At 41.0% G+C, this 144,179-nt stretch overlaps 1 protein-coding gene across 4 annotated transcripts; it reads left to right on the top strand.

Moving 5' to 3' along the window:
• Nucleotides 1-26,429: 26,429 nt before the first annotated feature.
• Nucleotides 26,430-137,546, top strand: MAEA (macrophage erythroblast attacher). Of its 4 annotated transcripts, none has more exons than XM_026648087.2 (10): nt 26,431-26,522; nt 50,920-51,102; nt 63,249-63,452; nt 103,883-104,005; nt 104,918-105,031; nt 107,051-107,127; nt 126,448-126,556; nt 134,825-134,958; nt 135,719-135,914; nt 136,322-137,546. In XM_026648087.2, exons 1-10 carry the CDS (start codon nt 26,448-26,450, stop codon nt 136,415-136,417), a joined length of 1,311 nt encoding a protein of 436 aa, XP_026503872.2. In that variant the 5' UTR covers nt 26,431-26,447; the 3' UTR covers nt 136,418-137,546. The 4 variants fall into 4 exon arrangements, with proteins under 4 accessions (XP_026503873.2, XP_026503872.2, XP_026503875.1 ...); XM_026648090.2 differs by lacking the exon at nt 26,431-26,522 and adding an exon at nt 26,636-26,751; XM_026648088.2 differs by lacking the exon at nt 104,918-105,031 and having other exon boundaries at nt 26,430-26,522.
• Nucleotides 137,547-144,179: the final 6,633 nt, after the last annotated feature.

Genomic DNA, 144,179 nt, shown 5'->3' with positions numbered 1-144,179 from the left:
AATGATTAACAGACAATTTAAACCCACTTATGTCTTTTTATAAAAGTAGAATTCCCTGCTCTGGGAGCCATGCCCACTTGCACCACAGAAGCAGCCACTGGATAAAGATTTGGTGCCCTCAGACTCCTTGTCTAGAACCCTGAACATTGCATCACAGTCCCAGATAAACAACTTCCAAAGCTCAAAGACCCACTATAAACTAGACCAACCCCCGCCCCCAAACATTAACAATATGCAGGAGTGTCTAGGTAATGCCCTAGACCAGAGAACTTTATTGTTATAAGAAGATACATTAATGGTAATTTTATATTGTCTATTCTCACACAGAATTAATCCTCTCATCTGCAGAAATAGTTATTAGGCCTCAGCAAGCAGTCTACCCAAGAAAGAAGTGGGAAGGAAGAACTGACGCACAGGAGGAGACAGTCAAGGAGGACAGACCCACTACATAATCCTACAACCAAATGCAGCATCTGAAGAAAATGTCACAGTGTTAGGTGAAGGAGTGTATAGATTATCACGTGGCCACTTGGCAGATCTCACCATAGAATGCTCGGTTCGTTTCTGTTTAAGAGAAAGAGACAAATCTTTGAGAGAAGGAGGATAAAGCTTTCCAGTCTTCCTGTAAGACTCAGGATAGCAGACCAGGCTTAGAGACCCTTGTTTTTACCAGCAATGAAAAAAAACAAGGCAACTGATTGCCTAAAGAACTTTGACCTATCTTTGAGAATTTGATCATTCTGCAGGTATCCAAATGATGATATCTGAACTTTTTGAGGTTAAGTGAAACTACTTTAGGTAGGAACTCTGAAGTAGTTTCAGGTACTTCTTTTTGTGGAAAAGACTACAGTAATGGGATTTTAATGTACAAGACATTCAGGTCACTAACTTTCTTGGCTGAAGGACAGAAATCAAGAGACAATTTTAACAGAGAAAATATGAGGATGAAGTAGCTATTTGTTGAAATGGCTCGTCCATACAATGGCCAGGCACAAGGTTAAACATCACTCCGCAACAGGAGTTCTAATAAGAGAAGAGAGTTTGTTACCTGTTATCAGGGATTAAAATAAAATGCTGGACTCCTTTTGTAGAAGTGACCATGAGCGATCTCAAAGCTGCTCTTTGACCTCAAAGAGTCATGGAGGCTCAGTTCTTGCTGAATCTGACAAACAAAAATCAGAGATAGGTTTTAGTTGAGACTGATTAGATCTTCAGGTTACATTCAATTTCCTCAAACTGAAAAACCAACAATAACAAGAACTTTTCTGCATTGGAGCAGAACCTTCAGCAAGTCATCAGACAATCCAAACTGTTGGTGATCTATCCTCCCAAATTCCAAGTTTTTGGGGGTATGTGTCTGGGTCCTGCTCTTGCTATGGGCCCTGCACTAGGAGAACTGAGAGGAAACTTCTCTTTTATAGTCAAGTGCCAGAATGCGGCTATCAAAAACATACTGGCTCTACCTAACAATTCACCTAATGGTTCTCAAATATGAAGCTGAAGAGGAAAGACATACTTCAGACACGCTGATCAGCCAAATTGGAGTACCAATGTGACAGAGTGGGAATTTTCTGTAATATTTTGTATGAATATTATGTTAGCCTCAGTTTCCCTTATATGCTGCATTGTTAACTAGGTGGTGGGAAAAGTTTGTTTACTCTCTGCAGAGACCCAGAGATGCACGTGACAGATGCCTAGCTGTCTGGGGCCTGTGCTCCATGTCCATGGGGAGTCCGAGAAGACAACGGCCACTCCAATTGCCTGGATATTTGGTACGTAGCAATTAACGCCCATAATGGTCTAGACCCCTAAAAGAAGCCAGTTATGTTTGCCTGGGAACAAGAACAAAGGACTGAGGAGGCACCTGGTGGCGGGTTGTTAGGAGTGGGCTGCGGAAGTCTGAGATTCTCCTGAACTCGAACAAAGGAGTCATAGGGCTCTGGATTGACCAAGATGGACCATGCTGTATTTTTCTGTTCTCTGTGCTAACCAAGGACTTTCTACACTGTGTTCCAGACATCTAATAAACCTTACTGCTTTTACAACGCTGGCTGAGAGTCACTGCAGATGCTGAAGGTGAGGGTGTATTGCTTCCTTTGGGTGTACAAGTCTCTCTCAGGAGTCCAGCTCAAGTTGACTCACTGAAAGGAGCTCACGACATGAAGCAGGGGTACTGAAAGCTATGAGGTTCAGTCTGAGGAGGTGGTGAAGCCAACTGACTTATTCTAGTGAAAGAGCAAGATTCTGGGGGGGTAGAGGGGGGTGTCTGGCACACTGAAGTGGTCCTCCCAGGTACTGTTCCAGAGTTGTTCCAGAGTACTTGACCTGGGGATCCATGACAACCTATAATGGAAAAGTCTTTCTCCCAGTGCAAAAATATTGTTTTCTTAAGATAAGCATGTCTATTTAGAGAGTGATAATGGGGAGGAATCTTGGGTGACACATATGACAATTTCCTGCAATATCTTGGACAAACCTTACTGAATTAAGTTAAACTTTATTGAATTAAGATTAAGTATTTTAGGAGTTCATTGTATTAAAAATGCAAATGTTTATTATTATTGTTGAATAGTATGTAAATATCTCTAAGGAGAGAGACCTGACTAATGTAAACCTTGGGAAATGTTATGGGCTTCAAAGCACTCTTTGAAACAATGTGCTACACAAAGTTAAATGGGATTCCTAGGAAATACTTGGGTGGAGGGGAACGCAACTTCTCATCTCCAGAGCCATCCTTTTGAAGCTGCATCCTGAGGAGAAAGCCTTTGACAGCTGATCACCTGTTACATGAAGATCAGAGCAGAGGCCCAAACTGGATAAAGAGTGAAATCACAGATTCATGGAGGTGCTTGTTGTGAGTTAACACTGTTACGAACACTTGTAACCACAGAAAAACCCCTCAATGGGTTTGAAGAACTGCTCACGATCTAGAGCCCTTGCTGGGGGTTAACTCTGGTAAGTTTATTAGCATGCACATAGGTTCTTTTATTATTTTAATATGTTTTCTCTGTAGCACTTCTATCTTAAGAATAAATGTGCTTGCTTAGAAAGAGCTGTGTGGTAACTTAACTGTGGGTAATTATACTATTTATAGCCTCCAAGGAGAAAAGCAAAGTACAGAAACAGATCTGTTTAAGAAGTCTGCCTTGCTGGGGACAAGGAACTGTGCAACCTGGAAAAACCCTGGTTAGGAGGTGACAGCTGGGGAGCCGGAAGCCTGAGAGTGGGTGCCCTTGCTGGACCATGGAAGGGGAATACAGGCAGAGTTGCCCTGAACTGTGATACTTGAGGACCAAATGCACCTGCTCAACCAGTCAGCTTGTGTGTTAAGATACTATAGCTAGACTCATAGATACGGCTGGAGACCACCTGTTTTGATGTGGCAGCACATGGTGATCCCTTTCATTAATGAGCGCTCTTATAGCTATTGTATTTGGGACTACAGAAAGTCTGATTTACCACTTAGCCCCTGGAATGGAAGCATCTATTAAAAAACATTTCAATCTGATGTAATAACAGAAAAAAAGAGTGTGCCTTACCCGAGTCCTTAAAAATTTTGTCCCCAGGGCAGAAGTGTTTTGTCTTCTCATTCTGAGGACATAGGTGATTTACTAGGAACTGAGTATCAGAGGGGTAGCCGTGTTAGTCTGGATCTGTAAAAGCAGCAAAGAGTTCTGTGGCACCTTATAGACTAACAGATGTATTGGAGCATGAGCTTTCGTGGGTGAATACCCACTTCGTCGGATGCATGTAGTGGAACTGAAGTACCCTTTGACTTGTGTCCATGAACTTGTTTAGAAGACTTGGTCTTCAAATACTGCCTAATACCAGAAACTCCTGGAGATGTCATCTGCATCCCAGGCCACCACCTGAAATGTCTCCTACTATACTAGTAGAGTGGATAAAAGGTTCTGAGCATCTGACTATATGACAGGCTGAATAGTACAGACATGGAAGGGCTACATGAAAACATTTGAAGTCTGTAAATATGCATTGACTGGTTAACCTGATTCTGCAATTGAAGAATAAAATTGAAGCCTAAAAATCAAAGTGAATCTCTCAGAAGCATGAATGAGCTATCAGAAGGAGAAGATCCCATCAATGAAACACACTGCACCCATTCTTAGGAACGGAAAGAAATAACTATAAGCTGATGAGGCATAGGAAGCAGTACAACATCTTAGAAGCTTATTCCGTTTCAAGGAGAATCTTTTAAGTTTAAGTACTCCTGGAAAATTAAGGAAATTAATACTCTGCTGAAATTAAAGATAAGTAAGCAAGGAGATGAAATGAAGGGATGAGGAGCTGGAAAGATTAGGTCTCACATGAAAACTTATGGTTTTGCTCCTGACTATAATGATGAACTCGCCTTCATGTCCTTGAATATGGAGAGCTTACTTAGGTTGGCAGACTATCAAGGACTTCGCAACTTCACTTCCACAGATTTCAATGGTACATGGGTCAAAAGTAACCCTAAAAATAGAGGAAGCAGGGAGACTGTCACATAAAAACCTAAGGGCTAGAGGTCAAAAATTCCCCTCTGTAAGATGGCTGCCTGCAGTCATCACAGAACCAGCAAATTGGGGCTGTGACACAGTATCTCAGGGAAGGAGCCTGGAGCGTGCAACGTCTCTATCAACGGCTGTTTTGGTGGTGACTGTGGTCATGATTACCCAACAGTTGTTTCCCTAGACCAGATGATTCACTGTGAGATCAGCACTAACATGCCTCATCTACACTAGACGTCGACAAAAGTCAGGTTTCATCAACAAAACAGTGCAGGTGTATACACAATAATGCTCCTCCTGCCAATTTAACTCTCCTGCTATGCTGACATAATAAAACCACCTTGATGAGCAGTGCAGAGCTTTTTGCGACAAAATTAGAGCGATGCCATGTCAGTGTAGACACTGCGCTAAGTGGCCTCCAGGAGGTGTCCCAAAATGCCCATCATGACCGCTCTGCTAAGCAATTTCTATTCTGCTGCCCTGCAGCTAGGTACACAGGCATTTTTGAAATTCCATTTCCTGTTTGCTCAGTGTGGACAGCTCACATCGGATCTTCGCAGCTGACCATGCAAATGGGCTCCCATATGGAGTCCACTGGAGTGGCTGGATCTGTTGGGTCTCTGGGGAGAGGAGGCTGTGCAGTCGCAGATCTAATCCACCTGTAGGAACTCTGACACCTACAAGCAGATTGCTTGTGGCATGATGAGAAGGGCCATGAAAGGGACATGCAGCAATGCTGTGCTAAGATAAAGGAGCTGAGGCAGGTGTACCAGAAGGCAAAGGAGGCCAACTGTTGCTATGGTGTTGCGTCAAAATCATGCCGCTTCTATAAGGAGCTGCACGCCATCCTCGGCGGCAACCCCACCTCGACGAGCCCCATGGATACTTCGGGAGGGCTGGAGGCAGCAGCCAGGAGAATCAACTCTGAGGACAAAGTGGTGGACGAGGAGGTCGAGTTGGAAGAGGATGTGGGACAGGCTCGCCTAGTGGTGTGGGGAGCCAGGACCTCTTTTTGATTCTGATGGGGTCTAGCCAGTCCCAGCAGTCCAGGTCTGGCATGCCTGAAGCAGGAAAGGGGAACTCCGGTAAGTACTTTTTCTTTGATAGTGCATGGTTACATGAGGTAGAGGTGTCACATGGCACATGTGGCAGAAGGGATAGAAATTAACAACACTAGGTACTGTTAGCCTCTGCTTTGTATTCCCAGTGCAGCTACGCAGTGGAGCCATGCAGAAAAGTTTGTTAATGCAAACTGAGATCTCTTGGGAATCCTCCATAGAGATCCCTAGGAAACTTTCCTGCCTGCAGATACTCTGCAATCCTCTGCCGAAGGTTCCTTGGCAGAGCTGCTTTGTTTCTTGCCCCATTGTAGAAAACTTTGCCACACCAATCAGCAATTACTTCTGCAGGAACCTAAGCAGCACACAGGCGTGCAGCATACAGACCCAGTCTGAAGCTGCACACATGAAGGAAATGCACCCTTGCATCTTCAGTAACCTTTAGTAGTGTGATTTCAGCTTCAATCGCCCCCCGCCTGTGGAAAATGGTGCCAGTATTCAGAATACTGTCCTCATGTGCTGTACTTATCCCCTTCTGAAATCACCTAGACTCTGTCTCGTCTTGCACCCCCTATCCCAACCCAGGCAGAACTCACCATGTTTAGCACTCAGGCCGTGCTGCGTGCTTGTTAAATGAAAGTGAGAAAGAGGTGTATGTAACTTTTATGATTCAAGACTGTGAGTGCGCACACAATACTGACTCTGTGTATAGTTTCTTTTGCTTTTGCAGATTGTGCTCTTGAGGGCCAGCTTCTACACGCTGGCGGAGTGCCTCCATCACATAAGGAGGAAAATGAAGAGGAGTAAGAAGGACACGTTTCAGGAATTGCTGCAATCATCAGATCAGGCTGATAGCAAGCACAGAGCGTGGAGAGAGACAATAAACGAGAAACTACAAATGGACGGCCAAGAGAGGAGACAGGGTCAGGAGCGGATAATAAAGTTCATGGAAGATCAAATAGAGATGCTGAGGTCCCTGATTGAGCTGTAGGCAGAACGTATGCATGCTTGACTCCCCCTAAAGCCTATGCAGAACTGCATTCCTTGCCCTCCCCAAACTCCCCACACACATTCCTCTCACGTTCCCGGCCCGTGGCAGTACCCCTTGCACTCCACTCCTAAGGATATTTTCCATAATGACAGCTGGACTTACATGAAGCTGTGAGATCCTCACTTCAGCGAGTGCTGTTCACTTTCACATCCCTTGTAACAAATCATAGAATCACAGGACCTTGAGAAGTCATCTAGTCCAGTCCCCTGTACTCATGGCAGGACTATTATCTAGACCAGTGGTTCTTAACCTTTACTGCAGCCTGCACCCCTTTGGTTCTCAAAATATGTTCTCGCACCCCTGATCAAAAATCAAAATGTTCTCACACCCCTTAAACCTAAATATATTTATAATGTTAATAAATACATAGGTTTGATGAAACAAAGTAGTTGTACTTACGTGCCTGTGCTTAATTTGTGTTTTCAATGATTTACCTTCTAAAAAAATCTAGCATGTCTCGCATCCCCAGGGGTGCGTGCACCCCAGATTAAGAACCACTGACCTAGACCATTCCTGACAGGTGTTTGTCTAACCCGCTCTTAAAAATCTCCAATGGTATTTATTCATAAAGCATATCATGTGAGGTCTCTACTGAAAGTTTGTAACTTATCAATACTCAATCACTGCCAGATGTGTGTACAGTTGATATTTAAGGAACAATGTAACTATGTTGACAATTATGCCCTTGTGGTCTTGTAGTGAGTGAGAGTCACCAGGGAATAATATGTCTCGGTGATGGCCCATTCAAGCTGAAGGGAGTTGTCACTCCTCTGCGGCTAGCTGATTATGTAATATATTGCTCAATTGTCTACCTTTGCACCAACCCAGAAAAGTCAATGGAAAACCATCAAAGACAAACTATAAACATTGAAACCACTTGGAAGTGAAAAGGAATATATGATTGCGAGGTAATCGCCCTGTGCATGAAAAGACTGATTCACATATCACAGGGTAGAGAAAGACACACTGGATCCATTCACTGAGGAGGTACCTTGATGAACGGGTATGCTTCATGAAAGTTTGAGTCATAGCTCTCTGGGACTAGCAAGTGCTGTGAAAGACTGAACTTTAGGATCAGAATCCACTTTATTAGATAGGAACGGTAATTGTCAATAAGTGTAGGCCCTTGTTCATGTTTTATGATTTCGTTTTATATGTAACCATTGGTATCCATCAGTCACATTTGCTTCTATTGAATCTCTATTCTTTCTTAAATAAATTTCCTTTTGTTTTTCTATAACTGAACTCAAGTGCTGTGTGTGATACAAGAGTGGTGGTAAGGTAAAATTGGTAAACTGGGATACACTCTTTCTTTGGAAACAGTGGATCTGGAATTTCTGTGGGTATACAATGGTCAGAGGCTGGATACCACAGGGAGATAGTTTCCAGGGATTTAAGGGGAGGCTGGTATAACCAGGCTAAAACAGGGCTGGTACAGAGCTAACACCTAGCTGGCACCTGCAAAACTTCCTCATGCTGGAGGCAGGTGGCAACAAGATGACTCACAGCCCTGGATGCCCTGAGAAATGTGACAAACATCTAAAGTAGTACTCAAATACAAAGAAGTGTCTGCTGAACAGAATCACTGTTTAGCCCTCCTGCTGGGCTGGACTTGCTTTCCTTGCCTGCAAATGGCCATCTCCTGCTCTCTAACCTGCCTTCTCCCTGAAGGTACCACATGTCCTTCAAGCAGCACAGTGGGCCGCTTGTGAGGCAGCTGGGTACCAGCAGATACTGCCACGCACATGGCAGAAATAGGCGGGTGGACCAACAGTCCCGGCCACATCCCTTCCTGAGACAGTCAGCTTGGGGGTGGGGACTAGGAGGCGAGACCCCTACTTTGCAGCATAGTATTTCCCATAATTCTTTGTGCATTGCATTCGATTGGCTTATCGGTGGCATCTGCATGTTCGAACAACTTTATTGGTATGCACAGTGTTAACATATGGTGAAGCACAAGTTTGTTCATGACCCTTTCATACATTCTTGCGACCCACTTTTGGGTCGTGACCCAACGGTTGAGAAACACTGCTTTAAATGATCACATACTGTTTTTTCCACAAGACCCCTAACTCCTGCTACCGGCTCCACTGGTGACATTGTGACACAAACCATTAGTGCCAATTGGCAAAAAGTTCACTGTTCTTTACAAGCAACTCCTGTCAAACTCACTATACCGGCACAGCAAGGTATTTACATGCCAGTTATGCTAAACATTCATATGCCCCTTAATGCTTCGGCTATCATTCCAGAGGACATGCTTCCAGACTGATGATGCTCATTAAAAAAATAATGCATCAATTAAATTTGTGACTGTACTCCTTGCGGGGAGAATTGTATGTCTCCTGCTCTGTTTTACCCACATTCTACATATATTTCATGTTATAGCAGTCTCGGATGATGACCCAGCATGTTCGTTTTAAGAACACTTTCACAGCAGATTTGACAAAATGCAGAGAAGGTACTGATGTGAGATTTCTAAAAATAGCTACAGGACTCGACCCAAGGTTTAAGAATCTGAAGTGCTGTCCAAAATCTGAGAGGGACAAAGTGTGGAGCATGCTTTCAGACGTCTTAAAAGAGCAACACTCTGATGCGGAAACTACAGAACCCAAACCACCAAAAAAGAAAATCAACCTTCTGCTGGTGGCATCTGACTCAGATGATGAAAATGAACATGTGTCAGTCCACATTGCTTTGGATCGTTATGAACCAGAACTCATCATCAACATAGATGCATGTCCTCTGGAATGGTGGTTGAAGCATGAAGGGACATATGAATCTTTAGCGCATCTGGCACATAACTATCTTGCAATGCCGGTTACAACAGTGCCATGCGAACGCTTGTTTTCATTTTCAGGTGACATTGTAAACAAGAAGCAGGCGGCATTATCTCCTGCAAATTGTAACGAACCTTGTTTGTCTGAGTGATTAGCTGACCAAGAAGTAGGACTGAGTGGACTTGTAGGCGCTAAAGTTTTACATTGTTTTATTTTTGAATAAAAATATAGTTTCTTTTTTTACATAATTCTACATTTGTAAGTTCAACTTTCATGATAAAGAGATTGCACTACAGTACTTGTATGAGGTGAAATGAAAAATAATTTTTTTTTGTTTTTTACAGTGCAAATATTTAATAAAAAATAAATATAAAGTGAGCAGTGTACACTTTGTATTCTGTGTTGTAATTGAAATTAATATATTTGAAAATGTAGTAAACATCCAAAAATATTTAAAATAAATGGTATTCTCTTGTTGTTTAACAACGCGATTAATCGCAATTAATTTTTTTAAACGCGTGATTAATCACAATTAATTTTTTTAATCGCTTGACAGTCCTAGTAAATAGGTGTCTGATGTTAGGGGTGAAGCCATCTCATTTACAAACAAAGTTCCTGCAGGCTCACTACATTTCTTTTGGCTGCTCCACCAGCCAGGAGGAAGGGATGTGGAAAGGGCGCTTAGTGCTGTTCATTGTAAGTAGCACCCCATCATCTGATACACACTAAGGATCCTTTGGGATATGTTTAGGTCTCTTCTTGGACATAAGACTTCCAGAAAGGGATTCTTTAACCAGGAAGAGACAGCTAAAACTGATTGCATCCCCTTCCTGACTTCTCTGCAAACTGTTAAGATCTGTACTTCTAATTCTATATTGCAAAATTGAGAGGTTCAGGCAATTTGACAGAAAAATTAGGCTTGTGAATCTTATTGCAGGAGCAAAATTTTGACCACTTCACCTGTATGTCCGGTGCAGAGATAAATAGCCTCGAATTCTTGAGGGCATAGTCCAACATACCATTCAAACATCTGGATACCATAAAGGGAAGAACCATTATTCTTAATTTAAATGAAAAATACTACCATCATCATCCTGCTGCAAATGTATCAGTGGTCAGAGCCACAAAGCCAAGTAGACTGGGTCAGAACTTCTCCAAAATAGTCACTAAGATTGGAGGGATTCCTGATCCCTATTATTTAAACTACTAAAGGGTGGGGGGAATTATATTTATAGTTTACTTTAGATGTAGGTAGTTTCTTCACAAATTTCTACCTCTTTGAATGTGTGTCATACATTAGATAGCAAAAGACGCATACGAACAAGAGTTAGTATATATATGAGATGTAAAAATATGTTGTATTGAGAAAACTCTCAATAATTTTTCCAGTTGATTATTTCTATCTAAAATATCACAAAACAAAGTCTAATGTAGTCTGAACTTTAAATACACTGCTAATATTGAGTCTGTGTAAGGAGAGAGAAGAAAAAAAGTCTCAGAATTGAGTATGAAACCTTGCACACCAATTCCATTATATTTTGTACAATTAAATAGAGAGAGAGAACACTTTTGTTCTATTTCCTAAAGGAAAAGAGGAACTATCCTTCCTTTATGCCTCTTTGGGGCTGGATTGGAGAGATTATAGTAATTTGGGGAGATGAAAAAGGTTGTAGAGAAACTCACTAGATCAACTTTTGAAATTCTGATTCTAAAACAATTTTTACTTTCTGCAATGTAACTGCCTAAGAGAGAAATATTCTGCCAAATCAAACTTTTCCCCATTATTAAAGGGAGTGGTAAGGATGCAAAAAAAGGTTCTGGAGACAAATTTGAACCGATGCTCTAGCACTGGAGGAAGACTAGATGGATTTTTCCTTAGAATTTTTTGTGACAACATGATTTCTTTTGTGGGAATTCATTGACTAGTGCACTCAAAGCCATGTGATCACTTTTCACTGATCAGAAATTCCCCTTACTTCTTTCCTTTCTTACTTCACATTAAGAGATATCTTTGTTCTTACTCTCCATTTCTGTGTCTTGTAGAGGCCTGATAAATGAGAAACTAACTGCAGAAGGTTAAACCCATCTCACTTAGGTTCAAGATATGGACAATCAACTGTCTATATGACTGATATAACTGCCAATTCCTCCTTCCCTAACTCCAGCAGTGGGAAGAGCAGGAAGAGTGGTTATTCAGAAAAGGAGCAGGCATCGAAAAAGATTAAAGTAATGTATTGTACTGTCCGCTTCCTTCTCTGTTTTTCTGCCCCACTGCAGTATAAGTATAATATAAAGCAGCAACAAGTATATATCCATGCAATATAAAAGTCACATACAAGAAACTTTCATGTCACGTGGTTTCTTGAATGGAAGCAGTAAGAAAAGTAGTGAAATGATGAAAAAAGGAAAGGTTCTAACAAAAGAGCACCCAAAAAGTCATTAGCTTTCTTTTTTAAAATAAGGTTTCAGAGTGGTAGCCGTGTTAGTCTGTATCAGCAAAAAGAATGAGGAGTACTTGTGGCACCTTAGAGACTAACAAATTTATTTAGGCATAAGCTTTCCTGGGCTAAAACCCACTTCATCGTATACATGCAGTGGAAAATACAGTAGGAAGATATATATACACAGAGAACATGAAAAAATGGGTGTTGCCATACCAACTATAATGAGACTAATCAATTAAGGCGGGCTATTATCAGCAGGAGAAAAAAAACTTTTGTAGTGATAATCAGGATGGCCCATTTCCAACAGTTGACAAGAAGGTGGTGAGTAACAGTAGGGGAAAAAATAGCATGGGGAAATAGTTTTACTTTGTGTAATGACCCATCCACTCCCAGTCTTTATTCAAGCCTAATTTAATGCTGTCCAGTTTGCAAATTAATTCCAATTCAGCAGTTTCTCATTGGAGTCTGTTTTTGAAGTTTTTTTGTTGGAGTATCGCGACTTTTAGGTCTGTAATTGAGTGACCAGGGAGGTTGAAGTGTTCTCCGACTGGGTTTTAGCCCACGAAAGCTTATGCCCAAATAAATTTGTTAGTCTCTAAGGTGCCACAAGTATTCCTGATTCTTTTTTAAAAAAAATAAGTTATTTATTTTGCCACCTTTTGACAATAGCAGAAAGGAGGAACACACTTCAGCCTGCAATAGCAACAGTCAAATCACAACATAGTGATTTATCATGACTCCATTACTTCAGTGAAGAAATAAAATGGAGATGGGTTTCTTGTCTGACAAGAGGGCACTAGAAAGGGCCATCTTAGAAAGGCAAACAAATGCATTAAGAATGCAGCAGAAGTTGCAAGGATTCTCTGCTTGCAAGAAAATGAAGATAAACGTTATTGTCAAGTAATTTAGGCTCTGAGTTTTACCCACGTAATAAATGTTATAATTTACTAGGTCCAAAGTGTGATCTGGATTCTAATTTTTAAAGCTAAAAGAACTCCATCATTTTCTTACTGAGAAATCTAAATAGCAGGCACTGTTTATATAGGACAAATAATGCTTTTCATATTGCTACTGAACTCAAATTCCAGGAGTTGTGCAGACATGGCTAATATCGTTGTACAAACAAATTTACAAAATTTAGCCATGTTGGCTTGCTCGCCATAAGGAAAAAAAGCCTGTCAAATGGAAAATTACTGGGAGAAAATTATTTTCAAACTTCTAAAAGGGTTTTTATAAACAAGTTTATATATATATATATATATAAATAAAACAAGTCAGAGTCTCCATTTAAAGTATTTCCAGTTGTTGCAAACTAAGGGTACGTCTATACTTACCCGCTGGTTCGGCGGCAAGCAATCGATCTTCTGGGATCGATTTATCGCGTCTTGTCTAGATGCGATAAATCGATCCCGGAAGTGCTCGCCGTCGACGCCGGTAATCCTGCTCCGTGACAGGGGAGCCTGCCTGCCGCGTGTGGACCCGCAGTAAGTACCTTTAAGTTTGAACTAAGATACTTCGACTTCAGCTACGTTATTCACGTAGCTGAAGTTGCGTATCTTAGTTCGAACTGGGGGTTTAGTGTGGACTAGCCCTAACAGTGTTGCAATGATAGCAGTTTCAACCAGGGACCAAAGACTGATTCTACCAACAAAGATCAGGATAGTTTTGACAGATATTTGAAGCAGAATGACACAAAAGGAAGGAAACTATGGAATCTTCTTAAAATGTAGGGAGTCTTTCAAACCATGATTTCCTAACATTTTACCATTTAGTTCTGACGTTCATCTGCTTCAATCTGGCAAGGGGGCATATTGATTAAACTGATCAGTCCTAAGCAAGTCATAAACAATGAGTACTGTTGTAAACTACGGTAAATGACCATATATTAGATTAAAACTGTACAGGCTGAGAAATAAGTCTAATGCTTTTTAAGCTGTTTGGTGCATAACTTTTCAAAATAAAATTATCCTGTATACTTTTATATCCAGTCTAAGATCAATTTACACAGGACTCTATGATGTACAAATAAATGTGGATGAGCACCATTCCTCCTCCTTTCCTCATTGTCTTAGATCATATATTTAAAGTGCACCTAGCCTAAGGGACAGCTTATAACACTTCAGAATGTCAGTTCAGTTTGACTGCCATATCCATTCTATATGATCAAGTTACAGCAGAAGATACTGCAGACTTGCAAAACTTAATCATGTTCTTATTCTAAGCATTTGAGTAGACACATTGACTTCAAAGTGTTGACTATTTAAGATTAAGTACATGCATAACTTGATTTGCAAAATCAAGACTAAAAAGATTCAGTAATCCAGTATAGTCAGAGAGCAGAAACTGAAAAGGCCAGAAGTTGTGGTGCGGTGGGGGGGAAGGGGGACAAGGGAATGAGGGGGTTGGGTTTTTTGTTGTTGTCTTTAAACATCCTTTAGCCTACAACAAATTTATTGTTAAATTTACTTTTCTAGCAAGGAGTCTCAGCCAGCCAATCTGAACAAGTCAACTAAAAAAATACACAAGTTTAAAATTTTAAAACAAAACAAGGCTTTGTTATTACAGAGCTATTTGGGATTGAGGAAATACGCCATTTGTGCGTGTTACTTCATTTTAAAAGTACTTATTGGATTTTTAGAGATAACCCCCCTCAACTTCCAAATCCCACCCTCACAATTTCTCCCTTAAATCCAAGTGTCAAAATTAAGATTAAAAATCCTAATTGCACACACACCATCATTTTACCTGGGCTGTTTGCTAGTGTGTCATCAAACCACTAGTGACTGGAAATTTTAAATTTTGGATGCCAGCCCAGTTGCAAATAAAAAACCTTCATATGAACCACCACCAAGAAGTCACATGACCTCCATGAGTGGCAAGTATAATAGGCCAGGGGAGGCTAAACCTCACCTACCATAGCCTGTGGCCCCACCCATGCTCCACCCTCGCTCCCAGTCTCTCTATGCCGATGGGGGCTAAGCTTGGGCTGTGGCCTGGAGTTTGGGGCTCAGCTGGCGGCCTGGGCTGGTGCTCAGGCTGGCCGGCAGTCCAGGGTGGCTCGGGTTGACCCAGGGGTCAGGCCGGGTCTCGGGCTGGTGCTCAGACTTGATCGGGGTTTGGGACAGTTTGGCTGGGCTCCTCCTGCCACGGGGGTGGAGGGTCTCGGGGCTCTGGCAGGCGGGACCTCGGGTGGAAGAGGCATGGCCGGGGGGGCTAGCCTTCCCGAAGGGATGGCAGTTCACCCATTGCCCATGATGAGCGCATACTAAAGAGAAGCCACCAGAGCTTTCCATCCCATGTTGTCAATAAATAATAATACTTAGCTCTTATATTGCATTTTTCATCACTAGATTTCAAATACACATTACACAGTATTATTATCCCCATTTTACAGAAATCAAAACTGATGCACAGATAAGTGATGAGATTTGCCCAAGTCACTCAACAAGCTAATGACAAAGCCAGGAAAAGAATTCTTGTCTCCTGAATCCCAGTCTATTGCTCTGTTTACTAGGCATCCCATTCATGACATATGTCAAATATATACACAGTGTTGTTTAAACAAACAAACAAAAAATAGATAGTATAAACTCTGAACAAAACAACATAAAAAATGTGAATTGAAGGTACAAGTGATTATGTATGTCAATTCATTTGAGTACAAGATGTATTTGAAATTAATTTTTTACTCCTGGAAGAAATAATCAACTTCTACATAAAACTAGCAACTTTTATATAAAATAAAAATGTATGTCTAAAATAAATATATAGGATACTCCCACTCTTCAAATAAAGAAAAAGCAACAAAAAAACCCCATATACACACGCACACCATGCAAATAAAGCATGTAGAGCATAATGCAACTAATGGTATTTCTTAAATGCTATCGTGGAACTGCAATAACTGTTAAATATTATTTTTGTATTGTAATACAGTTTCAGCAATGTGACTCACACTAATTTGTAAATATATTTTAATAATTCTGAGCACTACTCTGAACAACCTTCCAATCTAAGCAGTTCAATTTCATGTGTTTTCACTGAATGCTGTTTCATCAAGATAATTCAGGGCTTTCTAACCACAGGTATCATAACAGAGACCAGGAGTTGGGAGGAGAAAGAGTGGGATTATGTCCTGACACAGGAGGCTGAGAAAGAGTCCCAATAAAACATTTAAGATGCTTATAAGGTTTGCTATTGATAAAGTCCAGGATGGACCACATGCTGACCTACTAGTTCTACTGTGTACTTTAAAAAGTTGAATCTTCCATCAGTACATTAAAAGTGTATATCTTTTTTTTTTTTTACAAAAAATATTTTAATTTGTAATAACAATAATGTTTTCCCCAAACTTTATCACAATAGATTAACCATTAAAAGAAAAATTTCCATATTTTTTCCATATTCCACACAGCTGATCAGTAACTAGTATCTCCACTTAGCCTCTCTTCTTTGTCCCATTCCTTCAAGAGTCATTATGATCAGCAACTTTTCTCCAAACAAATAAGCATGACATTCCTGTCCATATCACCCTATGAAATGATCTGCTTCATCAGCTGAAACACTTTTGCAAAAAGTATAACATAGCACCTTAACTTCATCTCAGCTGAAGCAGGAGTAGGAATATGGTCACAGTCTGTTAGGCTGTATTCTTAATTCCCACAATAAAGACTGGCCATAATATCAAATTTCTGGTTTTATTTAAACCTCTTTCACCACATAGGCCATTTTCCATTAGATACTGTCAACATTTTAGAAAGCAATCAAAAATATTTATACAGGAATCATATTCATGTTTTAAAATACGGAAGCCATTCAAAGCTTTATTTTCAGACAATAAACAAAAATGCTTTATTTCAGAAAAACTAAAAAAAAAAAAGTGAATACAATGCATAGAATGACAGGCTTTACCCATATTGTTACTTGGTGACATAAAAATCCATGCAAAGTTTTTTGTTTTGCTTTTGTTGGGGCAGGAAGGTTCTTTATCATTATTAAACATATAAAAGATTGATTCCATTCTCTTATGTGAACATTTATAAAATTGGCTGGTGAACATTCAGAACCAACAAGAAAGATCCATTTATAGAATTATTACGACTATACACTACAACAAAATGTTTACCTCAATCCTGCCCCTCCTTAAAAGCCTCTTCAATGTTAATTCCCAGAGCAAGGCTACAGGTCTTCTGCTAAAAAAATTCTCTAGATTCTGTAATCCTTTTCTCTTTAATTTCCAGTCTATGAAGAGAAATGATGAGATCCACATATGCATAGCGACTGAGGATTTAAGTAACTTTCCATCTCACCATAGGTAACACATTTGATTTAAACAGTAGCGTTGGACATTGAATCATTTTGTCCTTTAAGATTTAAGGTTTTATATTTGTATGTCTTGATATGTTCAACAAGCATGCAATTTTATAAGCAAATTGTTTGTATGTGGTTAATAGACAAATTACATTTCAATATATCAATGTATGTGACATTAAGATTCATCATTCATCTCTGCAGGTTATTTCTAGGGGGAGGGGGCAGAGAGCGAGCGTTTTCCAGGTTCATCAGTGACTAAAAGGTTTAAATGTGTTACTACTAATTCTGTTTAAACGATTTTTCCAACTACTACCATTCTATGAATATTTCTAAAGCGATTCCTTGTTAACGTTTTCATTTGTCTGTTTAAACTATTCTATTATACTTTTTTGTTTCTCATGGTAACCAATGTTATTTGACTTAACAGAAGCTGTTCAAATATTTAAAGGCACTCCGAGATGGCAGGAGTTTATCTAGGAGCATACATGTTGTGTCACATATATTCCTTTCCTCGCTCTTATTTTTATCTTTCCCCCCAGAAATAGTAACAACCAAAAAGGATACTAACTGGACATATTGTATCAGGAACGTGTTCACTTCATCTGCTTATGTTAAAATTCAAGTTACAATGGGCACATTTAGAAATTACAAGCTCGGTAGTTAAAACAGATGCTTCTGACGTTCCTTCATATGTACTGTATCCCTCTGCCAATACCGTCAAGCGCAACGCAAGAACTAAAGTATAAACATCTGCAACACCTCTCTGTTTTGTTAACATTCTTTCACACATTTTACTGCTAACTCCAAAAAAGGAGGATCGACGGTGTAAAAACAGTGAAATTGGAAACATCTGTGAGATAGCTACGGAAAACGGAATGAAACATGAATAAACAAAAACATGGCGAAAGTGGCCTGGGGTTGTTACACTGTCAGATCATTTTTCCAAGCCCAACATCAAGGCTTTTGTTACAACCAAAGCGGTCATTTGCATGGAGAACCAACAGGGTTTCTTCTTCTTCAGCGTTTCCCAGATCGTAACACACACTCGCTCTCTTCCATACACACACAGGCAAATCTTCCCCGTTGCAAACAAACAATACAGCGAAACACACACATTTTCGCAACTGCGGAATCTACAGATTACAAACAACACTCGTCATACTTAATAGTTTGGTGCTGAGACGTAATTTAGCCATAAAATAACAGACAAACCTTTGGAGCGCTGCCCCAGCCGGAGTTCCTCTCCCTCTCCCTCTGCTCTGCTGTTACTGACAAGATCAGGCTGAGATTAACAAGTCCATGCTACTGAACAATCTTACTCCTCAGGTTATTCCACGCACTTTGTGTGCTCTAAATAATATCAAACTTCTCAAAAAGTTTAAAAAATAGTGAATGAGCGAGAAACAGAGCACAGTAATAGGAAAGCAGATAACACTGTCCGTGCAATTATTACAGCAGCACGAAGGACACTGCTCTATAGTTTAGGCTGTGTCAGCACTTCCATTCTAAACCCCTATTTTCAGGGGGTTATAACTCAAGCCAGCAAAAAATTGCTCTTAGCTAAAAAGGGTGATATTTTTCTTTTTTATATTTTTAAAATATCCATTTAGACTATTCAAAAAGTTTCAGGAGCACAAAAGTACACGCATTTTATCAGCTCTGGAAGTCTTATTTGCACTTTTCCAATATAAATAAAACATTCATTTTTTAAAATAAAATTTCACAGACCTTTGAGCTACAATGTGAATCTGGTACTTTACTTTTTATAAAAACACATTAATAAATATTAATATTTGAAAACTGGGTAGTCTGAATACACAGTAACTTTTAAAGAACTTTTAAGTGACTGTATTGGATAGTCCTGGAGATACTGTCTATTCAAAGAGCTGGTCAGCACAGACAGTGGCCCTTGACAATGTGCATCATCGCTAATCCTCTAAGGCAGCTTTGTAAAATTCTACTCACACCACTTGCTGGAAGCAAATACTTTCTCTGACAGGCAAGTAAAATGTCCTCATTATCATGGTAAGGTGGCTGAACATAATTTTTGTTTGTTCTGCAATGGGTACTTTACAATGCTGCTCTAAGGGGTGACAAGGCAAGCCAATCTGTACTCTTATTCAATCTTTAACCAATCAGAGTCAACGACTGAACTGGTGATGGTTTTATGGCGTGGATAATTGACCCATGGAAACTTGACTAAGATGGACAACTTATTTCATATAGATGACTAAATAGCCAGGACACAGTTGCAACTTTATAGCTTTTGCTTTTAATGTACATCTTTATTAGGATTGTTCATCCTATATACCCATAACCAAGGAACAACAGTCCTTTCATAATTACAAGTCAACTGTCACAACTGCAAAACAAGCATTGAATTCTATTCAAATACTAGTACATTTTTTTTGTAAAATGTAAATATACATGGATTGACAGGTCAAAGTAAAACACCACCTTAGATAAAGAAACCAAAGTGTACATTCAGTTATCCCTCAGTTCAATGGAATGCATATAAGCCAATATAACCCTCATCTCACTAATGCAGAAACTCAGAATATCACTATTAAGTCATTCAAATTCTGTCATTTTGCTTTCTACCAGTCCCTTATTCTGAAGCATTACTTTTAATTTTAAAATCCCCTTCAAATCAAAAGATATATTACAGAAATAAATATGTGGCCAAAGGCTATGACAGTCAATTTCTTGGGGCTATATTCTCCTATCAATAGGCAGCGTTAGTGGATTCAAATCTACTCAAACGCTCCCTGTTAGCAGTCCAAGGAGGAGTGTGGGTCATTATTTCTCCAAAATACTATTCCTCTCAACTTCCCAAAAACATAATGGTTGCTTGAACATCCGCCAAGAAGTATTTGAGATCCATATAGTCCATTCTGCCTCTTCTCTGCCACATATAAACACTCTCTCACTACCAAATCATTGTACACCTCTACCTCGATATAACGCTGTCCTCGGGAGCCAAAAAATCTTACCACCTTATAGGTGAAACCACGTTATATCAAACTTGCTTTGATTCACCGGAGTGCGCAGCCCCGCCCCCCGGAGCACTGCTTTACCGCGTTATATCCGAATTCGTGTTATATCAGGTCGCGTTATATCGGGGTAGAGGTGTATATGGCAAGTCACTCTAGTATAGGGGTCAGCAACCTTTCAGAAGTGGTGTGCCGAGTCTTCATTTATTCACTCTAATTTAAGGCTTCACGTGCCAGTAATACATTTTAACGTTTTTAGAAGGGCCCTTTCTATAAGTCTATAATATATAACTAATCTATTGTTGTATGTAAAGTAAATAAGGTTTTTAAAATGTTTAAGAAGCTTCATTTAAAATTAAATTAAAATGCAGAGCCCCCCGGACCGGTGGCCAGGACCCAGGTGTGAGTGCCACTGAAAATCAGCTCGTGTGCAGCCTTTGGCACACGTGCCATAGGTTGCTTACCCCTGCTCTAGTATGAACCATGTTTCCATGTTATGTATAACATTGTGCACACTAATATTATTATTTGTTCACAATTTCCACCCTAGAAAAAGTTAGATCTCCCATCCTCCCATATAGCTGAGATTAAGCCAACTGGATGGTCATAAAATACACATTAAATATATAATTAACAATATAGTTATTTGCCAACAGAGTAAAAGTGAGGCTTCTGTTTTAGTCTACTAGGTAGTATGTAGAGTATTTAACATTTTTAATAGGACTGTCAATTAATAGCAGTTTTAATCACACTGTTAAACAATAGAATACCAATTTAAATGTATTAAATATTTTTGGATGTTTTTTCTACATTTTTAAATATATTGATTTCAATTATAACACAGTATACAAAGTTGACAGTGCTCACTTTATATTATTAATTTTTATTACAAATATTTGCACTGTAAAATGGCAAACAAAAGAAATAATATTTTTCAATTAACCTCAAACAAGTACTGTAGTGCAATCTCTATCATGTAAGTGCAACTTACAAATGTAAATTTTTTTTGTTACATAACTGTACTCAAAAACGAAACAATATAAAGCATTAGCGCCTAGAAGTCCACTCAGTCCTACTTCTTGTTCAGCCAATCGCTAAGACAAACAAGTTTTTTACATTTACAGGAGATAATGCTGCCTGCTTCTTATTTACAATGTCACATGAAAGTGAGAACAGGCATTCACATGGCACTTTTGTAGCCGGCACTGCAAGGTATTTACATGCCAGTTATGCTAATCATTCATATGCCCCTTCATGCTTCGACCACCATTCCAGAGGACATGCTTCCATGCTGACGATGCTCGTTAAAAAAATAATGCATTAATTAAATTTGTGACTGAACTCCTTGGGGGAGAATAGTATGTCTCCTACTCTGTTTTACCTGCATTCTGTCATATATTTCATGTTATAGCAGTTTTGGATGATGACCAAGCACATGTTGTTCGTTTTAAGAACACTTTCACTGCAGATTTGACAAAACACAAAGAAGGTACTAATGTAAGATTTCTAAAGATAGCTAAATCACTTGACTCAAGGTTTTAGAATCTGAAGTGCCTTCCAAAATCCGAGAGGGATGAGGCGTACAGCATGCTTTCAGAAGTCTTAAAAGAGCAACACTCTGACGCAGAAACTACAGAACCCAAACCACCTGCTGGTGGCATCTGACTCAGATGATGAAAATGAACATGCGCTGGTCCGCACTGCTTTGGATGGTTATCGAGCAGAACCCGTTATCAGCATGGACGCATGTCCTCTGGAGTGCTGGTTGAAGCATGAGGGGACATATGAATCTTTAGTGCATCTGACACATAAATATCTTGCAACACCAGCTACGAATGTGCAATGCGAATGCCTGTTCTCACTTTCAGGTGAGAATAAGCAAGCGGCATTATCTCTTGCAAATGTAAACAAACTTGTTTATCTGAGCGACTGGCTGAACAAGAAGTAGGACTCAGTGGACTTGTAGGCTCTAAAGTTTTACATTATTTTATTTTTGAAGGCAGTATTTTTTGTACATAATTCTACATTTGTAAGTTCAACTTTCATTATAAAGAGATTGCACTACAGTACTTATTAATTACAACTAACTGTTCATTCCTATTAATAAACTATTTGAAAAGGATGAACATCAAAACCTGGAAATACACATTCAAAATAAAATAATGAATCTAATATTTCTTTTTTATGTCATCCAGCTAGAGGACAGAGAGAAAGAAACAAGTTTTGGCCATACACATCCTTCTTAATATACCCCAAATTTACACTTCCAGGCTTTTGTAAGAATTACACAATGATACTATTTAAGAGCTAACCATTGTATACACAAACCTGTTTTGCATTAATCACAACTCTATTAAAATTAAACTTGGGCTCCATAATTTTGGAACAGGGTAATCAGAGGAAACTTGAAAATAAAGATTATTATTTTATCATTAAAATCAAAGATCCATTTCTGTATATGAATGTTTACTACAACATAATTCATTGATTTTAATTTCAGCAAGAAGTTACTGACCACTCCATTTTCTTTAACATAAGTTTAAATATTTGAGACATTAGATGATTAGTTTAGTTCTAGTCCACACACCCTCTATGCCACTACTTGCATGATGAACTAATAGTTGCAACAACCTTAAATTGAAACATGCCAACAATGCACATATAGGCTGTATAAATATTTAACAATGCCACCTAGAACGTAAATTAGTTGACATTCAACAATTAAAGCTCTCTCTCTGAAGTTGCAATATTTAAAGGTTAAAGATTAGACATGCTCCCTCTTGTGTTAAACTAAGAATGCATGCTGTTTTCTGTGACGTGATGGTGGGCTCAGCCATCTGTTTCCATTGAGCAAACCTCTTCAACTTTGACTACTAATTTCTGACAAACATTCACCAATAGTTCTACAGGACAAAGGTTGACTCACTTTGCACACATATTCATATGATCACTTTATATTTGTGAAATACTGTCATTTTGCATATTGTTGAAGATCACCATTAAGCATAAAATCACATATCAAAAATATGGTACAATTAAGATTCGTAGACATAACTAAATATACATAGCAAAATAAATTACATGTAAATATATATATAATGTTCAGTAGCTACATATTTCACACATTAGCCTAATTTACAACAAAATATCCACCGTTTGCTAATTTTTCTTTCCATGTCCTTAGTGCTAATTAACTATTGAACTCACATAGTCTAGCATAAAAGTTTCTGCTAAAGAATCTTTAAAAAATGTGTATATATTTCATATCTACATGAAGAAGATAGGAAGAACATGATAGTGCTATGTAGAGGTGTGTGTACACACTATCTACCTAACTAAGGCTCCAATCTTTCATCTTGACCCACTGAAACCCCTATATCTGCACGGAGCATCAATAAAGTCAATTGAGGTCCAGCCATGCAGATCCAGTTGCAGAATCAGGCCCGTAGGGCAGCGTTTCTCAAATGTGGCCACCAAGGGGTTTTCCTGCAGCCAGGATAGCCTCCTGGACAGAGATGGGGGAGAGGGCAAAGCACTGGCCTCTCCCAGCAGTGCTGAGGGGCTCCAGGGGAGGGCTTCAGCTGACCCCCCCACACTTCAGCCATGGGACTCTAGGGGTGAGGTTCAGACCCCCTTTCTCCACCAATTCAGCCGAGGGGCTTTGGGGGAAGGCTTCAACCCAGGGCGGCGGGGTTTCAGCAGGGCCGGCCTTACCGGGCGCCGTGGTCAAGAGGCAAGAAGTGGGGTGAGCCTGGGGTGTGAGGCTGTGGAAGGGAGCTCAGGGTAATGGGCGGGGCGGGGGAAAAGAGCAGGGCCCTGAGGGCAATGGGGAGTCCCAAAGGGGGCAGTGAGGAGCCGGGGGAGGCAGCAGTGGCTAAAAGTGATGGGGGGGGGGGGCAGGGGGGGCAGCAGGGGCCAGAGGCACCAAAATACAACTGTACATTTTTTTTTAACTAACATGATTATAAACAGGATTTTGCATCTAATGGAGGGAGATAGGGCAAATCACGTTTAAAATCCTGTTAGTTGTGGTCAGTCCTAGGCTCCATGGTAAATTTAACTACAACCAGTCACACATTTTTAATCATCACTTGCCTTGTCTACACAAGGTACAAGGCCCTGTTTAAAATCATGTTTGTTATAATTTATTAGATAACATGTTTTAAAACATGCTGTATTTTCTAGCCTTTATTGAAGTATATTTTGAAATTTTAACACTATGAAAGTAAACTGTGCTCTTTTTCTTAGCAATATTTGTGGTTTTCATTAAATACAATCCTCTAGAGGTTAACAGAAATAATGCAGCTAAACTTTAACCAGGAAGGGCAGCAAAGTCACTGTCACTATTCATGGACGTTTCATATACATGCACTTTTAAACCTTGGACCATCATGTTAATCAATAAGGTGCACTTCTCAAAACGTAAGGGTCATACAAAACAGCTTCCTGCACCACTGAAGTCAATAGGAGTTTTGCCATAGACTTCAATGGAGTAAGAAACAGCTTATAACAACCTTTCCCTTCACATCCAACTTTTGGATCAGTGGTTCTCCTTTTTTTTTCCATTCTGCAGGCTAATTCCTCAGAGGAAGATTTTCTCAAGGTCTCATGGGGCATCTCTAATCCCAACCCACTAAAGTGCTCAGAACCCAGTTATGAGTGTTATGTAGGATCCTAAAAAGGATAGCCTCAAAATGTTTCATTCTGCAGACCACAAAGAATGGTTCTCTGCTAGTCCTCAGATCACTACCGGTTCAGGTCCCGATTCTGCTAAAACTCCCATGTGTCTGTCTACTCCCACAGGAAATCAAGGGGAGTAACCATAAAAAAAACTGCAGGTTCTGGCCCTTCTTACATGGTAACAGGTTAGTTGCCAACCCTCCAGGATTGTCCTGGAGTCCCCAGGAATTAAAGATTACTCTTTAATTAAAGAGGTCATGTGATGAAACCTACAGGAATACCTCCAATCAAAATTGGCAACCCACTAACAGACAGGTGCCGAGTGCAGCGGGACAGGGAACTAATTTACTGTCTAAGACTGGAACAAGCACCGTTTCCACTCACAGCTGGGGCAAGAGGAGGGGAGGGGGGCAGATCTCGCTCTCTCCGGGGTTAGTGCTCCAGGCAGCTCGGAAGGGGGCGTCTCTCCCTGCCAGGCGGCCGGGGGACTCTGCTGGCTGCGCACAGGACTCAGCCAGGCTGTGGACGGCAGCTCCTGGTGAACGGCCAGCGCTTGGCCACGTCTGAGGCCAGGTGGCTCAGGGATGGGCACGGGGCACCTTCCACCATCCCCGGCTGCGCACAGCCGACGGGGGCGAGCGGTTCCCCCGGCGTTGTCCCAGCCGCAGGAGGGAGCGAGGGCAGCCCCGCCCGCCCCTCCCAGCAGCGGGGCAACGGGGGGCAGCAGGCCCCCGGAGGGAGCTCCGCGCTCCCCTCCTGGCGCTGGGGCAGAAACTGACGCAGCGCGGGGGCAGAGGGGACCACCAGCGGCCCAGCCGGGCTGGAACCTGCCCACCCCCAGCGAGAACTGCCTCCCTCCCGGCGCCTGGGCACCCGCACGCGCCACGCGCCCCGGCCAACGGCTGTGGCTGCCCCGCCGAGGGACCGGGACCGGGACGGGGTAGAGGAGAGTCGTGTCCCCCGGGAAGGGGGATAAGGGAGGAGGGAGTCCCCGCTCCGGGATGAGCTGAGGGGGAAGAGGACTCACTCTGTCTCCGCTATTTAAACCTCTTCCCGCCGCCTCCGCCTCACTCCCGCGCCTCCCTACGCGACTTACTAGGGATCACCCCCTCCCCGTCTCCCCACACTCAAACTCCGGCAACCATCGAGGCGGTTCACAACAACCCGCCCTTCCCAGCCAGGCTCGCTTCCCATTCGCTCATCGCTTTGTCCATCGACGTGTCTGCTGCGTGCATTGGCCCCTCTGCCTGCCAATCAACGTGCACACAGCTGGAGAACCCCCTCCAGGCTTCGCTTGCGGTGCATCCCGCCCCTCCGGACACCTTGTGGGGTAGTTAAAACCTCCTCTTTAACTCACCATAAAAATGTACTTGTACGTCCCGCCCACCCAAACAGAAAGGAGATACTGATTGGGCCGAATGAAAATCTGGATAGCTTGATTGGAAAATAAAACTGTCAATCGTAGATGTAATCCCCGCCTACGGGAATGCGTCGCTCTCCCTGATTTGTCTCTGTGGCTAGTCCCAGTTCCATGTATCATCCAATCAAACACGCTTTCACAAGTTAGAGGGCGGGACAAAGCCTATGAAGTGATAGATGCGAAAGGGATGCAACGATTGGATGAATACTCTCTCCCTTTCTTTTCCACCGCTACTGTCCAGTGGCTCATACCACCCGGCTTTAGGAGGGGGAGAGGTAATCTGTTGGTTCAGCCCGTCTCCATCAGGGACGAGAGGGGCGGGGGAAAGGAAGGAGGAGGAAGTCCTTTATTGCCCACCATGCAACGCGCGCTGTAGGTAGCTCTTTTGGGCTCTGCGCGGGGAGGGGGCGGGAGGAGGCTGGTGCCCAATCCAAGATGGCGGTGCAGGAATCAGCTGCTCAGCTCTCAATGACTTTGAAGGTGCAGGAGTATCCCACTCTCAAGGTGGGTTCTAGGCATCCTGGGTGCCTGTGAGGAGGGGAGGGCCAGGCAGGGGTTGGGCGAGGGTGTTAATGGCCCAGCTAGGCAGGGCTAAAGGGAGCTGGGGGCTTGACAAGCTGTGGTCCCCCACCCCCTGTATTATAACCCCCTTGGGCCCCAAGGTGTGTAACGTGCGGAGACCCCAGTTCACCAGACCCCTTTCAGACCTTCCCCCCCCCCCCCCCATCTGCCTTGCCCTATACTCATAAGGGCTATTTTCTTTCTTTTGATGTTGGGGGAACGTGCCTGGAATATGATGCCCTCCCTGGGCAGTTCCATACCCTGAAGATGTAGGTGGGGTGGAGTCCCCAGAGCAACAACAAAAATGAAAAAGATTGAAGGACTGGGGGGGCTGACTTAGGAAAAGGAAAAAGCTGAATATGCCATGGCTAAGATGTGACAGAAGGGTGCTGTGTGGGGAGGGGTGTGACTGGGACAGACTGGAGGGTGCAGAGCAGTGAAAAGGGGGCTCGGAGCATTGATCATTTAGAAGGAATGTTTAAAGGAGTTAGAACTGTGTATCATTGTTAAGAGGTGGACAGGGGAGGGGGTGTTAATATGGTTCCTTGGCATCTTGATTTCCTAAATATGGAGATGAACTGCAGGGTGTCAGGGGATAAAAATGATTAAAGGGACTGGAGAGCTTATAAGGAAGAAAGAGTTAAATATCTATAGCTTGGCTGGATATACTAAAGGGGTGGCTGATGTAGTAACTGAGTGTATCTGAAGGGTGTTAACTCCCCAGGTGGGAGGTGAATTGCATAGGCTGGCCAGACATCATAAAATGAGCAAAGAAAAATCTAAACTGACCATTAAGGGTAAATATTGCTGACAATAAGATCTGTTGAACTGGGGAATAGTCTCCCAGAGGAAGTGGTGGATTGATCATTTAGAATATTTTTTATCAACCAATTCAACTGCAGTTGAATTTACTGTCGGGAACTAATCTTGCGCTGGCTAAATGGGAGTCAGGAGAGATGAGCTGGTCTGCTTAATAGGCCTTTTCCATCCCTTATGTCTGATTTAACTAGAATATAGTTTTTCATATAGTGTGTATCAAAAATGTTATACAAAGTAAACTTTTGGGCTTAAATTTTACTTTCATATAGTGTTGTGTGGTTGGTTTTTTGTTTGTTTTTGTTGTTTGTGTTGTAGGTTTCTGCCCATGTTCTTCCCATCTGTCTCTTGCTCTTCCCTTCTTCCTCCTGTCCTACCTCCTCATTTCCTCTTCACCCTTGGGTCAATCTTGATTCCCATTTTGTATCGGAAGATTTATTTTCCCTGTCATCCTGAAGTACTTAAGGCTTGACAGTATGTGGGTTAAATTTTAAGTCCCCTTAGAAAGGCACTGTTGGTACTTTCCACAGCCAGCAACAATGTTAAGAAATTCATAGACAAAGAAGCCTGTTTCAGTGGTTTATTTATTGATACATTCATATTGTGTTTAGACAATCTTTCATATTCCTCAGTATTTACATCTAGTGAGAGTCAATTGTTTGCTTTTTGTGCTCTCTTTATAACATTTAAGGCTATCTACTAAGTGTCGCCATTTGAAGAAGAAGGCAGTCATTTTAAACTAGTTTTAAGGCATTTTTCAAGTCTACTATTTACTCTTGATGAGGGATTTTTGCAACATTTTAATGAGAATAAAATATTCCTTGTATTGTCATGAAATATTCAAACTAAACAGCTTGAGTAAACAGCCTTGTATTAAGTGTTAAATGTCATAAGGGCTATGTTTAGATGGCACTTAATTCTTTTTGTGTTTTGTCTCTCCCCCCACCCCTCAGTGCTCCAGAAGCTTCCTTTCTGTTTAATATTAGTTCTTATTACAAAAAAACTCTTGAAGCAGTCACTATTTAGTTAGCACTTGCATTTATCCCCTTAAGTTTCCTTGACTGTGGAGATTTCAAACCATTATCCATGCTAGAGAAAACAATTTTTTTGGTAGAGGTGAAAACGACGGAGTGAATTTTCATCTCTAGTTGGTTGTTAAGAACTTAAAACAGTCTATATAAAACATGCATATAAACTTATTATGGTAACTGTGGTGGCAGCTATAATATTTTGTTACCCATCTGTGGACACTGGCAATTTTCTCTAATTGATGCAAGTAAACTATAAAGGAGGTCAGAACTACATTTATATCCTTCCTGTTTCCTCCCTTTAACTTGCTCATGCCCAAATCACTAGATAATAGTAGTTGTGTAATAGCTCTACATTACAGTATGTTCCATAAGAGTGCCTTTCATGGCAAGGAGTGCTTACGACTCTCTATATAGGGAAAATCCCTCTTATTGCTAAATTGTGGTCAATTCTGGAGTGGAAGTGCATCAACATTCTGCTTCAGCAATTCTGCATGGTATTATTTTTCAAGGGAAAGTAAAGTGACTTACTCAGCTGAATCTACAGGAGTAATTTAAGTGTACAGAATGTAACTACTTATGCTGTCTTCCTCCTCAGGACATGAAAGTTACTTGCTATCTTTCCCCAAAAAAGTTCCATTGATCTCTAGTAAACCCCACTGATAGGGAATTTTGCTTTACATCTCATCTGAATGCATAATACATGAAGCCTCCAATATGCACTGATAAAAGGAAATTAAAGGGTGTCAACACTCTGAGCATGGTATTACAAAGGAATCTCACAAAACTGGGTGACTGGGCAACAAAATGGCAGACGAAATTCAATATTGATAAATGCAAAGTAATCCATATTGGAAAACATAATCCCAACTGTACATATACAATGATGGTGTCTAAATTAGCTGTTACCATTCAAGAAAGAGATCTCCGTGTCCTTGTGGATAATTCTCTGAAATCATCCACTCAATGTGCAGCGGCAGTCAAAAAAGCAAACAGATTGTTGGGAATCTTTAGGAAAGGGGTAGACAATAATACAGAAAATATCATATTGCCTCTATATAAATTCCTGGTATGCCCACATCATGAATACTGTATGCAGAGCTGGTCACCCCATCTCAAAAAAGATATATTGGAATTGGAAAAGGTACAGAGAAGGGCAACAAAAATGGTTAAGGGTATGGAACAGCTTCCATATGAGGAGAAATTAATAAGACTGGGACTTTTCAGCTTGGAAAAGAGATGACTTGGGGGGAAAAAGTGAATAAGGAACATAAGTGTTATTTACTCCTTGTAATACTAGAACTAGGTATCACCAAATGTAATTAATAGACAGCAGGTTTAAAACAGACAAAAGGAAGTACTTCTTCACACAACTCGCAGTCAACCTGTGGAACTCTTTGCCAGAGGATGTTGTGAAGGCCAAGACTATAACAAGGTTAAAAAAATAATTACCGTATATACTCGATCATAAGCCGGTTCGTTTATAAGCCTACCCCCCCAAAATGGATAAGTAAAGATGGAAAATTTTTATAACCCATTCATAAGCCGACCCTATAATTCAGGGGTCAGCAAACTTTTGCTCCTGGGCCATCAGGATAAGCCGCTGGTGGGCCGAGATAGTTTGTTTATCTCGAGCGTCCGCAGGCACGGAGGTAAACCTAAGTAAACAAAGTGTCCCAGCGTGCCAGCTGCTTACCCTGACGGGCCGGGACAGCAACTGGTGGGGAAATTTTTTTGGGGGGAGAAGCTGGGAGTCAGGGGATTAACCCCTGTGACCACCCCCCACATCAGCCCACCTCTAGCCCGGGACCCCCACACTCTCCCCATCCGATCCCTTCCCACCTTATCTGGGGAGGGCCAGGGGAGGATGTCTCTGACCTGGCTGGAGCTGCTCCGGCGGGCTGGGTGGCGTGGTCGGAGCCTGCCAGCCCCGGAGCTGCAGCTGCTTCGGAGGCTCGGGGGAGAGCAGCGTGGCCAGAAGTGGAGAGACTCTGGCCCCGCCTCTTCCCTTCTGTCTCTGCTGGCTGTACTGCCTCTCCTTGCTCCCTCTGTTGTGGGGAGGGGCTGTGTCCCACCTCTCCCTCTCTATACCTGTTCATAAGCTGACCCCCTTCTCTGGTGCTTCCCTTTTTTACTAAAAAAATTCGGCTTATGAACGAGTATATATGGTAGATACATTCATAGAGGATAGGTCCATCAATGGCTATTAGCTAGGATGGGCAGGGATGTAAAATCATGCTCTGAAGTGTTCCTAGGCTCTGTTTGCCGGAAGCTGTGAATGGGCAACAGGGGATGGATCACTTGATTACCTGTTCTGTTCATTCCCTCTGAAGCACCTGGCATCATCCAATGTTGGAAGACAGGATACCGGGCTAGATGGACCATTGGTCTGACCCAGTATGGCCATTCTTCTGTTCTTAAAGTAGTGGAGCTGGACTCAGTGTAGCATTCTCTGATGGAAGGTACCGAGTTCTTCTGAGCTGTGCAGAGTAGTTTACCAGTACACCTTAAGTGGGACAGTTGGAGAAAATGAATAGATATACTGTATGTTGTTCCCATCCTGCACTCAGGCCAACTTTGACTGTCAAACAAAATCCTGTATATAAATTAAGGTTCTAATTATGTCTTCGATTTGCTGAAATATCCAAGAGCAATATTCAAGTGACTTACAATATCATCAGAAACTTTTGAGGGAATAGCTGCATTATTATTTCAGTGAGTGGGATTTGGAGAGAAGAGGAGGAGAACAGGAGAGGCAAGACTTCATACTCTTTAACATGGACTTGATACAGCATAGATGGTACCCAAAAAAAAAAAAAAAAGAGGATTTGCAGAATAGGAGTATGATCTTGCGGTTATCTGCAAGCAACCCCATCCATTTTACTAAATAAAATATGTACAGAGAAGTGGGTAGTCTGACATACTATTGCTGTTTCTCTGCAGTTGGGCTCAGTGCAAGCATTCTCTAAATTTTCCTATAGCGACCTTTTGAAGTAACTTTGATGTTGAAGAACCATCAGGCTTTGGATCTAATGGGACCCACTCCTTTGCGCTGGCAATAAAGTATATTTGTTTAGTACAACCAAAGTAAGAAAATATACTTATGAGCAGAGACATGCATAATTTTATAAACAAGTATTAGAGTGGCTATGGACTGTAGATTTCATTTTCTGACTTCAGGTAAGCTGTTGCACCTGCAGAAAATCATTTTAAGTATGGAATTTCCTGATGCTTTGAGGAGGAGGGATCCTATTAGCATTTGCTTCAAAACAGGACACTAATTAAGTTGAACTTGTAGTATATTTGCTTGTAGTCCTCTTCCCTCCTCAACAACGCTTTGTATCACTTTTGTTTCCAGATTATTAACTCTCTGGCATTGGCTTCCTATGTTTGTACAGTACCTAACATATTTGGCATCTCTGGGCACTACTGTAATACTATTACATAATTGTAAAATTATCTGAATTAGTGAAAGCTGCTAGAAAACAGAAGTAAAGGAAACTTATCAAATTCTCTTCGTTCTTGCTAAATCCTGAATGAAGAGCATTTCAGAGCTTAAGCGTCATGAAACATAGTATAAAAATACATGCAAGTTTTCTTTGTCCTGCATTCTTTAATCAGTTCTTGCTTCCTTAGTGTATCTCACTTTCTTTTAAACCCCTCCCCATGATCCTTTGCTATAGTAATCCACGTATTAATCAGTATGACACCTTATCTCTAGGCCTATACATTTGGCAAACAACTGTTTTGGCAGCCATATATTTGCTGGCAGGGCATGATAGCAAAATCATTTGGTGCCTGTAAACATAAGATGTCGCCTGCATGATATACTTGGCCTTTCTTAGCCCAGGGCCTGAAAATATACTATGTAGAAATACTGTATGTTCATATGCAAGGATTTACATATAAATTAGTGTAGCATATTTCACAAATTGTAAAATTGTCATGCCTTTTTGCTTAAATAAAGCAAGATGCAGGCGGATGCTAGGATGTGCCTAAGTGCCACTCTGAGGCCAGATGGCTTTAACTGGCCCAAACACCATGAGTTAACTGCTGCATAACCTCTCTACTTTAATTATCTTCTTAACTTTCATAAACATACACTGTCTAAATGAGCTAACTTTGGTTATACAAATTTCCTTCACAAACCAGTATAATCATCTTGTGTGAAATGCTGTCACTTGAACTACGATGGAGTTGAAGGATATTATATGATCCAGTAGGAGTTGTGGCATTATTTATTTGTATTACAGTAGTACCTATGAGGCCCTAACCAAGACTGACTCCATTGTGTTAGGCACGTCCAAACACATATTGAAGACTGTCTCTTTCCCTGAGGAGTTTGTAATCAAGCTATACAAGACAGGCAAAAGATTGGAGAAACAGATGAAGCGACTTTGGCTTTCTCAACCATGGGATGCTGTTCCAGGAAGGAGGACTGCTGGGAATAGATGTGGTTCATGTGACCAAGAAGAAGACCATCTTTGGATACACTCACCAACCTAATGAGGAGGGCTTTAAACTAGGTAAAAAGGGGGCAAGTGACAAAAGCCCATAGGTAGTTTTTTTTTGTTTGTTTGTTTGTTTAAAGGCAATTTTAAAATTAGATGTTGTGGAAGGGTGGGAAATGGAAAATTACAATTGGGTCATAGGATTAATGAGGGAGAACCGTGAGGGAGTTTATACAACACCCTAGATATTTGTACACAAATATAAGGACTATGGCAAATAAAGAGGAAGAACTGGAAATATTAGTACTAGGGCTGTCAAGCAATTAAAAAAATTGTGATTAATCATGCTGTTAAACAATAGAATACCATTAATTTAAATATTTTTGGATGTTTTCTACATTTTCAAATGTATTGATTTCAATTACAACACAGTATACAAAGTGTACAGTGATCACTTTTTATTACAAATATTTGCACCGTAAAAAACAAAAGAAATAGTATTTTTCAATTCACCTAATACAAGTACTGTAGTGCAGTTTTTTACCATGAAAGTTGAACTTAAAAATGTACAATTATGTACAAAAATCCTGCCTTCAAAAATAAAACAATGTAAAACTTTGAGCCTACAAGTCCAATCAGTCCTACTTCTTGTTCAGTCAATCAGTAAGAGAAAAAAGTTTGTTTACATTTGCAGAAGATATTGCTGCCTGCTTCTTGTTTACAATGTCACCTGAAAGTGAGAACACGTGTTTGCATGGCACTGTTGTAGCCGGCATCACGAGGTATTTCCATGCCACATGTGTTAAAGATTCATATGTCCCTTCATGCTTCAACCACCATTCCAGAGGATGTGCGTCCACGCTGATGACGGGTTCTGCTCGATAATGATCCAAAGAAGAGTGGATATCATCGATGTTCATTTTCATTATCTGACTCAGATGCCACCAGCAGAAGGTTAATTTAATTTTTTTGGTGGTTTGGGTTCTGTAGTTTCCGCATCTGAATGTTGCTCTTTTAAGACTTCTGAAAGCATGCTCCACACCTCATCCCTCTCAGATTTTGAAAGACACTTCAGACTCTTAAATCTTGGATCGAGTGCTTTAGCTATCTTTAGAAATTTCACATTTGTATCATCTTTGCATTTTGCCAGATTTGCAGTGAAAGTGTTCTTAAAAAGAACAACGTGTGCTGGGTTATCATCCGAGACTGCTATAACATGAAATATATGGCAGAATGCAGTTAAAACATAGCAGGAGACCTACAATTCTCCCTCAAAGAGTTCAGTTACAAATTTAATTAACATATTTTTTTAACTAGCGTCATCAGCATGGAAGCATGTCCTCTGGAACGAAGGCCGAAGCATAAAAAGGCATATGAATCTTTAGCACATCTGGCACGTAAATAACTTGCGATGCCAGCTACAACAGTGCCATGCGAATGCCTGTTCTCACTTTTGGGTGATACTGTAATTAGGAAGTGGGTAGCATTATCTCCCATAAATGTAAACAAGCTTGTTTGTCTAAGCAATTGACTGAACAAGAAGTAGGACTGAGTGGACTTGTAGGGTCTAAAGTTTTACTTTGTTTTTTGAGTGCAGTTATGTAATAAAAAACCCTACATTTGTAAGTTGCACTTTCATGATAAAGAGTTTGTACTACAGTACTTGTATGAGGTGAATTGAAAAATACTATTTCTTTTATCACTTTTACAGTACAAACACTTGTAATAAAAATAATATAAAGTGAGCACTGTACATTTTGTATTCTTTCTAATTGAAATAGATATATTTGAAAATGAAGAAAAACATCCAAAAATATTTAATACATTTCAATTGGTATTCTGTTGTTTAAAACTGCGATTAAAAAAACTTCAATTAAAATTGCGATTAATTTTTTTGAGGTAATCACATGAGTTAACTCTTGTGATTAATCAACAGCCCTAATTAGTACATGAGCTAAATTATGACTTGATGTGACAAAGTGGGAACTTTCTGTAATATTTTTATGAATTATTTGCATGGAGTGACTTTCTTGACTTGAGGTTGTTAACTAGTGGGCGCAGAAGCGTTCTAATGCCCTTGTTGCATTGAAGATGTTCGTGTCAAGTAAGTGTCTGGGGTGCTCTGTATGGGTCATTAGGGATTGGCTGAAACTGGTCAATATCAATGGACGATTTGGAAAGACAATAGGAACCCCAGGGACTGAGCATTGACACTTATCTGTGGGAAACTCAGGCAAGCAGAAGATGTGAATGCAGCCTGGGTGTGCAGGAGGAACATAATGGACCGCAAGGTGATCAGAGACTGGGATAAGAGCTGGCCTTTGAGAGACATAGCAGCTGTCACCTGGGACTGACAAAGAGAGCGAGCGAGATGGAGACAGAGACAAAATGGATGCTGCAGCAGCGTGACTGGGTAAAGCGCTGACTTTAGTCAGCCTGAACTCTTTCTTCACCTTTGCTTCTCCTTGCTAACCTAAGGATTTCCCAGTTCTGTATTCCAGTTGACTAATAAACCTTACTCTGTTCTGAAAAGGCTACCTGGTGTCACTAAAAATAGATGTGGAGGTCTGATTCCTCAAGAGGGCAAAAAGTCTCTGAGTGGGAGTCTATTTCAGTTGGACTTACTGGGCAGAGCTCACTTTGTGAAACTGAAGTGCTGGAGGCTAGAGGCTCAATCTAGGAGATGTTGAGGCTGTGTGACCCACCTTTAGGAGAGTGGGACCCTGGGGGGTCTGGCATACTGAAGAGGTTCCTCCAAGGAATTGTTTAAAAAATGGAGCATAGTACAGATCATGTGGAACTGGCATCACTGAGAACTGATGGGATAGATATCATGACTGAAATATTGGTATAGAGGGGTAAAGCTTGTTCAGGAAAAAGGGAAGGTGTTGCATTATACCTCAAGAATATATACACTTGTTCTTAGGTGAGAGATCAGTTGAAAGTCTCTGGGTGAAGGAAAAAGGGGGGGAAAACAGGGTAGCGTGGTAAATATACTCTAGTCCACCAAATCAGGAGGAGGTGGACGAGGCATTTCTGGAACAAATAACAGAAATATCCAAAACACAAGACCTGGTAATAATGGGGGTGGTGGGGGGACTTTAAATACTCAAACATCTGCTAGAAAAGTTATATAGCAAAACACAAAAATCTCCAATATGGTCTTGGACTATACTGGGGACAACTTTTTTTTCCAGAAAGTGGAAGAAGTAACAAAGAGACAACCATTTTAGCCTTGATTCTGACCAACAGGGGGGAATTTTTTGCAAATCTGAAGACTGAAGGTAATTTGGGAGAAAGTGATCATGAAATGACAGATTTCGTGATTCTACGGACAATAAGTGAAAGCAGCAGAATAAGGACAATGGACCTCAAAAAAGCAGACTTTAACAAACACAGGAACTGGTAGGTAAGGTCCCTTGGGAAGAAAATCTAAGGGGAAAAAAAGAGTTGTGGAGAGCTGGCAGTTTTGCATAGGCAATGTTAAAGGCATAACAGCAAACTATTCTGGTTGAAGGAAGAATAGTAAGAGGCCAATATCACTGTATCAGGAGCTGTTTAAGGACCCCCTATCCACCACAAATCATAAAAAGTGGAAGCATGGACAAATTGCTAAGGATGAGTATAAATAATCCGTTTAAGCCTGTAGGGACAAAATCAGAATGGATAATGCACCAAATGAGTTACATCTGGCAAGGGAATTAAAGGCAAGAAGAAGAGGTCCTATAAATATATTAAGATCAAGAGAAAGACAAAGAAAAGTCTAGGTCTACTTACCTAGCAGGGAAAGAGAGCTAATAACGGATGACACCAAGAAGTCTGAGGTGTTTGCCTGTTTTGTTTGTCTTCACTAAAAAGGTTAATTATGTTCAGATGATTAGCATAATAAATATTAAAAAGGGGGAAGGAGCATAAGCCAGAATACGGGAAAAAACGGGTTAAAAATATTTAGATAACTTGTGTGTATTCAAGTTGGTGTAAGGCCTGACAAAATTCATCCTAGAGTATTTAAGGACACAATCTCTGAACAGTTAACAATTATCTTTGAGAACTCATGGAGGATTGGTGAGGTCCCTGACGACTGGAGAAGGGCAAACATAGTACCTATCTTTAAAAAGGGGAACAAAGAGGACCCTGGGAATTAGACCAGTCAGTCCTATCTTGACACCTGGAAAGATACTGGATCAAATTATTAAATAATTAATTTGTAAGCACCTAGGATACTAGGGTGATATGTTATAGCCAACATGGATTTGTCAAGAACAAATCATACCAAACCAACCTACTATCCTTCTTTGACAGGGGCATTTGTCTAGTGCAAAGGCAGCATGCATGCTGATTTTCAGTGGCACTCACACTGCCTGGGTCCTGGCCACTGATCCGGGGGCTCTGCATTTTAATTTAATTTTAGATGAAGCTTCTTAAACATTTTAAAAACCGTATTTACTTTACATACAACAATAGTTTAGTTATATTATAGACTTACAGAAAGAGACCTTCTAAAAACGTTAAAATGTATTACTGGCATGTGAAACCTTAAATTAGCGTGAATAAATGAAGACTCGACACACCACTTCTGAAAGGTTGCCGACCCCTGATCTACCCCATTCTTGACAGGTGTTTCTCTAAGCTGTTCTTAAAAACCTGCAATGAAGAGGATTCCACAACCTACCCTTGAAGCCCATTCCAGTCCTTAACTATCCTTTATAGTAGGAAAGATTTTCCTAATATTTAACCTAAAATCTCCCTTGCGGCAGGTTAAGCTGATCACTTCTTGTCCTATCTTCAGTGGACATGGAAAACAATTGATCAGCCCTTAACACATTTGAAGACTGATGGGGGACCTGCAGAGCTCCCCAGACCGGTGGCCAGGACCCAGGCAGTGTGAGTGCCATTGAAAATCAGCTGACGTGCCGCCTTCAGCAAGCGTGCCATAGGTTGCCTACCCCTGTTGTAGATATAGTTGGTCTTGCTTCAGGGCAAGGGACCGGATTTGATGACCTCTTGATGTTCCTTCCAGCCCTACATTTCTATGATTCTGTGACTTGCTTAAGGTCACACAGGAGGACTGTGTTAGAGCCAGGCGTTCTAGTTGACTCTTGACAGCGAGATATCTTTGACATTACTTTTGTGTTCAAATACTTCTCTTAAAAGGACAAAGCTTTAAAAAGTGTCTAGTGGAACTTTGCTTTTAGAAGGGGAGTCAAAGATGGCAGCTATTAAAAAAAAAAAAAAAAAAGGGTGGTGGGAGTGACAGTTTCCACCACATTTCTAATGTATGCCACTACACAAACCCTAAGATTGATGACAGTTGGATTACATAAGGATGCAAGAGATCATTGTACAACAGCAAAATGATCTAGCAAGATGTTGGCTGAATTTTGTAAATGAGAAACTTGCACAGAACGACATAGGCGACTAAAGGAGATTCATTAAATTTTCTTGTATAGTTGTTCCTATGGAAAAGTTTAATCCCCCCCCAAAAAATCTGTATTTGATTTGCTTCTTTTGTACAAGTGTGTATGTTAGTTGAACTGTGTCAATTTGTTATCCTAGACACTATTAGTTCATTCTCTTGAAGTGTTGAAATAGCAGACAAAATTCTGAGCAATATTTTATTTTATTTATATAAAGATAGATATCTCTGTGTCAAGTTTAGAGCAGCTAAAACCCTTGAATAAAAATAGTATTAAAGTGAAATAGTATTATGAAACTGACATGTTTGTAACTGAGGGAAGTTGATGTTTTGCACAACATTTTTTTCCCTAAGCGTCATAATTTTTGGAAAATCTCACACCCTACCACACAGACTTAGAAAATTAACATTACTGCATAGGAAAACTTAGTCCACCTTTGAACTTTGGCTCTTAATTCTTGATATGAACACTTGTGAGAAATAAAAATTTAAACCCAACCACTTGTCCTAGGTCTCGTATCTATCTAATCTATATTTATTTATTTATTTATTTATTTATTAGCCTTTGGTTAAAGGTAGGCCAGCAACTCCAGGAAAAATTATTACTACTGTAGAGGAAAACAGTGGGTCATGGTTTAGTGGGCTGATAACAGGGCTTGGAATCAGAAGAATTGGGTTCTGTTAATGGTTCTGCAAATTAGTGGCAATATAAATTACTTTTCTAACCCATATGTAAAATAGAGATAATGCCAGCTCAACTCTGTGAAATAATCTGAGATCGACAGATGAAGTGCTGTAGTATACAAGTGATAAATTTATTGCATTACTCCTACACAAAAATGCTTTACCTATTGCTGGTCCACAAAGGAATCTAGTCTCATGTGCAGAATAAGTTACTCTATCTGAAGAATGATAGAGGAGGAGTGCAGTACTATTTTACATATCCTGTCCAAGTGTGTGGACCTTATTTGGTATAAAAAAGGAGAGCTTGCTGCTCAGACGTGTGTCCTGGATGGGTTGACCTCTATTTTGATTTTGGGATTTTTTTTTTTCTTGTTTACAATTAAAGTATTTAGGAGGCATTGCATTCTGCCTCTGCTTCTCTGCTACTGCACCTTTCCTCTTGTGCACAACACTCCTAGCTCACTCTTTCGCATTTCTGCTTTTCGGGATTGTCTCATTACTGCCACTGTTTGACTTTGTTTTTCTCTCTCAATTGCCCAGGAAAATTTAACTTCGGTATTAATAGACCAAAAAAGGGATGGCCGTGTGTGTGGCTCTTTTTTTTTTTTAATTAATTAATTAATTTATTTATTTATTTATTTTGGTTGAATTTCGTTTATCTTGAACGAAAAACCTGTAAAGATGCAGGCTAACACAGAAGCATAGGCCAAAACATGGCCAGCTAACACAGCTTCAGGCACGTTAGCCTGTGTGTTTATAGTGCTTTTAATTTGTGTTAAGATAACATAATTGGGAAAAAAAACCTTTGTTTTTCCTGTCAAAACAGGGTCTTAGATGCAATGTTTTAGTTCTCTCTATATTTATTTATTTATTTATTTATTTATTTAAAATCCCCTTTGTGTTCGCCATTAGACTGGTTTGTAATCATGTGACTGCAGTGGTCACAGTTTGTGGATTCTCTTAACTTTAATACTACTACTAATAAAAATAGTGTTTGTACTGCACTAGCACCCAAAGGCCCAAATTGGGATCAAGAACTTTTTTGTTAGGAAGCACAAGAAGGCATGATGTCTGGCTCAAAGAAATTAAAATGTATCCAGGATCCTTTTTATGCTAATTCTTTAATCACTGGATAAGCTGACCGGGCTAATCTGCTGACCCACATTTAGTAGGGGAGCATGTGAAACTGCAACCTACCAGTCCAATTTTTGTTTCTCTACATTTTGTCCAACAGTCATAGAATCATAGACAAGTAGGGCTGGAAGGGACCACAAGAGGTCATCTAGTCCATCCTCCCTGTGCAGAGGCAGGAGTAAGTATACCTAGAGTCCTAGACCATCCCTGACAGGTGTTTGTGTAACCTGTTCTTAAAGATCTCCAAGATGGGGATTCCACAACCTTCTTAGGTAACCTGTTCAAGTGCTTAACTATTCTTGTTAGGAAAAAACTAATTTTTAACTTGAATCTCCCTTGCTGCAAACTAAGCTGATTGCTTCTTTACCTGCCCGTGGTGGATTTGCAGAAGAATTGATTGTTAGCCTCTTTGTAACAACCTTTTACATATTTGATGACTGTTATGTCCTCAGACAGTCTTCTCTTCTCTAGACTAAACATGCTCAATTCTTTCATTATTTCTTCATAGGTCATATTTTCTAAAAGTCTTATAATTTTTGTAGCTCTCCTCTGGACTCTCTCCAATTTGTTCACATATTTTACTGAAGTTTGGTGCCCAAAACTGGGCACAATATTCCAGCCACTGCCTCGCCAGTGCTAAATTGAACAGGTAATTACCTCTCGTGTCTTAAGACACTCCTGTTAATACATCCCAGAATTATGCTTGCCTTTTTTCCCCTCACTATCACACTGTTAACTCATATTCAACTTGTCATCCATTATAATCTCCCCAGATCCTCTTCTGCAGTACTGCTGCCTAGCCAGTTATTCCTGATTTTGTGTTTGTGCATTTGATTTCGCCCCCCACCCTTTCTAATTGTAGCACTATGCACTTCATCTTGTTGATTTCAGACCAGTTCTCCAAATTGTCAAGATCACTTTTGAATTCTAATCTTGTCCATCAAAGTGCTTGCAACCCCACCCAGATTGCTGTCATCTGCAATTTTTTCCAACATACTCTCCCCTCCTTTATTCAGGTTATTAATGAAAATATTGGATAGTACAGAGCCAAGACAGACTCTTGTGGACTGCACTACATTTGCCTCCTCCCCCCCAGTTTGACAGCAAATCATTGATAATTACACTTTGAGTCTGATCTTTAACTCAGTTTTCCATCCATCTAATATTTCATCTAAATCATATTTCTGTAGTTCGCTTATGAGAATGTCATGTAGGACAGTGTCAAAAGCCTTAGTTATGTCCAGATAAATCATGTCTACAAATTTTCCCCTTTCCATTAAGCCAGTAACCCTGTCAAAGAAGGACGTTAGTTTGGTTTGGCGTGACTTGTTCTTGACAAATCCATGTTGGCTGTAACTTATCACCCTATTATCTGCTAAGTGCATACAAATTGAATGTTTAATAATTTGTTCCAGTATTTTTGAGGATTGAAGTTAAGATGACTGGTTTCATTCTCAATGTCCTCCTTTCCCTCCTCTTTTTTTATTTTTATTTTTATTTTTTTTTAAGATGGGTACTATTTTTGCTCTTCTTCAGTCTTCTAAAATCCCACCTATCCTCCATGAGTTCTCAAAGATAACCTTGGTTCAGAGATTGCCTTGGCTAGTTCCTTAAGTATGCTAGGATATTTCTTCATACACTGCTGGCTTCAGTAAATCTAACTTATCTAAGTATTTTAACCTCCTTTTTCCCTATTCTCTCCCCAAATTCTTCTCCCTTGCTAATATTATGTTAAGCAACTGCCCCATAAACTTACCCATGTGTGTATGTCTCACTTACATGCACTTGTCTGTACACATGTACTTTTATATTAATTAGCATTTGGACGTCTTCCATACCTAGAATCTTGTTCTGTTTTTTATTAGTAACTCTATTAATGTTAAAGAGCACACATGGAGACATCAGCAAAAGTCATGCTCACCATGATTAAAGGTATTGTGTTCACATCACACTTGCCCTAGATACAAAAACATAAGGCAAGAAGCTGGATATTGCACATGTATGAACTCATTCTGGTACTTCTTTGTTTAAAGAAGGGGGAAAAAAAAATCTCCTGAGACTTTATTGTGGTTTTGACATTGCAATGCTAGAAGTTGCAGAATCAGTAACTCATGCCAAACAGCTTTACTAACAAGGGTGGGAAAGTTCAGATATCTTTTACAAAACTACAAATGTAAGTGAAGAGTGGTTGCTTCAACTACATGTCTTGATGTTAGGCCAAAACTAGAGCACACACACTCTTGTCTGCGCACACACACACTTGATAGAGTTGAAAAGTTCTGTTAAAAAGGACTAACCATAACAGAGAGATTGTTCCATGTCCTCCGATTTGTGACTGCATGGAGCACGCTCCCTCCCTTTATAACTGCAAAACAGTCCTGTGACGACAACTTCTTTTACGTATGTGGAAAAGTAAACCTTTTGAATTTTTAGCTATCAATCTTGTACTGTAACGCCTCACATAAAGTCGTCCTGATTAACTGTTTTGTTGTTACGTTGCTGATCAATTAGAGAACATGCGCGTTTAAAGTTGCGCAATGCTCCCATATAACGTTGTTTGGCAGCTGCCTGCTTTGTCCACTGCTCGCAGAAAGAGCAGCCCATTAGAGCTAGCTGGTGGGGGCTTGGAACCAGGGTGGACCAGCAGCCCCCCCATCAGCTCCCCGCTCCCCTAGGTTCCCTGTGCAACAGCCACCCAGCAGGCAATCAATTTACATTAATTCTTATGGGGAAATTGGATTCGCTTAACATCGTTTCGCTTAAAGTAGCATTTTTCAGGAACAACTACAACGTTAAGCGAGGAGTTACCGTATTTAATTGCCATGTCTTGTCCTCCCCCGTTTATTGTTTGTCTTCACCCCTCAAAAAAAAAATGCTGCTTTGCCTTCTGGTCCCGTTTTATTCCTCTCCTTCTTCATGTGCTTCCCTAGACATTCTTCCCCTCTGCAGCTCCCGTCCCATTGACTCCTATTTCCTCTTCTCTTACCGAGTAGAGTAAGTTAGGCTGACTTGTTGTTATTTCCAGTTGTAATTACAATTCTCCAGCCTCTCTTCTACAATGGGATTGTAATGAGCGGTGGGAAAAGAAGAGCCAGCACCGTCTTATATGATCAGCCTGCTTACCTCAGACAATTTGTACTCCACAGGATCAGTTTGGGAACTGCTGTACTGGAGGACTAGTATAAATGTACTTTCATATCTGTTTCGTGTGTTGTAAGAGGTTGGGGGCATGTCTCTACTGCAGCTCCTAGCTTTCTCTAAGGGTCGTTTTGAGATAAATGGACACAATTACATGATGTCAATTTTGTGTTATGCTGCCTGGGAAAGCTATGAGCAACAGACACTGAACTGTTTTAACTGCTATTTCAGACAGATAACAATGCATCAATTAACATTTGGAATGCTGCCTTCAACAATAAAGGGCTAGAAATGTAGCACTTATTAAACCTAAATAAAATAAGTTTAAATGCTGCAGACACAACTCCCCTCCACATCCAGTCCACCAACACCAGAAAACTTTCTCTTTGCTACTTGTGAGTGGATTTTTTTAAGCCCTTCTTAAGTGCTCCAGGACAGTTTCACAAATGGGAGGAGGGTGAGAAAGGGCAGTGCTTTGGTATTTTTTTTTCTTTAAGGCTGGGGTTTTGTTTTTGTTTTTTTAAGAGCCCTCTAAGACCTGTTTCTATGGTGTGTTAATTTCCCTGATGGATTGGGTGGAGAAATGCTATACCCAGTGCCTAGATGAAAGTTTTTCTGACTGTGACTCAATCCAGACATGAGGAGTGGGGGAAGAAGCTGAAAAATTTGGCTCAACTGTATATCTGCATGCCTGCCAGAGCGTAAGAGCACCATTTGTAAAACAGACACACAGCTTGAGGGTGGTGGTAGGTCCTAGGCTGCTACCAAGCACTTCTTTCCATTTAGGCCTGCCAAGATGGTTGTGACCTTTCTCTCTATGGCAAGGTTCACCTCAATTATCCATGCCTTTCTCATCTCCAGAATAGATTGTTGTAATGTGCTGTCCATGTGGTTACACCTTGAGATCATCCCTCCTATAGCATACTGCCAGAGTTCAGATCAGTAGAAACACCTGAGCTAGATTTTCCCCTCATTATAAATAAGGAAGCTGCTGGCATGATGTTCTCTTTGAGGGTGTACTGTACTGTGGAACTTGGTTTCCTTACTGGGTGTGGCAGGGTGACATCCCATTCCTGTCCTCTGCTCTCTCTCTGCACCCTTGGAGACATTCAGTTGTCAAACACCTCCGTGCAATTTATTTACATTTGTTCTTCCCACTACCTGGCAGATCCATACATCATAATTATTTAGGCTTTCAGTTTCACCTCAGTTCTCTGCTGAGGAGAGGGAAGATTGCCCTGCTAGCCTGCCTCTCTCTTCCCTGTACTTCCTTCCTGTGCTGCCTTATACACCTCTACCCCGATATAACGCGACCCGATATAACACGAATTTGGATATAGCGCAATAAAGCAGTGCTCCGGGGGGCTGGGGCTGCACATTCCGGTGGATCAAAGCAAGTTCAATATAATGCAGTAAGATTTTTTTTGGCTCCCGAGGACAGCATTATATCGGGGTAGAGGTGTACCTCCTTATATCTGGGCCAATGTGCTTGTTAGTCCTTCTCCAGACCATTTTAATCTAATCCTATCCGGTCCACCCTGGGGGGAATTAATTGGTGTTTAAGTGATCTGAGTGCTGGCTCAGCTCTTGGTTCCCAGCACTCTGTCATATTCCCCTAGAGCTCTGATTTTTCATCTCCTAAGGCATGCTGTAAAGCCTATCTCTTTTCCTCCTCCAAGGCTTCTGGGGAGAGCATGGGCTGAGATGGATATATTTACTGCCAGTCTCTGTTTTATGTTAATTTTGTGTGTGTTTTAATTTATAAGATATATGCTAGAGCAGTGAATTGGGTGCCTATAGATGTATTTGAAAAAGTCAGAAAAGAGAAAAATGGGCTTGGGAATTGGACTCATACAAATGGGTGTGAGGGGTGGCTATAGAAATTAAAGGACTGTTAAATACACTCAAAACAACTTAACTTTCAGTTGTAAATATATTATTTCTCAACCAGACTGAATATCTAAAATGTGGAGGTGCTGACCTCAACATGATGAGAGAGAAGTAGAATTTCTCCTTATTGCTACTCATGGTAGGGTGTTTGCACAATTAATAATAATAATAAAACCTTGCATGCCCCATTAACAGGTTCTGCAGCATTTTTCTTCTGAACTTCATACCCTTCTATATATTCTTGAAATGAAAAAGAAATAAGATGCAGATTTATAAAAGTCAACCAGCAGGACAAATTGTTACTAAAGAAGTGTTGGTGTTTTTTTTTGTTTTTGTTTTTTTGTTTTTTCAGATTCACTATTTTATCTCAAAATTCATATTTGATGTCTTCTTGAAGCATTATTCCTGGAGTCAAGTGAGAATCTCAGCTTTTTTAAAACAAAAGTTCCAGCCCTCATATTTACAGAGAAAAGTTTGAAAATGTGACTGACATTCTCCATAGCACAGAAACCAGAAAGGAACAAAAGAGCTTACAATTTATTATTTTAGAAAGATGTTTTGTTTTGTTTTTCTTTTGAGGTCACTCATGATTTTTGAATGGTTAGGTTTGGCAACAGTACTTGCTTCTAAAAGATTGTGCTGCAAAAAAGCTCCCAAACAGCATTTTGTACAGACCGGGTGCAAGTAAATCAAAAACAGTTCTGCAGAATTGTTTTGGACTTTTAAAAATTACATGCCACATCAAAAACTCATGTTTAGATCAGCTGCAGCTGAGTGCACAGCATGACTTAGAGTAGAATTGGGGGAGGGATCCTTGCAAAGGATGCTTAACACACTCTCCCAATCCAGTTCCAGCTCTGAACCCTGAGGATTGCTTTAATTTGCACAGGCTGCCAGCAGCCCTAAGGGGCTGAAACCATAATCGGTGTGCTGGGAAGCCCTGGGACCTGGTAACGCCTTCCCTGCCCCCAGCACAGAGCAAGTAGCTGCCTTTTCAACCACACCTCCACTGTCCCCTAAGTCAGTGGTTCTCAACCTGTGAGCCATTTCAGGGGGGCCATGGGACCCCACTCCTGAAACCTGGAGCCCCAAGCCTGAAGCTGCCCCCCCCCCCATCTGAAGCCTGGTGTTGGGCTGGGAGCCGCACGGGACTGGAGCCCCCAGCGTTCTGCGGGCAGAAGCCCTGAGCCCATGGGCAGAATTGGGGGGCACAAGAGTGTTCCCCTCCCAAACTGCAGTGCCTTACCCAGAGTATGGCAGTCCGGGGGCAGCTCCTCCTCTCCTCCAGCCCCCTGATGCTCAGCCCTCTAGCCAGGTTGTAGATGGGAAGCCAGAGCCAGGCAGTGTGGGGCAGCTGCTTCTCTGGCTGGTGGTGCCATGGAGTGGGCAGCTATGTCTGCTGCTGGTGCCTGCTCCTCAGCTCCTGGCCCCCTTTGACTACTCACGCATCGGGTAAGGGTCACCCAGGTGGGGGGGGACCCGACTCTGGGGCCGGCAGAGCCCTCTGGGAGCAGCCACTGCAGGGGGAGCCCTCCTGGCATACAGCCCCAGCTATCCTCCCTGTAACTTGAGCTACCCCCCGTGCCTGCACACAGCCCCTAGCTACCCCCTGCCTACACCCCGAGCTACGCTCCTCGCTGTACGCAGCCCCTAGCTACTCCCCTGCTTGCACCCCGAGCTACGCTCCTTGCTGTATGCAGCCCCTAGTTACCCCCTGCCTGCACCCTGAGCTACACTCCTTGCTGTACGCAGCCCCTAGCTAGCCCCTGCCTGCACCCTGAGTGGTTTTCAAATTTTTGAGCTGAGTCCCCCCCCTTTTGAGTTATATTTTTTTTGGTTGCATCCCCCCACAGCCCAGACAGGCTGGATGGCCTGCTGAGGTGAGTCAGGTGGTGGAGGTGGCGCTCCCTTCCTGGACCCCGCTGTGCAGAGCTGGCTCTTGCCCCTCCAGCCCTTGCCCCCTCCCCCCCAGAAGTCAAACTAAGCCTATGCCCAAGGGGTTGTCCTCCCAGCCCCGAGTCCTGTGCCGGGCCCTGAAGTTTTTATAGCATGTGGGGGGGGCTCAGCAAGAAAAAAGTGGAGATCCCCTGCCCTAAGTTATGTTGTGCTTTCCTTAGCTGCAGCTGGACTATACAGTATAAAAAAACCCCCACTAATTTTAATGCACATCTTCTCAAGTACAAAAAAATTCAACAGAATCTTGTGATTTGTTTTAGATTTATTTGTGCTAGAGTGGTATAGGGAAACTGCCTCGCTGGCCCTTCATTACCTATATTGGAGTGATCCACTCACTATATAGGCTTGAAGCCTGCTTTGTGCTGCAAAATATGTCCCCTACTTTTATAGTGATAATTCTCTTGTCAACAAGCTGCTTTTTTTATGCTTCGTGTAAGTATTTTATGTTTGTGTTTTCAGGATAAAAACATATTCAGTCCTATTCCATTGACACTTTTTATTTCTTAACTCATCTCCACTCCTAAGAATCTAACAACCCCTCTGTTCACTTATGCGACTCCCTTTAACAGGAGCTACTGAAGTGCAGCTATTTCATCTTTAAGTCTGTTTACAGCCCAGTGTGACACCATCTTAGACTGTAATGATTCTCTAATTTTCCCCGGATTTCAGGGCACTTGTCAAATCTTCTAAATGCTTATTACAGCATCTGCCTTCTCAGTAGTGCTGTGTTGTCCAATATGCTGTTGTTGCTTTGTTTTCTCATTCCAGCAGTTTCTCAGTGACTTTTCTGTGATATTAAGAGTCAAACTTACTACCATAACAGTAGTTAACTCCTTCGTTGCCTAATTATTACTTGGACTTTATTTTGACTTTCTATTTAATTATTATTAAAATACTTTCTGTAAAGTAAAACTAGTGCCAGGAACCTGATTTCTTCTGGATGCTATCTAAAGAATGCCAGACATGAGATCTGGCCCGCTTTCCACCTGGTCCAAACTCACTCACCCTTGAATCCAAACTAAAAGTGCTCCACATGTGAAACTTCTATTGGAGGAGTTGAGGTTTGTGCACATAGGCATTTACAGGATCAGAGCCTTATTTGCAAAGTCCATATAAGGCTCTGCATGGATGAACTTTATGAATATGCATTAAAATTGTCATTTCTTCTCAAACGGATTGAGAACTGTGACCCAAGGACCTCTTGATGCTACTGGCAGGGGCATAGGGGTACAAGGATCCCCTGGGTTTACCCAAAAGGGTCATGTAAGGTCTCTAAGGAAGCCCTGTACCACACTGGTTATCATAATAATTGCAAAATGTATGTATGGAAAATATGTAAGGAGTTGTGTATATATGCTGAATATTATGTTCTCTAGGCTTTGTAGTTTAAAGGCAGGTAACTCAAAAAGTAACATGCCTTGCGACAAACTTCTCCAGACCTGAGGTAGGAGACATTTATCTCCTTGGTGGACTGTTGTGTATTCTGTGTCTCACAGTAGAAGTCTATTAGCGTATTCAGTCAAATGCTAATGAAGAGCATGTGAGACTTCAGAAGGAAATTAACAGGACCAAGTAAACAGCGGGTGGAGGGGGAATCTTGTTTTCAGGTGAAGCTCAAAAGATCTGGTCTGATATATCTGGGGGTTCAGAGAGATCCACTGGTATCCCTTAGTTGGTGAGGAAAAGCTGCTACTGGACGTGATCTCATGAAAAAGTGATCTTAGTCATCCTGACTGAAAATGTTGGGGGGGAAAAACAAGTCTTATGAGTTAAATTTATGTTCTGTAGGAAATTAGAATGTCTTATGAGTTAAATTTAGACTAGAAAACATATTTTGTTTATATATTTATTATTGATTGTTTTATATGTAGCCATTTGTTTCTGATAGTCTTACTTTCTATCACTTGATTCTCTGTTCTTTGATAATAAACATATTTTTGTTTTTCACTATAAATATATCTAAATGCTGTGTGTTAAGCAGAGTGGTAATCCTCAATTGAAACTATGCACTGTTCCTTAGGGAATAAAGCAGTGGTTCTCAAACTTAATTGCATCGTGATCCCCTTTTGACAACAAAAATTACTACACAACCTCAGGAGGGGGAATCGAAGACTGTGCCTGCCAGAGCCCCCCACCCCGGTTGGGGGGGGCCCAAAGCTAAAGCCCAAAAGGGAGCATGTAACCTTAGGGCTTGTCTATCCTTACGCGCTGGTTCGGCGGCAGGCAATCGAACTTCTGGGTTTGATTTATCGCGTCTTGTCTGGACGCGATAAATCGAACCCAGAAGTGCTCGCCGTCGACTCCGGTAATCCTGCTCGGCGCGAGGAGTACGCGGAGTCGACGGGGGAGCCTGCCTGCCGCATCTGGACCGCGGTAAGTTCGAACTAAGGTACGTCGACTTCAGCTACGTTATTCACGTAGCTGAAGTTGCGTACCTTAGTTCGAATTGGGGGGTTAGTGTAGACCAGGCCTTAGCCTTGGGCGGTGGGTCTTGGGCTTCAACCCTGGGCAATGGGGCTTGGGCTTGGGCTTCAGGCTTGCTGGGACCGGGACCAACGCCAGCCTTGGCGACCCCATTAAAATGGGGTCACGACCCACATTTTGAGAACCCCTGGAATAGAGGATCTGAGAGTTCTGTGGGCCCTCCAGATGAATGCTCAGGGGACTCGGATTGATGTGTGCCTATTACTAACTTGTACAGAGACAGCAAAGCCTGTCTAGGAGGCCTGTGTTGCCCAAAGCTGGTGGAGTCCAGAAGCTGAGCCACAGCAGGCACAGACAAGACTCTCTCATGCTAAGGGCAGGTAGTAGAGAGGTGCCTCACAACTCTGGGTATCCCCCAGTAAGTGTCATACCAACCCTACAACAAGAACTCATTGTGCGCAGAACATTGTAGAGAAACTTTGGGAAGGAAATGAGCTTGTTTTAGATTAACAGTAGCTTCGCGTTATTTTTTAAGGAAATAGGGAAAGCAACCTAACAATTTACTCGTTATATGTGCTAATTTCTATACTGAGTGAAATAACTTTTATTTGACATTTAGCTTCTTTTCTGCTTAGATAGTTCACAAACAGATCTCTCCTCACTTTTATCCATTATTTGAAAAATATCCAATAGACTTTCATTATAATTTGTATAGTGGCTACACCAGTTGAAACTGGGGGGAGTGGCATTGTGCTAAGTGCTCTATGTACACAGTCCTTCCTCCAAAAAGTTACATGCTATACTGAAAAAAGAGACAGAGTGGGGGAAAGGAACTGTAACTACCATTGTATAGATAGGAACTAAACAGAGAGAGATTAAGACTAAAACTTTCAAACTCACTAGTGAATTTGGGTGCGCATCTTGAGACAGCTCGAAGGGGGTCTGGTTTTCAGAGGGTGGATACTCAGCGCTTCCTGAAAACATAGGCCCTCAATGGTGTCTCAAGTTGGGCACAAAAAGGGAGGCACACCACATCAATTGGTGTTTTTTTTGTTTTGTTTTTTTTTGTTTTTAACAATTTGGACTCAACTTGTCCACTATTGCACAGAAATTGTCTAGCAGAGATGTCTATTTAAGTACACTAATTCTAAAGACTTAACAATTTTTATTTTAGGTACCTTATGAAACACTGAACAAACGGTTTCGAGCTGCACAGAAAAATATTGATCGAGAGACGAGCCACGTTACTATGGTTGTTGCAGAGCTGGAGAAGACCTTGAGTAGCTGTCCTGCTGTGGATTCAGTTGTTAGTCTCCTTGATGGAGTAGTTGAAAAGCTCAGTGTTCTGAAAAGAAAGGTAACTGGTATTTCTGCTGCTTATTATATCTTCATTTCTCATTTCAGAAGATTACCTCTGTCACTGTGTTAAGTTACCCCACACTTTTATTCTTGTGGTCTAGAAATAAATATTAATGGCACTAGAGAAAGCCTTTAAGGCTATATTGTAAAGCGAATACCGGAAAGTGATTGTACCTTGCTGCACTGTGCCTATGAAATTTGACTTCATGTCCCATGATTTAGTATCACTAAATCTCTTAAAGTAGAAATATGTATATTAAAAATAGTCTCTTTTTTGAATAGTCAACACAGAAGTGTTACATACCGTCTGAGACATTGCGATGACTGGATTTTCTCTTGTTTTATCTATCTAAACCAGTAGATGAGGCTTCTCTATCTGACAGTCCTGGAGACTGAAGTTTTTTAGCCACAGAAGAGGTAGCAGCAGTTAATTGAGTTAGTTGCATTACTCCACTTCCTAGCAGAGAGGTATCTGCATCACATCACCACTAAATTATATTAATTGGCACATTTGTTGACCATCTTGGGGGACAGGCCAAGGATGGGAAGAACATGAAAGCTGAACTACCCTCTGAACACCAGAGGAGGTTCTTGCAGGTCAAAGCTGAAGCATTTTGACAAGATAATGTTGAGTTTCCAGAATTGTCAATTACACACGTCTCATGAGTATTAAATTCACAGATTGGGATGGTGCTGGGAGAAGTCACGAAACGGCAAGGAAAAAAAAATTAACTTTATTTGCTGTAGCTGTTCAGTTTTAAAATCTGTCAGAGGTATAGTTCAGCAATGTCTCAGCCTTTGCCTCTTTTGGGTCATTGCCCTCTTAAGAAGAACAAACTGTAAGTCCAAGACCTACAAAATGTACTATGTACTAAATCCCAGTTTTTCCATAGGAATGTTACCTCTTCAGTCTGAGACAAATCAAAACTCTTGTATTTCTACCTCAGAAATACAGCAGAAGAGTGAGAATGGGAGTGGTGGCTTTTAAAAAAAAAAATCCTGCTTGGTGCTTTACTTTCAGAAGTAACAGGAATGTCAAATGTTGTCTTCCCTGGTTTTGCAAGAAGATTTCTGGTGGAGGCAGAAGGGCTTTGGTAGATGTATCATGAAGTCTCACACTGGAATGGAATAGGTAGTGGAGTAGAGGTGTTGAATCTTCATAAGATATCCTTCCTTCCAAGTGGTTGAGCATTGACGTTAAATTGGTATAAACAGACCAACCAAAGTTTGACTAAAGAAATTCCCCAGCTTTACTGGTTAGTTTCTCGTGATGTTACAAACTTACTAATTCTTCAGTCACCATAGAGTTTTCCAAGTTTGAAATTATATGGATATTTAATGTAGAAATTCCCCCATCCTTTTTAAATACAGGTAAAAGGATATATGGCCACTTTTACCTATTCTGGTCTTCATAACATATATTGTGCCCTCTTTTTATGCTTCCTGTGCAAGACATCTTAAAAGTAAGTTCTCCAAGCATGGAGAAGGTGAGTGGGATTGTTGACTTCCTCAAAATGGTTATATAAGCAAATGTTCCCTTTTTGAGATGAATATTTCCAGTTCCTTTACTTAAAGAGATCAAAATAGAAGATTGGGAATTAGAGAAGTCCTCTCCTTCTAATCCAGAAAGATAGTGTTCCAAAAGGAGTGTGGTTTTGGTTTTGTGTTTTTGCATTCTTTCTGTTACAGTTGCAGCCAGAGGCCCCAATTTAAGTTTGTGCTGGATTCTGTATAAACCGAAAGAGAGAAATTTCCTGCCCCAAGAGCCTTCTTGTTTTGGTTAGTTTTAAATTTCCCAGGAACAAGGATAACATTGGTAGTGAAGGCTTACTGGGGGAAATCTCTGGAGCACAGCTGTTTCAATTTAGGCCTCTTTCAGCTATCTGTTCTGAAATGGAAGCCTTAGAATGGCGAGACAACTCAAGAGATTAACAAGATATCACATCACCCTTTTCCAGAGGGATCCATAAAGTTTCTGACATTTGCTTTCACATCTATGGCATTCAGTTTGGTTATCAGAACTAATTTTGGCTTCATCCATGGAATGTTGATAGCCACTCAGAATACTCCTCTTTACCTGAAAAGTCGCATTGCATACTTGCCTGTGAATCAGTGAAGAGTCATAGTGGATTTTTTAAATTCTATTGGGAACAAAAGGAATCCTACCAATGTCATTGGTCCGTTACTAGATGGAAATGGTAGAATTACCAATAGTTATGCAGGAAAAGTAAAAGTATTTAATACTTCTGTTCTTATTTAGAGAGAAATATGAATTGGGAGACAATGATATCGTTGTATCATATGACAACACGCTTTCCATCCCATTAATGTCTCTGGAGAATGTTACAGTAGCTACTAAAGTTAGCGATTTTTAAATCAGCAGGTCTGGATAACTTGCATCCAAGAGTTGACTGAGGAGCTGGCTGGGCTATGAAGTCTTTTCAATAAGACTCGAAAGACTGGAGATACTTTAGAAGACTGCAAGAAAGCTAATGTTGTGCCAGTGTTTAAAAAGAGTAATCTAGATAGGCTTGTTATCCTGACATTGCCCTTAGGCAAAATGACAGAGAGGCTGATATGGGACTTGATTAATAAAGAATTAAGAGAGTAATATAATTAATACAATTAATTGCACTCAACATGGTGTTGTAGGGGGTGTGCATACCTTGTAGCATCCACTGAAAGTTTACAGATGACACACAGATTGGGGGAGTGTTAAGTAATGAAGAGAACAGGTCACTGATACAGAGCAATCTGGACTGCTTGGTAAACTGGGTGCAAGCAAACAAGGTATTCTAATACAGCTAAATGTAAATGTATACATCTAGGGGGAAAATGTAGATCATATTTCCAGGATGGGGACTCCACCCTGTGAAGCAGTGAGTCTGAAAAAAACTTTGGGACATTGGTGGCTAATCAGCTGAACAGGAGCTCCCAGTATAACACTGCAGCCAAAGGGTTAAAGCAGTCCTTTAATGCATAAACAGGAGAATCTTGATTAGGAGTAGACCCGCTATGTTCCTCTGTATTTGGCATTCATGCAATCACTGCTGGAATACTGTGTCAAATTCTGGTATCCACACTTCTAGAAGAATGTTGATAAATTGGAGAGAGTTGAGAGAAATGATTAAAGGATTAGAAAACATACCTTAGACTGAGCTCTGAGTCTATCACTATATTTCACTTAACATAGAGAATATTGAGGGATGACTTGATTAGTCTGTATCTATATACATGGGGAATAAACATTTGATAATGGGCTAATCAGTCTAGCAGACAAAGGGTATAACAAGACCAAATGGCTGGAAGTTGAAGCTAGACAAATACATACTGGAAATAAGGTGTAAATTTTTTGCCATGAGAGTAATTAACCGTTGGAACAATTTACCAAAGGTCATGGTGGATTCTCCATCACTCTTCTTTTCTCCTCCTCCTCCTCCTCATCTTTTTCTTAGCCGAACAGTCAGCTGTAGCGATCGTTCGCATTTTGGTCTGTTTCTGTGCAGCAGCAAGGGCTTCACGGGCCAAAAGTCCAATGTTGGAATAGACTTGATGCACCCACATAGTGGCGGGGGTCTGCCTCTGGGCTGCCTCCACATCTTGGTTGGTGGAATTTTATCCCAGATGTTACAAGCCACCCAGAGAACGGTGTTCACTGGAATGTCTTGTGGCATTCTGGCGACATGTCCAAAAAGCATAAGACCCCAGCTGCAGACAATAGCCCCATTAGTCTGTAACTAGAGCAACCATAAATGTCTGCATTATGAATGCCCAGTATATAATATTGGTATTTTCTGTGGAAAGCCTCCATTTTTGCCTAATCCGAGCAATGTAGTGTCCATGTTTTGCAACTGTACAGCAGTACGGAGAGGATACAGCTCGAATAGATCCTGAACTTGGCGGTTGTGCTGAGATGATGAGTCCTTATTTCTCGTAAATGACCCATGGCAGACACTGCAATGCCAATCTGATGGAGAACCTTTGTATGAGAGTTGAAGGAACTGGTGAGTATAGAACCCAAATAGCAAAAGCTGGAAACTGCTTTGTCTGTTTCCTTATTCAAAGAGATTGGAGTCGCAGGTGGACCTGATCCTAGCTTTTGAAGCTTTGTCTTTGACTATGAAACATGGAGGTTAACTTTGGGCAGCTCCTCTATTTGCTGGAGTGCCTTGTGAAACTTGTTCGGGCTCTGTACTAGAAGAACAGCAGCAGCATCCGCGTAGTCCAGGTCTGAGGGCGAGAGATCACCGAACTTAATGCCTATGGATCTTACAGAATGTGGCATTATGAAATCCATTGCCCAACAAAAGAGTGCAGGGGCCAAGACTCAGCCCTGCCTGGCACCAGATACTGATTTTAAACGTGCTGACATCCAATTACCCAGATGTACATGGGCAGTGGTTCCATTATGCAACTCACTAATCCAGTCTAGCAGAGTGGTTGAGACACCTACGCCCTTTAAGGCCTTCCATAGCATGACTCGGTCAACTAAATCCAACACAGCCTTAAGATCAACTACATATTTCTTGAACTCACGATGTATCTGTGACAACAAGCAGAGGGCCAAAATGGCATCTAATATGAACCTGTTCTTTGTGAAGCCTGACTGTTGGAGGTGATGCTTCCAATGTAACAGGGGCTCTAAATGCGCCAGCAGAACATGCACAAACAACTTCCCTACCATGGACAACAAAATGATTGTTCTTTATATCTAACGTTCACTGCACAGTCTCTTGCCCTTATAAAGTGAGATTACAATACTGTCCTTCCAGGCGGTTGGAAAGGTTCCAGTTCTCTACATCAGGTGGAAGATGGCCACAAGTGATTCCGCTACAAGGCCAAAAGCTGCATTTTAGCAGCTCCAGCGGGATACCATCAGCGCCAGCTGCACATCTGTTTTTCAGTTTGCAAATGGTGCACTGGCAATTTTAAAATCAAGACTGGATATTTTTATAACTGACACGCTCTAGGAATTAGAGCGTGTCAGTTATAAAGCTCTATGGCCTGTGTTACGCAGGAAGTCAGACTAGATCAGCGATTCTCAAACTGTGGCTCAGGACCCCAACGAGGGTAGCATGGGGTCGCCAGGGCTGCTATTAGACTTGCTTGGGACCAAAGCCCGAGCCCCAACGCCCAGGGTCCAAGAGCAAGGACTATGCCGCCTCCGCACCTCCCGCCTTCCCCAATCCCTTCGGGTGGCAGAGCTTGGGTGGGCTCAGGCTTCGGTCTCCTCTCCTGGGGGGTGTATAGTCTTTTTTTGTCAGAAGGGGGGTCCTGGTGTGATGAAGTTTGAGAACCCCTGGACTAGATGAATCACAATGGTCCTTTCTGGTCTTGGAATCTATGTATCTATTGATGAAGCTGTAGTAGAAGATGCAAAAAGAACACACTTTATCCTTGACTAAAGCACTAGGAAAAGATGTGTACTATGGCCTTTTCTGTCTGTAAATTTATTCTGATAACTTTACAGCACATTCTTCCCAAAAAATCTAATTACAAAATAGACACAAGAATCTGGAATGTAATTTGAGTAAGTAGCAAGGCTAGACAAGAGCCCAATATCTCATGCTACAAAGAATCACAGCATGACCACTATTCTCTTTTATATGACAGACAGTAGCCAGGCTGGAGTTTCACTGAGGAATAGCAACATGTATCTTGGGATGCGCCTTCCTGAGACATCACCTTTCTCTTCCGGTCATTCTGTCACAGCTGCAACCAACAGAGATGCTGCAGTTTCCTCATAAAAGAAAAGGGGGTGCTGCCAGGGTATCATCCGCAGCAGCCCCTTCACTAAAGACTAGCTCAAATTCCACCTTCTTGCGGAGGTGGATTAACTACACTTTGACAGGAGTCGCTCCCCCATTGGCGTAGTAGCGTCTTCACTGAAGCGGTGCAGCTGCACCAGAGCAGCGTTTTAAGTATATATCTGCCCTCAAACCTCTGCTTGATACTGAAGATCTTCTTTCCTGGCCTTGCTTATTTCAGTAGCGGGAACTGTCAGAACCAGGAGGGTCACTTTGTGCTGATGGTGAAATGAAAACCACCTAAAACTTCAGACCTTGACTCAAGGTCTGACAGGATTTAGTCTCTCATTTTATCCTGAACAAAAACATCCAATGAACTGTGGCATAACTTGGACACAAAGGGCCAGATTCTCAGCTGGTGTAAACCAGTGTAACTCCATCAGCTCTAATACAGCTATGTAAATTTACGGCAGCTGAGGATCTGGCCCAAAGACTGTAAGCATTGACTATCTTCAGTAACAATAGCACTGCTGGCTTCAACTCTTATTGAGGTGGGCTAAAGGCTGCTATAAATCAGTGGACAGGACAGTCTGAATAACACCAAAGAGCTCTAGTCACATTGCACATCCTCAGGGCAGGTTTATTAACCAAGAGAATATATGAAAGGTTCAAAATAATACAGAACACTTAACAGGGCCTTTTTGCACTTTACACATCTAGGAAGGGGGAGAACACTGCACTTTCTTATTACTGTCAAGAGCCCCTTCCTGGGTCCTTCCCTGGTGGTCTCACTGCTAAGGGTTTGCAGCTGCTATTTGTGTCAGGCCCTCCTTGCAACCTGCAGTCACATGAACCACGTCATGTGCTCCCTGAACTCACTCCCCCCAGTTTTAAGGGCTGAGCCCTGGAACACGGTGGAGGGATGTGTGCATGACCGGTAAACTCTTCTTTCTTCATTGAAGAAAGGTTCTCAGATCCTAAAATGGATCTACAGCTGGTTTGCAGCTTTCACTTCCCTTCCCTGTGGCTCTGTTTATCTGTTTGTAAAATGGGGTAATAGTTAATTTCTTCATAATGTGCTTTGACATCTATGGATGAGAGCTCGGTATTTATTTTGCAGGCAGAACTCAGATATTGATCATTAGCTCAAGGATACATCCTGTTTGCTTAAGAGCCTGCCAGTTTGGTTCTGCCTCTTCAGATACCTTAGAGCTGCAGATCCTTGGATATAAAACTCTTCAGAACTGAAACCATGAAAGTTAACTTTCTGGTGTGATTGGATGTTAAGCTTGAACTGTGTTCAACTTTTGAGCAGATTTTTGGGCTAATCCACTTAATTCCTGGCTACCTGCACTACAGCCAGATATGTCCTCTTGCATCCCTTGCTTGATCCCAGTGTGACAGACAAAGCATATGGGGAAAACCTGCACTGCTTCCTGGATAGTGTGTTCTGTTATATTTTGTGGTGGGGGGAAGCCCTCTCTCACACTTCAGACCAGCTTGGAGTAGGGCTAGCTAGACTTCCTTTGCTCTGGTTAGCAGAAACCCGTGTAGAGCTGTAACGGTGTACCCCATAAGGCTTCATGGGAATATTCTGATGAATGTATATATGATATGTGGCATAAAACATATTCCAGTTATATGTTACATAACCTTTACATAGATATGCCATGATCTACTGAATACATTTCTCCTATTTGTATGCATGTATCAATTTTGTACTTGAAGTTAGGAATATTGGCTGTATACTTGCTTGATTTCTAAGCAGCCTTTGTAAAGCATTTGTTCAGCTTCTTGAGAAAGGAATGTGCAAATTAAGTGCCCAGTCAAGAAGCACTTAAGGGACAATGGATCTTGGGAGGCTCCAATTCACATAAGAAGTCTTCTTTAGGACGTTCAAGGTAGCAGGGAAACAATGGCTGCTGCCTGTAAAAACGGAGTCATGCATGGACATGTGACTTGCCCACCTGACTCCAAAACTCCATCTTGGAGCTGGACTTTGCATAGGAGAGAGGAGGGGATCTCCACCCACAAGAGAGAGTCTACTTAAACCCCTGGGGGAGACCTCCATTTTTTCTTCAGCTGACTCAAGAGAGAGCCTCTCCACCCCCAAGGATACCTGAAAAAACTGGAACAAAGGACAGTAACTACAGGGGGTGTGAGTGATTGCTGGACCCAGACTAGAAGGAGACTAGTCTGTAAAAGGAAGCTTACTGGGTGAGGTTTTTATCTGTATTCAGTTTTCTTAGACATAGACTTGCGTGTTCTATTTTATTTTGCTTGGTAATTAACTTTGTTCTGTCTGTTATTACTTGGAACCACTTAAATCCTACTTTCTGTACTTAAAATCACTTTTTACTTATTAATTAACTCAGAGTATGCATTGATACCTGGGGGGGGGGAGGGTAAACAGCTGTGCATATCTCTCTATCAGTGTTATAGAGGGCAAACAATTTGAGTTTACCCTGTATAAGCTTTATACAGGGTAAAACAGATTTATTTGGGGTTTAGACCCCATTAGGAGTTGGGCATCTGAGTGTTAAAGACAGGAACACTTCTGTAAGCTGCTTTCTGTTAAGTCTGCAACTTTGGGGCACGTGGTTCAGACCCTGGGTCTGTGTTGGAGCAGACTGGAGTGTCTGGCTCAACAAGACAGGGTGCTGGAGTCCCAGGCTGGCAGGGAAAGCAGGGGCAGAAGTAGTCTTGGCACATCAGTTGGCAGCCCCAAGGGGGTTTCTGTGATCCAACCCATCACAAGAGCTAGGGAGTACTAGCAGAGAATTGACAAATGGTACCTTTCAGCTTTTCCTTTCCCTGCATTTTACTCATGGTGAAGGTCAAGGCAAGCAGTAGCCTGTCACTTGTTGCTACTTGCATTTCCAACAATGGTCCCTTTTGGTTTTTCGGTGCAAGGCCATGGACAAAGAACATGTTCAGGCAAGGACCCAGTAAACTACTGAGATGGTGGTAAGGGACCCTCTAGCCCGATTTCATTAGCTCTCAACAGTCCACGTTTTCGATGTCTCTATGGGGACATCTCTGGTGTTCATGTCACTGGTTCTGTTGGGGAAGCCCCAGTCCTGCATTTCTCCCCTGCCTACTCCTTTAACCAGCTGACCACGCTTCCCATCAGTGACTCCCTAAACTCATCTCTTCAACAAAATTGCAGCAGAGGCACCCAGGAAAGTATCTGTGTCCTCTCCTAACTGTCCTGACAAGGGGATCAGAGTGGCAGCAGCTCTGGTTCCAAAGTAAATTCAACCAAGGAGATGCATACATCTTTTCAGGTGAGTCGTATAGGTAATCTTGTTTTTTCAGATCCATTTCCTCTTCAGAAATTTAATGTCAAGCCATTTTTTTTTTTTTTTTTTTTTAAATGACAAACAACCTCCTTTGCTGAATAGGAAATGCTCACAACTTATTTACCAAGAGTCTGTTTGAGTTTTTTGTTGGATTTTTTTAAATTGTCTTGGCCCCTACACTGAAAAATTCTGCAGTAAAAATGAAACACACTAGTGAGTTGGAGTTACCTCTGTTACAGTGAACCATTTTCTCTTAAGGAGTAATGAGGATTTTTAAAGTTTGGATTGATATAACAGGTCGAACTAGAGCCAGGCTTAGTGTGGACAAGAACTAGAGAAGTTTTCTTAGTGGCTCTGTTAATGCCCTACAATTGGGGCCCAAGACCAGGCGTTCCAAAACTGACCTTCCCATGAATAGTCTGTGAATTCTAGTGGATTTCCATTTGAGAGCATGAAACTCCTCTCTTTAACTGGGGCCTTTAGGAGAGAGAGACTGGAGAGTTTAAACCAGTGCATCTGCTGCTTTCCCATTCTTAGTAATGAGATATTGAATTATAACACATCATAGTAAATAAAACTGCTGTTGACTGCTTTCAGTGGGTTGTGCACATTGACTTATTTTGTGGAATCTGAATTGGCTACTGGTGTAATGTGCAGCAGTCACAAGTACCTAGCCTCAAGTTGCAAATGTGGCTGTACTTAAGTGCTAAGTGAAACGTGCAGCATGATTAATCAGCTTTCTAATTGTGATAGGGTGGGGGGAGAAAAGAGTGTGATTATGTGGTAAAAATAGTATTGTTGTGGAAGAGGGGTTCATTGTGCTGACTCTCTGAGCTAGGCATTCTGTAAGAGTGGCTGGGAAAAACTTGTCATCCTGGCTTGCTTAAGGTAAAACTAGTAAGTAAAAGTTCCAGCAGTAAACCCATGTTGTCAGGAGCACTGGAGGCAGGACACAATCTGCAGAAAATCTTTAAAAGTGTTGTAGAATAAAGATAATTCCTAGTGATTTAACAAAGATGCTGAGACTTGACTGTAAACTGATTTGAGATCCTTGATTGAAAGATGCTGTGAGGGCCAAATCCTCTCTAAGTCCATTAGTGCAAATCCCAATACATAGCTCCACTGCTGTAAGACAACAAAAGAAAGCAAAAATGGAGAGGCTGTACAGGTTGCTGTGCAGTAGTCCCCTGAAGAGTAGCATAGCTCCATGGGGAGGGGGAAATGAGGGCAGATGCAAGACCAGTGGGTTTCAACTGTTGAGATCCATTGTCAACAAACTTGTATGGGACTTACGGGGAGGATGCGGGGGTGGGGGGGTATGCATAGTAAGACATGCTACTAAAGTGGTCACATTTATGTTTCTTCCATTTTGTAGCCCATGGGGCTAGCTTGCTATAGTATATAATCTGTTTTTCTTTATTGGTTTGATTATATTATTTTCTTGGTTTATGTTTTGTATTGAATAATTCCAGTACACATTACTTCATTATACTTGGCTGTAATGCAAGGAACCTACAGGCCTGTATCCTGTATGATTAGCTAGAGCAAAGTAGCATAAGTGTTTATAACCTTTGGCATAGATAAATGGCCTACCACAGGGGTTCTCAAACTTCATTGCACCGCAACCCCCTTCTGATAACAAAAATTACTACACAACACCACGAGGGGAGACTGAAGCCTGAGCCCACCAAAGTGCCACTACCCTGGGTGGGGGAGCCAAAGCCCGAGTTCCACTGCCCCAGGCAGGGAAGGGATCAAGCTGAAGTCCAAAGGCTTCAGCCCCAGCCAGGGGGCCTGTAACCTGAGCCCCTCCACCCCGGGCTGACTCCCTCGGGCTTGGGCTTTGGCCCCGAGCCCCTGTAAGTCTAAGCCAGCCCTGGCAACCCCATTAAAATGGGGTCATGACCCAGTTTGGGATCCTGACCCACAGTTTGAGAACCGCTGGCCTACCGGTTATCCCTTTTGACTTTGGGGAACTGAATGGAGAACTGAATGTGTTTAGCAAAATTCTGGAACATACCAGTAACCACAAGGTAGACCACAGAACGTGGAAGTAATGATGTAGGCCAAAGGTAACGGTTTCGAGGATGAGATAATCAATATTAATATGTATGAATATGATATTAACATGTCAGAATATGCTAGCCTATAGAGTAAGTGTACCTGAAGATTTATGTGGGTGGGGAAATAAGATTTGGGCATGGAGGGTTGGGTATTAATATGAATATTCAGGACAGTGCCAGGACTCTATAAGAGGGCAAACCACCATGCGGAGGGGTCGCTCCTTCTTTGTTATCTTCTGTTAAGCTATCCGCTCAGCTTCTGCAATATAGCTCAACTACTCAACACTCGAACCTGATCTCTACCAGCTTGGGATTGAGGAGCCTGGACTATTGAACTCATTAAGCATTCCAGAGACGAGGCTCATCCTCTGTCTCCCACTATCAGGTTTCCAAGGAAGGGTGTATGAGTATGCTAGTTTAAGTAGCCTTTTAGAAACGGGATGTTCCCACCAGGGACTATATAACTGTATTACTTCTTTGGGGCTCTGTGGTTTATAGCTTTGATTACTCTCTCATTTATTTTAATAAAGATCTTGAAAATTTGGTTTTGTTCTCAGCGTGAGTGTCCTTGCCACACATCCCAAGAGTCCATACAAGACATTGAACTCCCCATGTTCTCTGATTTTGTAGCCTGAATTTGGGACAAGAATCTAAGTATCTTCTGGTCAGATCATTGGCAAGCCGTAATAAATTAGCCCTATAAATTCAGGTCAACAATTTAGAAAGATTTATACAGCAGTAGCACCTAAAAGTCTCAATGAGGCTGGGCCAGACTTTGAAATTTCCTGTACATAAGTAGAAAAATACAACTGAACTGGTAAAAAATTCTTAGTAAAATAACCTTTTGTAACTCATAGGCTACTATATGGATTTTTTGTTTGTTTTGTTCTGGGCAATGTGTAATCTTGTTTGTTGGATTCGTACACATTCTACATATTGTATAGTAAAGGTTATATATTGCTTTAAAAGTCACTATTCACTGCAGCTGAAATTGGTTTAATTTTTAATTGGATAATTCTTTCTTAAATTTAGGCAGTTGAATCGATCCAGGCTGAAGATGAGAGCGCAAAACTTTGTAAACGCAGGATTGAGCACCTTAAAGAACATAGCAGTGACCAACCAGCTGCTGCAAACATGTGGAAGAAAAAACGTATGGATCGCATGATGGTGGAACATCTCTTGCGCTGTGGCTACTACAATACAGCTGTAAAACTAGCCAGGCAGAGTGGTATTGAGGTTGGTACCAACTTCTGTTCTATATAGATTCTTATATTGTGCTAATCATTATGGTATCTGAGTGTCAGTTTGTATTAAAGAGAGATTAGTGGAAACACAGCAGTTGATATGCTAGCTATTTTGTGTACTAGAGTATGCCTGAATTCTCAATATTTCAGTTAAATTAGTCTCTAAACCAATTCTCTAGAGTCTGTTCGCTCAGTATAGGTTTGCATGTTTGTGTGTTAAATAGAAATTAGAATTGGAGTCATAGTGTTGGTTATAAAATTAAATTAATTCCTAGACCAAGGCTCCCTTCCCCTCTTCCCCCCCCCCCCCCCAATGTCCTCAAATGTGCTGTTACATTTTTATTAAAGAATGTCAGACTGCTGATTAAGCAGTTAGTGGAGCTTTCCATCTGTCCAGCCATACCTTCACGATTTGTGAGGTGATCAGGCTGATCACAATAACATACGCTATCTAGAGTTCTATTGTACTATACTACTATTAAACATCTTTTGGGGCACTTTGGATTATAAAATACTTTGGAATAATTCATTTAATAGTTGTCTCAAGGTTTTGTAGTCAGAGTGTCTTCCTTCCCCTGGTTTATGGTTTTGCTCCAAAGCAGCAATTTTGTGCATTTTATTTATATTCTCTGGTCATCTTTCACTTTATTTTATGTGTTGCCTTCCTCCTACTTACAAGTTTCCATAAAGTTGCTGAATCATGTTGCCCAACAACATTTCAGGGTTTATACGCTTCATGTTCCTTTGCATGGCTTATGTATGCAAGGTGCTGAGTTATACTGGATCCTGGGAGGCTTTTGTGCTCCACCAGCAACTGCAACTCAGAGGAAAATGAAATTAATATTTTAGGAAGAAGCTGGTTGCTATGAGAATTTGGAGTCTTTCTCCTTAGAAACTGACTTATTTTTGTCTTGCTGAGCTGTGGGGGTAAATGCCATTGTGACTAAGAAGTGCCCTGGCTCAGTACTCTAAGCTATATTGGCACTTCTGACACTAGAAGGACAGTGACTGTTACTGTTTAAAAACGTATTTCTGAGGAAGAAGGTGGTGGTGGTAGTTTTAGCAGCAGGTGTGGTTTTCTGGTTTTGTTTTATTTTGGAGGGGATGGAATATTTTTAAACGACACAGTTCAAAAAGGGGGAACTTAGTTGCTAGCCATACCAAAAGCTACAGCATTAATGTAGTTGTTTGTTTGCTTCTGACTCCAACCAATTTCTTAGTTCCATGGCTGTTTCAACCAATCTGATCTTGTTCGGCCTGCAATGTCTTCAATAAATATGAAAATGAAGGGGGGGAGATGGAGAAATAAGGAAGTGAAAAATGAGTAGAAGAATCTTATCTAATGTTCATAGGCATCTCTTCGCTCATGAGGTCTTTGTCCTTGGTTAAGAAGGGCCATGTAACAAGAAGAAGCCTCAAAAATAAAGTACTATTGTTCTTGTATCATGTAGCTGCAACTGCATGATCTGCAATCCCGTTGGTCCTCTGCTGACAGAAAGGAGGTTTTCCTCCATTGGAACAGGAGCTGTAAGTCTTCTGCTGCATCATCATGCCTCTGTATGTACGAGATGTAACTAGACAGCAGTAAAGAGGTTAAGGAGATTACTTCCCTTCTGTAGCAGCTCCTGTTGAGCATTAATTAAACTGAAAAAGCATAACATTGGTTTTGAAGTGAGGATGGCTAGAGTGGGACTGTTCTCTAATGCATTGCAGGAGTAAGCAGAATACTTTTTTGTGATGCCTCATGACTTTTCACTTCCATCTGCTGCATAGATAACTGTTAGCAAATGTGAAAACTATTTTTGGATTAAAATATTTGAGTTCATCAGCACCTGACTGCTGCCTTCAGTTCTAAACACTTTTAATTACCTAATGTCTGAATCATTTAACTATTGAAGAAAAACTTAGTAGTTTGAGTAGAATGAACAAAAAAGTCGGTGACCCTAAGACCCACAATGCCAACTGGCAAAGGGTTCATTGCCTTCAACAGCAACTCCTATCAGACCTAACATATTGCTGTTGTAGTATTTGCCTGTAAAGAAGGTTGTATGAGGTGTCAAATGATAGCGTATATTTCACTGGTTATTGTAAATGTTCTGTGATGTGTGTATGGATGATAATTAAGAAGTTGTATGCATGTACTAAAAATATGTTTTAAATCCTATAACAAGGCAGGGTTGATCAACAAGTTTGTCCTAGACAAAGGAATGTTGATTTACCTGTCTGTCTAGGTCTCTGATGTAAATCAAGCTTCGAAAAATCCAAAACACAATGGGAGCTGCATTTTCATGTAAGTCAACAGGAAAAGCCTGGTTGACAGAGGGATGTGAGATCAGCGTGGGAAGACACTGGAGACTAAAACCACAGGGCGAGTTGTCTTGTGTCTAGGATCAAAACAATGAGTTTGGAGAAAATATAAGTAAAAGCAAAAGGACTTTTTGTTACCTACTTCACTGAGGAACACCCTTGGCAGATGGGGATGATTCATGGAGCAATCTGGATCATGCTTTGACTGAAAATCAGCAAGCTTTGCAGAAAGGAGGGAGGAAAAGCTCAGTGGTTTGAGCATTGGCCTGCTAAACCCAGGGTTGTGAGTTCAATCCTTGAGGGGGCCACTTAAGGATCAGTACTTGGTCCTGCTAGAGAAGGCAGGGGGCTGGACTTGATGACCTTTCAAGGTCCCTTCCAGTTCTAGGAGATGGGATATCTCCATTAATTAATAAAAAGTCTTTGAGGATGAGAAACCATTTTAGACAAAGGAGGGTAGACTGCTCAAGTTCTTCCTCAAGTAGTTGCAGCCACATATTCCATTTATGGTTGTGCATGCCCAGCAGTTCGGAGCCAGAGAAATTTGCCTAGTAGTACCCATAGAGGGGCGGTGCTCGCACATCATGGCTATAGCCCCTACTCTGGCTTTAGCCCCCCTCTCCCCTCCACTTCTGTTGCTCTTCCCTGACTACATGAGAGAGTGCACCTGACCCTCCCTCAGTTCCTTCTCACCACCCATAACTGGAGTGCGAGCTCTGTGTGTTCTCAACCTCTCAACTAAGTTAGTTTTTTCTCTTTTGTGTATAGTTGTTAGTAACCTTAGTGTTAGAGTAGTGTCAGTTGTAGTAATGTTTCCCCCTCGGTGGTGCCCTCACCGGGGTTTAAGCATTGTCCTTCATGTGGGGGAGTGATCCCCAACAGCAGTCCCCCCTCACAGTGCTTCCTCTGTCTTGGCAAGGCCAACATCAAGGAGCATTGTGCAGTCTGCAGATCATTTAAGAAACAGACTCAAGTGGCTCAGAACCTTCACCGGAAGCACCATCCCAGAGAGAGGAAGTAGATGGGCTCGGGGTTCGACCATTCCACACTTCCTGCCCCAGTGTTTTCCAAGCACCCGTTTTAACTCCTTGGTCCAGAGCACTGTTCTAGTCATTGCTCCTCCCTCCCCATCTTCTCTTCTTCCCTCCCCCCTGGGACAGGCTGGCCTGCTTTCACAATGCTTGGGCTCAATCACCATCAACGGCTGGGTCCTAAGCACCATCAAGTCCAGTTATGCCATCTAGTTCCTCTCCACACCTCCTCCTCATCTTCCCTTCCTGCCCCTCTGATGAGATATTGCTCCTCAAGCAGGTCCGTTTTCTGCTTTGAGAGCAGTGGTGGAGATTCCACCGGAACACCAGGGTCACAGCTTCTACTCCTGATACTTCTTGGTACCCAAATCCAAGGAGGGGTAACCCTCTTCAATGTTTTTAATGAAGTAAATACTAATGGGAATTGTGTGATCATGGGAGACTTTAACTTCCCAGATATAGACTGGAGGACAAGTGCTAGTAGTAATCATAATAGGGGCTCAGATTTTCCTGGATGCAATAGCTGATGGATTCCTTCACCAAGTAGTTGCTGAACTAACAAGAGGGGATGCCATTTTAGATTTGGTTAGTAGTGAAGACCTCATAGAAGAAGACCTCATAGTTGTAGGGGACAACCTTGGTTCGAGCGATCATGAGCTAATTCAGTTCAAACTAAATGGAAGGATAAACAAAAATAGATCAGTGACTAGGGTTTTTTATTTCAAAAGGGCTAACTTTAAAGAATTAAGGAAATTAGTTAGGGAAGTGGATTGGACTGAAGAACTTGTGGATCTAAAGGCAGAGGAGGCCTGGAATTACTTCAAGTCAAAGTTGCAGAAACTATCCGAAGCCTGCATCCCAAGAAAGGGGAAAATATTCATAGGCAGGAGTTGTAGACCAAGCAGGATGAGAGGTGATTAAGAAAAAGCAGAAAGCCTACAAGGAGTGGAAGATGGGGGGGATCAGCAAGAAAAGCTACCTTATTGAGGTCAGAAGATGTAGGAATAAAGTGAGACAGGCCAAAAACCATGTAAAGTTGGACCTTGCAAAGGGAATTAAAACCAATAGTAAAAGGTTCTATAGCCATATAAATAAGAAGAAAACAAAGAAAGAAGTGAGACCGCTAAACACTGAGGATGGAGTGGAGGTTAAGGATAATCTAGGCATGGCCCAATATCTAAACAAATACTTTGCCTTAGTCTTTAATGAGGCTAATGAGAAGCTTGGGGATAATGACAGGATGACAAATAGGAATGAAGATATGGAGGTAAATATTACCATATCCGAGGTAGAAGCCAAACTTGAACAGCTTAGTGGGACTAAATCGGGGGGGCCCAGATAATTTTCATCCAAGAATATTAAAGGAACTGGCACATGAAATTGCAAGCCCATTAGCAAGAATTTTTAATGAATCTGTAAATTCAGGGGTTGTACTGTGACTGGAGAATTGCTAACATAGTTCCTATTTTTAAGAAGGGGCGGGGGAAGGGGAAGTGATCTGGGTAACTACAGGCCTCTTAGTTTGACATATGTAGTATGCAAGGTCTTAGAAAAAAATTTGAAGGAGAAAGTAGTTAAGGACATTGAGGTCCATGGTAATTGGGACAAAATACAACATGGTTTTACAAAAGGTAGATCATGCCAAACCAACCTGATCTCCTTCTTTGAGAAGGTAACAGCTTTTTTTAGATAAACGAAACACAGTGGATCTAATTTACCTCGATTTCAGTAAGGCGTTTGATACGGTTCCACACGGGGAATTATTAGTTAAATTGGAAAAGATGGGGATCAATATGAAAATTGAAAGGTGGATAAGGAACTGGTTAAAGGGGAGACTACAATGGGTCATACTGAAAGGTGAACTGTCAGGGACGTTACTAGTGGAGTTCCTCAAGGATCTGTTTAGGGACCAATCTTATTTAATCTTTTTATTACTGACCTTAGCAAAAAAGTGGGAGTGTGCCAATAAAGTGTGTGGATGACACAAAGCTGGGAGGTACTGCCAATACGAGAAGGACTGGGATATCATACAGGAAGATCTGGATGACCTTGTAAACTGGAGGAATAGTAATAGGATGAAATTTAATAGTGAAAAGTACAAGGTCATGCATTTAGGGATTAATAACAAGAATTTTTGTTATAAGCTGGGGACGCATCACTTGGAAGTAACGGAGGAGGAGAAGGACCTTGGAGTATTGGTTGATCACGGGATGACTATGAGCCGCAAATGTGATATGGCCGTGAAAAAAGCTAATGCGGTCTTGGGATGCATCAGGTGAGGTATTTCCAGTAGAGATAAGGAGGTGTTAGTACCGTTATACAAGGCACTGGTGAGACTTCATCTGGAATACTGTGTGCAGTTCTGGTCTCCCATGTTTAAGAAGGATGAATTCAAACTGGAACAAGTACAGAGAACGGCTACTAGGATGATCCGAGGAATGGAAAACTTGTCTTATGAAAGGAGATTCAAAGAGCTTGGCTTGTTTAGCCTAACCAAACGAAGGCTGAGGGGAGATATGATTGCTCTCTCTAAATATATCAGAGGAATAAATACCAGGGAGGGAGAGGAATTATTTAAGCTCCGTACCAACGTGGACACGAGCAAATGGATATAAACTGGCCATCAGGACATTTAGACTTGAAATTAGACGAAGGTTTCTAACCATCAGAGGAGTGAAGTTCTGGAACAGCCTTCCAAAGGGAGCAGTGGGGGCAAACGACACATCTGGCTTCAAGACTAAGCTTGATAAGTTTATGGAGGGGATGGTATGATGGGATAGCCTAATTTTGGCAATTAATTGATCTTTGACTATTAGCGGTAAATATGCCCAATGGCCTGTGATGGGATGTTAGATGGGGTGGGATCTGAGTTACTACAGAGAATTCTTTCCTGGGTGTCTGGCTGGTGAGTCTTTCCCACGTGCTCAGGGTTTAGCTGATCGCCATATTTGGGGTCAGGAAGGAATTTTCCTCCAGGGCAGATTGGCAGAGTCCTGGGGGGTTTTTGCCTTCCTCTGCAGCATCGGGCATGGGTCACTTGCTGGAGGTTTCTCTGCACCTTGAAGTCTTTAAACCATGATTTGAGGACTTCAATGGCTCAGACGTAGGTTAGGGGTTTGTTGCGGGAATGGGTGGATGAGATTACGTGGTCTTTTGTGCAGGAGGTCAGACTAGATGATGGTAACAGTCTCTTCTGACCTTAAAGTCTATGACTATGACTCTATGACCCATTCTTAACCTTAGCGGACTCTACAACTATATCAGGAACATGAGGTTCTGAATGGTCACTCTATTTACTATCCTCTCCACATCGTCTCAGAATGACTGGTTTGCTACTTTGGACCTTCAGGATGCTTACTTTCTGTGGCTTGGCAAAATTGCCACATGAAAGTTCCTTCGTTTCATCATGGCAGAACGCCACTTTCAATATGCAGTGTTTCCATTCGGCCTCTCCTCTGCCCTCTAGATTTTTATCAAATGCATGGTCATTGTTATGGTGTATCTAGGAAAAGAGGGAATTCATATTTTCCCATATCTGGATGACTGGTACTTTTGAGGGGCAGATCCAGAAAGGAAGTTCTTGCTCACGTCAGCACCACGCTGCGCTTGCTCGATCATCTGGGTCTTATCCCAAATACCGCAAAGTCAACCTTGGCTCCTATTCAAACAATTGAGTTCCTTGGGGCTTTGTTAGATTCCACAATATTGAGAGCGTTTCTGCTGATGACTGTTTTTAGATAATTCACCACTTTTGCCTCTGTCTGCAGTCTCAGCATTCCACGACTGTTCAGGCATCTGAGGCTCTTGGGCCACATGTCCACTTGCATGCAGGTAGTCCAGTTTTCAAGGTTGTGCCTTTGCCCACTTTAGATGTGGCTCAGAATGGGTCTATTGTCCTTGTCATTCTCTAGTCTAGACAAACTTGTTCATCTCCCTCCCCTGGTCCTGGACTCCTCGCAGTGGTGGATGCATCCAGAGAACATTTGCCAATACTTTCCCTTTTGTCTAGCCCTCGCCAACCAAGGCAGTTGTTACTGATGCCTCACAGATGGGTTGGGGGTCATGCCTGGAGTTGCTGAAAGTACTGGGACTGCACTCGGAGTGGGAGGACTCACACCATATCGACTTGCTGGAGCTTCAGGCCATCTACAATGCATGTCATGCTTTTCAGCACCATATCAGTGACTCGGTGGTTCACGTACTTACCAACAATACCACTGCAATGTATTATGTGAACAAACAAGGGAAAGCACATACCAGGTTGCTCTGTTTTGAGGAGATCAGAGTGTGGTAGTTCTGCATTGAGGAAAACATTGCTCCAATAGCCATTCACTTGCCTGAGGTTCAGAATCATCTTGCAGACCATCTCAGCAGTTATTTTCCCTAAGTCACAAATGGTCCCTGAAGACAAGTGTCCTCTGGGTCATCTTCACTTCTTGGGGCATCCCCATTACAGTGACCAACAAGAAATGTTGTGTGTTCTGTTCTCAATGGGGCCTCAGTGCAGGCTCCTTGTCTGATGCTTTCTATCTCAACTGGCAGTCCGCTTTCCTGTATGCCTTTCCTCCGGTCCCAGTCATTCCTCAGGTCATTCTGAAGATCAAGGCAGATCAGGCCAAGTTCATTCTGATGGCTGAGACAGTGTTGGGGTTTTCCAACCTTCTTGCACTGTCTGTTCAGGTTCCCATACTGCTTCCACTCCATTCCAACCTACTCACTCAGAATCACGGCCGCACCTTGCATCCTAGGCTCAGCTCCCTGCATCTTACGGCGTGGATGCTGTATGGTTGAATGAGGAGGAAGAGCAGTGTTCGGCAGCTGTCCAACAAGTCCTGCTCAACATTAGAAAGTCCTGTACCAGAATCGCCTATTCAGTGAAATGGAAGTGGTTTTCGGTGTTGTCATTAGCCTTCAGAATCCAACCAATGCTGGCTTCTATCCAGGACATCTTGGAGTACCTGCTACACCTTCAGTTGTTAGGGCTTGCACTTAGTTAATTGCAGCACTATTGGCATTTCATTCCCCATCTTCAGAGAAGATCAGTCTCCCCTATGCCATGGTAACAAATACTTCATCTACATCCTTTGATCAGAGAGCCGTTCCCCTGTGGGACCTAAATACAGCCCTACTGGCTCTGATGCGTCCTCTGTTCAAGATTCTAGCATCTTGTCCCTTTCCTCTCTTGTTAGAAAACTGCTTTCCTGGTACTGATAACATCTGCAAGGAGATTGTTAGAGTGCAGGTTCTGATGGGAGAGCCTCCTTATACACAATTCTCCAAGACAAGGTGACTCTGTGACCCACCCAAAATTTTTTGTCTAAAGTGGTCTCTGTTTCGTTTGAACCAGGTGGTATATTTACCTGTGCTTTTTCTTAGCCGCATTCTTCTCTGGAGGATCAGCCTCTCCATACCTTAGAAGTCAGAGGATGTCTAGCCTTTTATCTGGACAGGACTAAACCGTTTCGTGCATTGCTGTGTTTGGTTGTGTCACATGCAGACTACATGAAGGGTCAGGCGATCTCTTCACAGACAATCTCCAAATGGGTAACATCCTGCATCAAGACTGCATATGAAATTGCCTCGGCTAGGCCCTGTCAGTGTGCGCAAGCTCATTCTATGCGAGCACAAGCAATGTCCATAGCATTTCTCATTCCAATTTCTGTATTGGACATTTGCAGGGCTGCTTATGTGGTCGTCAGTTCATACGTTCACAAACCATTACACCATAACAGCATCTTCCAGAGCGGATTCCAAGACCTGCCTCCTTGGTGCGGGGAGGTACTGCTTGTTAAACACCTAAGTGGAATACATGGCTGAAGAAATGGTTACTTACTATAATGGTGGTTCTTTGAGATGTGATGTAGGCCTGTATTCCATGACCCACCCTCCGTCCTCTCTGCATTGGAGTCTCATTTCCAGGCATTCAGTGTAAAGGAACTGGGGGAGGGTTGGGGCAGCGCCGCCTCATGTAGCCAGGGGAGGGGCTACAGCCACGAGGCACGAGCACTGCCCCTCTAAGGGTCCTGCTAGGCAAATTTCTCCGGCTCCAATGAGCTGGGTGCACACACACCGAAGTGAATACGTATTTGCGTCACATCTCAAAGAACAAAAGTTACAGTAGGTAACTGTTTTCTTATGTTTAGTCTTAGCATGTTATAAGGGGGGAGGGATAGCTCAGTGGTTTGAGCCTTGGCCTGCTAAACCCAAGGTTGTGAGTTCAATCCTTGAGGGGGCCATTTAGAGATCTGGGGCAAAAATCTGTCTGGGGATTGGTCCTGCTTTGAGCAGGGGGTTGGACTAGATGACCTCCTGAGGTCCCTTCCAACCCTGGGATTCTATGATTCTATGATTTTTGTTTTATTTGTAACCAATTCTCTTTCCACTATTCTTTCTCAGTATCACTTAAATCTGTTCTTTATTAATACACTTATTATTGGTTTTATTATAAATTCATCTCAGTGCTGTAATATTAAATGTGACTCCTCAGCTGCACCAAACAGGTTGGTGTGTACACTGTCCCTTTTGGAGATAGTGAACTTGTGAGTGTCCTATGATGGGCTGGATAGTACAGGGGGATGCTCTTCAAGGAGGCTCAGGAATTGGGTGCACCTAAAGTTTACCTGCAAGCCCTAGTAAAGGCCGGCAGAGCTTCTGAGCAGATTGTTTGGGTGGCTAACAGATTGGTATGACAGGGAGCTGACCTTCAGTTTAGCACCGTCAAGTCTCTCACTCAGTGAGTCAGGTGAGTAACACAGAGACTCAGTCCTGAGTGCCCTCAGGAAGCATTGCACAGTCCTTTTTATTGGCTTTTGTCTGGCCAAACTTTATATGTTAAAAGTTAAGACTGAATTGCGTGGAAGCTAAATTTTGACAAAATGGGGCCAGGTTTCCCATGTAGACAACCTCTCGTTAGAGAAAAGTGAAAACACTAATGCAAAGAGTGTCTGTCACATCTGATTCTTTTGAAGTAGATCTACTGCTGTTTATAATTTTTAAGAGTTTTGAACAAACTGACTTCTCACTGAAACATAAGACCAGTGCATTCTTAAGTGAACCAGAATTTAATTATAATCAAAGCAAACTGTTGCTCAGCAGAAATACTCTGAAATCTTTTATTGAGGTCTTTCATGTTGTGGTGCAGACTAAGGGAATGTTAATATTCAGTTGTTGCTCAGAATTTCCCGATTTACCAAGCAGATATGGTGGTCTCTAGATAGTTTTATTTTCTGTAGCAGAATAGAGGCTACTGGCTCACAGAACAAAGTGATGCATGGTTCTGTAGAAGTGATCCTAATGGAATTCTAGCTGAAAATTTGGGGGGAGGGGGAAATAGTACAAAGGCAAGAGAAGACTGAACTAATTTGAACCAAATAGGTTAACTACTTTCAGTAAAATTCCCCTGAACTGCAAATTTAAATAAGTAGTATTCACCTGCCAAAGAGTAGGCAAATGGACTTCCTGACCCTACAGAGATAGACAGATAGATATAGATCTCTCTCTCTCTCTCTCTCCCCCAATCATGCATTTTTCTATACCAAAAATCAGTGGAGTAAATTTTAATGCATAGATCAGGGGTTGGCAACCTGGGCTGGTACCAAAAAAGTGAGGGATTCAGGGTGCTGTTCCGGGCTGGAGCAGGGGGTAGGGGTGTGGGCTCCAGTTGGGGGTGTGGGCTCTGGTATGGGGCTGGGGATGAGGGGTTTGGGGTGCAGGAGGAGGCTCTGGGCTGGGGCCAAGGGGTTCAGAGTGCAGGAGGGGGTGCAGGCTCTGGGAGTGAGTGTGTGTGGGAGGGGGCTCAGGGCTGGGGCAGGGGTGCGGGAGGGCGTGCGGGCTCTGGGAGGAAGCTTAGGTGTGGGAGGGGCTCAGGGTTTGGGTGCAGGAGGGGGTTTGGGATGTGGGCTCCTGGAAGCGCTTCTCTCAGGCGGCTCTTGGAAGCGGCTGGCATTTCCTTCCGGCTCCTAGGCAGAGCCTGGCCGGGCAGCTCTATGCACTGCCCCGGTCGCAGGCACCGACCCCGCAGCTCCCGTGGCCATGCCCCCGCGTAGGAGCCAGAGGGAAAATCTGGCTGCTTCCAGGAGCCGTGCAGAGCCAGGGCAGGCAGGGAGTCTGCCTTAGCTCCGCAGGAACTGTTTGCCCAGGACTGGTCTAACTGCTTCTAAAAGATGCGTAAACATGGAATTCACAAACTGCATCCTGATATAGAGTCAGGCATCCACAGAAGTTAAGAGAGATAGGGAATAGGCGAAAGGGATATGGGACTCTCACCTTTCTGACAGGAGAAACTGCAGAACTGGAATTAATTTGCAAACTGGACACCATCAGATTAGGCCTGAATAAAGACTGGGAGTGGTTGGGTCATTACAAAACCTAAACCTAATTTCCCCAATACTAATTTCCCCTTACTGTTACTCACACCTTCTTGTCAACTGTCTGAAATGGGCCACTCATTACCACTTCAAAAAGTTATTTTTCCTCCCTTGGTATCCTGCTGTCAATTGAATTGTCTTGTTAGACTAACCTCACACTTGGTAAGGCAATTCACATCTTTTCATGTATTTATACTTGCTCCTGTATTTTCCACTCCATGCATCTGATGAAGGGGGTTCTAGCCCACGAAAACTTATGGACAAATACGTTTGTTAGTCTCTAAGGTGCCACAAGGACTCCTCGTTTTTGCTACCTTTGTAAAACTCCCCCAGACACTGGAGTCTGGGGGGAAAAAAAGACCTGCAGGTGTCCTCTCCCATCTGGATTCATCACAGAGGTAGAGTTAAGGAAGCAGATTAAGGAGAGGTTGAGTTGGAGAAAAATAAGAGGTTCTTATTTGCCCAAGCTCTTTGTAAACCCTTCTTCAGGTCTTTGCTTTAGCCCAGGGGCCTCCTGCAGTGGTCAAACTGCCTGCTCACAGAGGGTGCCTCTTGTATTGAGACTGTGGACATGTCTACACGTACAGCGCTGCAGCAGCACAGCTGTACCAAATGGTGAGAGAGACAAGCTTTTGAGCCACAGAGCTCTTCTTCAGGTGCAAGCTAAATGCAAGGTGGAAAAGATTATTTAGCACATATTGGGACCATTAGAGGTAGAGTCTGCAGTCATAGGCAAAAAAAGAGGGGGTTACTGGAAAGAAGGAATACACAAAATCTAGCAACTGTTTTCTACCTGTTACTGTAACTAGATAATGGAGGACATGTCCACGTTAAGCAACAGAGAGTCCTGTGGCACCTTTAAGACTAACAGATGTATTGGAGCATAAGCTTCCGCGGGTGAATGCCCACTTCGTCGGCTGCATCCGACGAAGTGGGCATTCACCCACGAAAGCTTATGCTCCAATACATCTGTTAGTCTTAAAGGTGCCACAGGACTCTCAGTCTGGATCTGTAAAAAGCAACAAACACGGCTACCCCTCTGATACATGCCCACATTAGTGGGCTCTCTAGCAGAAAGGAAAACACCATGCCAGGGAAACACACATTTTTAGCTTCCAAAGCAGGGGTAGGCAACCTTTCAGAAGTGCTGTGCCGAGTCTTCATTTATTCACTCTAATTTAAGGTTTCGCGTGCTGGTAATACATTTTAACGTTTTTAGAAGGGCTCTTTCTAGAAGTCAATATTATATAATTAAACTATTGTATGTAAAGTAAACAAGGTTTTCAAAATGTTTAAGAAGCGTCATTTAAAATTAAATTAAAATGCTGATCTTACGCCACCAGCCTACTCAGCTCGCTGCTAGCCTGGGGTTCTGTTCACCTAGGCCGGCAGCAGGCTGAGTAGGGCCTGCGGCCGGGACACCAGACCTGGGGGTGGGTGTTTCAGGGGTCAGGGCAGAGGGCTGGGGGAGGGGGTTCAGGGCATAAGGCTGGGGTGTGTGTGTGGGAGGGGGGGGGTGGTTGGGAAACAGGTCAGAGGGCTGGGGGCTGTGGGAGGTGCAGGGCAGAAGGCTGGGTATGTGTTGGGGTGGGGGGTTCAGGGCAGAGGGCTGAGGGTTGTGGGGGGTGCAGGGCAGAAGGCTGAGTGTGTGAGAGGGGGTTAGAGCAGAGGGCTGGGGTGCTCGGCTCGTGGGGGTGCTCCCAGCCCCCTGCCCTGAGCGGCTCAAGGGAGGGGGCTGGAAGGGATATGCCCTGTTCCACCCCCTTCCCCCAGGCTCCGTCCCTACCTCTCTCTGCCTCCTCTACAGAGCTGTGTGCATGCTGCCGCTCTTCCCCCTCCCCCTCGCTAGGGCCATCAGCTGATTGGCGCAGGGAAGGAGAGGAGGAGGGGCAGGAAAGCACCACGCTGGGGGAAGAAGCGGGGGAGGGAGGAAGTTTGGCTGCCGCAAAACCAAGCTTCTGCCTCCTGCCCCCGCAGGGGAGAGTGGTGGGCAGGGGGGCTGAGGGCCGGGACCGCGTCAGGGTATTTGCGTGCCACTCAAAATCGGCACTCCCAGCCGGAGCCCTCACCCCCTCCCACATCTCAGTGAAAATGAGCGAGGGTGGGGGAGAGTGAGTGATGGGGGGTGGAGTGAGTGGGGGCAAGGCCTCGGAAGGGGCGGGCCAAGGATGTTTGGTTTTCTGCAATCAGAAAGCTGGCAACCTTAACTGTTGTGGAGAAGGGTGCTGGATGTAAAGAACCTAGAAAACCTTAAAGGCTTCAGAGCTATGCAGAAGCTCAATTTAAGGGAAAAAATAAAAATAATAAAATTCTTCTGGCATGCAAAATGCTTAAATACAGATTATCTTGAAAATGGGAAATAAAATAACACTGAACATTTAATGCGTAGCAACTAGATTCCTTTCCCTTTTTAAAAAAACCATCCATGATTTTTAGTTGACTTTCCCAAGTGATATCAAAATACAGTCAAGGACTGAAAATGTCTGTGTCCCCAAATAATGCTGATGGAAAAATATGGGCTGCTCACATTTGTTCATTTTATAGAGATTGTTGTTGTTTTTTTTTCTGGCTTCCTAATGAGCTGATAAATAGTTCGGGTGGAGGAATAAAAGCTAGATTGTTAAGAATTTTTTTTATATAATGGCATATAAATGAAGCTCATCAGTATTAGTTTGTTAGACGGAGTAATAATCTTATTGTGATTCTGTTATGACCTTGGACTGCAAAGCCAACATAAGAAATGCATAGTTTTATTTGCAAATTCATATACAGATTCAACTTGCTGGCAGAGGTGTCTGTTAATTTAGGCGTTGTATTTCCATGTTCTGCAACATTACATATTATAATTACATTTTTGTCATTCATCAACAGTAAAATCCGATTTTAGTGAAACAGTCTTCTAGTAAGTAATCTGTAGAACAATCAGTAGCAGTCACTTTCAGAGAAATGTGATCCTTCGTCTTTTGTTTTAAATAAAATATTTGTATACTATGTCAAGAATTTTTTTAATGATGAAATGGTTCCTTAGTTTTGGATTTACGAGACTAGTGAGTACTAATGTGCAATATGTAACATAGGGTGCTATTCAGCAGTGAGATTTCTGTGGGTTTTGACCATATGACTTGGTGTTTCATCTTTCATTATGTGTTAAGATTAATGCTGCTGATTCTAGAGCAGGGGTAGGCAACCTGTGGCACGCGTGCCGAAGGCGGCACGCGAGCTGATTTTCAGTGGCACTCACACTGCCCGGGTCCTGGCCACCGGTCCGGGGGGCTCTGCATTTTAATTTAATTTTAAATGAAGCTTCTTAAACATTTAAAAACCCTTATTTACTTTACATACAACAATAGTTTAGTTCTATATTATAGACTTCTAGAAAGAGCCCTTCTAAAAATGTTAAAATGTATTACTGGCATGCAAAACCTTAAATTAGAGTGAATAAATGAATACTCGCCTCACCACTTCTGAAAGGTTGCCGACCCCTGTTTTAGAGGCACTCAAATTTTTCATCCTATTCTGATCATACTTTTCATTTTGGTTTCATCTCTTGTAGAGTGCGAATAAATGTTTTTCCCCTAATGCCCTTACTATGTAAAATGTACAACAGGTGGGATTTGTTTGCTCAAGTCCAGAGCCCTGCAAATCAGCGGATATCCACTTTATATCCGTGGACCATTTTTGTGGATCAGATGTGGATGCAAATTTTGTATCTGCACAGGGGTCTACTCACATCCATTTCGGTGCACCTTACTGATTCTACTCCCCCTGGCCTTCCTTCCCCCATCTCAAACCTTTGCACAAGATTGTGTCTCCTGTTGAAATACTTTCAAAATGGATACCTTTCAAAGCACCATGGGAACTATTATGAGAAGCTGCTGTAGCAAGAGGCTGAAAATGGGAGTCGCTGTATGAAAAGGGTTGAAATCCCCCATCTAGTTCATCTTGTCCCCCTTCCCTGTTGCATCATGACAGTATTGATTCCCTTATTCAGAAACCATTCCTAATGGAAAAGTATACAGTGGTCTGACCTTGAATATCTCAAAAGATACCTTCTGCAAACACTTGTGACAGTGTATTCCACTGTTTAATTTTAATTAAATTTTCATTCAACTATTTTAACTCTTTACTTGCTCCTGGTTTTTGAATGCTGTTGATTTGTCTTAACTTAATTTTACCTACTTTTGGTCAATTGCCAGGTCTTTCCTAGACCACTTTCTGACTTTAGAGGGAACATTCTTGTGGTCAACTTTTCATATATCTCTTATTTTTTCCATACATTACCCTATTTGTTTCCTTGTTCTAAGCTCCTTTATTCTTTCTTATTAAATATGGTTCCCCAGAACTGAAGGCTGTTTTGTCAATTGAAAACAAAATGGAGAAGAACATGCATGAATCACATGTAAGACCCTTATTGTGTTCACTACTTTTGAAAGTTAGCCTTTGCCTGAGTTGCCTTGCCCCAATCTTATTGTGGATTTCCTCCCAAATGGGAGACTTGAGACAGGTCTTGAAGTTGACTTAAAGCCACACTTGAGTGCCCAGCTGATTTCTTGAGTTAATCAAGACTGAACAGTAATTATCCTGTCCTTCAAAGCATGGTATTGATGAAACCTCCCAGGTTTGTATCATTCATGAATTTTTATCTCTGGTTTCTTTTAAGAACAGCTCAGCATTTAATGAAGCTAATGGATTCTTCTGGGTTTCCCCACTGGCTGAGCTGAAGGTACATTTTCCCTGTAAAAGCATAATTCACACTATTGAGGCACATATTCAGGATAAAGGCATTCGCTGATGGCTTTATGCTTACAATTGCCAACAGATGTGATCCCTTGTAATGAACCATGTGACCTTAATTTGCCATTGTTTGCCAGCAGGAGGATCTTGCAGATAAGGCGTCACTTCTATTTTCTAAAGGCTGTCATCTTCTACTTTGGCAGCTTTCCCTGCTAAATATGGTATACCACATTATAGTGGCACTCTGCTCATCCACAACAGATCGGCAGCAGTCCCGGCATGTCCAGAAACATGTATGTGCCCCAAGTTTGAGCACTATTAGGTCTGCTAAATCTCCTCGCACAAAGGGTTAACTGGCAATTCATGCTTACTCTGCATGCCTAAGGTGAAGCAGGCATTTTAATCTTTGAGTTGAATAAATTTTAAAATAATCTGCAGCCACACAACAGGATTTGTGGGAGGGGGGGCCCTCTGGTGAATCAGGAATAGTATTCTGTGAAGAAGGAAGGTATTGTAATACATGACTAGATATAAAATTCATATTAAATGATTGCTTCAGTAGGATATAAGTACAGAATAATTAGGAAAAGTTACTTAGGTAAAAACTCAGAAAAATACCTCACATTTCAATGGTGGGGGGGGGAAAGTGTTACAAACATGTAACATTCAGAAGTATATATCTGTAAATATTTTGTGTACATACACATACACAAACTTAGATATGAAGATGTACCAAATCTTAACATCTCATTCACAAAGAATAACTTGTAAACACACAGGTATATTTTATTAAACAAAAAGGTAATGTATTAAACGTACATGAAGACAGTAGGTGAGAAGTTCATATTCAGTGCTGACACTTTTCTTGAAGCCTATTTAATATATATATTATGCAGTATAGACAAGTGAAGAACTGTCTTGCATTCTTTCCAATAACATGCAGAAATGAAGACTTTAGCATTGCCTTTGTGAGGTTTTTTGTCTTTAGAACACCTTCATGAAATTACTGTATTGTGTGTATTATTTTTAACTTAATGAAGACTCCACCCACAATTCTGTTCTCTGTAGGAAACCTCCACTGATCTCTCCTTGCTGAATAGCTCTGTGGGATGTGAAGCAATGATGTCTACTGAATATAGAAGATAATTTAAGTGTCACAAGACTCAAAAGTCCACTTTTGCCAACATATTAAATAGAAACCAAGAAAGAGGATAAGCAGGAACCTTGAAATGGGCTGTCCTTGCACAAAGGCTGATGTGCAAGAGAGGACCAGTCTGGCATCAGTAGTAGTTACATGTAGTCTACTAATTCAGTACACCTCTACCCCGATATAACGCGACCCGATATAACACGAATTCGGATATAACGCAGTAAAGCAGTGCTCCGGGGGGGCGGGGCTGCGCACTCCGGTGGATCAAAGCAAGTTTGATATAACACGGTTTCACCTATAACGTGGTAAGATTTTTTTTTTGCTCCCGAGGACAGCGTTATATCGAGGTAGAAGTGTATTTTTATTTTTTATGAACGTCCCATTTTAATCAGTAAGCTTCTTCCCTCATCCAGTGATTGGGGTGGGCAGGCTGATTTTGTCTGTCTTCAGATAAATTGTCATGAGAGATGACTACCTAGTATGAGGAATCATTATTTTAATTTTTGTAAAAAGGGGAAAAGTTCCAAGAGTTAAAATGTGGAAATAGGTTAGGACACTGCATGAGCTATGTGGTGTCAATTTATTGAGATTGGTTTTCTTTATTTTGCTCTCTTTCTGTGTCTGACATTACAATAACAGCTTCTCTGAAAAATGTCTTCTGTGGGGGCTAGAAAGCAGGACTTTTTGATTAACTGAAGGAAAAATGATTGTTGATCTTGTGTTTTTGCTGTCCTTACCAGCATGTTGCAGCTTCTTGTGCAATGACTGACTAGAAGCTGTACAGTAGATAAGTGAAATAATCAAGATTTATACAGAACTCAGTTTTACCAAACTATTCATTTTGTGTAGCTATTAGCAGAATGTAAAGCCATATTTTGGTATTGGACTGGTTAGCTTAATTCTTCTTTATAAAATAACTTGGGGAGACAAAATGGGTCACCTGACTGTGAGTGGTGTACAGTAATAGCGGGTGCACAAAACTTTCAAACTAGTTCATAATTTTGATTGCAGCACTTCCTAACTGAACATATATTCTCTCTGCTTCCAGTCAAGCCCTGGTAAATCAGCCTGGCTTAGAATTTTGTTTTTTGATTCAGGCATAATAAGAGGGAAAGGGGAAAGTAATACTGTCAGCGTTAAAATGAGAGGGGAGTAGGTCAGGGACACTTGCTAGAAATATTGTATTTTTGGTAGATCTTGTCATTTGGATGTTTGCTATTTAAAATGAGGAAATATCAGGATATTGAACAAAACAAGAACACTTGGCCTACAAGTTTGACTGAGAAGTTTTGTCAGTTATGCTTCTGTGAGGTTTTTGACTTTATCCACACACCACTTCATAAGAATCTTCCTATTTCCCCCTTGTCCTCAACAGACCTGCCTCACAGTGGGGTGAATGAGTTGGACTTGATTGGCTGCCATAAGTGGATTGGCAGTTAAATTTGTTGTTACTAGAGGCCCTGTTGTTCTAAGCACTGTAAAATAAGTTGTTTAATAATAATGAAGAGATGGCCCATGCCCCAAAGAGCTTAAAGTCTAAATATATTAATGTCTTCTCTATCAGCCGTTTTTCCCAAGTTCTCCCCCTAGCCTGGTTAGTCATTCTGCTGTCAGGGTGTAGTTGTTGGCACAGCCTTGGCAAGGAGCTGGCGAAGGTGGTGAGAAAAGGGTTCCAGTTGCTGAGCTCCTGCCCATCCAGCAGGGACATATCGTCCTCTGGTAGCAGGGAGAAGACCACTAAAGAAAGCAGACAATGCAGAGGTGAGAGGGGGAAGCTGAAAACAGGAATAAGCTTATTTCCGCCTCTTGAAGCCCTCTTATGAGCCCCAGAGGCTTCATCACACTGTGCTTGCTTGACAGTTAGCTGTTTGCTTTTGTGTGTCTACATGTTGCATACTACCGTGTGGGGTGTGGCCAGTTACTGATCTGTAGAAGTAGCTGAGTCAGGAGGAAGGCGATTTTAATAAGACAACTGCTAATGTCCAGATTCACCATGCGTTCCCTGAGCAAGGCTGGCAAAAAAGGGCTAATGCGATCTTTGGACATATAAACAGAGAAGTAGGAGTAGTGAGGTGATTTTCCATCTGTATGTGGCATTGATGAGATGAATACTGAAATACAGGACACAGGTCTGGTATCTGAATTTTATAAAGAATATTGCAAAATTGGAGATGATGCAGAAAAGAGCCAGAAAATAATTCATAGTCTGGCGAAAATGCCTTACAGTGGGACTTAAATACCTCAATCTCTTAGTTTAGGAAAAAGAAGATTAAGAGGTGACTTGATTACTGTTAGTACTTTCACAGGGAGAAAAATACCATGTACTCTAAAGGGTTCTTCAGTCTAGTGGAAAAATGCATAACAAGATCCAATGCCTGGAAGCTGTCACCAGACAAATTCAAGTGAGAAATATGTCTCACATTTTCAACAGTGAGAGTGACTTAACCATTGGAACAAACTACCAGGGGAAGTGGTGGATTCTCCATCTCTTGATGCCTTCAAATAAAGACTACATTCTTCTCTGGAAGACTTGCTTTAGTCAGACACAAGTTATTAGGCACAATACAGTGGTAACTAAGTGACATTTAATGGCCTATGTCATACAAGAGGTCAGACTAGATAATTCTGGCTTTAAAAATCTATGAATCTCATGTATTAATAATTTGCTAATGAACAAATAATAGTTCCACAGCCCAAAACTAATAGTATGCGTAATCTATTTGAAAATTATTTTATCCTAAAAATATGAATTTTCTGTGTGTATTTGCAATTTAAACAGAGGCAAAAAATTTAAATGATTACTCACTTGCAAATTATTAGGGCATCAAGCAAACGTTTTAATTTTTCAGCAAGACTATTTGCTGACAGGCAAATCTATATCTTCTATGTACAAAAGTGCCGATGTGTACACGATGCAGTACTGCAGAATTTTAAACAAAAACTGTTCTGGTCTCTTTGATCATCAGTCTATGGGTTGGCTATTATTTGTTTGCTTTCAATAACTTACTGTGCAAATGGCTTTGGAGCAGGACATTCATTGAGTTTATATTTTTCTCTATAGTCCTTTTAATATGCAGTGTAATAGCTTTATGAACACCATTGTTTCATGAGCATAAAGTGAAAGACTGAGAGAGGAGGGAGGTCATCTATTGTTTAATTTGTGCTTCGTTTTGACTATCCTTCTCTTGTGGCCCAATCTTACCTTGATGTTCCCCAACCATTTCTGCCTCTACTGTGAACTCTTCTTTTGCCATAGTTCTCTTGATATCTTGTACTTCCCTTACACTCCGTCTATGTTGAGATGAATCATGCTTGTTGTTCTTTTTGAACACTATGAAACCAGCTCAAGGGAGTGATTCTTTTTTATCAGCAGGATTCTATCCACTCCTCTCAGTTGGGTCAGTAGGCATAGGAGCCCCCGTTGAAATGTCTGCCTTCCCCTCTGTGATGACATTCTTCTCTCTCTACCCGTCTTCTTTCTCCCAGCCCTTTCCCCATGGGCAATACTTTTTTGGCACGTTTGTTTTTCCTGCCTCTGCTGGCCAATTCCATTTTATTGTTTCCCTCCCTGTGGGAATGTATATAACTCCCTGGCTCCTTTCATCCACTTCCCTCCTACAACGTGTAGCAACTTGTAGTGGTGCAGCATTAGTCAGAGTATGCTAGACAGTCCTTGAACTTCCCACATGAAAAGTACACAGAAAACTTAATCTGTGATATGTTTAAGTGTAGAAGAGTAATAATAGTGAATATTTACAAGCAGAGTTCAATGACAAACTTAACCTAACTTTGTAGTTTGCTGCCTCATCCCCCAAATTGCACCTAATTCTGGGTTGCTAATTAAAAAGCAGTTGTATAGGATGTGGCTGATAACTTAAAGCTTAAAAATAAGCTCTAAAATACGTATAGTAAGAAGTCATTTATCTTTGATTTAAACTGTTATGATATCACAACATGGTATTAGACTCTTACATTGTATACATACTGTGTATATTAGCTAGAGAGCAGGGGTCGTCAGCCTTTCAGAAGTGGTGTGCCAAGTCTTCATTTATTCACTCTAATTTAAGGTTTCGCATGCCAGTAATACATTTTAACGTTTTTAGAAGGTCTCTTTCTATAAGTCTATAATATATAACTAAACTATTGTTGTATGTAAAGTAAATAAGGGATTTAAAATGTTTAAGAAGCTTCATTTAAAATTAAATTAAAATGCAGAGCCCCCCGGATCGGTGGCCAGAACCCAGGCAGTGTGAGTGCCACTGAAAATCAGCTCGCGTGCCGCCTTTGGCACACGTGCCATAGGTTGCTTACCCCTGAGATAGGTGAACACTTGATTTTGGTCCTTATTTGAAGAGCACCAGAAAAGCTTTTGTACTATCTTCATGGGGTTTTTTGTTTGTTTGTTTTTGTTTTAAACCGACAGTACATATGGTACCATGGTACATTTACGTATATAATGTATATGCATGTTAAATATAATCAGACTTGAAATTCACACTCCTGGTGATTTACTACACACAACTCAGTGTTTGCTGGCATATTTTCAGCACTTTTGCAGTGCCAGCAATCCATGCTTACTGTGCTACATGCTTAATATATTAAGAGTCACAATAACATAAATTGCTATGCAAGTATGATTTTGATAAATGGAACTCTTAATCCTTTCTGAATATGCTAAAATGCCACAAATGAGCTGTTTCACAACAATTTAGTGGGTCTCTTCTATAGAAAGTTATTTTATAAACTGGACAGGAGTCTCTTGTTTATCTGTTTACAAAATCTGTTATCTCTTCCTATTTGAACTGCATAGTACAGCTTTGTTTTGCTGTGAAAAACTTTTTAATTTTGCACTAATCATGATCTTTTGAGATGAAGCATCTTGTTTTATGAAAGGCCATGGTGTAGGAGCTGCACTGTTACAAGTAATAATACCAACCACCAATTAAACAGAACATATCACAGTAAATGTTGCCTGTAAAATAAACGTGTTCAATAAAATTGAATTTGGTTTTAAGAGCTTCCGTAAGGATTAGTACTTGAAATACGAAATATATATTGACTTTTGTCTCTTACAAGTAAATACTCAGGCAAATTATTTTAGGATTTTTCAGCACCAGGGTTTTTCTTGGCTTTTTCAAAACTTTGTATGAGGGAAATGTAGTCCAGTTGAAGCAGGATACTTTGGGGAGATTATTTGACCCTATTCCTCCAACTCTTAAAATACATCTCAGATTAAATCTCCCTATTTTCTTTAGTTTTAAACTAAAAACTCTTAAATCATGTGGGCCCTACAAAAATTAAAAATCAAAAATCTATTCTTGCTTTCTTTTATGAAGAAAATACATCTTCTGCTGGTTAGAGTAGTCTAAAACCATTTTGGGTCATTCTGAACACACTGTCCCTGTTTTATCCAAGTAGTGTGTGTCCTATTTTTGACATAATTAATCACAAATAGGATCTTGCCATTAAAAGGTATTTAGTATTTAAAAGATTGGCTGACAGTGTTTATCTTTAATCAGAAATGCCTAATTTACTGGCCAATTCAAAGGGCCTTTACTAGGCCTAAAATTACAAAATGATGATTTTTTATATTAATAACTCAGGAGCACAGTAATCCTCTTTAGTCACCAAAACATGACTACTTGTTGCAGACAGTGACACCATAGAGCAAGAAGAAGATTTTTGTTTTAAAGTTATCTTTAAAGTGAGCCATTTAGTCAATGTTGGGGTTTCTTAGTGGTGGCGGCTTTTTAAGGATTGTAAGTGCTTCAGGACAAGGGCAGAAGTTTCCTGTACATGTTGGCATATTTTGGGTGCTACCTTATTATTATAGTTATAATGCAGTTCACAGTTAATGCTGAAAGCATTAACTTGCTAGACCAACTTGCTTGACAGGTAGTTTCACACTAGAGACACTTTGTCATTTAAAAAAAAAAAAAAAAAAAACACTAGCTGAAACTCCAAAATAAAATGAAAAACACAAGCGGTTTTTTTCCCCCCATGTTTAATTTCTATCAGTAAATGCAAGAGTGAGAACCCCTGGAGTGAATCACAGTGGTATTCATGATCCTGTCATACTAAAAAGATGGCTTTTAAAATACAAATTATTTAAGGGTAAAAACCATAGGGACCTAAAACTGACATCTCTTGAGTAATGTTACTGAATTATGTTAAACTGCTGTTTTACCCTACAAAGAGGCTGCATCTTAGTAGCAAGTGAAGTGTATGTACTTTATATCTCTTGAATAATGTAAAGCACATTTAAGAAACTTCAGGAAAAAAGACACCTATAAATACAAGTACTTTTGGTTAGATATATGACCACTGATTGTGTGCATCATTGGAAGTTTTTGAAAACAGGTTGGACAAATACCGGTCAGGAATGGTCTAGGTACACTTGGTCCTGCCACAGTGCAGGGAGCTGGACATGATGACTTTTCAAGGTCCTTTCCAGCTCTACGTTTCTATGATTCTATGATAATGCGGAAAAGCATTTGGCCTTTGGTTTCAGAGTGGTAACCGTGTTAGTCTGTATCAGCAAACACAACGAGGAGTCCTTGTGGCACCTTAGAGACTAACAAATTTATTTGGGCATAAGCTTTCGTGGGCTAAAACCTGCTTCATCGGATGCATGAAGTGAAAAATACAGTAAGCAGTACCCTGTGACTCCCAGAATTGGACATAATACTCCAGCTGAGGCCTCGCCAGTGCCAACGAGAGCTGGTCAATTACCTCCCATGTCTTACATATGACCAATGGTTCTCAACCCACAGCCTGCGGGCCGCTTGTGGCCCAATCAGCACACAGCCGTGGCCCATGTGACATCCTCAGGACCATACAGGTGGTATGTATATAGTTTGGATGCGGCCCACATAACACATAGAAAGCTGCATATGCAGCCCACAATGGTAAATAGGTTGAGAGCCACTGCATGTGATAATCATGTTAATACACCGCAAAATGACATTAGCCTTTTTTGCAGCTGCATCACATTGTTGATTCATATTCAATATGGTGATCCACTATAACCCCCAGATCCGTTTCAGCTGTACTGTCACTTACGCAGTAGTTCTCCATTTTGTAGTTGTGCATTTGATTTTTTTCTTTCCTGAGTGAAGTACTTTGCATTTGTCTTTATTTAACTTCATTTTGTTAATTTCAGATTCTCAAATTCTCAGATTTGTCAAGCTCCTTTTGAATTCTAATCCTGTCCCCAAAAGTGCTTGCTACCCCTCCCAGCTTGGTGTCATCTGCAAATTTTATAAGCATACTCTCCACTCCATTATCCAAATTACTAATGAAAATACTGAATCACACCAGACCCAGGACTGACCCCTGCAGGACCCCATTAGATATGTCTCTTCCCCCCTACCCCCCAGTTTAACAGCAAGCCATTGAAAGCTACTCTGAGTATGGTTTTTCAACCAGATGTGCACCCGCCTTATAGTAATTTCATATAGATTACATTTCCCTAGTTTGCTTATGAGAATGTCATGTCCAAAATCCCTTAGTAAAATCAAGATATATCATATCTAGTGCTTCCTCCTCCACTAGGCCAATAACCCTGTCAAAGAAGGAAATTTAGATTCATTTGACATTATTTGTTCTTGACAAATCTATGCTGGCTATTCCATATAACCCTATTATCCTCCAGGTGCTTACAAACTGATGATTTAAAGATAGGTACTATGTTTATCCTTCTCCAGTCCTCTGGGTCCTCACCTATCCTCCAGGAGTTCTCAAAGATAATTGCTAACGGTTCTGAGATAACTAACAATTAGTTCCTTATGTACCTTAGGATGAATTTCATCAGGCCCTGCAGATTTGAATACAGCTAACTTATCTAAATATTCTTTAACCGAGTGGTTTTCAAACTTTTTGTATTAGTGACCCCTTTCACACAGCAAGCCTCTGAGTCTGACACCCCGCCCCTCCTTATAAATTAAAAATGTGTGTCTGGGGGGGTGTCAATTTAATTTAATGGGAACTCGGGGCTTGCAACCCCCATGTAACTACCTTGAGAACCCCTGCTTTAACCTGTTCTTCCTTATTTTGGCTTATGTTCCTTCCCCTTGTTGTTTAATGTTAATTGTGTCCAGTATCTGGTGGCCGTTAATCTTTTCAGTGAAGTCTGAAGCAAAATAGGCATGTGACACCTCAGCCTTCTTAATATTATCAATTATTTGCTCTCCTTCCCCACTAAGAGGGGACCTACACTTTTCTGCATCTTTCTCTGGTTCCTAATATATTTATAGAACATCTTATTGCCTTTTATGTCCCTTGCTAGATGTAACTCATTTTGTGCCTTATCCTTTCTGATTTTTGTCCCTACATGCTTCTGCTATCTTTTGTACTCCTCCTTAGCAATTTATCCATGTTTCCATTTTTGTACAATTCCTTGTTGATTTTTCAGGTCACTTAAGAGCTCCTGATGGAACTATATTGGCCTCTTCCTATCTTTCCTTTGCATCGGGAATGTTTGTAGTTCGTTGTGCCTTTAGTATTGTCTCCTTGAGAAACTGCCAGCTCTCCTGAACTCCTTTTTCCCTTAGGTTTTCTTCCCATGGGACCTTACTTACCATTTTTCTGAGTCTGTTAAAGTCTGCTTTTTTTGAAGTCCATTGTCCTTATTCTGCTGCTCTCACTCCTTCATATCATTAAATCTATCGTTTTCATGATCACTTTCACCCAAATTGCCTTCAGTCTTCAGATTCTCTACCAATGCTTCCCTGCTAGTTAGAATCAAGTCCAAAGAGGCTCTCTCCCTGGCTACTTCCTCCACTTTCTGGAACAAAAAGTCCCCAGTATATTCCAGGAACTTATTGGAGATTTTGTGTTTTGCCCTGTTACTTTTCTAACAGATGTCTGTATAGTTAGTCTCCCATTAGTACCAGAGCTTGTGTTTGGATTTTTCTGTTTGTTCTAGAAATGCCTCATCCATCTCTTCTTCCTGATTTAGTGGCCTATAGCAGACCCCATATCCTGACATCATCCCTATTTTTACCCTGTTTATCTTTACCCAGAGACTCTCAATTGGTCTGCCTCTTACCTCCTTGTGGGCTTCAGAACAAGTGTATATATTCTTGATGTATAATGCAGCACCTCCCTTCTACCCTCCCTTTTCTTCCTAAACAAACGATACCCCTTTATACCAATATTCCAGTCATGAGGCTTATCCATCCAAGTCTCTGTGATGCCAATTAAGTCATAATTTAGCTTAAGTAATAATACTTCTAGTTCTTCCTGTTTATTCCCCAAGCTCCTTGCATTTGTGTATAGACATCAAAGATCTTGAGCAGATTCCCCATTTAGTTCTACTTAATTAATAAAAGGGGAAATTGGGGAATATAAAAGATAAGCTAGGAATTGTTTTAAAAAAAAAAAGAGAGAGAGACAAGGAAAGCAAAAGGGGAAATTTATGGCCATAAGAGTTAAGGATAAGAAAGAGTTCTTAAAATATATTGGGAACAAAAAGAATTCTAACAATGGTATTAGACCATTAGTAGATGGAAATGGTAAAACTGTCAATAATAGTGTAGACAAGGCAGAAGTAGTCAATAAATATTTCTGTTTGGGAAAAACATATATGGTAGTCTTATATGGTGATTAATCACTTTCCATTCTAATTGTAACTCAGGAGTATGTCAAACAACAGTTACTAAAGTTAGACGTTCTTAAATCAGCAGGTTTGGATAAATTGCAGCCAGGAATTTTAAAAAAGCTGGCTGAGAAGCTTGCTGGGCCATTCATGTTGATCTTCAATAACTCTTGGAACACTGGGGAAGTTCTGGAAGAAAGCTAATGTTGTGCTAATATTTAAATTGGCTAAATGGGACTACTTGGGTAATTAATTATAGGCTAGCAGCCTGATGTCGATCCCCAGGCAAAATAATGGAACAGCTGATATAGGGACTTAATTAGTAAAGAATTAAAGGAGGGTGATATAATTAATACCAATCAACACAATTTTATGGAAAATAGCTCTTGCCAAATTAACTTAATATTTTTTGATGAAATGATTAGTCTGGGTGATAAAGGTAATAGTATTGGTGTAATGTACTTCTTTAAGGTATATGACTTGTTACCTTGCAATATTTAGATTAAAAAAACTAGATAAATTAGAACAAAACAAAATTAACATGGAAAACACTAAATGGATTAAAAATGGGCTGGCAGGTCGCAAAATGCATTTGGAAATTGATGATGATTCCCTAAGTTTCTAGTGGTGTCCCATGGGATTGGTTCATGGCCATGGTTGTTGTTGTTGTTGTTGTTGTTTTAATCAATGACTTGGAAGAAGATATAAAAGCATTACTGAAAAGGTTTGCAAATGACAAAAAGATTTTGAAGGAGTGTTAGCTTAGAAATGTTTTAACAAAAAACATGCTATACAGGCAAAAGTTTCTAATATGGATCTGGCCCCAATGTGCAAGTTTGCATTTGTTTTCTACATAAAATATAAAGTTCATGTAATGGACAAATGAACTTGTAAATGTTTTCAAGAAGTCTTTTTAAATTTATATTCTTGATTAGGTAAAACGTTGTCTTTTTAATCCTATCGTTTTGTTTGAAAATCTGTTCACTTTATTGACTAAAAAAACCAAAACAAACAAAAATTCCTGAAAATGGAGCACTCAGGACAGCTCTGAATGAGAAGTGAGGAAGAATAATATGGGATGGTTTTGAAGAATAGCATGCAAGTGTGGTGTGGGAGGGTTTTGACAGCTGGTAAATGAATATTCATGATAGGGGGAGGTAAGGGGCAGGGTTCACTGGGAGTTCTCCGATCTGGTTGAAGGCAGATTACTTCCTGTATTGACAGGCAAAAAAGGGGGGGGGGTTCTCTTTCAGTTGGGTTAGCTTAAACACAATTGGGAAAACTACACAATTTTTGCCTCTCAAGACAGAAGCATTGGCCTGGTCTTTACACCTTTTTTTCCTAGTATTCTGACTGAGTTAGTTAATATAGTAATTAAGATGCAATAAAATTCTAGTGAAGACAACAGTGGTAAGCAAACACCTTCTTTTCCTCATGTGGGGACAAATCTAGAGACCCTGTTAATTTCATTAGCATAGTTGGCCAGTAGCTCCTTCAGTTTATAAAATGCAATACTGTTGTTAGAGACATGGTCATCTACTTCCTGGAGTTGTAAAGTGGCACTAAGGAAGATGCCTTCTCTGTGTCCTTGTCCTTAGCCCTAAAATAAAAAATACAATACAAACTACAAACACTTTTATAATATGTCTGCACAGGTTATGTTGTTTGTGTGTTTAGAGAAACAAGGAGTTTCAGGCCTGGATGTCCAGCCTCTCTTGCATTGTTTGGTAGGGTATCTGTTTTTTAAATAAAAACACAAGGATGGGGAAATGAAAGGAAATTTGTAGATGGGTTAAATCTGATCATTAAATTGCATGTTAATGCATATTACATTTGACACATACTGTACTTGGGATGTGAAAATAGCCTCATAACACTGTCAGTTCAGCTGTATCTCATTCGGTCTTTTTAAAATGAAGCGCCGCTCCAAGAAGTGACTCTAAAAAATGTAATCATGGGGTTCCATATCTCTGTGTTACAAACTCTCAGATCACGTTTGTTTGGCTTGCATGTAAAAAGACAGTATTTCACGCTGCCAGCCCTGCAAATTCGGCCTGGAAGCTGAAAGTCGAGCTGTGTTCCTTTTTTCGGTTTGAGCACCTTGCCAGTAAAACTTTTTATTAGCCAGATTCTGCCACCTCTACTTGGGCCTGCTGGAGCAGTTTTCAGTGGGGTTCCATGAGTGTAACCAAAAACAGATTTGACCCACAGTTGGAATTTAACAGTTTTGTTGCTGTGTGATCAGGAATAGTTCTGCAATTGGTTTTAGTTCTGCCATCTGAATTGGAGTAAAAAGTAGTAAATTATTTTTCATAATTAGAGTATGATTCAGAAAACAATGAGAGCAGATTGGTAATGATTATATAGCCTCTCTTCTAACCATAATTGCACTTTCAAGAGTGGAATGAGGGGATTTAGGTTCACAGTATAGTGCCTGGAGCATGCCACCATTATGGTACTGCATGTAAATCAGAAAATATTTGCACCAAATGTCATATCAAATGAAACAAAATGTTGTATATTTGGAGAAAAGACCACTTTACCTTGCCAAGTAACTTTGCTTTTCAGCTTCTGCAGTATTGGTAATAAAAAATAGTCTTCTAAATCAGCCAATAAATAAGTAAATGAAATAGAAAAAAAAGAAATTTTAATGGAGATATCCCATCTCCTAGAACTGGAAGGGACCTTGAAAGGTCATTGAGTCCAGCCCCCTGCCTTCACTAGCAGGACCAAGTACTGATTTTGCCCCAGATCCCTAAGTGGCCCTGTCATAACTATGAAGGGAAGGGTAACAGCTCTCTGTGTACAGAGACTCCAAATCCTTTTACCTGTAAAGGGTTAAGAGGCTCGGGTAACCTGGCTGACACCTGACCGAAGGACCAATAAGGAGACAAGATACTTTCAAATCTTGGGGGGGGAAAGGTTTTTGTGTGTGCTCTTTGTTTTAACGGGTGGTTCGCTCTTGGGACTGAGAGGGACCAGACATCAATCCAGGTTCTCCCCATCTTTCTAAACAAGTCTCTCCTATTTCAAACTAGTAAGTAAAAGACAGGCAAGGCGTCTTAGATTTACTTTGTTTTCTCAACTTGTAAATGTACCTTTTTACCAGAGTGTGTATCTTTGTTTGCTGTACTTTGAACCTAAGACAGAGGGGGGTCCTCTGAGCTCTTTAAGTTTGATTACCCTGTAAAGTATTCTCCATACTGATTTTACAGAGATGATTTTTACCTTTTTCTTTAATTAAAAGCCTTCTTTTTTAAGAACCAGATTGATTTCTCCTTGTTTTAAGATCCAAGGGGGTTTGGATCTGTATTCACCAGGAGTTGGTGAAAGGAGGGTGGAAGGAAGGAGGGGGGATGGTTAACTTCTCCTTGTTTTAAGATCCAAGGGGGTTTGGATCTGTGTTCACCAGGGAATTGGTGAAAGGTTTCTCAAGGCTTCCCAGGGAGGGAATTCTTGTGATGGTGGCAGCGGACCAAAGCTAAGCTGGTAGATAAGCTTAGAAGTTTTCATGCAGGCCCCTACATTTGAACCCTAAAGTTCAAAGTAGGGATCCAGCCTTGACAGGCCCCCTTAAGGATTGAACTCACAACCCTGGGTTTAGCAGGCCAATGCTCAAACCACTGAGCTATGAGGCTCCAACATGGCAGTGGGAGAACACAGGCGCCTTGCTGCGCGGAGGTGGGTGATCACCCTGCGTGCGCAGACACCCACACGCACACTGAGACTCGGAGGTGAGGATGCACCCGACCCTGACACAGTGCAAGGGGCAGGCCTGCCCCAGAGCCCATGTCCCAGGGAGGGAGTACGGGAGGGCTGGAGGGTGGTCCCTACTTCCCTGCAGCCAGTGGCCTGTGCTTACTGCTGCCATGCTGGAGCCACCACATTTATTTATTGACAAATAAGATTTGCAGAATTTTAAATTTTTGGTTCAGAATTCCCTCAGGAGTAGCAGGTGAACCAGCTCACCAGGGTTACCATCCCTGCTTCATATGCACCAGGTTGGGCAAGCAGGCTCAGCCCAGCAGGATCCAAGTGTGGAGGGGCTTAGTGTTGGGGGAATCTAGGTGTGGGGTGAGGGACTCTGTGTGGGGCAATCTGGGTGCAGGCAGCTGAGTGGGGGGGGGTGTGTGTGTCCTGGTGTGGGGGGGGATCTGGATGCACAGGGACTTGGGGGTGGGGGCACGTTTCCGGTTGCAGGGGCAATGGGACTTTGAAGGTGGTTGGGACTCAGCAGGAGTGATCTGGGGGATGGGGGCGCTGGAACTCAGGGGAGGTTGAATGGCTCAGTGGGGTGGGCTGGCTGGGGGAGTGGGGCTTGGGGTGGTGGTGGTGGTCCAGGTGCAGCTGGTTGAGGGTCCAGGGGCAGGGGGTTCATGGGATGGTCCAGGTGCATAGGGGGTGGGGCTCGTCAGGGTGGGGATTGGATTGAAGAGGGCTCAGCAGGGGATGGTCTTGGTCAGGGAAAATGCGCGTGCCCAGCCGGGACTAGCAGCTGAGCCCGACGCAGGGGTAGGGGCCACCGGCTGGGGTGGGACTGGGGAGCGAGGAGGTGGGGCTCGGCAGGGATGTCTGGGTGCAGGGGGGGCACCTCCAGAGCCAGGCGGTGAGGCTGGGTGAGGTGAGGGTTTAGGTGCGGGAGGCTTATTGGGGTGTTTTGTGCGCGGGGGACGGTGAGGCTTGTTGGGAGAGTATGGGTATGGGAGAGGTCCAGATGCACAGGGGTTGGGCAGACATGGGGTGGGTCTGATCTGGCTGCATCCCCCTGTGGTGATTTACCCTTCCGCTGGCTGCTCTGGGCGCTAGAAACAATGCGCCCCTGTTGCTGCTGCGGAGGGGGCTCATGACTGCTCTTGGAGCTTCCCTTTGCTTCCCCATCAGTAAGTCATTTTTCTGGAGGGAAGCAAAGAAATCTGCGCTTGACATGAATTTTGTGTGCATGCCCAGTGGTGCAGAATTTCCCCAGGAGTAGCATAAGTTTTATGTGGATTTGGACGCTGCTTACCCAAAGCAATGTTTGCACATCTTCCCCAGCCAACAGGTCTACTCCTATCCATAAGTTAAATACATGCATACACTTGCAGGGCCAGTACCTTAATGTGAATGTTCTCGTTTGATTTTTTTTTTTTTTCCCCCCTTGGAGTTTCTAGCAACTTCAGGTATTCTGGGGATGATTTCCTCACTATATAAAAATGGAATACAAATAAACACACACAACTCTCTCTCTTTATTCCATAGTGGTACATAAACTAATCATTCCATTTGATTCTCTGAACTCCTTCTGCCCCTGCCCCCCCCTTAAAAATATTGCAATATATTCTGACATGAAGCAATATTAGCTTGTGCTGAGGAAGGGAGGCCAAATGGGTAGGGCACTAATCTAGGACTTGGGAGACCTGAGTTCAAATCCCTGCAACACACTGTGACTGTGGGTAAATCACTTAATTTCTCTCTGCTTCAGTTCCCCATCTGTAAAATGGGTATACTGCTTCCCTATTGTATTGTAAGCAGAAATATATATTAAAGACTGTGAAGCACTTTAAGATCTACTGATGAATGTTGTTATATAAGAGGTAGCTGGTATTATTTTCTATCTATTAACATAGGGTGATCAAAGTAAATCATCTGTTGTAGGTTTTATCCTTAGCACTATGCCTAAGATGTCCACCAGTGACCCAGGAATGCATCTTTTCTTATGGTTTACTGCTTAATTAAATGTCGTCGTCGTCGTCGTCTTCTCCTATAATTTAGAAGTTTTACCTAGTAATTTAATTTACATGACATCTAGTGCAGTAATTGTACAGTTCTTTCCTTTGGAAATTGACCTTTTACTGCTGTAGTATCTTGTGCCCTAGCATTTTACCCAGTCATTGAGCAAGACAGACTTACATTTATTGATTAAAATTAAATAAAATTTAAATTGCATGTTCTGAAAGAAATCCTGTTTAATTAGATGTCACTTCAGTCCTGGATGTGTTTCCTCTCATAGAGTTTGCTGATACTTCTTGTGCAAAAAGAAGGCAAAAATTTATGAAATCTTTTTCCTTTAAAAGACCATGTTCAATAGGAGAAACACTTAATTCCTAAAATGGAAAAATTAATACATTGGAAAATATTTAAAAGTTATGTGCTTATTATGAGCCTTTTACTGGAAATGTACTTTTCAGCAAGAACATAGTATTTGTATGTAATACTTTGATTCATGTAAACTGAAGAAGTGTAAACACAGAGGTTGTTGCTGAGTCTAACTTTAAATCCATTTTTGGTTAAATGAGCTTTAGAAAAATGAAATCTTACACATTCTATGTCTGCAACTCCTTTTACCCCTTGACATTTCTTTGAGGTTTTTTTTCTTTAAGAGAATGGACACAATTTACTGTGGTATATGCCCATGGAACTTTAAGCCACCATTGATGATCGTGAATGATCACTTTTTGAAAATCAACTATTTGTTACAATTAGGAATAAAGTGTTTGGGAAACTGAATCTTTTTTTGTAATGCCATCTCAACTTGAAATTTATCCATGATTATGTATAAATTGGAGAGTACTATAGGTTTGAGACGTGTTTCAAAACTGACATAAATACTTTATATTTCGTAGCAATAGGGGAATGTGGGTGTGGAGGTCAAACAGGCCCCAAACTGGTAAGATCTGTTGTAAGTATTGGAACAGCTTCTGATTTTGTGGGGGCTCTTTTGTCCGGAAAAGCAGTGAACCAAACTACCCAATCAGGTAGGGCAGCTGCAGGCATGAAACTCATTTTTCACATTTTTTTAAAGAGAGAAAAAGAATTCAGTGCTTTGAAATTGAAGATTTGCTTCTGCATTCTTAATGGTAATTAAAGTAAGCATTTGTTAATTTTTTTTAACATTTAAGTATACAATCTGATGCAATTTATAAATGCACATGTACTGCATTCTAACATTGTAGTGATGCTTTGCTATCACTTCACCAAAGTCAGCCTTTAAACTTTTTTTAGAAATTTAAAAATTGAGATACTTTGGCCTGACACTACTTTACTTTAGTTTTACAGAGTGGGGGATGTGTATGTATTCCACCTGGATATCTGCAAATTCTTCCATGGACAATGGCCACCACTCTTAACTTGAGAAGAGACCATTTCTTTGGAAGAAAACTCTAGGACAGTAATAACAGGGAACATTTGCAGAACTAACATGAGCAATATATTTTCTGGTTGTGGTGCCTGCAGGTATTGTCTGGCCTTGGTAACTTTCAACACTGATTGTGCCATTTTCTGCCTAAAATACATTTTTTAAAAAAGGCTTAATAAAAGGCATCTATAATCATGTTTGATAGCAGTTGAAGAACTCTGCTAAACTATCGCTTTCCTGATTAATACGTATAATACAAGATAGTGTTTGAGATTTAAATTGCTTTGCTGATGAAAAAATAATCTTATGTTACTTTAAGGAAGCCTAACTTAATTTTATGCTGAGGCTTAATTATTGGCTATAATAAGTTGAAGGACAAGATAAAACAAAAAGTGATTTCTTTTCTGCTTAGCATACCACAGAGCTCTTTAAACATACAGAGAAAGAAGCTACTGTTTGTACTGTACAGAGAGCAAATGGTGAACATTAAGAAAATAGCAAGCATGTTTCAACCATGTCATCATTACAGTGTCATCATTACATATTTTAAGACATACTATATGTGCCAGTTTTTTAGCTATTTTTTAATATGATGACCGATGGCAAAACCTCATAGCACAATAAGCCAGTTTTATTTCTACATTCATTGACTGCTTCTTGCTTTATGGTGGTCTATGTCTAAACATCATTGGTTGCACTTTGCTAGTGATTGGCTAAGGGAAAAGGATAATTATGCTATCTAAGTTGCAGGGGGTGGTTATAATGGTAACAGTGGATAACATTGAAACTATAATTCAGTAATTGTTGACTAGGATCTCTTTGACTGTTGAATATTTATTGCTTTTAAAATATGTATGGAATAAACCTAATCAGTACAAATATGTATAGTGTCCTATAATGAAACATCATACATTTTCAATCTGACATGTTTACTGAGCATTAGTAAAAGTACAGATACAATCATAACAGAAATCAAAAGGAGAATTTGTCACCCGATTCATTTATAATCCAGTTATGCACACGCAGTACATTTTATTGCTAAATGCTGATGGCAACTGTCACATTCCGGGGTGCAATCCAGAGGTTGTCACCACCTGCCCTGCAATCTTGGGTGCCTCACAATGCTTTGCTGTTGTAACTCCCAACCTGAACTGCTCACAAACAGCCAGAAATATGTGGGTCACTCCCTGAGTTTATGCGTATAGTTACAGCCCTGGCCCAGCAGCTCTGACCCCAGCAGCTTGTCAGCAAGACTTCAGTCACACTCTGACTTCCAGCAGCCTTGGTTACTGCCTGCAGGGTGACCCCAACACACTCCCAGTCCAAACTTTTCCCCAAAAGTGTGTGTTCTTCACTGTTGAGCCCTTTCCTGGGCAGTTCTGATAATAGAGATCTGTTGCCCCGTAAGGGGTCAGTATTCAACAGTTTGCTACTTTAAATGGAGTTACCAAGCAGTTCAGTTTATATTAAAAAAAAAAAAAAAAAGTGTATTTAACTACAAAGAGAGAGATTTTAAGTGAGTACAAGTACAAGGTATTAAAATCAGAAATGGTTACAAGAGAAAATGCTTTCTAGTAGTGCAGATTTAGCAAGTTAGATTTGGTTTAAGGTAAAATCCTTACCACATGTTCCTAGTGACATTGCAGCCCAAATTCTCAGGACAGGATTCCCCCCAAAATCAAAGGGCTGGTTCAGGGGTAGGCAACCTATGGCACGCGTGCCAAAGGCAACATGCGAACTGATTTTCAATGGCACTCACACTGCCTGGGTCTTGGCCACCAATCCGGGGGGCTCTGCATTTTAATTTAATTTTAAATGAAGCTTCTTAAACATTTTAAATCCCTTATTTACTTTACATACAACAATAGATTAGTTATATATTATAGATGTATAGAAAGAGACCTTCTAAAAATGTTAAAATGTATTACTGGCACGCGAAACCTTAAATTAGAGTGAATAAATGAAGACTTGACACACCACTTCTGAAAGGTTGCCGACTCCTGGGCTGGTTCCTTTGCTGTCTTAGCTGAAAGAGAGAGATCGGGAGACAGAGCTTAGCAGCTTTTGCCTCTCACTTTTATAGTCCAGTCACCCTTTGAAATGCATTTGCCTGAGGGTTACCCCTAGATAATGTTCATTCTAGCTGTGAGGACAGAGACCTGGAGTCTCATGGTGAAAGAGGTACCCTGTTCTTGTTCGTTAAAATGTAGCTCAATCTGTTCCTGTCCCCCTTCATTACCAAAGAATGGCCACTTGAGAGGTGATTGGCAGTCAACGTTGATGACATCTGTCTAGAGATATCAGCCTGTCCTTTGTCTTTGAGAAACTGGTTTATCCGTTTCCCGGATTTGTCTGGTAAAACACATTGCAGTAATAATTTCAGCTTATGTTCATAACTTTAATACGTATTTCATACAGCCATTACATAAGAATGTTTTGTTAGTTTTTAAATGATACCTCACAAGGCATATTTTGCACAGAGATTATTACAATACTGTGTAGGGTTTGATTACAGGGGTGCTCTTGGTCACAACATTATGAAGTGAATAGATTTCCCTTGATAGAACTCATTGTTGATTTATATGGGAAAATACTTGAACATAAGATCATGGGTCTGGTTTTATTATGGGCCAGTCAGTTTTTCCCAATCTTACCCCTAGTACTCTGTTAACATAAGGGTCTGCCATTAGGTCACCTTACTTCCATTCAGAGGAGTATCATACACACAGTTCTTTTTGAAGTCTCTGTCAAGGTCACTTTGAATTACCGGCAGGGATGCTGACCACACCTACAAAACTTCATCTCATGAATAGTAGTAATAGTCTTCAGTGACACCCTAACTTGGCATCGCTTCAGCTTTCATCAATGCAGTGGCAAAGTGGATAATTTTGTTTTATATGCGGGGAGAGGTCAACAAAAGTCTCATGCTACACCTGATTCTGATTTCAACCTGGTGTAGATCAGGAATAACTTCTGTATGTCCATGGATATCACATGAGGGTAAACTAATGTGGGAGCAGAATCTGGCCCTTTAATTTATTCCATTATACTGTAATTAATTTGATAAATGATAGTTGAAATTTTAAATTATGTAGTTGTATTGAAAACGTTCTCTGTGGATGTTTTACCAAGTCTTGGCTTAATTTATAGACATTTTGCAGGAGTGGGGAAAGTTTTAGAAAAAGGTTATACTTACTATTTCTAAGCAAATTATACGCAACTGTGTAAACAGGCCTGTGGCCATGACAACCTCCACTGCAGTTCTGGTTCTTTTTTTCTTAGGCAGTGTCAGTATTTAAAATATCATAAATCTACAAGAAAAAACCTACATGGTAAATGAAATATAGGATATAAACACAAGTCGGGTAGCTGTATCATTTGTATAAAATCTCAGAATGTTCCCAGCAGGAAGACTGAGCTCACATACTTTCAGCTGTTCTGTTTTAACAGGTGAAAATACCATCTTCTACTCTGACAGTGTCTTTATTCACTCGAGCTATTCTGAATATCTGTCATATTCAGCATATTTCAATTGTACGGTTTGCAGCACATTGCTTTGGAAAGTACATACACTTAGATTTGGTGGAACAAGTTCATTTTATGTTAATACAAACATTCCTAGCACTGGATTATTGTGTTAGCAATACACAGAATTGTACAGTTCCCTACAGAGTGTTTTCTTCCTCTAAGTATGAGCTGTCACAGCATGACATATTTATGCAGCTCAGAATAATCTCTGAGAATGCGAATTCAAAATGGACCCAGTTCATCCTAGTTTGAAAACACCCTCCTAAACCCTTTTACCACAGATGCATGAAGAAATCCTTTAATAGCATATGTCTTAAAAAAATACACACATTCAGTTGCATTTGATTAGGTCTGTTTGAGTGTATAAAGCTGATAGTGTACAGCTGTACACTAACAGTTAAAAGTCTGCCCTATGCAGGTTAATAATAGGTTGTGCTTACCACAAGCAGTGTTTTTTTTCCCACTTTCTGTGAGATGTCTCATGTCACTCAACCAAATGGAATTTTAATACTGTAACTCGTATTTCTTGTTTAGTCACTGGGATCAGTAGGATGTTGCAGCCTGAATAATTGTAGTGCCAGTGCAATTGGAAGGCAAAGTTTCTAACTATTAAGGAACTAAAAGAAGCATGTGGAAGTGTCAAAACTTTACAAGCTATTGATGGAAATGCCACTAGTTGTAGGTAGCTGTTTGGAACTAGAAAGGCCCAGAGTTTCTTCCTTGTATGTAATTCTGCTAATTAAAGAGTGGGTATCAGACGAGAAAATATTAATGCAAACATCTGTTATAATTGTTCACAAATCATTTTAGTGACACATTGCAAAGCTGAATCACATTGAATGTGATTGTATACAACTGAGCAACTTAATATTTTGAAAAATTAACTGAAGGAAAAGGAATACTCCTAGAAGTCTTAACACTGTACTATGGATTAACTCCATTTCTTATCAGCAGGGACTTTTATTAAGCAAAACTGTAGTGTCACTTCCTGCACCATATTCTTGTCTAGATTTTTGTGCATTTGCTCTGTCTGCAACCTGAAAACTCCCTGCTCTTTGTAAGTTCATGGATTGTTTATAGAGAATTAATCCTTAAACTAGAATTACCAAGTATATATCAGTGGAAGGTTGGAGTGACTTTAAAAAAATGTGAATTTAATGCTTACAAAAAGTGATGGTTTAATAACACTGGAATCTGCAGACCTCTGTCCACAAAACAGGCACAAATACGGAAACGTCATTACAAACATAGGTAGAAATATGACTTTGAAACCGTCCTTTCCCCTCTCTCTTCCCCCTCTCTTCCACGCGCGCCCCCCCCCTCCCCCAAGGAAGCTTTTCCTGACAGTTCTCAGTTTAAGTAAAGCTTACGTTTAAAAACTAGCTAACTGGAAAATATGGCTGACTTAAGTGTAAAGTCTGAAAGCTTCTGTCTGCTATCAATTTGTTGAGAATGGTGTAGAACAGGGGTAGGCAACCTATGGCACGTGTGCCAAAGGCGGCACGCGAGCTGATTTTCAGTGGCACTCACACTGCCCAGGTCCTGGCCACCAGTCCTGAGGGCTCTGCATTTTAATTTAATTTTAAATGAAGCTTCTTAAACATTTTAAAAACCTTATTTACTTTACATACAACAATAGTTTAGTTATATATTATAGACTTATGGAAAGAGACCTTCTAAAAACGTTAAAATGTGTGACTGGCACACAAAACCTTAAATCAGAGTGAATAAATGAAGACTCAGCACACCACTTCTGAAAGGTTGCTGACCCCTGGTGTAGAAAATAATTTTAAAGGGTTAAATTTTGCTGCTATTATATTCTCACCTGTTCCTTTCCTTATACCTAAAGAGTGATAGAGACCTTTTGCCTCCTAGCTTTCTGTGGTTGTTTTGTGCATGCAAGTGCAAACATATGTACATGCCGCCTCCTCCTGAATGAGGTGTGCAATGTGGATCTAGTGCAAAATCCAAACCTTGTTAGTTCCAGAGACAGGCCTTAGCCCCAGAGTTTTGAGGGGTTTTCTATAAAATTCAACACTGGCTTGAATTCTGAAACTGATCTCCCTCTCTTCCCTCCACCCGACAAGTTTGGGCCCATCGTATTTTTCCGTTCTTTCTATTAGGCCTAGTACATCTGCTTGGTGTGGCTTTTACTTTCTCTGAATCAGACAGAAGAGACCCGTCAGGAGCCTGTGTAGAAAAGGATGCAAGGAGAGTAGGGTTGAGGGGACAAAGGTACATGAAAAGAAATGGAGGAAGGGAAGGATTGTTGGCAAACGTGTTAATCTGTAAGAAGTATTAACATTGTTTACAGAGCAGGAAGGCATCAAACTTAAGACAGTTTTAACATTTGCTCTCTACTTTGACAGTCGTACATCAATGAATAGAGAATCACAGTTTTTGAGAAGACACTGTAACTACTTTATTTGTAGAGGAAAATGCTTCAAAGGGCAAGATGTTTTTAAAATTATGTACATTTTAATATGCATATCACAAATTAGCTCCTAGCTGTAGCTATGAAGAATAAGATTTTATAGAGCAACCTCATTTTGTAAATAAAGCTCAGCTGGTCTTACTCTCTCTTTTTCCTTAAGGACTTGGTAAATATTGAGATGTTCTTGACGGCTAAAGAAGTGGAAGAATCTTTGGAAAGGCAAGAAACTATGACTTGCTTGGCTTGGTGTCATGATAACAAATCCAGGCTCAGGAAAATGAAGGTATGGAAGTGTAATGCACAAAGCTTTAACTTAATGTACATTGCCATGGTTGTATGAACTCCTTGAATATTTGATTTAGGCAATTGAGTTTAAATGTTGGGTCGGAATGATGACTTAGCATGTACTAAACTAAAGATCCTAAGTACAAAATAAATCCCTTTAGTATGCCTAAATCAGGGCAGTTGTACCCACTTACACCAAGGTTAAATTTAACCCTGAACCTAGGTCCTTTAGATGCAAGATTTTCCTTGTCAAATTACAGTGAAATAACATAACAATATGACCTTGCTTTTTAATGTGATTTACAGAAACTTAAATGCAAAGGAGTATAGTCTCATCTCGATGCATGAGGACTTATGTGCATAACTCCTTTGCATCCTGCTGAGAACATACTTCACAGGGTGTATATGAAGTTGTCTTTTAAAAGTGTGGAGAGCAATAGAAATGCTAAACATATATCCTCAAGCTTAACACAGTGGGAGAAATTTACTTTATTAAAAAAGTTTTATCCAGCTATGATGCCTTAAAGAAAAGAGAGTTGAAATATAAGATGCAATAATGCTAAGTTAGAATGTAGTTTTCTCAAAAAAGCTGCATGTAATCTAGTAATGAGCAAAGTACATTTCTTTCCAGCCCTTGTACGCCATGAACTGAAGATAAGGAGTCACTCCATGTTTATCCATATATAGTTAGTTTAAATTCCCTTGTCTTTAAAGTTGCTTTTAAAAGTATGCTGTAATCTTTTATAGGGCTTGCAGAAATCTGTTTTAACTGATATTAACCAAAACCCCTGCCTCCCTCAGAAAGGTGTTTTGTGTCTTCTTTGTTTTTTTTAAACTAAGCGCTTTCTTTAACCAAAAATGTCTGAGTGCATTTAATGACAAGCAAAGAGTGACGTTCTCTGTCACTCAGGGGCGCCAAAATGAGAACGAACCGAAGATGGGACGCAAAAGTAAATCGGCCTGTGATTACTCTAAAGAAAATGATGATCTTGTTATGGAAACCATTAAAGGAAAACCAGAATTGGTATGTAAACACTGTTGCATAATTATACTGCTCAAGAAAACCTTGTGTAATGTTAATATGTTAAGTAACGTAAGAAATTAAATCCAAAGTACTCTTAATTTTTTTCATCAGCAATATTCAATGTAAAAATAAAAACTGGGAATAAAACAACTTCCATGTCCCCCCAAAAATCTATTTCTGCAAGCCCTACTTTACATAAAAGCTAAGGCTGTGAGAGATCAGAGTTGGAGGAAATCACTATGCTTCTTTTTGAAACACACAGGAATGAATTTCTGTCCAGTGTAAGGCAGTTTAGCTGCTTATTAGTGTTAACTTGTTAAATCCTTGCCCACCTTCCTGCAAGTCTAACCAAAAGCTAAACTGGAGAAGAAAGGGTGGGGGCGGGGAAGAAGTCCTGCAGTCCCATTGAGTTACCACTCTTGTGAGTAGGGCTGTAAGATTGTGCCAAAATTTGTGCTATATTGTAATGAATCTGAAATCTACGGACTACATAGGGCTTTTTAAGTTCTGACAGTCTATAAAATCCAATTTAGCTATTGGCTTGCAGTTCACTGGAGGACATCTACACTTCTGAAGACTTTTTTTTTCCATGTATCTTAAAGGGAGGAAGTATAGGTCTAGAATATATTATCTGTATGGGGATGATTACTAAAGAGTGGATCTTTTTTAAAAGATACAAAAAATAAACTAGTCTAAAATCCCAAATGAGTGATGATGTGCAGAGTTAAGTAACTGGATATTTTAAAACAAAGCATCTGAAAATCAGCTCCTCTGTTTTGTCTGCCGATTCAAATTTCAAGAGTTTTGCTTAGAGCAAAGGTTAAGAGTACAGGACAATGTAGCTCTGAAAATCTAGTGGAGTCCTTGTTTCTCTCTGGACAGTCAGGCTTGGGAGTTTAAAAAGAACCTATTTTCAAACAGTGAGTTTTCAACAATTACACTTTAAAACTATATATTCCATCAATGTGATGTTTGAGTTTAAATTTCTTTACAAGTTTCTAATTGTTTTTTTAAAAAAAAAAGAATGGCTGTCATAAATGTGTGCTGCATCACAAACAGCTAACTGACCCAAATTTGGAGCAGTTCAAATTCCTGCTGAGGTCACTGAGGAATTTCGATATTACTATGCAGATAAACAATAAACAAAAGGCAGCCATTCATTAGAAACATGGGGGAGGAAAATGTTCGCTGAATGGACCAGACAAATTTGTGGAATACATATTTATTTTCAATTTTCAGAAGGTGTGTGTGTTTTTGTTTTTTTTAAAGATAATAAAGTAGTTGACTGTGTCCCTATAACGAAGCATAGTGAATTGTTCTTTTCAGAGAGAGAGACTTTTTTTAAATTCTACATGTTCAAAGTTTTCCTATAGCTTTTTTTGTGAACCTGTGCTGAATTTGATTTAAAGGGACACTGTCAGCTTACTTACCTTTTCCAAAAGCAGGTAAATGCAACTTGGTTTTAGTGTGAATAAGATTGTCATTAGTATGGCTTTTAAAACACTGTTCTGGGTTCTTTTGGGGCAGAAAAAAAGGGCCCTCAGTGAGCTAAAATAATGTGCTGCTTTCATGCTAACACGAACATTCAAGTAAACATTTAGAGACCCCCTTTGCCCCAACAATCCTGCACAATTCCATTGTGTCTCATAACTAAGAGGGTTCCTCTGCCTTAACTTTTGCTTCATCTCAGAAATTTCTACAGTATGTGCTGTCTTACAGTTAGAATGTAGTACAAAGCAACACCACTGTCCATTCACACCCATGAGGATTGTGGCATCCTTTAGTCATCAGGACACAACTGGTCCCAATTACGACAATTTATTTTGGAGGAGGGTGAGGAGTAGGAGGCTTTTTGTTTGCTTTTAGGGAATTTTATGCCAGCATTAAACTATTTTACCTGCATGAATACCTAAAAGCAAGCAAAGTTGCATGCCATTAACACTATTTTGTGGCATACTGAGTACTTTGTGCAATGCTGCTTTGGCCCCATCTTAGACCTTGTCTTGTCTTTAATCTCAGAGCTGTCTGGAGTTCAGCCTAAGGATTCAGGAGTTCATTGAACTCATTCGACAGAACAAGAGACTGGATGCTGTGAGGTATGAAATTAGGATGTTTACCAAGCAATTTTCGTAATAAGAACATATTATGCTTCATAAGAAACATGTGACTCTTGGACACCCAGAAGCTCCACTCCAACAAATTGTCTTCTCAGCATTGTTATTATCAAACACTCTCTTGGGATTTAATAGACTACGGTTCATATTGGATTATGTGGAGTTTTAAGCACAGGCTATCATTCTAGATGCACAATTACAAACTTTAAAATGGTTACTGAAAAGAAAACTTTCTGGCTTTGCAAAACTTCAAAATTCAAAAGCAATTATCAAAAAAAAAATACTTTTTTACACTGTTGGTTCCTTGGTGTAGACAAATGCTTCTTGTAACACACAGTTCAGTTTGCAATTACTAGGTAATCTCGAGTACAAGCTAAAAGAGGGTAGATGGGATTGGCTCGCACAGCCAAACTTTCTGTGTCTCAAGGAAAGACGTTTCTCTTTTTATGTGGACTGGTCGGAATCTGATTTAACTTGAACGTTCTAACCATAAATGTTCACGGGTCTAAAACTGGATATAGACTGTTTCAGCTCTGAAGCGTTTTTCCTTATGCAATCTTTATTAAACCCCATTAAACTTTAGGATTTATTTGAAGTATTTTAGTTCCTTATTAAATGGATTATTTTAATACTTTGCATCTCTACAGTGCCTGTTATCTGAGAGTCTCTACTGTGTTACAAAAAATAAGACTCTCTTCACTTCTGTGAGGTATTTAAATGTTATACATATTTTATGTCGGAAAAGACAGTACATGCTTGCCCAAGGTCTTATGAGTCAGTGACCGTGCTGGAAATAAAACTGAGAATTCATGACTCGTTGTCCACTATTCTAATCACAAGACAACTTTCTTGTCTCTGGGTAAATACTTCTTATTTTATTGGGTCAGGAAGTAATGTAAAATGAATAAGCATTTGAGTCAGTGGTCTCAATCTAAGGTGTTGGAATAATGTTTCAGAACATGAAACTGATTCTGTTAAAATCAATGGGATGCCTGTGCTGGGACCTCGTGGTATGCAGATAATATGTGATAATATTTTGAATTATTCTATTACTAAGTTACTGCACAATAAGAGAGGGTGTTTCTGATGAGTTTAGAGTGGTACAGTTATAATTACATGACCGCTTCTACTGCATTTTGTTTACTTAGTGTTGCTTTATAAAATCTTGTTGAAACCAACAGGATATTTGCAGGATACTTGCATCATTTGCTGCCATAACGTTTTTTATGGTAGGGATCGTGCAGTCGTACTGTATACATGGTGCATCATAGAAACAAATAAAAATTCTCAGCGTTTTTAATCAGAACCTCAATTTTTAGATACAGAACACTTTTTTATTAGATCCAAATGGAATACTGTATTGTCTTCAGAAGGGAGGAAAAAGCAAAGTGGATTCTTAATTCTGGGCTACCTGTGTCTCACTGTGATATTCTAGACTGATGCCCTATTGTAACATTGTGACGCTGTTATTGCTATTTTGTCCTGTGTTAACGTGTCTGAAATGTGACAAATTATGCTTTCTGCATTAGCCAGTTGTTGCATAGTCAATTTGCTTTTTGCATAACCTCCAGCTTCCTGTATCAATGTGCAGCAGGCACTGGAAGAGACCAAACAAAGCAATTTTGGAATGTTTTATTAAGAATACCATAGCAATATTCCAATGAAATATACCATATGAATATCATCATAGCTGTTCATCTACAGCTGTGTGTACTGAGAGAACAGCGTATGTGCACTGAGCTCAGAGTATTTCTAAACATGCCTTGTCCTCTAGTTCCTGCTGTGCTTTTGCTTGTTTAGTATTGCAAACGCCAAATGTTCAAAAATCATGCATATTTTTAAAAAATAGACATTGTTTTGGTGTTTACGCTTTGGGGTATAATTGGGTCGTGCTTTCAAGGATTTCTCTGCAACAATGAGGGCTAAACTTTTTTTCTTTTCATGACAACTAAGATTCTCGCAATCACTGGATTCCAGGAGCTGGGCCTTTAAAAAAAAAAAAAAAAAAAAAAAAAAAAAAAAAACCAAAATGAAACATACCAAATAACATCAGACTTGTGATAAACTAGTGAGAGTTGGTAACGCTGCTAGTCACCCATCTCTTTGAGATGGCAGCTGTGAAACTTTTACAGGAATTGGGGGCCTATTGAGACAATCTGGGGCTCTCCAACCATGGCCTGTCACTGGAGTGATGGTTGGAGTGGACCCCTGCCTGAAGGGGGAAGGTCATGGGACTCCTTTCCCTCTCCTGTGCCACCCAGGAGGGGTGGGAGTTCAGGGGCCCAGTGTTGGCGTCAGCATTTGGGGTATCTACTTTAGTAGATAGGCCATAGCTGCTACATTCTTCTCCTGCCATACACACATCACTCTGGTGGTGGTGTTGGTAGGGCCCCTGGAGCAGTGAGTGAGTCAATACCCCATTGAGATGCACGAGGCACTTGACATCTTTGAGTTCTCTTTTTCAAGCTATCTGCACACTCAAACAGACATCACTGCTTCAGGGCTTGTCTATGTAGGGAAATTTTACCAGTATAATTATGCCCCTAAATTTCCCTGTGTAGACAAGCCATCGCTTATGCTTGGGTCACTTTTACATCTTTCAGGGCTGCGAGTGATCTTTCAAAAATGACTGAAGGGGGAGAGCACTTAATTCCCTTAGATTGGGATTTCCAAAGAGTGCCTAGATTTTATTTTATTTTATTTATTTATTTATTTATTTATGATATATAAAAGCTGAGGTTCTAATATAAGCACATGACTCTAGGAGCTGGAGCTCTAGGGATGAGCCTATGGTGTTTGTGACTTAATTAGGACCTGACTAGAATTTCATTTTCTAAAAGACTTTTATGGAGCTCTGGGGATAGGGTTTCAAATTCAAAAGTTGTGTGAGATGTAGTGTGACCTAGGCTTTCCATAGATCTACTCACAACCATTCTACTGCCAAGTAAGAGTGTGTCTGCTGTTGTAACTTGCATGTGAAGAATGCAAGAAAAAGTTAAAGTAGCCCTTAGCAAGTTTGTGCTGGCCTCTTTAAGTCCTGTCTACCTTCTGTTTTCAGCCAGGCACAGCAGGTGGATAGTTCCCAGGGTGCATGGGAGCTGCAGACTTCACCTCAAAGCATTATGAGTATATAGGCAGTGTCATCCCTTTGATAAAGCTGAGACCTGGAGGGAGAAGGAGCTGCTCCACCAAAGGACTGCAAAAGAAGCCTTGTAAGGAATTGGGCAACCAATAGGAAGAGCCCATTGTGGAGAGGAAAGTTGGTCTGTATTGGGACTTTAAGAGCCCTAGAGTGCGGCAAAGATGAAGGAAGAGGCCTTGGGTGAAGAAGCAATGTGGACTTGAGGTCACAAGTAGATACCTGCTTCATTCCAGGTGCCCAACACCAGATCTTGTGATGGAAGGCAGGTAGAAGCTCCCCTTCACCCACCCATATGTCATACAGTGTGGGTAAGAGAGATTGGTTTAATTCTTTTAGAGGAGTGTTGAAGCTAATTTAGTCTTAGGTTGTTTCCAACGGGAACGAGGTCATTCTATCTGCTACATGAGTATAACAAAGCTGTGCAGAAATCAAAGACCTGCAGCAGTTTAGACAGACTTTTTAAGTTATGGTTGGACATAATGAAGGGGAGCCTATGAAAGAAAGTGGCACTGTAAAGGTATGTAAAAATTACTTCAGTATTGGGAGGTCTCTTCTCAATGAAAATCTTTGGGGTAAACTTCAGTATTAAAGCTCTGTTCTTACGTTTCCCAGGCCTAGTTCCAACTCCATTCGAATATGCTGCTTATTTTAAACTTCCACATCATTTCTTTCCTGCTCAGTCCTATCTCTGCCAAAATCTTCATCTCTCTTTTTCCGCACTCAACCCAATATCACTGCTCAACTTCCTAAGAATCAGCTTTATGTAATTTGTAGAATGTTTTTGTCTTTTAAAACAGTTTTTTTAGACAATGATGCCAGTCTTTACAAGCATGGATACTCCATGTGCTGTCATTTAGACACCAGCACCTACAAGGTGCTTTGATATGGCTCTCAAATGTAAGAAATAATGTACAACCTTTGTGGGGAAGCATGAAGAGCTCTCAGATAGTCTTGTTCTTTTTTTCTGAAGCACATGCCCTCCAGATCTGTTGAGTACAGTGGTGTCTTTGTGCTGTATGGCTTTATTGCCTACTTCTGAATTGCTTCTATGCCAAGCTAGCTGTCCTGCATCCTGACAATGGATAGTCATGCTCTAAAAGCACTATTTTCATTGTTGGGAGTGCAGCTTCCTTATAAAAAGCAACAGACGGTCCTGTGGCACCTTTAAGACTAACAGAAGTATTGGGAGCATAAGCTTTCGTGGGTAAGAACCTCACTTGAAAGCTTATGCTCCCAATACTTCTGTTAGTCTTAAAGGTGCCACAGGACCGTCTGTTGCTTTTTACAGATTCAGACTAACACGGCTACCCCTCTGATACAGCTTCCTTATGTTACTCAGAAACCAGACATGGAAGTGGTGTAAGCATAGATAAAGTGGTGATTGGCCCAGAACAGGGGCAAAATGGAGAAGGTGTTTTTATTGTGGGTCTGTGAAAATGTCTTCTTCCTGGCACTGCATTAGGGCTTGTACTCATGGCTAAATCGGCACTGCTGTGATCAATGCAGTGGTGTCAATATAGCGGGTCTGATGAAGACAAACTAAGTTGATGGCAGAGTGCTCTCCCATCAACCGCTTTACTCCACCTCCCCGATAGATGGAAGGTAAGTCGGCTGGAGAGTGTGTCCCGCCGACACAGCGCAGTGTAGACACCGATGGAAGTTGACCTAAGTTAATCAACTTCAGTTACGTAACTCACATAACTGAAGTAGCGTAACTTAGGTCTACTCACCGCTTTAGTGTAGACCAGCCCTTAGAAAGGCTTCTTAAGGTTACCCCAGGGTTGGTGGAAGGAGGCTGCTTGAGATATAAGATGTGTTTTCTGTTATCAGAGCAAAGGTGCAAGTTTGGAACATAAACTGATCTCTTGTGTGACAACACAGCATATTGTCAACATTAAATAACCTAGGCTGGTGTGCACTAGAAAAGTAGGTTGGTTTAACTACATTGGCCAGGGGTGTGGTTTTAAAAAAAACAAAAACCACACCCGTGAGCGGTATTAAGCTGACCGAAGTCCCCATGTAGACAGCACTAGGTCGACGGAAAAATTGTTCCTCTGACCTAGCTACTGCTTCTCGGGGCGGTGGATTACCTGCACTGATGGGAGAATCCCTTCCTCGGCTCAGGTAGTGTCTACACTGAAGCGCTACAGCGGCGCAGCTCTGCTGCTGTAGCATTTTAAGTGTACACAAGCCCGTAATTCATGATTTGCTGTACTGCCAAACCAAACAAACTAAATGTAGCTGTGTCTTTAAACTGCATTAAGTTGGCTTTGATTTGGTTGCAATTTCAGCAGAATGTTTTGTGGAGGTTAGGGCTAGACCTTTTCTAAAAACTCACTGTTTGTGCGTGCTGTTGTGTAGAACAAAGAAAATAAATGTTAGTACCAAAGGCTAAAATTCTGTGCAACTTGCTAGTGAGTCCCTTCCCACACTTTCTAGCAGAGAGGAAGTTTAGGTGTGCTGGGTCAACCCAGCCCCGGGGGTGTGCAAAATCTCCCACCCATACATCTTTAGGTAGGGACCTATGAAAGACTCGTGTTGCATCTCTCTCTGGAAGGAGAAGAGTGACAGCAGGGAACCACACTGACATCACAAACTGTTCTTTGGGCTTCTCTTGCTAAAGGGGTCTTGATTGTTTGTGACGGTGGGGAGGGTGGTAGTAATTGGTCAGGGGAAAATGGAGTGAAACAGGAACTGATTATAATGAAACAATTCAATAAATATACAATACACTAACACTATATAGGAATACATACTGTGTGCGCAAAAAATATTTGGGGTGAGTTATCTTGAAATTTCTGTAGTTATATTCTTAAGCTATATTGAGGGAGCCTAAAGCATTTGTAACAGTGCCCTTTTGTAAAAGTCCTATAAAATAAATCTAAATGATTAGAACATACATGGAAAATCTTAAAAATAGGCCCCCCAAAATTCTAAACATATGGAAAATAAGAGGAGTGTGTGTTAGGGAGGGAGGAATTAATTAGATAAAATAAGTAAAAGAAAATAAAAGCTAAAGGTTACGGAAAGCAAGCTGTCAAAGGCAAATGACCATGAGCATACAACTAAACTGCTAAGGCTCGAAACAATAACTGTGTATAGTGGGAAATTGGCAATGGCAAGGAATTGTATAACAAACCTTCCTTCTTCCATAGAACTAATAAGACACTTGCCAGTTGTTACCCTAATCATTTTGGGCCCCGATCTGCAATGTGCTCCGTTCTTCATTCAGACTCCAGGCAGGCATGGAATAATTTAAAGGCTCAGAGCTTTTGCTTGTCTATTGTGTCCTTTTCCCCTCTTTCCTCATTTTGTGCCCTGCCACAAAGCACTCACAATCAAGAAAAGAAAAGATACTGTGTGTCTGTGTGTGTGTGTGTGTGTGTGTGTGTGCGTGTGTGTGTGTGCGCAGCACACAGCATACTGTGGGCACCACACCAGTATGAATAGTATCTAATAATTAAAACAACTTCATTTACATATCAAGGAGCTATTTAGATATCCACCTGTCTTACAATGAGCACATAAGATTTTCACTAGTCTTTCAGAAGACTGTCCGATATTGGAAAAGGAAATGTCCAATATAGTAAAGGGAATTGTTCCCCTTTGTTTCTAATTGCCCAACAGTTGCCCACACCTACACTACAAAGTCAGTGTATGAATTGTCACTTATTTGAAATACTACTTGTGTGGGGTGGGAAGAGGTTCTGTCCTTTATTTAAAGTTTGTGTTTGAATTAATATTTCCTAAGTTGTATAGTAAGTCTATAAATTGAGTTATCACCTTAACTTGTTCTTCAAGTGCATATTTTAAATCATTATACTGGATTTTTAAGGGCAAAGTATACATGTATTCTATATAAAGATATTTAATTGATCCTGAATCGCAACAGATGCAACTGGCAATTAAAACTTTTCCAGTTGTAATAGTTCAGTCTGAATTGTTTTGAGTTTTTTTTATTCTGACGTAAGAAAAAGGGGAACTGCAGAATGTCTTTGTCTAATTCAATGCTTTTGATAGCACTGATTCACTCCTAGCACTATGCATTCTGTGTTCAACATCTCACTGCAAGCTCTAAAGAAACTTGCTTTAGAAAATACTGTTAACTAGTGGATATTTTGAACATTTCCTGTCTGATTTGTTAACTTTAAAACAAATATTTTCATGAATAACAAAGAAAATTTGAAAACTAACTTATTTTGGAAGGTGTAGCATAAAAATTCTGATTGCTTTTAGCAAACCACTACCACTTCTGTTTTTATTAGCTTGCTTCTGTTAAGTGCCTGCAGCAGGATTCTTTCAGTATTGTGTCCATGATGCAATAAATAGGTCAGGCATCCATTAGAAAGCAGAAAAAGAGGCTGTTTACCAAGTAGTTTCCTGTATGAGTGGAACTCAGAGAGCTGACATTTTGTTGAAACGCAGCTGGTGTTTAAATAAGTTTGAAAGCTTTGCTTACTGCCTGCTGAGAACCTCTAAAGTGACATATTGCTTTTAGGATACAATTGATGTGAGCTTTAAAAATATATATCTTATTTAATAACAATGTTTGAATTTCTAAAGCTTTTTAGAATGTGTGCACACTGAGTTGCTCCAAGGTTGTTCGTCAGAGTGCTCTTGAAAGAGCAAGTTTCAAGAATATACAAAAACTGTTTAATGCTAAGGCTGTGACACGAAGGTAGAAAATTCAAAGTTCAGGTTAATACTCTGTGCTTAATTCATGGAGCCTTTTAAAAAAAATAAAGGCAAAACCTTTTACAAAACATGTTAGGGATATATTGATGCTAACTTCACTCTTTCTGGCTGTTGTCAGACTTCTACACCTATACTTAATTAAATATGCAAAATTTCCATTCCAGGGATTTTCAACACTGTCAGGATGCAAAAGATATATACCCACTAGTGATGGGTAATCATGAGAGGCTTTATTCAGATGCTGATAAAGGCTTTTTGTAACTCAACTAGATCTTAGCTGGGGGCAGGGGGAAATAGTGCTGTGTACACAAGGAGAAAAGGGAGATAGTCAATTCATTTCAGATCCATTTTTGCAATAAGACTAGGTTTGGCCAGAGTCTTGGTTTTCCTCATTCTGTTTTTGTTTTCAGAACAGGTGGATAAGTGGAATAACTTCATGGTGCTTTTTCAGTACAAACTTATTTGACTGCTAGTAAAGGGGTTCGAGATAAGGAAGCTGTTCTAACATGGTCCATTGAGCAGAATAAAGAACATGTCCTCCCTGATAACGCTTTACATTCTGTGTTCAGTTATTGCCACTGCCTGATTAATATATTCAGTCATATAGTGCGTAGAGATCCATGTGCCTTGTATATCTTGTAATTGAGTGTACTGCAGCTGTAGTTGGAGTAGTGACTGAAACGTGAGTTTTCATTTTCTCTTTGATTTTCTCAGTCAAATTTGCTCTGGTTTCTGGTTTTGTGTCAAAGTACACACACACACGTGCACGCTATGATGGCATAGAAGTTATTATATATAATTACTTCTATGTCATGATAGGTATGTCAACTTCACAGACAAATCAAATAAAAAACCAAGGTCCTTGCCCCCAAAGTTGACAACTCCTCCTGGGATTTGAGCAAACTGCTCTTTCTGCCTATAACACCATGATCTGCAATGAGAATTTAGCAATTTTGGTGATGTATTGGGCAGAATAAATTTATAGCGCATTCTGTCATAGTCGTATTGATTCACCTGTGTTAATGATAGTAAAAACTTGGTCCATCAGAAGAGTAAGAGAATGTGGTGTTCAAGCCACACTGATGTGCCATTTTTACAGTTACTTTCTTGACCGTAGCAGCCCTTTAAAAATTTGAACTCAACAGGATAGCCCTAAGAGATACTATAAACATTTCAAGATGATGTCTTCACTGAGTTCTTGGGAAGAAAGGAGTTTCACTTGGCTAGGTTCAGTTAGGAATCTGAGCTTTCATGTGATCAGTTAGTTCAGTATTCTTATCTGACTGCAGTGTCAATTAAGAATTTAAAGGAGTAGCCAGTATATAATCTTTGGGGTTTTTACTTTAATCGTATAGATGCTGGGTGAAGCTCTGGTCTCATTGAAATCAGTGGCAAAACTACCACTGATTTCAGTGAGGCCAGAATTTCACTTGCTGTCTTCTGTAGCTGAAGGAATTGTTGTCAGTATGGTGTGATAGGATACGGCCTTTCCTTGAGTGGTAATTATTGATGGTACTTGGTCAGGTTACTGACAATAGACCTGACTAATCAAAATTACTTTCTTTAGGATAGAAGTTTAAATATTGTACAACACCCTTCCACCATCCACAGTATTAAATTATCTCTGTATGAGAATCCATCATGTTTGTCTTCTGCTCCAATAACAGTTGCAGAAATTCAGTGAATCAAATCTCATCCTTTCTTTTTTCATGGCATGGTATGTATGGGAGCATAAGAGACGAAGTAAGACACCAATGGAAGAGGATAGACAAAGTTGACACAGAGGGATGGAGGAGATAAACTAGTGGGACAAATAGCATGCAGGCTATCTAATGGTGTTATATCCTTGTATGGGAGAACTGCCCCTTACTTCACAGCGGGGGCTTTGGAGAGTCGTTGGGCAACAAACTCACCTCCTTTTTCTCAAGGGCTACTTTGCATCTATTTCTAGTCTCCCTTTTTGCCTGGCTGAGTAATGAATTCAGCCCTTAATTGGAGATGGGGGAGGAGGAGAGGAGGCTCTAGGAGAGGAAAGATTAAAAAGGCGGGAGTGGGGAATTTGAGAAGAAACTTATCAGCTGGCAACTACAGAAACAGGACCGCCTTCGTCTTAACCCAGTGTGAGGAAATGTTTGAGATTTTTGTATTGGTTTCTGTTTACTTGCTCCAGTCTTCTGCAATATGGAGTAGTCACATTTAAATAGATAAACATAAGAAACAAATAAGCTTTGCTCGCTGGCTTATGCAGATGTACTGAATTGGGAACACTACTTCATTCATGGTTCCCTGAAAAAGACCCTGCATACTCAGCATTAATTCTGGCTTGTTTTTGCATGTGCAGTGAACTTGGGACAGTACTTGATATCCCTATCAGTTTGCCTGGCACATGTAATAGTGAGTGATATTTGATTGGAACGCTCCCACTAAAAGTGAATTATCAAGAAGAAAAAGTCATAATGGGTAGTTTTATAGACTGCTGCTGAACGGAGGTGCCATTTTCCCTTTGGCTCCGTAACTAATAACAATAATTCTCAGCTCTTTGAGTGCTAGTCCCCATGTGCATACCACTGGCTCTACATGCACTCCATGTGCCTGAGACCAGAAGATTCTAGCTAGTAGTGTCTGTTGGTTCTCGGCACTATCTCTCTCCTTGTGCTCTGATCCAAGGGTATAAGGCATGGTGTGGACTGATGCCACCTCTCCATTTCCTTCTTACCACCACATGGTCTGAGACAGAACACTCCAGTGTCCATGGTCTGACCCTTCAGTGTCATTCCTATAAATATTAAACAGTAAATATTGTAAACTCTTCTTAGTTTTGTTAATTTTAGATAGCTAGATTTTGGGGGAGCACCACCTTCTCCCCCTTCCTGGCATGGTACACTGATTAGGCCCAGGATTCATGTCTCCTGCCCCTGTTCTTTCCCAGTCAGTGATGACCACCAGAGGCGCCTCTGTTGCGTTAGAGAAGCTCATATCTCCACTAAGTGCAGTATCCACCACTCTTTCCCAAACCCATCAAGTGTGGGAGTTTAGGAAGCAACTTGTGGAGCAGGCTATCAGGCCTTAGTCATATCTGAGCTGTGCAGACTCATCCGTATAGCGGGCTGAGGTGTACCAAATGGCAGGCTTCAGTGATTAAACGTCTCCCCTTCAGTGCCATCAGTAGGAGCAGGAGCAGGACTTAGGACCATTGATACTGAGTAAAGAGAGGCATGAGCATCAGTCAGTACGGTCTTTGGTACTGATGGACAAATGATTACCCCATACATCATCGGTGCCAATTCCAAAGGTTCATAGAGACAGAATTTATCATGTTGACAAATGTACCACTTTGCAGGACATCACCATTTTGCCAGATCTGGAATCCTCCGCTCTTATCTGAATTGATTCTTCCAAGGGAGATTGACACTATCTAGCCACAAATATTATGGAAGAGACTGTTCTTCTATTTCTTCTACCAGCTGGTATCATTCCTCAAACAGTTCTGACAGCAATGGGCTTGGAGATGGAGCCCACAGTTTCTTCATCGGGTGAATCTGGCATGGGAGAGAGACTCTCGACACTTCCTCCAAGGGATGTGAACCTGAATAGAGGCTCCAGAATCTCTGGGGGCCCGTCAGAAACACATAAGATGGGATTGCCCCCCCCACACACACACACCCCTCTGGGACTTGTGGTACCTTATGCCTTTGGGTCCACTCCCAACCACGATAGATCCCTCTCCCTGGCCTTAGTAGGGACTGCGGAACCTGTACATGCATTATTCTGAATCCGTCTGGTCCCACAAAGACCATCACATCCCTCTCCTCTGAGTAACCAGCCTGAACTATCCCCAGAACCCATGGAGGAAGAAGAACCGGACCCAGAGTTACAGTAAGGTACATAGTCTTCCTCTCCTGACATTATCCTCTTCCTCCCTGCTCCAGCATCAGTCTTCACCAGACAATTATAAGCAATTCAGGAGTTATGAAGGATTGATGATGTCCTCCAGATCTCCTTGGAAGAAGTCAGTCATCCCACAAATTCATGGACATTTTGCAAAGTACAGAATGTACTAGGGTTGCACTCCTAGTCAGCAAGGCTATCCTATACCCAGCCAAAGAGCCATGGGACACCCCAGCAACATGTGCCCCACATTTAATAGGGCAGAGAAGAGATACTTTGTTTCTCCCATGGGACCAGAATTTCTCTTGACTCATCCTGCCCAAAACTCCCTGGTGATTCAGGCTGATACAGAGAGAATTAGAAAACCATCTATCAAATCTCTCCCTATAGACCAGAAAGCCAAATGCTTGGACCTCCTAGGGAGGAAAGCATTCATATCTACCAGCCTCCAATTCTATATAGCCAACTATCAGTCCGCACCACCCCTTATATTCTCTGATCAGAGAACGAGGAGAAAGAGAGCAGAGGGGTGGACCAGCGGACAATACTGGCAAGAATCTTCTGTGCTCAGCCACAGGGAGTGCATGTGTACCCACTGTGGAATACAGATAAGGGTCACACATCTCAAAGAACTCCACTTACAGAAAGTAGGTAACCTTTCTGTTTTTATTAATAGCTTCTTTAAAAAAGCAGCCCGCTCCCTCTCCTCTCCCCCAACCCCCAAAATCCTTTTTATTTTCTATAGGGTATCTGGTAACTTTGATTCTGTGCTTTGTATAATCAATCCCTTTAAAAAGTTATTGCTTTGGTGCAGCTGTGTACTCTTGGCCTCCTAGTTTTCTTTTAATACATTGAGGCTTGTCCCCTTTTCCAAGTTATCAAAGTATACTGCTGCTACCATAATACAGTCAGTATTCAGAGAACAATATTTGCCTTCTTGAAATTACTCACCCAAAATAGGGAGCTGTGTAGAGTAGAAACAGTCTGTCCTATATGATTTCCATTACGTTGTGGTTTGGGCTGGAAGAGGAAGTGGGTATACTGAAATATTGCTAAAGAGTGTTCTCATGGTATTGATGATGCAGCCAAAACCAGGGTAATGTATAGAGTCTTATAAAATTCTTTTTGAACATAACTTTCCAAACCTCAGTTTGAATTCAGCCGAAAGATGGGCAGTGGCAGAATGCTTTCAATTTACAGTAGTATTTTGAAACTGGTTAGCTTTTTTTCTTTTTGCATTTTTAAAATTTTTTACTCCTGAGGGAATTCTGTGCCAAAAAATTAAAAATTCTGTGCACAATATTTTAAAATTCTGCATATTTTATTTGTCAAAATAACACAATATAATCACTCCATTTTCAAGTATTTGCTGACAAGTATTTTGAAATAAATTACCAAAATAATTGAAAATGGTGTGATTATATTGTGTTATTTTGACAATTAAAATATTCATAACTTTGCAGAATTTAAATTTTTAGCACAAAATTCCCTCACGAGTACCAGGGTTCTGGGTGCAGGCAACTTGGTGGGGGGGGGTCTGTGTGCAGGGGGGAATCTGAAGGCACAGGGGGTCGGTGCGGGGTTGTGGGTGCAGGAGGAATGGGACTCTGCAGGGGAGTCCAGGTGAAGGTGATTAGGGCTCTGGGGGTAGGGCTGGGGGAGTGAGGCTTGGTGGGTGGGGGGGTCAGGGTACAGCTGGTTGGGGCTCAGTGGGATGGAGGTCCGGGTGTGGGGGGCTCCTGATGCAGGGGGTGAGACTTGGCAAGGTGGGGGACTAGGGGGCTCGGTGGGGGGAGGGGGGCGCTCCTGATGTGGGAGGGGCTCAGTGGGGGGGTTCCAGGTGCGTGGATGGGGGAAGGGGTCACTGTATAGGGAGTTGTTCCCCCGTCCATCCGAACCCCCCCCCCCCCCCCCCCCCCCCCCCCCCCCCCCCCCCCCCCCCCCCACCCCCCCCCCCCCCCCCCCCCCCCCCCCCCCCCCCCCCCCCCCCCCCCGTGGTGCAGAGCTTCAGCCCTGGCTGCTCAGTGCAGGGGAGGGGGGAACTCCATCTCCGGCCTCCTTCTCCGCCCACCCAGCTGGGACTGTCGTCCCTGGGTGGCCCAAGCATCCCCAGACCGCCATCCCTCCAGTGATTTACCTGTCCCCCAGCTGCTGGGGAGGGGTGAGCGAGCACTAGTGCAGCTTCTCTTTGCTTTCCCACAGAAATCATTTTCTGCAAAGAAAATTTGGAGCGGGGGAGAGGGGGGCATTTTTCTGCTGCGCCGCAGTGGTGCAGAATTTCCCCAGGAGTATAAAATGGACAGAATTATTGCAGCCTAGAGCAAATATAATACCTTGCACTAACATAACATTTCTGAGCAAAAGCCCTCAAAACACTTTACAAAGATGTTTAATTATCCTCTCCATGTTACAGATGGGAAACCAAGGCACAGAAGTGCCTTGCCCATAGTCAAAGTGAGATGACAGGAATCGATTTCAAGGCCAGAAAGAACCATTGTGATCATCTAGTTTCACCTCCTATAGAACACAGGCCATAAAACTTACCCAAAATAATTCCTAGGGCGTATCTTTTGGAAAAACATTCAGTCTCTGTTTAAAAATTGTCAGCAATGGAGAATCCACTACGACACACGGAAAATTGTTCCAGTAATTAATTACCCTCAGTGTTAAAAGTTTACATCTTATTTCCAGTCTGAATTTGTTTAGATTCTGCTTGTAGCCATTGGATCATGTTATGTCTTTCTCTCCTAGAGTCAAGAGCCCATTATTAAATATTTATTCCCCACATAGGTACTTATAGACTGTAATCAGGTCACCCCTTAACCACAGATCTCCTGACTCTGTCACATGGTCGTCAGTCCACTAGACCAAACAGCACCCTACTGAAAATAGGGGTTTATAGTGGAAGTGCTGAACTAGCTCTGTTAAAGGTTAGCAGATACTACTGTAACTCACTCACAAATATACTGCTTTGTTTCTTAATTGATTGGTTTTAAAAATTTCAGCTCTTGGGGGGGAAAAACTGGACATTCATAAGATGACTACTTTAAGTGTGCTGTATAGGATCTTTCTCAGGAAGCCTCTGAAGTATCTGCAAGCCCTAGTAACTTCATGTTTCTCAAGAGGTTTTTAAATGTTAATCCATTCAAACTTTTTTAAAATCACTTTTAGTTTTACTTTCAATAAGTTATTTTGGTTTGTTCTCTAGCCTTAGTAGACCAAATTTGTTTGAGACACAAGGTGGGTGAGGCAATTGTTATATTTGGACCAAGCAGTGAAGGAGACAGATACAGGGGGAAGCTGATTTAAACACAGATATCTGCTGTGGTGACTGTATTGTCTGGCAACAAACAGAAGTGAAGCTCTGCTCTGAGTACAGAGTACCTAAGCATTTAAAAGAGCAGGACATGACATTCCTCCACCCTATTTTAAAATGCTTCCCAACTATATATACATTGTCATTATAGCTCAGTGGTTTGAGCGTTGGCCTACTAAACCCAGGGTTGTGAGTTCAATCCTTGAGGGGGCCATTTAGGGATCTGGGACAAAAATCTGTCTGGGGATTGGTCCTGCTTTGAGAAGGGGGTTGGACTAGATGACCTCCTGAAGTCCCTTCCAACCCTGATATTCTATGCTTCTATGAAAACACTATATAACCTGACTAAAAATTGTGGGTGGACTACCACAGACTTTCAAGTTGCAAGGGATTATTCTTCCCTGGACTTGCAGTTAACTTGCTAAACAACTTATAAATTCAAGCACACCACTGATTTTCACATACTCTTGGTGATGTGGTGGTGGTGGTATGGTATTGTTCTATACAAAAGGAACAGTCGGTGGTAAGGAATCCACTGGCTCTGGTACCAGAGTTCTGTCCAACAAGTCATTGACATTAGGAGTTGTATCAGGAGAAGGTTCAATTGCAGGAACAGAAAATTCTACTGGAACATCCCTGGACTCTCGTACTTGTCAAGGCTGCAACTAGCCCATATGTCATTTCCTTTAAAGTACTGTTGGATAGTTTTTACCACAAACAACAAATGTCCTGTACATTTTACAAGTTCTCCAGGTATCCATTTCACTCAACAACCATAGTTGAGAGTCCACATTAAGTCTCCTACTTGAAAAGAACAATGGCAGGTCTCACATCATTGATCAGTTTGCCTAGCTTGGGATCTGGCAACATGTAAGGTAACATCCGGATGTAGCAGGTCCAAACAGGTACACAAAGATTGCTTCAAAAAAGAGTTGCAGGTGATTCCTGGGTAGAACATGTGGTGTGTTCCTGTAGACAAGCAAGAAATTGTCCAGTCTCTGCTGATGATTCAAAATAGACTTGTTGGCGCTTAAGACATGCTTAAGTGTCTAGACAAAGTGTTCCACTAGTCTTTGTGTAGCAGAATGGTATACAATGTGCTGAATTCCATTTGAATGGAATTCTTCTGAACAGAATTGAGGTCCATTGTCACTCACCAACTGTAACAGTCGACCATTTAGGCTAAACAAGATACAAAGATGTGCGATTATGTTGGTAGCTGTAGTAAATGAGTATCCACTATGACCAAAAACATACAAGCTTCAAATGGTCCAGCAAAGTCGACCTGAATATGTGATCAAGGAGTCTCGGGCCACGACCAAAGGTGTAGACAAGCTGAGCCAAGATCATGCTGAATTTGCTGACACATAGTACAGCACTTTGCCTTCCTCTCAATGTCTTTGTCAATCTCTGGCCACATGACTCTGGGCTTTGGCTTTCATCCATACATAAGTGATTTCAGAATGATCACACTCAGGCCCTGTAAATGCAATCGTGATTCACAGATAATTCATGTGACTGTGAATTGTGTAAACTGTGGGTTTTTATGATCAACACTGTACCCTGTAGTACCATTTCTTTCATAAAAGAAATCACACTGAGATAAAACACTTTTATCTGAGGTTTCTTTGGGTTGACAGAAGCTTGGATATAGTAGGTATAACAGCCCATCAGCTTTGCTGGGTTGAGTCCCTTTATGGAATTGAATAGTCTAGGAATGAGCTAAAAATAGCAATGCCCAGCATTGCATGCAAGCAGCAGCTAATGACAGAATTCCATGTTTTGTTCCAAAAATTGAAGTTAATGAGCGGTGATCCGTCAGCAAGGTAAAATGTCTGCTATGCAGATAGGTATGGAACTTACAAATTTTGAAGATTATGCCGAGAACATTATGGATGGACAGTTCTTGCTGGATTTGTATATAGTTCTTCAGGTGCCGTGAGTCTTTGTGAAGAAGGCAATTACTTTCTCTCTGCCATCAGGAAAAATGTGAGAAAACTGCACCCATTCCATATGGTGAAGCATCATAAGCTAATTGCAATGGTAGCGAGGTGTCAAAGTACATAAGAACTTTGGCTGATGTCAGTTCTTTTGCTTCCTTAAATGCACATTCACGTTCTTTAGTCCTTTTCCCTTTTTTTTTGGCATGTAACAATTCATGTAAAAGTGCCAATACTGCCGCCAAATTAGTCAGAAGTTTACGGTAGTAGTTAATCGGTCCTAAGAATTAATATAACCGTGACACGTTCTCTGGTGGAAGTGCTTGAAGAATCCCTTCTCTTTCTCTGGCGATTTCCTTAAGCCCATGGCATCAATTACATGTCCATTGGATTCAGCAATATTGCAATATTTTGCAAATATTTTGGCTGGCTGTCAGACATAACGAGCTTCACAGCCACGTTGCACATCTGTCCAAGTTCTTTTTGAAAAATTTTGGCATGTTTGTTCAGTGTTTCTTGAAGGTTTTGAGGTGCTTTTGTGATTGCCTTGATCTTGGTCCAATTCACCTTGTGCTTCTCAGGCCAAGTTCTGCCAAATAATGGTGACTGCTTTTCAACCACATACAAGGGTAAAACAACTGATCTAGTTGAACTTTCACCTGGAGTATCTGTTTTGGGTCTAATTTTTCTGTGGTATAAGTTTTCAAAAGCGTGGAGGTTTCTTCCAGAGGAACTTATGACAAAGTCTGGTGATAGGTAGATGCAGAAGTCAATGAAACGGCAGCTTCCATATCAAGCTCCATTCTTGTAGGAACTCCTTTGATCAAGGGTGTGATGCAGATGCCATCCTTATACCAACTTCTGATAACACATGCAGTGCTAGGTCTTGGATAGTGTCACTAGAGCTTTTGCCTTTTTCCATATTATGAATCTCTGACTTTCGTTTGTTCTTAGGTTCATTCATTATAGATGTCTTCTTGAATGGACAGTTACTAGCTGATCATTGAACTGTGTGACAGGATGCATTGCCATGACCTTCCTTCCTTGCACTTCCTGCAAATGACCTAGTGTGCCCCGCAGTCCTTCTCGCATACATAGTTTGTGCACAGTGACCGCATGGAAATTCCTTACATTATTCTGTCTTGCCTATTCAGGTGGTCATCTTTGCGGTTCACACTAAATTGTTAGAGGATTCTTCCATGTGGTTTCCATGATGATAGCTACTTAAATAGCCTTCTTGAATGTAAGCGCTGATGCAATCAATAACTTTTTTCCAGATCTGGTCATTGTATAATCCAAAGACAAATTTGGTCACGCAGGGCATCATTTAATGTTTGTCCGAATTGATAATGCTCTGATTACCTTTCCCAAAGTAGAAGATGATTCTTTGTAGCTTGAAAACTTGTCTTTCAACAAGAGAATTTGGTCTAATAAAAGATATTGCTTCACTCTCTTATCCTGAGACCAACAGGGCTACAACAACACTGCAAACATAATTTTGTTTAGGCATACGGTAGCTCAGACTTTGTTTTGCTCCTCCAAATACTCAAACACTTAGGCATGTGTGTGTTTATAATTAATCTCCTATATGACATTCTGTATTTAAAATGTTTACTTACATATGTCTGCATAGAATAACTGTTCCTATTGAAGGTTTACTAATTTTACAGTATTATATATTAACATGTGATTTGTAATAGTCCTCATGGGAAGTGATTTTTTTTTCCTGAAGACACTGTAGTTCAAAACTAAATAAATGCTCTCATGTTATGGGTGCTTCGTTTTCTTGATGGCTTTTGTAATGGTCTTGTCACAGCAAGCCACATGCTGGTATTACCAATTTTTTTTTTATATATATATTTATAACATGAAATGCTTGGTTCATACTTTTCTCCCCTCATTCCTCTCATGCACACTGTGTGTACAAAGCATTACACATATATCTAGACTCTGATAGAATCAAGAGCAATATAAGGAATTCCTGAGTTTGTATAACTCATATTTATAATGTGTGATAAGTATTACTGTAATAGAATACATGCTGCGATGAAATAAATTCATGGGGGGCCTAGAAAGTTATGGGATAAATTCTTGGAGATTAAAATCATTCTTGCATTCAAATCTGCGGGATATATTTTCAAGCACTTTAAGCACATTGTCATTTTTGGATTTTGTGTACTGAGTGCATAATCTACAGTTAAACCCTCTTTATTTTTTGTGGAGAGCCTTTGTACAGATTACGTAAATGCATTTATCTTACAATAAGAAATCAATTCAAATGAGTTTATATTTATCCAAGTGTTCTAAATTTGATATTTCAGACATGCAAGAAAGCATTTCAGTCAGGCTGAAGGAAGTCAGCTGGATGAGGTCCGACAAGTGATGGGAATGTTGGCCTTTCCTTCAGACACTCATATCTCCCCCTATAAGGTAATTTATATATATATATACATATATATAATATAGGTTGAAAATTGCAAGGTAAGCAGTGGGACAATGTATTGATAAATTGTATGTGAAATATTCTTGTGTGTTTAATTTTCACTGCTTTAATATCCATCCTATAAAATATCCACTATAATCCTTAATTTTAATAATGTTTGCTTGTAAAAAACAATCCAACTAAGTTCATTTTCTTAATTGCATTTTTAAATCCATTACTTTGTTGGTGGAAAGATGATGATGACAGGAAGTATCTAAACACACAATATTTGTCTAGTATTAAAACTAGGTGTATAGATATAGTAATTACTGGTAGTAACCACACCCAGATTTGAATTGACAATGACCAACAAACTTCCTGCAAATCATAAATACTTTTTACATTACAGTCCTATTTATAAAGAAGTTTGATTATCTCCTTTACATGCAGAAAGGAAAACCTGCTAAGTGAATATAGCTGAACTGTTGGCCATTTTGTATAAATCTTAGCTGAACAGACAAAGCAAAACACTTAGTAATATTTTAGTTAGAAATAAATGCATTAAATTAGTAATAAAACTTAAAGTGTTGGTAACAGTATTTTTAAAAAACCCTTGTTAATTTCAAAGGCCTGAGAGAAAATAGATTGGATCATATTCCAAAAGTCTCTCTTGAACCATACTACAGGGTAGAAAGTGTAAAACAGTTATTTTTTAAGATGACCTTTTTATTTACCAGAAGGAGAATGCATGTGCATCTTCATGAACCTCTGCTTAGCTGAACAAGCAGAGAGTTTAGACCTTCGTGGAGCCTGTGTTTTGCTGCAAATCTCAGTTTGGAGAAATGCAGAATTTGAATGAGATGGTAAAAGAAAAGAAACAACTATGGTTTATATAGGGTCATATTTATACTATCAGAACAAAAGATACTGCAAATGTTATGGTGCAGGCTTTTTTCTGGAAATTATAAAAATGGTTTTTATGTGCTGGTTAATGATTATTTTCATAAATTGAGAGTCAGGAAGAGCAGACATGCACTGAAACTCAACACATAACAAAATTTCACCCTAGTTTAGCCTTCAGTATTTTAAGACTTAGACTATCCTACAAGTCTTCCAATGATTCATTGAGGAAGAACATTCCAGTGCTAAGGGATATATACTGAAAACCGAGTGTGATGAAGGATTTAAGACTCTTAACATGCTATTCTGGAAGGTCTACTAAACTAAATGCTAAATAGATCAAACTTTTTTTTCCTCTTTCAGTGAAATCAGTTTTCTATATCCTTGCTGCTCTTATCGATATTAAAGGAAAATAGGTCTATCATACTAAGGTCCTCTTTATTAGCCAAATCTCAACTTGCTTTCTAATATCTTGTGGGCATTATAGAAATACTCTAACACCAGAGTGGATTGTTTTAACTCAGTGATTTACATAATGATTAAAATCCATGATTTAAAACTAGGTGTCTGACTTGATTTAACTCACCAATTTTAATCTTGTTTGGCTTTTGTACTTTATTTATTTTTCTAAAGAAAAGTTGATACTCATTGGATGGTGACCGTTAAAACACATTGATTTGCAACTAAATATAACCTTTACACTAAATTTGGTGCTTCTTTTTGCTGACCAGGAGGATAGACAATATCTATACATATTTAAGCAATTATATAGATTAACATACACGCTTAAGTTTTACATTTTTAATTAGAAAATGGTGAATGACATTTCTTATGTACTAAATTCACTTTTTACTTGTAATTTGAGTTGAGCTGCATTTGGATGGAAACTGAAATTCAACTCCTAGTTTCTCAACTTCGAGTGAATTAGTGACTGACTTGAACTGGTTGAATAAACTGAACTGGTGAAAATACTCTCTGCAACTGCAGAAGAGGCTACTGCTGTCAAAAGTTGGTTTAGTACTTTAACAAACTCTGGTTCCAGGTGCTTAGCCAGTGATTATACCAGTTCAGTTGTTTGACTTTCTTTGAAACTTGGCAGCAACCATGTAGTGCTTATTATAATTATTATTTAAATTCAGTACAAATAATACTATGTTTAGGGCTTTAACATAGGTTGTCATTATTTCAAATTTAATTTTAAATAGATTTATTTTTTAAAAGCTGTTTAAATAAAAATCCAAAAAAATTTAAATCTGCTTTTGTCCACACTGACTCTAACCGGTGCCTACATTCCTGATTTATGTAAGAGATGCTCTTAGAACTAAGTGTTTGTTCAGGCAGATTGTACTGAACAAATACTACTTCAAGGATTATTTTTATATAAAAATCTACATAAAGTTGTGACGGGGCGGGAATCACCACGTCGGCGCCTCCTGCTGGCCATGCTGGGATTTAACTCTTGGTTGTTGATGCACCTTCCTCTAGTGGTGTCTCACCGCCATCACTTCTGCTCCACCTCGAAGACCTGCATGGCTCCCCGGACCGCGGCGTCCTCTTCTGGGCACAGCCCTGAGGCTGTACTCCACTCTGCTTTCTCTCCCCTTCCGGGGGAACCAGCTGTCTGTAGTCTATCAACTTGTCACTGTGGCCTACTGCAGCCTTCAGTCTAGCCCCTCATCTCAAGGGGTAAACTGCAGTCTGAATACTGGCCATCCTCCCTGTGGCATGTGGGGGGAAAAGGTGTGGGGGGGGGGCAGGCCCACCCGCTACTCCGGGCCCCGACTCAGGGACCCCATAGCCAGTGGCCATGTGCTGCTGCTCCTCCAACTCCTGCTGCCTGTTTCCTTGGGCCACTTCCAGGTAACCCTAGCCCCTTCCTGGCCCTTTGTATCAGGGGCCTCAGTCTGGCAGTCCTGAGACTGGAGCTCCCTGTTGCTCCCCTGACCCTGCCCAGCACTGCTCTAACCAGGATTCTCCTCTAAGGTAATCAGTCCTTTTCCCTTGCACTCCAGGGAGAGACTGCCTCTGCTCTGTTGAGCAACCCTTCTTATATGGCCCTCCCTGGCCCTGATTGGCTGTTCCAACAAACCTTCTCCTGATTGGCTCTCTACAAGCCCTCCTCTCATTGGTTGGGTTTTGCGCAACATCCCTGAGGGCTGTTTTAACCCTCCCTCTATCTGTGTGGGGCAGCTGCCCCACCAAGATATTGACAAGAATGTTGGGTTGTTTTTTGGCTTTTGGTATAGATCTCAGTGGCTGCTCCCTACACTGGGACCTCTTTTGATGGTTTTTCATTGTTGTTGACTTTATAAGTGCCTAGAATTAATCCTGATTAAACATCTTTGGAATTTGACTTGTATCCAAGAAATAATATTCAGATCATCTTTTAACTCAGTAGGACTTTTTTCTTTAGCCTCTTTGACATCTTAAAATGCTTTTCTAGATTATAGTCACATTGATGCAGACTATAAAGGATATTTAAAGAATCTAGAAAATCTGTGGACCCTTACTGAATCCACTATCAAAATGTATATCAATCATTAAATATAAAGTGGGGCAAGTGACATCAAATTGGGGAGAGGGGTAGGAGACTATTTTTATATATTACTTATGTTTTCCATAAGTAGCAGATTGCTTTGGAAACTGTTTCAGACATTATTTAGAGGTGACACTGCCAACCACAGAAAAGCTTCACAGCCTCCTAGTAACAACATATCAGAAGTCTCAAGTCTTCACCAGTGAATTGTTGACTATGTTAACAAGGGGTAAAAAGAATAATTTCCCCCTTTTTAACCAGTAATAAGCCATGTACCAGGGTTCACGTACTCTCAGAGAAGGAGGAACTGGGGAAAGCTATTTAAACAAAAATGTTTTCTCTTAGCAATAACCAAGGAAGAGGGCAAAATCACTGGGCATGCAGTTTGCTGGAAATATTTGATCTTCCTGCCTAAATATATGCAGGGGAGATTTTCAAAGGCACAAAGAGAAGTTAGGCTCCCACTGAGTTTTTGAAAATCTCCCTCTGTTGCTTTGTAACTCAGTCATCAATTTGGTACAGAAATAAGGATTTTTAAAAATATTGAATGCCCAACACAATCTCACGCACCTTCCAAAAGCAACTTTTTTTTTTTTTAAACTCTTCAGAGGTATATGTATGAGCCCCAGAAACAAGTAATCTCTTGGAGAGATGATTTTAGGAATTTCCAGAGGTGATAAAGTTATCAGAAGTAGAGAACTCAGCCCAACCATTCCTGCAATAAGATGGCAGAATTTTATCACTGGGCTAAAGGACTCCCAAGAGCATCTTCTAGTTTAGCTGTGGAATTCTGTATTCAAGCACTACAAAAGGATATCTGGGTACAACATGAGTAAAGGGCCAGCCTCTATCTGCCCTCCTTCCTTGTCCTTACTTTGGCAGCAAACTGTACCTTCCATAGCTTTCCCAATTTCAAGGGAGATCTACAAGTTGATGCCCAAACTAAATTGCAGTTGATTATCAAGTCTACTAAATTATTTGGCAGAGTACTGTGTATTTCATTTGCTTCCAGTATCATCCTGAGTCTCTGTTCTTGGCAGAAAAACTGTAGAAAGATTAACTTTACATTAGCTGGCTATAATACAAAGGAAGCAGTTTTTGATATGTAAGCATTGTTGCCCAGCGATTATTGTCATTACATATCCTTCAAGTTGCATATAGCAAAACTTGTTCAGAGACCATTTAATAAAGTTGGGGACAAATCTTTTTTTGCCTTTTCTCCTGGTAATGGAGCTAAAAATCTTTAGTGAGAAGTTTTTTGTGAACTATTAAAATGGTGAGGGAGTCACAATCTATTGCTTAAGCAATAAACTATCTAGTAGCAGTGTCTTCTAGCTAGTTACCTTATAGTGGTTTATTTCTACATTCCATTTCCATTGATACCAAATTTCTTCATTTCTAAATGATGTGTAGTGTATACAGGTGTGATATTCTGTGTGCTTAGTTTATTTCTAAAATGTGACCACTGTAGAAGAGACTTCATGTGACAACAACTTTGATTACACATACAAAGAGAGGGAAGGTGTGTTTAAAAAAAGGCCATAGAAGATGAACTCATTAGCTTTGTGTGACATATATAAACTCGTGGAGAGAAACTAATAAGCAATATGTTTTCATTTTGCTGCAGAACTTGTCTAGCCAGAATCTTGGAGTACAAAATAAACTTTATTTTTGTGAGTAATGTACAGTTCTGCAAATGCTGGTCATGATGTGTATTCTCCTATGGGTACACATGCACTTCATGCACTGGAGAATGGAGAATTCTAGCAAGGAGTGTCCCTTGGTCTGCACCTGTGCACTTGCTTTCCTTGTGCTCTGTGCCAAGGGTCCAAGGGGTGGTGTGGACCAACACCTCTCTAGTTCCTTCTTACTGCTGTATGGCCTGGCTTGGAATCTCCAGTGTCCAGAATTGACACTTTGAAATATTTGCATGAAAAAATTGTCAAAGTTTTTATAGTTTTTTGTAAGTCTGGTTAATAATTAGTTATTTGGGAAATCCGGCATAGGACTTTTCTTGAAGCCTGGGCATAATGTTTGTGTCTCCTGCCCCTGCATATTTTCAGCCAGTGATGATCACCAGTACTGCCTCAGAGAAACTTATATCTCCGCTAAGTGTGGTATCTGACACTTCTTTCCCAGTTAAACATGGCAGGCAGGAAAACTCTGGCTTCAGAAGCACCTAATGGAACGCACCATGAGGCTCCAGGCTGGATAGACCTCCCTGTACGTCAGTCTGAGACACATAGAAGTGCACCTCTTAGCTTCGTGTCTGACTCAGGAGTGGAAATAACTAGAGTGAAGGACCATTTGTCTGGGCCTTCTCATGAGAGTAAGGGGCACTCTGCTAATCATAAAAACAGATCCCCTCCTAGATTTACTAAGAGAAGGGATCCATTCCCAACCTCATTCAAGTCGGGCAAGTCTTCGCACATGGGACACAAGGACTTAAATCCTCCTAAGCCGTGTGGGCGTAATCCGAGGGCATATAGGATGAAAGCTCCTTCAATACCATTCGCTGCATCGTCATCAAACACCGACCATGGCACCAACTAAGACACAGCACTGGGCAATGTGAGGGAAATTGGCATTTTACTTTCAGAGAATAAAATAGATCAGAAAGTCACCTAGACTGTTTGTTGCCATAGCAGAACAAGCCAGATGACAAGCTGTTTCCTCCCAGAGGATATCCAAGTGGATCCCTGGCTATATCCTATTTTATCAGCTGCCACACCTTCCTCCCCCACAGAGAGTACAGGCTCTCTCTACAAGAGCACAGGCAGCCTCAGTAACATCACTTCCAGAAGTACATCTGCTTGATATTTGCAAGGCAGCAGCGTAGATTTTCATCCACACATTCATGAGGCATCATGCCTTGGACCAAGCCTCCTCCACTGGCATCCTTTAGGACAGTGGTTCTACAAGCAGCCATGTCCACTGAAGGCAGGACAAGAAATAATGTGCTTAATCTGAGCCGGGGAGATTAAGGTTAGATATGAGGGAAAAATTTCTAACTACAAAGGTAGTTAAACTCTGGAACAGACTTCCAAGTGCGGAATCCTCTCATTGGAGGTTTAAGAAGAAGTTGGACAAACACCTGAAAGGGATGGTCTAGGTTTACTTGGTCATGTCTCAGCACAGGGGCCTGGACTTGACCTCTTGAGGTTTCTTCCAGCCCTGCATTTCTGTGATTCTGTACCGCCTGTATCCTTGCACCTCCTCTGCTGGGTAATGCTTGTCATTCACTCACAGTGGAACACACACAAGGACCAGCATTCAAAGAAGAAAGTGAAGTTACTTAGGGTACGTCTTCACTACCCGCCGTATCGGCGGGTAGCAATCAATTTATCCGGGATCAATATATCGCGTCTCGTTAAGACGCAATATATCGATCCCCAAACGCGCTCACCGTCGACTCCGGAACTCCACCAGAGCGAGCGGCGGTAGCGCAGTCGACGGGGTAGTCGCGGCCGTCGATCCCGCGCCGTGTGGACCCCAGGTAATTCGATCCAAGGTACTTCGACTTCAGCTACGCTATTCGCGTAGCTGAAGTTGCATATCTTGGATCGATTTCCCCCCCACCCCCCAGCGTAGACCAGCCCTTAACCTTTGTAACTGGGGTTCTTCAGGATGCGTGGGCCTTATCTGTATTCCACTACCTGCCCTCCCTCCCCTCTACTTCAGATCATCTCTGATTTGCAGTAAGAGGAAGAAATGGAGAGGCATCGGTCCTCACTGCTCCTTTATATACCCTCAGAATGGAGCTTGAGGAGAGCAAGGGCTCACACCAACAGACACTATTTGCTAGAATTGTTTGGTCTCAGGCACATGGAGCACATGCGTACCCACAGCTGAATACAGATAGGGACCACACATCTCAAAGAACTCCAGTTACGAAGTGTAACGTGCCTATCTTATTTTCATGAAAATGAACTACTTTGTAATTACCATTCTTTTTTGTTTGTTTTGTTTGTTTTAAATGTACTCCACAGGGTTACAATGTACTTGTAAGGAGGCGGGGGGGGGGGATTCTTTAACAGAAACAAACTCATACCATACATTTTCTCTAAACCAAAATTATGCTAAGCTTTCAAATTAACAAAGGCTTTTCTCTGAAACTAAACATCTTTTCTGTTGAATTTTAATGCTTAAAAAAAGACTGAGCTGTATGGCCTGAATTAAACTGTTTATTACCATCCATGTAGTCCTGTCTTGCAAACAAAAATCAGCAGGGTTAGCCTGACTTAAAATGGAAAAGTTCATGCCTTTTCAACAGACATTTGCTCAGTGGCTTTAAAATGGACATTCCAGAGCATTAATTTTTTCATAAATGGGCCAACATTCCAGAAAATTAAATACTAACAACGGTAGCAGGCATTAAAGAGCCTACAAAAACTCATGGGTTTGTATAATCTCCTTTAATAGAAAAGGAGTCAAAAATATCTAGAACCACCCAAAGATCATTGGTTTTGGTGGGGGCCAGGCCGAGTTTATATACTATGTGTGCAAATACAAAGCATCTTCGAGAACAATCATTTTCTTAAACCTTTTCTATAAATTGATTCTATTGTGTGTTCCATATAAACTATAGCATTTTCTTTGAGCCAAGGTGTCATATTTATACAACTGTATTTATATGTATAAAGTGGAAAGCGTGTTTTAAAACTGAGACTTTTTTTGTAAAACATTTTTACTTTTTCCTAATACACCAGTGTTATAAGGTGCTATCTCTTTATTTTATGTTAATTTCAGTCATGGGAGTGTGATATGTAATTTGCTACTTTGAAACAGTTTTCTGCAAGAACTATATTGAAAATACTTACCGCTGTGTTTTTTCTACCAGGATCTCTTGGACCCTGCACGATGGAGAATGCTGATTCAGCAGTTTAGATATGATAATTACAGACTACATCAGCTGGGGAACAATTCTGTTTTTACTATAACACTCCAGGCAGGCCTTTCAGCTATAAAAACACCGTATCCTTTAATGCAGAATATCAACGTGAAAAGCATAAAAAAAATTGCCTTGTAGACAAACTCTTTGAGTATATATGAAATTTGAATACTTTCACTTTTCATTTGTAAAATGTGAGTATAAATGGGAATATCTCTGCTAAAACAAAAACGTTAGTAAAAACAAATGGAGGCAATTAAAAACAAAATGCGCAAAAAAAACTCCTAAATACAATAGATACTACATACAATGTATACTGCGGTCTGGTGGTTTGACCTAGGAATAATACATTTGCGGTGGATGTTGATTAGAATTAGAATGTAAAAAGAGTTCCTTTTATTATCATAAAATACTCTTTACCCTAGTGCATTGTATGTGAATATACAAGGAAGTGTGCTAAATCTTTGAATTTCTTAATCAGGCACTCCCGCAGAACGTTTAAAATGGGAATTCTGACCATGGCGTTCATACTCAAAATAGACAAGATTCTTGCAGATCCCTCTCCCACATCAGAAGCTCTACCCCTACTAAGTGCCAAACACTTGCTGCTCGCTCTTGATTGTTTTTTTTGTTTGTTTTGAAATGTACAAAATCAGCTACCCTTTATGTGCTTGTGAAGTTGAAACAAAGAAACTCATGGGTCACTGAAGTTCTATAAATTGCATAAGAATATGTACCTCACCTGTACAGCAGAGAAGTTATCAGCCATTTTCACTCTGTGCCATAACAAATTAACTCTTGACTCATTTGATGACTATTGTTCTTTGACTTGCTGTTATACAGACAGTGTTATAAAGAGGATGGCAGTTCAAAAAACCCAGACTGCCCTGTGTGTAGCAAATCTCTGAACAAGCTGGCTCAGCCTCTGCCTATGGCACATTGTGCCAACTCCCGACTAGTCTGCAAGATTTCAGGGGATGTAATGAATGAAAATAATCCTCCCATGATGTTGCCAAATGGATATGTGTATGGATACAATGTAAGTGTTTCATGTAGGGACTCCTGGAAGTCTGAGCTGCAGGTGGGTGTACTTCCTGTAGCATATGAGAGCTCTTGAATTTGTCGGAAGGCAAACTTGAGGCATCTTGTATGTTTAAAGGATGGGGTGAACTATTGATTCTCACAACATTGTTTTAAGAGACTTTATTTTTAATATTTGATCAGCAAATTATTAAATATGAATTTAAATGTGAAACCAAATGGGGTTGGGATGAATCTTTAAATCTTAAACACGAAAAGTTACTGAGCAAGGTTTTTGTGAAATCTTTACCAAGTAGCTACTACAAACAACATACATTTTGTTCTCTAACTGTTGAAAATTAATGTATTGACTAGTTATGTTCACTGTTCAAAATCTGATCACTCTTTTCATGGTTCTTTTTTCAGTCCTTGCTTTCTATTCGTCAAGATGACAAAGTAATTTGCCCAAGAACCAAAGAAGTCTTCAACTTCTCACAAGCTGAGAAAGTCTATATCATGTAGGTCCATAAAATACATGATGAAGTGCCGCTGGAATTTTGACACAGGATTTATTGGCATGCCCTGGAGAAGGGGGCCTTATGTGTGGCAAAGAAGCAAAATCTGCCACCTTGGGGATCAGACCTGTCGGTGGCATTATTGTTTCTTGCGACCAAAGATCAATGAGCAACAGTACACACTCTTAAAAAGAGAGGAAATATGACTTAAGTTTGTACTTAGAAAAAACAAACAAATTTTGATTGTTAGCGTTTTGTAACATAAGGTAAAAAATTGGACTCATCTCAAAAATACTTTCATCTTTCAAAGGAGAATTTTCTTTAAAGATGGACATTTGCACTGGGGGAAACGTTACAATAGATTTGAAACTAAATCCGTTTTTCTTCCCTCCGTTTTTCTCAATTGTCCAAGGCCCTTTTGTTAATTATTGAAGATTTCAGTTAATACAAGTGTTTTCTCCTTTAAGCTGCTCTTTGCCTTCTTTTCTGATCCTCTTGTGAAGTAATAATCCTGAATTGGGTCGTTGTAATTAGTTCCATGGGAAGATACTGATGTCATTGACACATGACTGGCTTCACTGGAGGATCAATGAGAGACTGGTTTGAAGGAGTATGAAATCTTTTTTTCCCCAAACCCAAATATTTTAAGGAGGTTACATAAATATCAAGAGGAACGGAGAACATTTCAGGCAAAATACACTGCTTGTTTGGATGTTCTTTTTCCAGTTTACCATAGTGTTAAAGTCCTTCTCAAGTATTTAGTTATGTGCATAGGGTTCAATATCAAATCATTAGTGCTACTGCCTTATTTCTTGCTTTGAGAATGTACTCACATGAAAATCAGCTGGTATCCTTAAGTGTTGGGCGAAGTTTTGGAAGATGCCTTGCAGGATGATTACATAATTTTAGGGTCTAAATAGTATTAATTACTGAAACTAATAGTTCAGTTTTAATTACTACAGAACACACCCTTATGACTTTTCAAGAGAATAAACCATTGTAGTTTAAACAAAACCATATTGTAGAGGTTTGTATTTAGCGCTTATTTTTGCATGTTGATGTTGATTAGCTAATAAAAGATTGTACATGTAAAACCTGTTAATAAAAATTGTTTTCCATTTCTTAATGATACAAAATTCGAAAGCTGCTTTGTATTTATAATGCAAACAAGTTTCTTTCCTGTTATATAAGGACATCTCTGAAAATGGAAGTTCTCCTTCTTTAGCAGCCATCTTGTGGGAAAAAATTAAGGAAAATCTTTGGTCGTAACAATTTTCTTCAAGCTTCTAAAACTGAGCAACCTGACCAGATCACCATCATTAGTTTAAAATTATCACTCTGTATATGATAAAGTACTACAGTTCACAGCCTTATCCAAACACCATTCAGCATTTCCTCGAATAGGGTTATCTGATATTCTGGTGGTCTGTTAAAATGGTTTTGGAGGATATATCAACACAATAGTTCCTTAATCACTTCTGAACAGAACCTCCTTCCAAGAACATGGCATCTGCAATGTTTCACAGTTACGGATTCTAATCCTGTATGTGGCAGCCCGTCTGTGGAAGTGGGTAGATAGAGAGGGAACCTCTGGAGAGGTGCCGAGAATGGAGTGTTTAAACACACACATTATTGATGCACATGAGCTAGTGCAATTATTGTATTACAATTACACATAGGTGTAAATTTGCCAGCGACTCCTATCTTCTTGCCCTCTTGTTGGAAATATTTTCAGTTTCATTCAGTGTCTGCTGAGAAAGTATTTCTAGAAGTAGCAGAGAAATGCACTCCTGTGGGAGGCAGAGGGAAACGGACAAAGAAGGTGCTGCATGGGTAATTCATAGATACATCTAAATATCAATATATGTTTGTTAGGGCTGTCGATGAATCGCAGTTAACGTACGCGATTAACTCAAAAAATTAATCCCGATTAAAAAATTAATTGTGATTGATTGCTTTGTTAAACAATGGAATACTAATTGAAATTTATTAAATATTTTTGGAAGTTTTTCTACATTTTCAAATATATCAATTTCAATTACTACACAGTATACAAAGTGTACAGTGCTCACTTTATTACAAATATTTGCACTGTAAAAATTATAAAAGAAATAGTATTTTTCAAGTCACCTCATACAAGTACTGTAATGCAATCTTTTTATCATGAAAGTGCAACTTACAAATGTAGATTGTTTTGTTACATAGCACTCAAAAACAAAACAATGTAAAATTTTAGAGCCTACACGTCCACTCAGTCCTACTTCTTGTTCAGTCAATTGCCAAGAAAAACAAGTTTTTTTTACATTTACGGGAGATAATGCTGCCCACTTCTTAATTACAATGTCACCAGAAAGTGAGAAAAGGCATTCGGGCTGGCAATGTTGTAGCTGGCGTTGCAAGATATTTATGTGTCAGATGTGCTAAAGATTCATATGCCACTTCATACTTTGGCCATCATTCCAGAGGACATGCTTCCATGCTAATGACGCTCGTTAAAATAATAATGCGTTAATTAAATTTCTGACTGAACTCCTTGGGGGGAGAATTGTATGTCCCCTGCTCTGTTTTACCCACATTCTGCCATATATTTCATGTTATAGCAGTCTCAGATGATGACCCAGCACATGTTCATTTTAAGAACTCTTGCACTGCAAATTTTACAAACTGCAAAGAAGATACCAATGTGAAATTTCTAAAGATTTAAGAATGCGAAGTGCCTTCCAAAATCTGAGAGGGATGAGGTGTGGAGCATGCTTTCAGAAGTCTTAAAAGAGCAGCATTCTGATGCGGAAACTATAGAACCCAAACCACCAAAAAGAAAATCAGCCTTCTACTGGTGGCATCTGACTCACATGATGAAAATGAACAGGCATCGATCTGTGCTGCTTTGGATCGTTATTGAGCAGAACCCGTCACCAGCATGGACGCACGTCCTCTGGAATGGTAGTTGAAGCATGAAGGGACATATGAATCTTTAGCGCATCTGGCATGTAAATATCTTGCGATGCTGGCTACAACAGTGCCAAGCAAATGCCTGTTCTCATTTTGAGGTGACATTGTAAATAAGAAGCAGGCAGCATTATCTTCTGCAAATGTAAGCAAACTTGTTTGAGCGATTAGCTGAAGAAAAAGTAGGACTGAGTGGACCTGTAGGCTCTAAAGTTTTACCTTGTTTTATTTTTGAATGCAGGGTTTTTTTTGTACATAATTCTACATTTGTAAGTTCAACTTCCATGATAAAGAGAGTGCACTACAGTACTTGTATTAGGTGAATTGAAAAATACTATTTATTTTGTTTTTCACAGTGCAAATATTTGAAATAAAAAATAAATATAAAATGAGCACTGTGCACTTTGTATTCTGTGTTGTAATTGAAATCAATTACGTTTGAAAATGTAGAAAACATCCAAAATATTTAAATAAATGGCATTCTATTATTAACAGTGTGATTAACAGTGAAATTAATCACAATTAATTTTTTTAATTGCACTACAGCCCTAATGTTAGTGTGAATCTAGGGTTGCCAACTGAGGCACAGAAAAACCAGCTGCTCTCTGGGTGGGGCCAGGCCCCAGGGCTGGGGAAAACCATGGGGAGGGATTGAGCTCCTGGAAAGCTACTCGAGATTTGGGGGCAGGACTAGGGTGCCAGTTCTCCCATTGGCTGGTGTCTGCCTCAGGCAAGCTACCCACACAGAGCAGGATGTGCGTAGCTGGTAGCTGAGATTGTGCTAGGCATGGATCAGCAAAATAACCAGCACCTTACTTCTGACTGGCAACCAGCAAGGTAGTAGAAAAACCAGCCAGGCTTGTCAAAAAACAGGCAGGTGGCAACCCCTTGAAGCAGGAATTGAAACACTGAGCTCAGTGCATTCTGCCCTTTGGAGCATTAGCACATTACTCACTAACCGTCCTCTCTGAAAGAGCAGCATTGCTGAGATCTAAATGGAACTGTGTTCTGTTGTCTTTGACTGATTACTACTGTACGCTACTATAGATGAGAGTGGAGGAGGAAAGATTTGTTTTTTTAAATGAGTCAAAAGCAATTTCAGACTCCTCCCTCCCCAAATAAATAAATGCAAAAAAACCTCAAAGCGTATACATTGAAATGGGAATTAGGCACCTAACCTGCTTCGGTGCCTAGTGGGATTTTCAAAAATACCTATCTGCATATTTAAGCACTTAAATGTTTGAGAATCAGGCCTCTCATCCTTCAAGTTTTTAGATTTAGATTCCATCCTTCCCCACCTGGTTCTTATTCATACACTGGAAGAGTGAACACAAGCTTTTCTACCTCTTTCAATTCCCTGTTGGTTTGTCAACCTTGAATAAACTAGTCCAAATGAAACACATACTCTCCACCTGCTAGCTAAATTGAAACCAAAACTCATTAAGGCAAAAGCTTTTCTCCACTACAGAAACTGAAAGTATTTACATTTGGGGAAATGTAAATACCAATATTTTGCTCCATTGTAAACACTGAAAATAACATACTACAGCTGCAGTATTTGACAGTCTGACCTACTATCTATAAAGCTTGAGTTGACCTCAAAAGATAAAGCTGTTTACACCCTGATTCTGTATGTAATTTAAAAAGCAGCACTGTTTAACTCCATTATAATTTGAGGACAGCTCATTGATGTAGCATATATATTTTTATTTAAATGATATTTAATAGATTACAGTAACTTTAGGCTTTAACAGACTGTCGAATAGAAGGGAATGATCATGTCCCTTGATCTGCTGGCAGTCCCCCATCATATACAGCCCAAAATGCCGCTAGCCTTCTTGGCAACAAGGGCACACTGTCAACTCATATCCAGCTTCTCGTCCACTGTAACCCCTAAGTCCTTCTCTGCAGAACTACTGCCTAGTCTGTAGCAGTGCATGGGATTCTTCTGTCCTAAAGTGCAGGACTCTGCACTTGTCCTTGTTGAACCTCATCCGGTTTCTTTTGCCCCAATCCTCTAATTTGTCTAGGTCCCTCTGTATCCTATCCCTATCCTCCAGCGTATCTGCCACTCCTCCCAGTTTAGTGTCATCTGCAAACTTGCTGAGGGTACAGTCCACGCCATCCTCCAGATCATTAATGAAGATATTGAACAAAACCAGCCCCAGGACCAACCCTTGGGGCACTCCGCTTGATACCAGCTGCCAACTAGACATGGAGCCATTGATCACTACCCGTTGAGCCCGATGATCTGGGCAGCTTTCTATTCACCTTATAGGCCATTCATCCAGCCCATACTTCTTTAACTTGCCAGCAAGAATACTGTGGGAGACCGTATCAAAAGCTTTGCTAAAATCAAGGAATAACACGTCCACTGCTTTCCCCTCATCCACAGAGACCGTTATCTCGTCATAGAAGGCAATTAGGTTAGTCAGGGATGACTTGCCCTTGGTGAATCCATGCTGACTGTTCCTGATCACTTTCGTCTCCTCCAAGTGCTTCAGAATTGATTCCTTGAGGACCTGCTCCATGATTTTTCCAGGGACTGAGATGAGGCTGACTGGCCTGTAGTTCCCCAGATCCTCCTCCTTCCCTTCTTTAAAGATGGGCACTACGTTAGCCTTTTTCCAGTCATCCGGGACCTCCCCCGATCGCCATGAGTTTTCAAAGATAATGGCTAATGGCTCTGCAATCACATCCACCAACTCCTTTAGCACCCTCGGATGCAGCGCATCTGGCCCCATGGACTTGTGCTCGTCCAGATTTTCTAAATAGTCCTGAACCACTTCTTTATCCACAGAGGGCTGGTCACTTCCTCCCCATGCTGTGCTGCCCAATGCAGAAGTCTGGGAGCTGACCTTGTTCGTGAAGACAGAGGCAAAAAAAGCATTGAGTACATTAGTTTTTTCCACATCCTCTGTCACTAATTTGCCTCCCTCATTCAGTAAGAGGCCCACACTTTCCTTGACCACCTTCTTGTTGCTAACATACCTGAAGAAACCCTTCTTGTTACTCTTAACATCTCTTGCTAGCTGCAACTCCAAGTGTGATTTGGCCTTCCTGATTTCACTCCTGCATGCCTGAGCAATATTTTTATACTCCTCCCTGGTCATTTGTCCAATCTTCCACTTCTTGTAAGCTTCTTTTTTGTGCTTAAGATCAGCAAGGATTTCACTGTTAGCCAAGCTGGTTGCCTGCCATATTTACTATTCTTTCTACATATCGGGATGGTTTGTTCCTGCAACCTCAATAAGGATTCTTTAAAATACAGCCAGCTCTCCTGGACTCCTTTCCCCCTCATGTTATTCTCCCAGGGGACCCTGCCCATCAGTTCCCTGAGGGAGTCAAAGTCTGCTTTTCTGAAGTCCAGGGTCCGTATTTTGCTGCTCTCCTTTCTTCCTTGTGTCAGGATCCTGAACTCAACCATCTCATGGTCACTGCCTCCCAGGTTCCCATCCACTTTTGCTTCTCGTACTAATTCTTCCCTGTTTGTGAGCAGCAGGTCAAGAAGAGCTCTGCCCTTGGTTGGTTCCTCCAGCACTTGCACCAGGAAATTGTCCCCTATACTTTCCAAAAACGTCCTGGATTGTCTGTGCACCGGTGTATTGCTCTCCCAGCAGATATCAGGGTGATTAAAGTCTCCCATGAGAACCAGGGCATGCGATCTAGCAACTTCTGCTAGTTGCCGGAAGAAAGCCTCGTCCACCTCATCCCCCTGGTCTGGTGGTCTATAGCAGACTCCCACCACGACATCACCCTTGTTGCTCACGCTTCTAAACTTAAGCCAGAGCCTCTCAGGTTTTTCTGCAGTTTCATACCGGAGCTCTGAGCAGTCATACTCCTCTCTTGCATACAATGCAACTTTTCTGCCCTGCCTTTCCTTTCTGAACAGTTTATATCCATCCATGACAGTACTCCAGTCATGTGAGTTATCCCACCAAGTCTCTGTTATTCCAATCGATCATAATTCCTTGACTGTGCCAGGACTTCCAGTTCTCCCTGCTTGTTTCCCAGGCTTCTTGCATTTGTGTATAGGCACTTAGATCAATGAACATAAACTCCAGAAAATGCCAGAAACACCTCAGCTCCAGCAAACTCATCAATTCACAAGCAGGGTTCCAACAGAAACTTGCCTAGTTTCCTAGGGGGGTTGCTGGGAATCCTGGAACACGGCAGCCTACTCATGTGAACTCCCCTCCTGCTGAGCCAGCAGCCTGGCAGTCCTGGCTCCAGCCAGGGTACTTAGGTGTAGGAGCCCAGCTCCACGTAACGAGTCCGTGTTTCTAAAACAAACACTTTCTGGAATTTTCAATTCACAGGAACTTTTAAAAGAAATTGGTTTTGTTTTGACATTTCTTGTGAACTGGAAATTCCTGGTTCAAGCCTGCTCTATTCTAAATCTCCCCTCAAATGCCTTTGAGACCCTTCTTTTTTCCTGCTTCTTAAGCTCAGTGGTGGAGAATCCCCTCTATCAGCCAAAACCCAGAGGTTTGTGTGTGATGGTACTTGGTTTCTTCTGATGGCCCTTTGTTCATTTTTCAAGTCAGGTGGGTGCAGGAGAGGACTCTTCTTCTTAATGCTAATATTTACAGATCCATTACAATGGGTACTTCAGCCTGCTTGCACTTTGGAGCTGGAACCAGGCTGGTCAGTCCTGGCAGTAGGACTGTGCCACACTTCTTGAAGTTCCCTCAGTTTTTTCTGCCCCCCAGCAGCTGGCAGCTTGCCTAGATCTCCCCGCTGTGGAGCTTTTCTAAGGGAAATTCCAAACTTTTAAAATAGACTAACAGTAATGTCTGATTCCTAGTAGACCCAGGCTA

This window comes from Terrapene carolina, unplaced genomic scaffold, assembly GCF_002925995.2.
Source record: "Terrapene carolina triunguis isolate 2854851 unplaced genomic scaffold, T_m_triunguis-2.0 Scaffold66, whole genome shotgun sequence".
Lineage (NCBI taxonomy): Eukaryota > Metazoa > Chordata > Testudines > Emydidae > Terrapene > Terrapene triunguis.
The sequence above is the reverse complement of the archived record's forward strand: the minus strand, read 5'-3'. Positions and strand labels throughout refer to the sequence as shown.

Bases quoted from the DNA above. Each gene is read 5' to 3' on its own strand.
- MAEA (XM_026648087.2), top strand. From the start codon at position 26,448: ATGAATACTCTCTCCCTTTCTTTTCCACCGCTACTGTCCAGTGGCTCA. The intron at 26,523-50,919 runs GTAATCTGTTGG...TTTTTATTTTAG, and splicing joins CGGCTTTAGGAGGGGGAGAG to GTACCTTATGAAACACTGAA. The intron at 104,006-104,917 runs GTATGGAAGTGT...TCTGTCACTCAG, and splicing joins CCAGGCTCAGGAAAATGAAG to GGGCGCCAAAATGAGAACGA.